This window comes from Hypanus sabinus, chromosome 3, assembly GCF_030144855.1.
Source record: "Hypanus sabinus isolate sHypSab1 chromosome 3, sHypSab1.hap1, whole genome shotgun sequence".
Classification (NCBI taxonomy): domain Eukaryota; kingdom Metazoa; phylum Chordata; class Chondrichthyes; order Myliobatiformes; family Dasyatidae; genus Hypanus; species Hypanus sabinus.
In genome coordinates, this window is record NC_082708.1 from 31,305,438 (window position 1) to 31,446,073 (window position 140,636).

The window sequence follows — 140,636 nt, forward strand, 5'->3', positions numbered from 1 at the left end:
GGAGCCAACATAACATGACCAAAATGTTCGGCAGAATGGCGTATTGGAATTGGTTTATTATGGTGAAGTGTACCAAGACACAGTGGAAAAACTTATTTTGCAAGCTATCCGTTGAGATTATTTAAATACATTGAGGTAGTAGAACAGAAAAGCAGAATGCAGTATTAGTTGCAGGGAAAGTACTGACAAAAGGGAGACAATGAGGTGCAAGGGCCTGGCAGTGTAGATGGGGAAGTGAAGACACTGCAGTGCTCCTTTACCAAAGGTGATGAAAGCGAAAATTTGTAAATCAAGGAATAACTCTCCACAGTTAGAAATGACAGTCAGGATGATTTGGGAGAGCTCTGTAACCGAATGTGGCCCAAACAGGGAGGTGCACTGGTTGCTCTTTCAGAGTGGGAGAACGGTGCTGCCGCTGAACAGCAGGTGGCGGTGTCGCTGGCGTCGCTCCAGCCGGAAGTGAGCGGGGCCTGGAGGGTCCGTGGGCCGGCCGGTTATGGACCGGTTTGTGTGGGCCAGCGGCCTGCTGGAGATTAACGAGACCCTGGTGATCCAGCAGCGCGGAGTCCGTTTATACGATGGCGACGAAAAGGTAAAGAGAGTGGGGCTTCGTTGGTCGGGCCCGGCCACTCCAAGTGTACGCGAGCCTCAGGCGGAATTAGGCCTGGTTTTGGCCTCAAGATGAAACAAAGTTTTGATTTTTCCTTAGATGAAATAGCTTTAAACGATTAGCGACTTAGCAAAACCTTTGATTAAATCTACCTGTCTTTTTGTCATTGGAAGAACCCTAGGTAAAGAGAAACTGGTAACTTCAGTCTAAAAGTCAGAATGTGAGATGTTGTAACCTGAAGGAATGATGATGTAGGGACAATGGTGTTTCTGGTGGAGGAGCCAAAATATCTTAATGTCCACTAAAGCTGTGGACTTTATTAGAGTCTAATTATAGCTATCAACAATAAATAATTCAAACACTGTTCTCTCTTCCCTCTTGACCCAACTTACTTTTAACATTTACAAACAAGCTGGATGAACTCAGCAGGTCGGGCAGCATCCGTCGAAAGGAGCAATCAACGTTTCGGGCCGAAACCCTTCGTCGGGACTGAAGAAGGAGGGAGCAGGGGCCCTATAAAGAAGGTGGGGGGAAGGTGGAAGGTGCCAGGTGAAAAACCAGTCAGTGTTTGAATTATTTATTGTTGAAAGCTATAATCAGACTATAATAAAGTCCACAGCTTTAGTGGACATTAAGATATTTTGGCTGCTCCACTAGCAACACCATTGCCCCTAGATCACCATTCCTTCAGGTTACATCATTATAAGGACCCTGCCCCCTCCTTCCTCAGTCCTGACGAAGGGTCTCGGCCCAAAACGTTGACTGCTGGTTTCAACGGATGCTGCCCGACCAGCTTGTTTGTACGTGTTGATTTGACCATAGCATCTGCAGTGTACTTTGTGTTTACTTTTAACATTCAAAGTTAAAAGTACAATTTATTATCAGAGTATTTACATGTCACCACATACAACCCTGAGGTTTTTTTCCTGCAGGCATACTCAGCAAATCTATAGGATTGTAAATGTAAGCAAGATCAGTGAAAGAGCAAGAGCATAGAAGACAACAAACTGTGCAAATGCAAATATAAACAAATAGCTATAAATAACAGGAGTATGAAATAACAAGATAAAGAATCCTTCAAGAGAGATCACTAGTTGTGGGACAATCTTAATAGATGAGTGTAGTTATCCTCTTGTGTTCAAGAGCCTGATGGTTGAGGTGTGGTAACTATTCTTTAACCTGGTGGTGAGGATCTTTGATGATGGATGCTGCTTTCTTGCAACAATGTTTCATGTAGATGTGCTCAATGGTTGGGAGGGTTTTACCTGTGACATACTGGGATGAATCCTCTATCTTTTGTCGGTTTTTCAGCTCAAAGGCATTGGTGTTCCTATACCAGGCAGTAACACATCCAGTCAGCACACTTTCCACTGCCCATTTATAGAAATTAGTCAAGATTTTGATGACATGTGGAATCTTTGCAGACTCCAAAGGAAGTAGAGGTGCTGTTGTACTTTATTTGTAGTTACATTTACATGATGGGTCCTGAGCAGGTCTTCTGAGATATTGGCTCACAGGAATTTAAAGTCACTGATGTTCTCTACCTCTGATCCTCCGATGAGGACTTTGGTTTGCCTCTCCTGAAGTCTACAATCTTGGTCTTGGTGACATTGAGAGGTTGTTGTTATGACGCCACTCAGCCAGATTTTCAGTCTTTTCATAAGAAACATTAGGGGCTTACATATCAGAAGCATACATATACCAACACATAATTGTGGTACTGTTACAGAGCTGCTATCATATGTGTGACCTGGGCTTGATTCTGATCTGTGATACTGTGAGAGCAAATTTGGACAGGTGAGTTTTCGACAGCAAGGTGGTTAAGGTGACCTAAAGCTTTCTCTCTTTTCCTGTTTTAACACTAAACGTTAACTCCCTTTTTTCAAGAGACACATGGGACTACAGATGCTGCAATATGCAGCAAAAAAAAATTGCTGGAAGAACGCAGCAGGTCGAGCAGTTTCTGTGGAGACAAACGGATGACTGATGTTTTAGGTCAAGACCCTGCACCAGAGATGAGATGAGAGAGGGAATGATGGGAAAATGGTGCCAGGGTGCACAGTGGGGGTAAAAATGGAAGCTGGTAGTGACAAGTGAAATCAGATTTGGGGAAGAAACGGGGTTAAGCAGGTGGAGCCTTATTGGGGTGGGAAATGTGACAAGCTGAAAGGTGATAAGTAGAACCAGATTAGGGAGGGATGGTCCGTAAATGGGACTAGTTTCAGGTAACTCACACCCCCTGTGTGCCTTTTTCACCCCAACCATTCCACCCTTGTTTTCTTTCCCCTTTTTCACCTTTTTCATTCTCCTCAATACCTCAATCCATTGTCCTCCCCTATCTGGTTCTACTTGCCCCTCATCCACACACCTATCTGCCTGGGTTTCTTCTTTGGCCTACCCTTCCTCTTTCTTCTCCCACCCTGTTCCATCTGCTTATCTTCTCTTTCTTACCTGGTTACACATCACCTTCCAGGTCCATCTCTCCTCTCCCTCCCTCACCTGGCTCCGTCTGCCCATCATAAGATATAAGAATAGAATTAGGCCATTTGGCCCATCAAGTCTTCAATACCATTCATTCATGACTGAGTTTTTCAACCCTATTCTCCTTCCTTTTCCCTGTAAACCTTAACCTCTTATGGATCAATGACCTATCAATCACTTCTTTAATAAATGTAATGACCTGGCTTGCATTGTCTTCTATGGCAATGAATTCCACAGATTCACCACCCCTCTGACTGAAGAAATTCCTCCTCATCTCATTTTAAAAGGACACTAATTTATTCAGAGGCCATGCTCTTGGATCATGGAGTCTCGGCATGTCCATTCTCTCCCAGACTTTTCAGTATCTTTTCGGTAGGCCTCTCATCCTCTATACTCCATCAGCCCAGAGACATCAGACACTCCTCATATATGAACACTTTCACTCTTGGCATCATTCTTATGGACCCCTAGGGCCAGTACACCCTTCGTTCCTCAGTCTCACCTGATCCCTCCTATCACCAATCAGTCCATGACTCATCCCTGCCTCTCATCAATTGTACCAGCTGCCTTCCCTCTGCACTCCCAGTCCTGATGCAGGATCTCGAACCAAAGCATTGATCGTGCACAGGACTGAAAGTGCAGAGGGAAGTCAGCCAGTATAACAAGATGAGAAAATAGGTTGAGACAGGGACTATAAGGTTTTTGCCTCCGCAGATGCTGCTTGACCTGCTTAACTCCTCCAGCAGTTTCTTTTTAATTCCCCTTCTCGGATGTTGCCCAGCCTGCTGAGTGTTTCCAGTATTTTCTAATGTTTCAGATTTCCAGCATCTGTCATTTTTTTAATTGTTAGTAGCTGTTGTCTTCAATCTAGATGTGCATTGGCCCACTTTTGACCTCTGGCTTTCAAAGGCAATAATTACAATATTTTGTCCCTTTTATCGTGGGCCTGCATACACAGGGTATAAATTGAAAATTAGTTTTAACAGCGGCACAGTATATTACAAACTGATGGAACTGCCTTCTGCAGTGCGCAGGCTGAGGAGAAAACCTGGCAGATTACATTTGATCTTTGATAATGGTCAGCACAATTGCTTTACAGCGCCACCAATCACAGTAGGGGTCAGATTCACACCCCAGTCCGTAAAAAGCTTGTACGTTGTCCCCACGACTGTGTGGAGTTCCTCCCACTTTCCAGTTCGGGTTAGTGAGTTGTGGGCATGCTGTGTTGGCACCAGAAGCATGGCTCTCAGCATGATCCTCGAACTATGTGTTTTGATGTTTCAATGTACATGTGACAAATAAAACTAATCTTTAAAAACTCTTTATCTGTCTTCCTGAAGGCCAGGGGTTCCCAATCTGGGGTCCATGGACACTTCGGTTAATAGTCCTTCTGCCCTGGTGTTAAGTTTGTTACTGTTACAAGTACCGAATCGGGAGTGAAAAAAGTTTTTCATGCCATCTGGACAGATCATGCCATATTTAAACACATTGAGGTAGTAAAGAGAAAAACAGAATACAGAATATAGTTAAAGTTGTATTGGTGAAGTTTCTTGTTTGTAGCGTCTATGTTGCTGGCCCAGGACAAATTTTGGGTGAAATTTATACTTAGGAGCTCACAGCCATTTCCACCTCAGCACCATCAATACAGATAGGCTTATACTCCAAAAATGTTAATAACTATTTCCTTCATTTTCCTGACATTGATATTGTCTTGACACCTTACCACTAGGCTTAGTATCTCTTTCCTGTTTTCCATCTCATCATTGTTTGAGATCTGGCTCTTTATGGTGGTGTCATCTGCAAACTTATAGATGGAGTTCAAGCAGAATCTGGCCACGCAGTCATGGAGGTATGGGGAGTAAAGTAGTGGTCAGAAGCTGCAGTCTTGTGAGGCACTGGTGATGAGGATAATTGTGGAGGAAATGCTGTTGCTTATCCTTACTGATTGTGCCATGGTAGCATGACGCTATTACAGCTTGGGACATCTCTGTTGGGAGTTTAATTCTGGTGTCTTCTGTAAGAAACTTTGTATGTTTCCTGTGGCCACGTGTGTTTCCTCCAGGTGCTCTGGTTCCCTTCCACAGTTCAAAGACATAATGGTTAGTAGGTTAATTGGTCATAATAAATTGTCCTGTGATTAGGCTAGTGTTTAAACTAATACGGCAGGGAAATGGGAAACAGTATGATAGAGCAGAGGATGAGCCAACAGGTTTACAAGTAGATGATGGATTTAACATGGATGTAAGGAAGGACAAGCCAATGATTGGGTACAAATGCAGACAGAGCAAAGAGATAAATTGTACCGCAGAGGCAAAATTCAAAAGGGTGAAGAATGCAGGACTAAAGGTGCTGTATTTAAATGCGTGTAGCATTCAGAATAAGGTAGAAGGACCTTGTGGCGCAATTAGAGGTTGGTTGGTATGACATTGTGGGAATCACCGAGAGTTGAGGCTGAAAGAAGACCATAGTTGAGAGCTTAACATCAAAGGGTATGTTTTGTATTGAAAGGACGGGCAGGAAGGCATGGGCGTTGGTGTGGGTCAGTTGGTACGAGAAGGAATTACATCTTTAGAAAGAGGTGACAAAGAGTCAGATTATGCCAAGGAAAGGGCACGAGGTAGCAAAAGTGAGTGGGAAGTTGGTTGATTGAGAAGCTTTTAAAATCCAACAAAAGGCAACTAAAAAAGCTATAAGAAGCAGAAAAGAAACTAGCCAATAATATAAAGCAGGATACCAAAAGTTTTTTCAGCTATATAAAGAGTAAAAGGGAGGTGAGCGTTGGACCACTGGAAAATGATGGTGGTGAGGTAGTAATGGGGGAAACAAAGAAATGGCAGATGAACTTAATGGGTACTTTGCATCTGCCTTCACTGTGGAAGACATGAGCAGTGTGCCAGAGGTCTGTGAGTGTCGGAGCAGGAGTGAGTGTCATTGCTATTACAAAGGGTAAAGTGCTAGGCAAACTGAAACAAATGCGTTGGTCATGATCTTTCAAGAATCCTTGATTCTGGCGTGGTTCCGGAGGACTAGAACATTGCAAATGTCACTCCACTCTTTAAGAAGGGGGGAAGGCAAAAGTAAGGAATTTATAGGCCAGTTAGCATAATCTCAGTGGTTTGGAAAGTGTTGGAGTTTATTATTAAGGCTGAGGTTTTGAGGTACTTGGAGACTAATGATAAAATAAGTCAAAGTCAGCATGATTTCTGTAAAGCAAAATCTTGCTTGACAAATCTGTTAAGAATTCTTCAAGGAAGCAACAGGCCGGGTGGACAAAGGAGAGATAGTGGGTGTCATGTATTTGGATTTCCAGAAGGCATTTGATAAGGTGCCACACATGAGATGCTTAACAAGATAAATATTATGGCATTACTGGAAAGATATTGGCATGGATAGAGAATGGCTGACAGGCAGGAGACAGCGAGTGGGAATAAAAGGGGCCTTTTCTTGTTTTCCACCAGAAACTGGTGGTGTTCCTCAAGAGTCAGTATTGTGACCGCTACTTTTCACATTGCTTGTCAATGTTTTGGGGAGAAGGTTCAAACATCAGAGGTGCAGAGGGACATGGGCGTCCTTGTGCAGAACTCCCAGAAGGTTAATTTACAGGTTAAGTCTGTAGTAAAGAGGGCAAATGCAATGTTGGCATCTATTCAAGGGGAATAGAAAATAAAAGCAAGGAGATAATGCTGAGACTTTATAAGACACTAGTCAGGCTGCACTTGGAGTATTACCAACAGTTTTGGGCCCCATATCTCAGGAAGGATGTATTGTCATTGGAGAGAGTCTAGAGGTGGTTCACAAGGATGATTCCAGGAATAAAGGGGTTAACATATGAGGAGCATTTGGCAGCTTTGGGCCTGTACTCACTAGAATTTAGAAGAATGCATGGGGATCTCATTGAAACCTACAGAATGTTGAAAGGACTAGATAAGGTGGATGTGAGAAGGATGTTTCCTCTGGTGGTGGTATCCAGAACTAGAGGACACAGCCTCAAAATTGAGGGGCGACCTTTTAGAACAAAGGTAAGGAAGAATTTTTTAGCCGGAGAGTAGTAAATCTGAGGAATGCTCTGCCGCTGACAATGGTGGAGGCCAAGTCTGTGCGTTTATCTGAAGTGGAAGGTAATCGTTTCCTGATTGGTCAGGGCATCAAAGGATATGGCGAGAAGGCAGGTGTATGGGGTTGAGTGGGATCTAGGATCAGCCATGATGGAATGGCAGAGCAGACTCAATGGACTGAATGGCCTAATTCTGCTCCTATGTGTTCTGGTCTTAAATAGGTAGGTTGCTGGGTGGTGTGGCTTGTTGTGTCGGAAGATTCTAGTCCATGCCGCATCTCTAAATAAAATGTTAATAACCAACTCCTTCATCTTACTGATATTGAGGGCAAAGGTGTTGTCATGACACCATGCCACTAGGCTCTATATCTCCTTCCTGTTCTCCTTCTCATCGTTGTTTGAGATCTGACCCTTTACAATGGTGTCATCTGCAAACTTATAGATGGATTTTGAGCAGAACCTGGTCACTCATTCATGGGGATGTGGGGAGTGAAGTAGGTGGCTGAAGACACAGCCTTGTGGGGCACTGGTGATGAGGATTGGTGATTGTGGAAGAGGTGCTATTGCTTATCCTGTAGGTCAGGATGTCAAGAAACCAGTTGCAGAAGGGAGTGCAGAGTCCTTGGTTCAGGAGTCTGAAAATGGGTTTGTTTGGAATTATGATGTTATAGTCAGTAACTTGGATTGTGACACAAGTGGCTTTGTTACGCAGACACTCCACAGATGGCCGAAGCATCAAGGAAAACGTGCCTGTTATGCACCTGTTAAGGTGGTGGGTGAATTGTATTTAGTTGAGGTAATCTGGGAGGCTGAGTTGATGCATGCCGTTTTGAAGTACCTCATGATGATGATGTCAGAGCCACCAGGATGTGGTCATTAAAGCACTTTTCCTTATTTTTCTTTGGCACCAGCATGATAGTGGTCTTCAAAATCTGGGCCTCTATCTCCCTCTGCAACTGGATCCTTGTCTTCCTCATCGGGAGATCACAGTCAGTGCGGATTGGAAATAGCATCTCCTTGCTGACGATCAACAAGGATGCATGCTTAGCCCACTGCTCTACACTGCCATTGTGTGGCTAGGCACAGCTCAAATGTCATCTGAAATTTGCCGATGACACAACTACTGTTGGCAGAATTTCAGGCGGTGACGAGGAGGCGTATGGGAATGAGAACGATCAGCTGATTGAGTAGTCTTGCAGCAGCAACCTTGCACTCAACATTGGTAGGACCAAGGAATTGACTGAGGGCTTTAGGAAGGGGAGGTTGAGGTCCCGATCAAGGGATCAGCAGTCAAAAGCGTGAGCAGTTTCAAGTTCCTGGGTGTCAGCATTTCTGCAGATCTGTCCTGGACCCAATAGATTGATACAATTACAAAGAAGCTATGACAGCGGCTATATTTCATTAGGACTTTGAGGGAACTCTTTATGTCACCAAAGACTCTTACACTTATCTACAGATGTACTGTGGAGAGCAGTCTAGCTAGTTGCATCGCTGTCTGATATGGAGAAGCCACTGCATAGGATCGGAAAAAGTTGCAGGAAGTTGTAAACTCGGCCAGCTCCCTCATGGGCACGATCCTCCCCGGCATCAAGGACACCTTCAAAAGGCGATGTCTCAAGAAAGAGGCCCCCATCACGCAGGGCATGCCCTCTTCACATTGCTACCATCAAAGAGGAGTTACAGGAGCCTGAAGACACACACTCAACATTTCAGGAACAGCTTCTTCCCATCCACCATAAGATTTCTGAATGGACAATGAATCCGCATTTATTTATTTATTTATGTATGTATGTATGTATGTATTTATTTATTTATCTATCTATCTATCTATTTATTTATTTATTTATTTATTCTCTTTTTCCGCTAATTATTTAATTTAATAATATATATAGAATAATTTATAGTTTTTATTATGTATTGCAGTGTATTATTTTTGCAACAAGTTTCATGCCAAATGCCAGTGTTGTTAAACCTGATCTTGATTCTGATTCATTACTAGGTATTAGTTTCTATTTTAAAAGTTGTGAAAGGCAGCCTGCTTGTTCTTTGAGAGTGCTGCAGAAGAAGCTGTGTATGTAAGAATCTGTATTCTGTTGTTTGCTCAGTGATGGGTACTGTCAGACTGGTATGCAGGGTTTTTATTTGGATCAGTGTATGACCACCAGGTGGCATCATGGAACGATGTTAACCTGTGCAAATATTTTGATCAGCAATTTCACTATGTTGGACTTAAACTTCCACAATGAGAAATCAAACAAAAATTACTTATTTCAGTTACCTTTAATTTATAACATCATAGTTGTATTGTTTAATTTAGTTTTCAGCTGGATATTTCATCCTGCAGTACTTAGGGAAGAGCTTACAACCATGTGTGCTCTCCAAATAAATTCAGTTTTTATTCGGGTATCTACACATCATCAACATTTGACTAATAAAAGGGAATATTCCTTCACTCTGGGGGGATTTGCAAGCTGCTTTGTGTTTTCTCCCTAGGAGTTTTAAAGAAACAGTTTTCACATCAGATAAATTGTGTTTGTCTGTCATGAAGCCTTCAAAAGTAAATCAAGCTTGTATGAAGGGGAATAGATGTTATCATGTGAGAGATATTAGTAAGAGAGGTTTGTGTTTTTTGTTTTCCAGATTGAAAAGGAAGTGAGATTATTAACAGAGAATTAATATTTAATAGTCAATTGTCTTTTCAATTATATATTTGCTGTTAAAGATCTCTTCTGGAATTCTTAATTATCTGCTTGTATGATATTTTAATCTAAAGTTATGTAAGTTCAATTTTTAAAAAATTACACTATTAAATCAATTACACATTACAGCTACCAAATAGTCTTACCATAGTCCCTGGTAATACAGTGCATAACAGTTTTCTGTTGTTCATTGACCATGCTCCAAGCTTTATAGAAAAATTAATTGTAATTTCTTTATTGCAGACACAATTTGACTTGGGAACCCTTCTTCTTAGCACACACAGATTACTTTGGAGAGACCACAAAAGAACTGTAAGTTTCTTGAATGTAATTTCAGTTGATATATGCAAGGTTAATTTTTTTATTTAAAATAAAATGTTTACTTTCTGGTGGAACTCTGCAAGTCAGGCAGTATCTGTGGAATTGGCATTTTGGGCTGAGACGTTTCATCAGGACTGGAAAAGGAAGGAGGCAGAGCCAGATTAAGAAGGTTGGGGAGGGGAAGGAGTACAAGCTGGCAAGTTGTAACCACTGTAGCCTCCTCTACATTGATGAGGCTGGGAGACTGCTTTCTCAAGCATCATTACTCTATTTACCTCAAAAGGCAGGATTGCCTGGTGGTAACCCATTTTAATTTGACTTCCCATTTGCATTTTGACATGTTCGTCCATGGCCTGAGGTTGGAGGAGCAACACTTCATATTCCATCTCACTACCTCCAACCTGATGGCACAAACATCACTTTCTCCAACTTCTGGTAATTTCTCCCCCTCCCTCCCTCCCTCGTTTTCCATTCCGCATTCTGGATTCCCTCTCACCCCTTTGCTTCTTACCTGCTCATCTTCTCCCTCTGGTTCCACCCCTCATTTCCTTTTTTCCATGGCCCACTATCCTCTCTTATTAGATTGCATCTTCTTCAGACCTTTATCTCTTCCATCTATCCCTCTCAACTTCTGATTTAATCCCCCCTTCCATACCCATCACCTGCTAGCTTGTACTTCTAACTCACCCACCTTCTTATTCTGGTTTCTGCCCCTTTCTTTGCAATCCTGATGAAGTGTCTCAGCCTGAAATGTTGAATATCATGCAAAAATGAGGAGGGCCTTAAAACTCTCTGCTTCTTTTTGGACAACAGACCCAACCAGTTCCCCTCCGCCGCCACTCTCGCCCGTCTGACTCTCACAATTTCTCCTTCAGTTCCTCCCACTTCCTTCGAATCCAAGGTGTAGCCATGGGCTGTCAGGTGAGTCCCAACTATGCCTGCCTTTTTATCGGCTACATGGAATAGTATATATTCCAAGCCTACACTGGCATTGCTCCCTAACTCTTCTTATGGTACATTGACGACTGTATTGGAGCTGCTTCCTGCACCCATGCTGTGCTTGTCAATTTCACTAAATTTGCCTCCAACTTCTACCCTGCCCTCAAATTTACTGATCCATTTCTAGCATCTCTCTCCCCTTTCTCAATCTCTCTGTCTCCATCTCTGGAGACAGTCTACTAACATCTTTTATAAATGCACTGACTCTCAGAACTATCTTGACTATACCTTTTCCCACCCTGTTACTTGTAAAAACACTATTCCCTTTTCTTATTTCCTCCTCCTTGGCTGCACCTGCTCTCAGGATACAGCTTTTCATTCCCGAAAGAAGGAAACGTCTTCCTCCTTCAAAGAAAGGGCTTCCGTTCCTCCATCATCTACGTTGCCCTCACCAGAATCTCTTCCATTTGCGCAAATTTGCTCTCACTCCATCCTCCCGCCACCACACCAGGGTTCCTCTTGTCCTCACCTGCCACCCCACAAGCCTCCACATCCAGCACATAATTCTCTGTAATTTCCGCCATCTCCCAATGGGATCCCACCTCCAAGCACACCTTTCCCTCCCACCCCCCATTTTCCGCAGGAATCTCTCCCCCCACGACTCCTTTGCCCACACGTCCCTCCCCACTGATCTCCCTCCCAGAACTTATCTTGCAAGCAGAACAAGTGCCACATCTGCCCCTACATCTCCCTGACTACCATTTAGTGCCCCAAACAGTCCCTCCAGGTGAGGTGACACTTCACAGGTGAGTCTGCTGGGGTCATTTACTGTATTAGGTGCTCCAGGTGTGGCCTCCTGTATATCGGTGAGACCTGATGTAGATCGGAAGGCCGCTTTGTCGAGCACCTTTGCTCCATCTGCCACAAAAGGTAAGATTTCCTGGACGCCACCCATTTCAATTTCACTTCCCATACAATCTGGGTAGCCTCCAATCTGATGGCATGGACATCGATTTCTCAAACTTCTGGTATTTACCCCCCACCGTTCCCCATTCTTTCTCGCACTTCTTCTTACCTGCCCATCATTTCCCTCTGGTGTTTCTCCCCCTTCCCTTTCTTTCATGGTCTTCTGTCTCCTATCAGATACCCTCTTTTCCAGTCCTTTATCTCTTCAGCTAATCTACATCCCAGCTCTTTGCTTCATCCCCTCCCCCTCTCCTGGACTTACCTATCTGCCCCCTTGTACTACTGCCTCCCCTCCCCCACCTTCTTCTGACTTCTACCCCCTTCCTTTCCCATCCTCATGAAGGGTCTCAGCCCATTCCCATCTATAGTTACTGCTTGACCTCCTCCTGCACATTGTGTGTATTGCTTTATATTTCCAGCATCTGCAGTACTTCTTGCGTCAATGAAACGTTGAGTTCTTATTCCCCTCCAATGATGCTGCCTGACTTGCTGAGTTCCTCCAGCATTTTGTGTGTGTTTCTCTGGATTTCCAACATCTACAGAATCGCATGTGTTCATGTTTACTTTCTGAAAAGTTGCTAATTGAAGTTCCGAGTTGCTTTGTGGAAATGTGAAACAGCAATAATAGGAACTTTTGGAACTAGTGACCATATCCTGGTCAAGGGGATTGGTTTTAAATTGAGAAGAGAGGATCATTAAGGGATTTCACTAGTGAAGCAGCTGCTGGCACGATTGATATGTACGATGGCAGCATTGAAGAACTACAGAAATTTTAGAAAGGTGTAGGATGAGGGTGGTGCAGTAGCAAAGCGGTTAGCATAATGCTATTACAGCATCAGCGATCATGAATTGGGTTTTGATTCCCACTTCTGTCTGTAAGGAGTTTGCACATTCTCCCCAGGACCACATGGGTTTCCCCTAGGTGCTCCTGTTCCTCACGCATTCCGAAGATGTAATAGTTAGGGTTAGTTAGGGCATGGTGTGACTTGTGGGCTGCTCAGCCCCATCCTTGCTGATTTGAATTGTTGCAGACATCACATTTCACTGTATGTTTCAATGTACAGTCTTAAAATCTGTGAATTTAGAAATTGTAGATTCCAGACGTGATCAGCCCACACGGGCATGAGGAGTGACCAGAACTGTGTGTGTGTATCAGAAATGGATGCTGAAGTTTTAGATGAAGTCAACCCTTTAGACTACATGAGAAGTCAAACCTCAAGACAATAAGTACAGGGTTTCAGTAGCACATGAACTGCGCCAGGACAGCGATAGGTGATTTTAAGTGATGGAGTGGATCCGTGGTTAGAATCTTTACAGAGTCAGACTAAATGGTAGCCTTGCAAGTGATCCACTTCAGCATGTCACCATTACTGTGGAGGGAGATGCAGGCGTATTCTTGGTTTTTGTAGAGAGGATTAATGATAGCACCTTCATTTCCCAGTACTGAAGAAAATTTCTGCTTACCTGGGACAGTCTTGTCAGACAAACCAAATGACTAATCAGAGAGGAGCAGTCAAGAAAAGTGCTGAAGAAGGGTCAGATATCATCACTAAAGACATGAAACATGATTTTGCAATGCCAAATGATTCCTAGGGTATAGGAATAAGGCAGAAAAGTGGATTTCTTTTTTTATATATACATTTTACAAATTAAAAAACACCAAAACACAACGAGGAACATTAATACAGTGCAAAATTAAGCATACAATGACAATATGATACAAAGAAAGAGAATTTTTTTAAAAAGCACCTAAATTGAAGACAAGTAAACTTAGTATCCTCCCCAAACCCCACAACACAAAAAAAACTCCAGACCAACCACAACACAATATGGAGAATATAAATCAGGACAATCAAACTCCCAGACTGTGAATACACTTAGCAACAGAGGATAATAATGCCTACTACCAGAAAAAAAGGGAGCTAAAAGCAAGGGACCGAAAAGAAAAAGAACCCTAGTCAAGAGGAAGATTATGAAAGTACTCGAAAAAAGGTCCCCAGATCTCATGGAACTTTAGGTCCAAATTAAGAACTGAATAATGAATTTTTTCGAGGTCCAAGCAGGCCATAATGTCGTTAAGCCATTGAGCATGAGTGGGCGGGGCAACATCTCTCCATCTAAGGAGGATCAAGCGTCTAGCCAGGAGAGAGGCAAAGGATAATATTCAGCATTTGGTCGGACTCAGACGTAAATCTGTCTCGCCCCAGAAACCGAACAAAGCAATGAAGGGGTTTGGTTCTAGGTGCTGATTCAGAATATACAATAATGTAGTGAAGACATCTTTCCAAAATTTCTCCAAGCTAGGACAGAACCAGTACATATGAATGAGAGAGGCCTCGCCCCTCTTGCATTTATCACAGAGCGGACTAATGTCAGGGTAGAATCGAGATAGTTTAGATTTAGACATATGGGCTCTATGAACAATCTTAAACTGTAAAAGGCAATGGCGAGCACAAAGAGAGGTTGAGTTAACCGATTTGAGAATTGAGTCCCAGCTCTCATCAGATCAGGAGGTAATTAAATCCTGCTCCCATGCCATTTTAATTTTATCCACAGGGGCCCGTCGTAAGGCTGCTAATTTATCTCGAATAATTGATATTAAACCTTTACCTAGTGCAGGGGTCGGCAACCTTTACCACTGAAAGAGCCATATGGACCCGTTTCCCACAGAAAAGAAAACACTGGGAGCCACAAAACCTGTTTGACATTTAAAATGAAATAACACTGCATACGTTTTTTTTTTGCCTTTATGCTATGTATAAACAAACTATAATGTGTTGCATTTATGAAATCGATGAACTCCTGCAGAGAAAACGAAATTGCATTTCTGCAAGCAACAAAAACATTTTGAACTCCGAAAAAAAGACGTTGGGTTGAAGGCTACTCCAAAGTTAGCCTACCTTGGATCGAAAAATAAAAAGAAATCGTGCACTGGCAGGTGTCAGCATTGGCAGTGGTGACGTATATTAATAGCGATAAAAAACACGTTGTAGCGGTGTGCTACACGCAGCGCTAAAATAACGACACAGAGTCGGTAAACTACAGTCAAAGATAACTTTATTCGAACTAAACAGCCTTGCTTTTAAGCCTCCCTCAACCCCCTCCCCCTCCCATGGGCGCGGATGCTCCAAAAGACACGTACTCACAAACCCCCGTAGGCTATCTCCCTTAGCCGGAACGCTGGCTAATTGTGAGCCGGTTCGGATGTGCCAGGAAATGGGTCGCCACAACGTTTTATTTAGATTGTACAAGATCACCATAATCTTCAAATTTAGAATTACATTTCAAAATCTAACAAACTAACATAAAATACATTTTAATTAAATACTCATCATTTATTTTCCAAAGCCACAGGGAGCCGCAGCACAGAGATGAAAGAGCTGCATGCAGCTCCGGAGCCACGGGTTGCCGACCCCTGACCTAGTGGATTAAAGGAAAGAAATAAGTCCATAGCATCTTTCGCAGGCATTTCACGAAAGTTAGGAATTAAAGGAGCAATAAAGTGTCTAATTTGGAGATATCTAAAAAAATGAGCATTGGGCAGATTGAACTTAACAGAGAGCTGCTGAAAAGAAGCGAAGTGATTATCAATGAAAAGATCTTCAAAATGTCTAATGCCCTTCCTATACCAAACATGGAATGCTGAATCGTACGTAGTAGGTAAAAAAAGGTGATTATGTACGACAGGGCTGGAAACGGAAAAACCATGGAAGCCATAGCATTTCCTAAACTGAGCCCATATACGCAAAGTGTGTCTAACAAGAGGATTAGCTATTAATCTGGACAGACTACTAGGGAGTGCAGAGCCAAGAAGTGCAGAGATAGATAATTCTTTAGTGGAGCTCAACTCCATTGCCACCCAATTAGGGCACTCGGGTTGGCCATGGAAGAAAGACCAGAAGGTAGCACAATGTATATTAGCTGCCCAATAATATAAACGAAAGTTAGGTAAAGCCATGCCCCCCTCTTTTTTTAGATTTTTGGAGATGGATTTTATTAATTCTAGAGCGCTTATTCTTCCACAGATATGACAAAATAATAGAGTCTAAGGAATCAAAAAAAGATTTAGGAATAAAAATTGGGATAGATTGAAATAAGTATAAAAATTTGGGGAGAACATACATTTTAACAACATTAATACGACCTACCAAAGACACAGATAGAGGTGGCCGTTGTACCAGACTCTGTTTTATAGTATATGAAAGATTGGCAAAGTTTTCACGAAAGAGATCTTTAAATTCCTTGTGACTGTAATTCCAAGTAAATTGATTATGGACTACTTTAAAAGGGAGATCACAAAATGTTAATTCTTGTGCTTCTTTATTAATTGGGAAAAGTTCACTCTTATGTAAATTAAGTTTATAGCCAGAGATCTGGCTAAACTGGTCAAGAAGTGAAAACATTGGAGGTAAGGATGTAGACGGATTTGAAGGAAAGAGTAATAAGTCATCAGCATAAAGAGAAACTTTATGCTCAACACCCCCTCTCCAGATCCCGGTCAATTCAGGACAATTTCGAAATGCTATCGCCAAAGGTTCTATAGCCAAATCAAAGAGAAGGGGACTTAAGGGGCATCCCTGACGGGTGCCACGTTTGAGATTAAATACCTGGGATTTCTGAAAATTAGTTAAAACAGAAGCAGTAGGACACAGGTACAGCAATTTGATCCAAGAGATGAAACTTTGACCGAGGTCAAATTTTTCTAAGACTGCAAAAAGGTAGTTCCGCTCTATACGATCAAATGCTTTCTCCGCATCGAGGGAAATAACACATTCAGGAATCCCAGTTGGAGGTGAGTATAAGATATTAAATAAACGCCGGATGTTAAAAAAAAGGAGACGGTTTTTAATAAAACCTGATTGGTCATCAGAGATAATGGAGGGAATAACGGTTTCTAATCTATGAGCCAAAACTTTAGCTAAGATCTTTACATCAACATTGAGCAAAGAAATCGGCCTGTACGAGGAACACTCTGTTGGGTCTTTGCCCTTTTTTAATAGAAGAATAATAGATGCCTCATTGAAAGAGGGTGGCAATTTGCCGTAATTAAACGAGTCAGACAATACTGAAAGTAACTGAGGAGAAAGAAGTGAAGAGAATGATTTATAAAATTCTACAGGGAACCCATCAGGTTCAGGAGATTTCCCTGAGGACAGTGCAGAAATTGCAAAAGATATTTCTTCTGATGATATAGGCGCATTAAGTTTGGCTTTTAAATCAGATGAAAGTGAAGGAATATTCAGATTTTTAAAAAATTGATCAGCAGAGATATTGTCATTCAAAGATTCAGAGGAATAAAGCCGAGAATAAAAATTTTTAAATGCGTCATTAATAGAAAGGTGGATTTCTAATGTACAGTCAGCCCGGAACTTCTTAATAATGAGCCAGCTCAACGGTATTTACAGCCATCTTCTGTTTCTGCTTCTTTGTTCTTATGGATGGGGAGCCATAGTGATCGGGTCTCTGGCACTGAGGCTGGTGCTGTGGCTCAGAAGAGCAGAGAGAACAGGACTGCAGCATTGATAGGAGATTCCTTAGTTCTGTGGGCGCGGTAGAGACGACCGGGTGGTATGTTGCCTCCCTGGTGCCAAGATCAGGGATGTCTCGGATCACGTCCATGGCATTCTCATGGGTAAGGGTGAGGAGCTGGAAGTCTTGGTACATATTGGCGCCAGTGACATAGGTAGACAAGGTGTGGAGGTCCTTAAGAGAGATCTTAGGGAGCTACATAGAAAGCTGAGAAACTGGACCTCCAGGGTAGTAATCTCTGGATTGCTGCCTGTGCTATGTACCAGTGAGAGTAAGAATAGGATGATTTGGCAGGTGAATGCGTAACTAAGGAACTAATGCAGGGGGCAGGGGTTCAGATATATGGATCATTGGGATTTCTTCTGGGCAAAGTATGTCCCAATTTCCCTCGGGATCAATAAAGTATGTCTGTCTGTCTGTCTGTCTGACCTGTACAAAAGAAACGGGATATCGAAAAGCGGCCGGTTGTGAGGCCCTGAGAATGGGTCCCATTCCCGCAAAGAACCAAAGTCAGAGGGTAACTCCAGGTCAGGGTCTTCAAAAGAACCTTGAAAGGGAACTAAAGAGATATCAAAGATAGAAATAGAGCTGTTTCCAAAGATGCAAGCAAATGAGACGCCATTTAGCGCCATCATAACTAAGCTCTGCCCATTACATCTACTGCAAGGGTGCAGTGTTGAGACTTTATAAAGCCCTGGTGAGGCCTCACTTGGAGTATTGTGAGCAGTTTTGAGCCCCTAATCTCAGAATGGATGTGCTCAAACTGGAGAGGGTTCAAAGAAGGTTCACAAAAATGATTCCAAGATTGAACGGCCTGTCATAAGAAAAGCATTTATTGGCTTTGGACTTGTATTCGCTAGAATTCAGAAGAATAAGGGGTGAGCTCATTGAAACCTATTGAGTAGTGAAAGGCCTTGATAGAGTGGATGTGGAGAGGATGCTTCCTATGGTGGGAATATCTAAAACCAGAGGACATCACCTCAGAATAGAGGCATTTAAATTGGACATGAGGGTGAATTTCTTCTGCCAGAGAGTGGTGAATCTGTGGAATTTGTTGCCACAGGCTGCTGTGGAGGTCAAGTCTCTATTTATATTTAAGGCAGAAGTTGACAGATGCTTGATTGGTCAGGGCATGAAGGGATACAGGGAGAAAGCAGGAGATTGGGGCTGAGAGGAAAAATAGATCAGCTGTGGTAAAATGGCAGAGCAGACTCGATGGGCCAACTGGCCCAATTCTGCTCCAAAATCTTATGGTCTTACTGTCAGATCTTATGGTCATGAAGTGGGAGCTGTTAAGTGAGGAGACCAAGTACGGATCTTTAACAAGATCTGGGAAGAGAGGATATTATAGTTGTTTCAGTACTCATATCCAGGTGAGGGCAGTATCATCCAGTTAGTTGATAGAGAACCAGTTTGGAATGCTAGAAATTGGATGGTCTGTCCTCTTGAGCTCTAATGTCATAATACTGAAGGGAGGAGGGTGACATGTCTTTGTAATATACATACAACAAGCTGTAAGATTTATAACACTTGTACAACCCAAGGATTGTGCTCCCATTGACAAAGACCTCAAAAGTCAGCTCAGTGTCTGTGGTCTCATGAAAATGTCTAAAATTTAATTACCATGGTAAGTTTTTATTCATATTTATATCTGTGTAGTATAGAAAATGATCATTTTACTGAATGCAGTTTTTATAGGCCAAGGTAATCAGATACTGCATATTGGAGGACATCATCCTCAGCTGATATGCTTGTACATTCATTGTTTACCCTCTTTGCCTGGAGGCAAGTCACTCACTTCACTCAGACAATCACAACACATTGTCTTATGCAAATAATAAAATTACAACATTGAGATAGTATTTTTTGCTTCAATTTTTTTTATTAGTCACAATGTGTTATTTTCAGTTTTACATTTATAAAAATCAAAATGTTGCTGAGAAGTCAAGTTCAAAATGCTGGAAAATGAAATAAAAACAGGAAATGCTAAAGTGCATGTTGACAGGTAGAGAGAGAGAGATAGTACTTTCAAAAATGTGGGAAGATCAGCTTCCTGATTTTATTCTTTATTTGAGTTTTTCCAGAATCTTGCAGCCTTTTTTGCTGAAGGAAAGTAGATCTCTGCATATTGTTAAACCAAATTGAAGAATTGTTGAAGTTTAGGTACTAAATTATTTCTTCTTTTTCTTTAAATGCAGGAGTGTTGCATCACGTTGCCCCTGTCACAGATTGTTTTCTTTGAAGAACAAGCCGCTGGAATAGGAAAAAGGTCAGATATTGAACATGTCAATAAACTTATCTTCTCCATCCCTTATCCTGTAAATCACTGGATCCAATCCAAAGAACCAGGGGTTTCAATGGAAGCATTTTTATGAGATATTGGCTTGAATTTTTAATAGGAAAATGCCTCCAGTGCTGTGTGGACAACATTTCCTACAGAATTGTGAGCAAGTTGGGGATTCCTGTGCATGCCAGAACAAGTTCTGAACTTCCTGGCTGCTGTTCTGCACCACTTGGCTTGATTTCCTTTGCTTAAAATATAACTTTATTTCCAAAAATTTCTAATGGTAATAAAAAATTATCAACTGAAAATATATAGACACAAGAGATTCTGCAGATGCTAGAAATCCTGTCAACACACATAAAATGCTGGAGGAGCTCAGCAGGTCAGGCAGCCTCTATGCAGGGAAATAAAAGTTCGACATTGGGGCAGAGACCCTTCGTCAGTCTACTTTCCAAGAGATTTTAACGATTAGCTTTATTTGTTCCATGTATATGGAAACATAGTGTCATTTTGTGTCAACAACCACATAATTTAACGGGATGTGCTGGGGGCAGTCTGCAAGTGTCGCCATGTTTCTGGCACCAATTTAGCGTGCCCACATTCTACTAACTAATCAGTACGTCTTTTTGGACTGCGGGTAGGGAAGCTGGAGTACCTGGAGGAGACCCGCACTGTCATGGGGAGAATGTATAAACTCTTTACAGCCAGTGATGGGAGTTGAACATACTGTAAAACAGTATGCAGGGCTGCCTACATCTGCTGAATATTTTCAGCGTTTTCTGTTTTTACTTCAGAGTTCCAGCATCTGCAGCATTTTGGCCAAATGCAAACCCCATTTCCAGAAAAGTTGGGATATTTTCCAAAATGAAATAAAAACAAAAATCTCTGATATGTTAATTCATGTGAACCTTTATTTAACTGACAAAAGTACAAAGAAAAGATTTTCAATAGTTTTACTGACCAACTTAATTGTATTTTGTAAATATACACAAAATTAGAATTTGATGTCTGCAACACACTCAACAAAAGTTGGGACAGAGTTAAAATAAGATTGAAAAGTGCACAGAATATTCAAGTAACACCGGTTTGGAAGACTCCACATTAAGCAGGCTTGACTGGGTATAAAAGTAGCATTCATCAAAGGCTCAGTCTTTGTAAGGATGGGTCGTGGCTCACCCCTTTGTGCCAAAATTCGTGAGAGAATTGTTGGTCAGTTCAAAAGGAACATTTCTCAATGTAAGATTGCAGAGAATTTAGGTCTTTCAACATCTACAATATCTAATATTGTGAAAAGATTCAGAGAATTCAGAGATATCTCAGTGCATAAAGGGCAAGCTGGGAAACCATGGTAGAATGCGCATGATCTTCGAGCCCTCAGGCAGCGGCACTGCCTAAGAAACCGTCATGCTACTGTGACAATTATAGCCGCCTGGGCTCGGGAGTACTTCGGAAAACCATTGTCACTTAACACAGTCCGTCGCTGCATCCAGAAATGCAACTTGAAACTGTATTGTGCAAGGAGGAAGCCATACATCAACTCTATGCAGAAACACCGGCGAGTTCTCTGGGCCCGAGCTCATCTCAGATGGACCGAAAGACTGTGGAACCGTGTGCTGTAGTCAGATGAGTCCACATTTCAGCTAGTTTTCGGAAAAAATGGGCGTCGAGTTCTCCGTGCCAAAGATGAAAACGACTATCCTGATTGTTATCAGCGAAAGGTGCAAAAGCCAGCATCTGTGATGATATGGGGGTGCATCAGTGCCCACGGCATGGGTGAGTTGCATGTATGTGGGGGTGGAGTTTCAAGATGGCGACGTAGACATCTGCCTTTTAGGCGCTCTTCATTTTTTAAGCTATAATCACCCTTTAATCAAATCTTTTCATACTTAACTACATGGGTTGATATTTACGATTTATTTCTTTTTTAAAATAATACTTGATTTAATTTTTTCAAACTTAAAATGTCTGTACCTAAGAAATCGTCTAAAGTCCCTATATCTCTCGATGCAATCTCCTGTCTTCTGGATACTAAACTGGATACTAAACTTGCAAGTCTGGAAAATAAACTTACTGCGAAAATGTCTGAGCTTGAAGAAGTCGTTAGATCATTTGATACCAAGCTTCAATCGCTGGCAGCAGATATTGAATGGCATGAAGAAAAGTTTGCGGCTCTTGACAAGAAAATTTGTGAAAAAATACTTACAATCGAAACTTTGGAGGAGAAGGTACGATCGACCGCTAAAATAGTGGAGCAGAATAAGTTTAAAATTACCGATCTCGCAGACAGAACTTGCGTATTATTGGATTTCCCGAAAATGTTGAGTCTGGTGACTTAACTGAATATTTCTCTAACTTATTGTGGGAAATTTTTGGCGAGGACGCTTTGCGGGTTTAACCTACTATTGACCGTGCCCACAGAGTTTCGAGATTTTCGGCTGCGAGAGACAAGCCACGAGCTGTGATTATCCGTCTCCATTATCCTCAGGAGAAAGAGCTTTTAATTCGATTAGCTCGTCAGAAAGGTATGATTTCTCACAAAAACAACAAGTTTCATATTGTTGAGGATTATTCATTCGAGGTGATGAGGGCGAGAATCGCTTTTAAACCGGTGTTGGCAGAGATTCATTCGATTGGACTTAAACAAGCTTTAAGATACCCAGCGAATCTCAGAATTACGTTGAGTGATGACAGTCAGCACTTCTTTAATACTCCGGAAGAAGCGAAGAAATGTACAAGTTGAACTATGTGTTATGTTGAAGAACTTTTGGAGAAAAGATGCCATTCCGCTTTTAGGCTTTAACTTATGAAGCTGCGGTATAGCTTTTTACTTTGGTCTGTAGACCTGGTTTTTTTTTTATTATCATGATTTACAGATGCTCTTTTAATTTTACTATAATTTTTTTTTAATTAAGTTTTTTTTTCCTCTGGATTAGATATACACGTTAAGATTTTGTAATAATGATTTATTTTTTAAGATGTCGTTTCTTTTTCCCATAAGACTTTGCTTTCCGTAAGCGTTTATTTGCCTGTATTTGAGAATGGGACGAATGTCTTGAATTTTTGGACCTTTTTTTATATATATTGTAATGGTTATTGAATCCTTTTTTAATCTTATTTTGATGACCTGTTTTTTAAAAAAAAGATTGGCGAATTTAAATTTATATTCTGTAATATGGTCCTTTCAAAATGTCGTTTCTTCTTCCCATAAGTCTCTGTTTTTGAAACGTCATTTTCTTATATTTGAATATGGAATCTTTTTTTAAAGGCATATTACACTACTTTAAATTTCAATGGTTATCCTTTTTTTTTATTAATGATTTTTTGCTTTTTTATATTATTTTTTCATTTTGATTGATGTATATTCTTTCTTTTTACAACCCTGTATTTATATCTGGGTGTTATATAGTTTCTCTTTTCTTTCTTTTCATGAAGTTGCCATCTTGAAATGGGGGTAATATTAGTATTAGTTTGTGCGCCTGCCGCTTGGCTTTCTTTCAAAGGGTGGGGGGAGGGGGTAGGGATCTTTTTTCATGTTTTTGCTTTTTATTTTTTTGCTTTTAGTTTATGGGCCGACTTTAAATTATTAATATTGTTGAGGTGTCATGTTCTCCGGTTGCTCCTGAATCATTTTTCATTCTTCCTGAATTATGGGTTATGTGTCTTTTTAACCTTTTATGATATACACAATTAGTATTGGCATGATGGATAAGTCTATTAACTTTATCTCTTGGAATACTAATGGTTTAAATCATCCAATTAAACGTAAAAAATATTTAAAGTATTCCATAGACTAAACGCTAATATTATTTTTGCACAGGAGACCCATATTAGGAGGGAGGATAATCAACGTTTTTTTAGGTTCTGTAAGGGTCAACAATTTCACTCGAATTGTACCGCCAAAATTAGGGGTGTGTCTATTTTTATAGACCCCTCAATTTCGTTTACACATCATGAAATTATTTCTGATCCACAGGGCAGATTTTTGTTGATAACTGGTTCACTTTTTAATTGAAAAGTGGTTCTAGTTAATATTTATGCTCCAAACTTTGACTGCCCTGAATTTTTTAAATGTTTATTTACTTCCCTTCCTAATCTATATGAATATATGTTGATAATGGGTGGAGATTTCAACTGTTGTCTGAATCCTTTGATGGATAGATCCAAACCTATCCGAATTCTTCCGAATAGATCAGCCTTACTTATTAATTCTTTTATGGTTGATTCGGGAATTACTGAAATATGGTGGTTTTTGAACCCTAAAGATAAAGTATTTCCATTTTTTTCACATGTATATCACAGTTATTCTAGAATTGATTATTTCCTTATTGATCATCGTTTATTAACGGATGTTACTGATTGTAAATATGATTCTATTGCTATTTCGGATCATGCACCTTTGAAGTTATCTATCAAGTTTTCGGACTTTTCCAATAATATTAGATCTTGGAGACTTAACGCTACTTTGCTTCAAGACCCAGAATTTATCACCTACATAAAACAGCAAATTGACTTGTTTTTCTCAACAAACTATACTGAAGAGATTGACAGAGGAATACTTTGGGACTCTTTTAAGGCTTTTATCCTTGGACAAATTATCTCATATTCCGTTGGTAAAAGAAAACAAAGATATTTAGATATTGCTTTATTAGTGGATGAAATTAAAGAAATTGATAAGATTTATTCCGTGACTCCTACCAAAGAACTTTATAAGAAGAGAGTTGAGCTTCAAATGGAGCATAGCTTATTATTATCTTCTTCAATTGAGAATCAATTAATTAGGACCAGGGCTCAATTCTATATTCACAGTGATCGAACTGGTAAACTGTTAGCTAATCAATTAAAAGCTATTTCGACTAAGCGACAAATTATTAAAATTCGTAAACAAGACGGTAATCTAACTACTGATCATAAAGAAATCAATAACACTTTTCAAGATTTTTATAAATCTTTATATCAAACAGAATTTGATGGCGATCTGTCCATGATGGATAATTTTTTTAACAATTTGAATATTCCCAAACTGACAGATGAAGATGGTAGCTTGTTCGATGCTCCTATCTCTGTGGCTGAAATAGGAGAGGCTGTCTCATCAATGAATTCAGGGAAAGCTCCTGGTCCTGATGGTTATATTATAGAATTTTTTAAAACTTTTTCTTCTTTGCTTTCCCCTTGGTTATGTGAAATCTTTAACGATGCATTTGCTAAGAAGAGATTACCTCAATCTTTTTATGAAGCTACTATCTCTCTAATTCTTAAAAAAGATAAGGATCCTACTTTATGTGCATCTTATCGCCCTATATCACTATTAAATGTAGACTCTAAGATTCTTACAAAAATTTTAGCCATTAGGTTAGAAAAGGTACTATCACAGATTATTTCAGAAGACCAAACTGGTTTTATTAGGAATCGGTATTCCTTTTTTAATGTTAGAAAATTGATTAATATAATTTATACTTCATCACCCATAATCCCAGAATGTGTTATTTCATTAGATGCTGAAAAAGCTTTTGATAGAGTTGAATGGACATACTTATTTAACGCTTTGAGATATTTTAATTTTAGTCCTAATTTTATATCATGGATCAATCTAATATATTATAAACCTGTTGCTTCTGTTCTTACAAATAATTACAGATCCTCTTTTTTTTCAATTATCTCATGGTACGAGACAAGGTTGTCCCTTAAGTCCTTTATTATTTAATATCGCATTAGAACCTTTAGCCATTGCTATTCGTGAATCTCCTAATATTTTTGGTATTACCTGTAATGAGAAGTTATACAAGTTCTCACTTTATGCTGATGACTTGTTATATATTTCTGATCCTGACAGGTCTATTCCCGCTATTTTATCCTTGTTGGCTCAATTTGGTAGTTTTTCTGGTTATAAATTAAACTTGGATAAGAGTGATTTATTCCCTTTAAACACACAAACTTTATTGAATGATAGGATACCATTTAAAGTTGTTACTGATAACTTTATCTATTTAGGTATAAAAATTACCAAGAAATATAAAGATTTAGTTAGACTGAATTTTTTACCTATGCTCCATCAAATTCAACAACTTACTACAAGATGGTCTCCCCTATCCTTATCATTAGTTGGTCGGATTAATGCTATTAAAATGATGATTTTACCGAAAGTTTTAGATTTATTTCAAGCTTTACCAATTTTTATTCCTAAATCTTTTTTTGATAACATTGATTCAAAAATTTCCTCATTTGTGTGGCAAAATAAAAACCCCAGGTTAAGTAAAAGGCAATTACAAAAATCTAAAAAAGATGGTGGTTTAGCTTTACCTAACTTTAGATTTTACTATTGGGTGAATAATATTCGTAACCTAATATATTGGAAATTAGATTTGGATTCACCATTGTGCCCACAGTGGATAAATTTAGAATGCAATGAGGCACAGAGATATTCTCTATTCTCTGTTCTTGGTTCTTCTCTTCCTGCTGATTTAGTTAAATTCAATAAACAGATATCTAATCCTGTTGTCAAACATACATTACGAATTTGGTTTCAATTTCGTAAGTTTTTTACTCTGAAAAACTTTGTTCTTGATAGCCCTATTTTACTTAATTTTTTTTTCAAACCTTCTTTGACAGATCAAACTTTTAGCATATGGAAAAGGAAAGGTATAAAATGTTTTCGTGATCTTTTTTTTGAAGGTAGTTTGATGTCTTTCGACCAACTTTCCAACAAATTTAAGTTACCTAAATCTAATTTTTTTAGATATTTACAAATCAGAAATTTTTTACATGAAGTTCTGCCATCTTTCCCCAATTCAACTTCAATGGATTTCTCAGATTTGATTTTTACCTTAAATCCTTGTCAGAAGGGATTAGTAGCTTTTATTTATAATATGATTACGAAGATACAACCAGAAATATCAGGTAGAATTAAACAAGAATGGGAAAAAGAACTTCAATATAATATATCAACAGAAAAATGGGAAAAAATTTTACAAATGGTTAATTCTTCTTCTATATGTGCTAAACATGCTTTAATACAATTTAAAATTGTACATAGAGCTTATATGTCTAAAGATAAGCTTGCTCGATTCTATTCTCATATTAACCCTCAATGTGACAGATGTCATTCAGATGTGGCTTCATTGACCCACATGTTTTGGTCATGTCCCACTTTACTTAACTATTGGAAGGACATATTTGCTACCATTGCCTCAATTTGGAATATCGATTTACAACCTCATTTTATTACTGCAATTTTTGGTATACCAAATGAGAATGGTAATCAGTTTTCCCCTTCAATTAGACGAATGATTGCTTTTGTAACATTAATGGCCAGAAGGTCTATATTACAAAATTGGAAAGAAGTAAATCCTCCTACCACGTTTCAGTGGTTCTCTCAAACTATTTCTTATCTGAGCTTGGAAAAAATTAGAAGCACTATTTTTGACTCATCAATTAAATTTGATGAAACTTGGGGACTGTTCATTCGACATTTTCATATGAATTAATTTGGCCTCTTCCAGACCTTCTCTCTGCTTATTCTTGTTCAGGTATGGAGTTCTGGAGTTTTTGACACTATCATATACATATAAACTGTTATTATTGCCCATGTTAGTTTAGTTTAGTGTTTTTTTTTTCTCAATATATATTTTTTCTTGTATTTTTAATTTTTTTTTCTTTTGATGATTATTTTTATTTTTTTCATATATAATTATTATAGGCTTGATTGATTAATGTACTTTTTTTTGTTGATATTTAATAGGATATTGTTATCTTATTATTAATGCATTCAAGTCTATTGCACTTATAACCTATTCATTATTATGTTACGTTTTTTTTAATATATGAAACTCAATAAAAAGATTAAAAAAGAAAAGAGTTGCATGTATGTGAAGGTACCATTGACTCTGAGGTGTATATTAAGATTTTAGAGAGACATATGTTGCCATCAAGGCAACGTCTCTTCCCGGGACGTCCATGCTTATTTCAGCAGGACAATGCCAGACCACGTTCTGCATGGCCTACAACAGCGTGGCTTTGTAGACACAGAGTGCGTGTGCATGACTGGCCTACTGCCAGTCCAGATCTATCTCCTATTGAAAATGTATGGCACATCATGAAGAGGAGAATCAGACAACGGAGACCATGGACTGTTGAGCAGCTGAAGTCTTATATCAAGCAAGAATGGACAAAATTTCCAATTACAAATCTTCTACAATTAGTATCCTCAGTTCCAAAACGATTAAAAAGTGTTATTAAAAGGAAAGGTAATGTAACACAATGGTAAACATGCCTCTGTCCCAACTTCTGTTGAGTGTGTTGCGGCCATCAAATTCTAAATTTGTGTATATTTTCAAAATACAATTAAGTTGGTCAGTAAAACTATTGAAAATCTTTTCTTTGTACTTTTGTCAGTTAAATAAAGGTTCACGTGAATTAACATATCACAGATTTTTGTTTTTATTGCATTTTGGAAAATATCCCAACTTTTCTGGAAATGGGGTTTGTAATTCATAGCCAAAAAAAAAACAACCCACTGTTGGAGGAGCTCTGTGTGTTGAGCAGCTGAGGGGGAGTGGGGAATAGGAATTGTCAACATTATGGGTCGTGAGCCTGCGTCAGGTCTGAGTGTGGAGAGGGAGATAGTATAATGAGGGAAGGGAGGGGAGACAGAAGCTGGTGGGTGATAGGAATACAGAGAAGGGGTAAAAGATGAGCAGGAGCAGCGAGGCGGGGGAAGAAGAGAGCTGGAGTTAGGAGGCAGAAGCAAATGGGTGATTGGTGAAAGCCAATGCCCCCTCTAGGGTATGCGCGCACACATCTTTTGCTTCTAACGCACAAAGGTATATAAACTCCACATAAAAGGTTGTCACCCTCTACCTCGTTGGTGTATTATGTATATTTCATGATCGTATGCAATCACATTTCCTTTTCCAGTTTCTGAGGTGAATGCTGTTGACAGCATGGAGTTTCCAATGATTTGTCTGCAGATTTTAGAAACAGCTTATAAATACTTTTTATTGAAGAAATGATTGATCCACTATGTCAAATTCCAAAGAAGCAAAGGGTATGAAGTGCAAAAGAATTGCTGGTTAATTTAAAGCGGAATGGCTTATTATCCTTGGAATAGCTTCAGGTTTACTTCCACTTAAACATTCAATGTGCACATGTTGTTGTCACTGGGCAAAAAATTGCACAGCACAAGATTCTTGCGCACACTGGCCATTACAAATTAGAGGGAATATTGGTGGAAGCAGACAAGAAATTAAAAAAAAGAGGCAGGTGGCGACAAGTGGGTGAAGTGCAGAGAGAGAGAGAGAGGGTTTGGAGATTATAAACCAGACATACAGGCTACAAGTACTGCAATCTGATACAGTGCCCTGTAAAAGTATTCAGCCGGAACCCTTTGTTCACAGAAATGAGGATTACAACCATGGATTTTGATGAATTTAACTATGAATTTTTATTTGTGAATCCATGCTCCTTTTTTCAAAAGGAGAAAAATGAGAGCATGAAAAACTAAAATTTCAAAATCTGAAATGTCAGTATTAAACCACCTCTCGCAGCTAATACAGCAATAGTCTTCAGATGAGTCTCTATTAGCTTGTCTCAACATGATGGAGCAATATTTGACCATTCCTCCTTGCAAAATTGTTCAAGCTGTGCCAGGTTAGTTGGGGAGTGATGGTGGACAGCAAACTTAAGGTCTTGGTAGAGAAGTTTGATTGGGTTAAGGTCAGGAATCTGACTGGGTCACTCAAGGGCATCAATTTTCTTAATCTGAAGCAACTCCATGGTTGTTCTGGCAGTATGCTTTGAGTTGTTGTACTGCTGGAAGACAAACTTTCTCCTCAGTTAAAGTTTTCTGGAAGGGCTAGTGGGTTTTTATCCAGGATCTCTGTATTTAGCAACATTCATCTTCCCATCAATCCTGATCTGATTTCCAGTCCTTGTTGTTGAAAAGCTTCCCCAGCAGCATGATGCTACCTCCTCTATAGTTCACTGTAGGGATTGTGTTGCCTTGCTGATCCACAGTATTAGATTTACACCACACTGACAGCTTAGTGTCAGGACCAAGAAGTTCCACTTTAGTCTCATCCGACCGCAAGACCTTTTTCCACATCTTTACTGTATCTTCTAAGTGATGCTTTGCAAAGTCTCTATGGCCAAGGGTATTTTTTTTAAAGTCAGGGTTTCTTCCTTGCCACTCTTCCATAAATACCCTTTTTGTGCAAGGTCTTAGAGATTAAGGATCCATGAACTTCATCTCCAGTTGCAGCCACTGGTTTCTGCTGCTCATTCCGAGAGACCGTTGGTGTCACAGTAGCCTCTCTTATAAGAGCCATTCTTCTCCGGTAAGAAGTTTAGAGGGGTGGCCTGATCAAGGTGGTGTGGCTACAATTTCATATATTTCCACTTTTTCACAATGGACTATACTGAGTTCTGAGTATGTTCAGTGCTTTTGAGATGGGCTTGTACCCTTCCCCAGATTTATGCTTCTCTATTATCATTTCCCTGACTTGTCTTGAACAAGTGGTTTGGTTTGCTCTGTTCAAAATCTACTCTTCTGTTGGGCCTTACAGAGAGAGGGGGTATTTATTCTTATGAATTCACTAAAAGCAAGTGATCCCCAATTTTCTACTTCAACAAATTGAGTGAGTTGGTTATATACAGTAATATACAGTATATTGCATCTGAGGAATGTAGGCATAGTAATTACAAAGAGGATGAATACTTTGTCAGCCTCACAATTTTGTTTTTTTTTTAATTTCTTGTAAATTGTTGAGAGGTTTTGGAACTTTGCTTTTGATTTGACATGATGCACAATGTTTTGTAGATTAGCTCAAACAAATTCTACTTCAGTATAATTTAAATTTAGAAAATGAGGCAGCAAAGTGTGAAAGTAGTAGTGGGGGCTGAATATTTTGTCAAGGCACTGTAATTAATGAAGGGGATAATAGGAACCATTCAAGGAGAGATAAAGGGCAAATGGAGCCAGATGGGTAAAATGTGTGTTTAGGAGGTTCATGGAATCGGGAACGAGAGGGAAGAAAATGGTGTGACATTATTTCACAGGTTCCACACTGAACTTGCTAATCAGAGTCATCGCTACATCAATGGTTGACGTGGCATGGTAGCATACAGTGCCAGCGGCCTGGGTTCAATTCCCACCGCTGTCTGTAAGGAGTTTTCATGTTCTCCCTGTGACTCTGTGGGCTTCCTCTGGGTCCTCTGGTTTCCTCCAACATTCCAAAGACATACAGATTTGTTGGTTAACTGGTCAAATGGGTGTAATTGGGCTTGCTGGGCCTGAAGGACCGGTTACTGTGCTCTACTTGTAAATAATAAAGTAAGACAAATAAAATGGTTAACCCGTTTAAAAGCTGTTAATAAATCTGCTTAAAATCTAAAGTATTATGCACTCAGTGTGTAATTATTTGCATTTCAAGTGAGTAAAATGTTTATGTTGAATTTAGTAAGATACAAATCAAATGTAATTAGAAGTCCTGACGAAGGGTCTCGGCCCGAAACGTCGACAGTGCTTCTCCCTAATAATGCTGCCTGGCCTGCTGTGTTCCACCAGCATTTTGTGTGTGTTGTTAGAAGTTTAGTGTTAACTGACACAATTCAGGTTCTTGTTGTTAGTGTTGTTACAGCAGACATTGATCCTAATACTGTGATAATGGGGAACCAGGACATGTGAAAAAGGGGTAAAATCTGTGATTATGGAATGTCAAACCACCTTGTTAGATGTGAAGAAGTATAAAGTGTAAGTTGTAGTTATAATGTAATTGTTAAAAGTGATTGGTTATAGTCATAGTGATGTAGTTAATGTTTTTGAAATAGGACTATAGTGGAAGTTATTCTTGTTCGGAAAATAAAGCAAAATGAACTAAATAAAAACACAAGGTTTGCAGGATGATTTGTTTGAAAGATCATTCTGTTCTTTCACTATATCATTGGTAAGGTTTTCATTAATGCAAGCTTCTGTCTGCAAATTGAAGATTACCTTTCTGGAGATTGCCTATGCTTTATAGGGCTTAATGATGTGATTTCAGGAAAAGATATACTCACAAAATGCATTGTAATTATATTGGATGCAATCACTTAGTTTTGATTTTGATAATCACCACTTAGTTCTGAAACAATGTAGCCCTTATTATCTAGCCTTAGATCCTAAATTTTAAAAAACAGCCTTAAAATTATAAAGTTGATACTGAATTGATGAGAATATTGAAATCATTAGCAGATTAAAATCTGTTTTATTTTCATAGGTATTATTTCTGAAATAGTAACTATGGATAATAATTCATCGCTGTAGATTCTGTGTTTACAAAATCTTACCTGTAGTGATAATATGGTGTGTTTCTTTTGGCAGCAAACCTGACTGAAGCAGTTGTTATGGTAGGAAGCGTGTGCTTTAACAAAGTTTTGAAGTAATTAATGAGTTTAGTTTATTATTCTTTTGGGAAGTGCCTGCAATATTTTGGCACTTGATCCCCTGGCTTTCCTAGATTAATTAGACTTTCCGGAAAAGAAGGACGAATTGAGGGAGAGCTGATTGAACTGCGGTGTAAGGTTGATGTAGAGCAGGTGATCAAACTTGTTTTCAAGCCTGGAATTGAGACAATTGCTATCAGTGTCAATATCAGTGCAACACCAGTGGTGAGGACCATGGACATATGGTCAGGGGAGGTAGCGGAGTGCTTACAGGACTGCTTTGAGTCAGTGGACTGGTCCATATTCAGGGATTCACCTTCGAATCAGTGACTATGCCACAGTTGTTACCAACTACATCAAGACCTGTGTGGATGAGTGTGTGCCTTTGAGAACACGCCAGACATACCCAAACCAAAAGCCGTGGATGAACCAAAAGATTTGTTGTCTGTTGAGGGCTGGACCTGTGGCATTTAAGACTGGCGATCCAAAATTAGAAGTCCAGGTATGACCTACAGAACAAAGACAAGGAAATCTGCAGATGCTGGAAGTTCAAACAACAACACACACAAAATGTTGGTGGAACACAGCAGGCCAGGCAGCATCTATAGGGAGAAGCGCTGTCGACATTTCGGGCCGAGACTCTTTGTCAGTACGCTTTTTTAAGAGAGTAAAACCAATTCTTATTGAAGTTAGATATGGAAATGGATGCATTTCAGCTCTAGCAGGGTTTGCAGGCCACAACTTCCTGCAGGGCAAAAGGATCACCAGCTACTGCAGTACAGTCGGCCCTCCTTATCCGCGGGGGATTGGTTCCGGGATCAAGTGGATGCCTAAGTCCCTTATTCAGCCTGTCTCAATACTGTGGACTTTAGGACCCAGTGGAACCCCAGGACTTATTTAACCTGTCTCAGTGTGGTCGACGTTAGGACCCGGCGTCGGAGCTCTGAATCCGCAGAGTTTCTGTTCACGAAAATAATCATGATCACGATTGAAAATAAAGTGGAAATAATAAAGCGATCAGAAAGAGGTGAAACGCCATCTGTCATTGTAAAAGCATTAGGTCAACAATCGGAACAATTTTAAAGGATAAAGTGAGAAAGGCCCTGCCCCGATGAAAGCTACAATTATTACTAAGCAACGCAGTGGTTTAATTATTGGGTTTTGAGGTTTTGAGTTTTTTGATCCTCCACATCAACCCGGCCGGATGGAGAGCGCACTCGATAGCAATCTGTCACTGGATCGAACTTGGGAACATACGTTCTTAAGTGTTTTATATGCATAGAAAGGTAAAATATATACTATATACTAAGACAAACGTTTGTCTAACTGACGCTAAATAATATTGGATGTGCCTGTTCTGACTTACTTAATAAGAGAACTTCCGACTTTTTTTTAATCCCGATCCACAATAACCCACGCACGTCCTCCTGTATACTTTAAATCATCTCTAGATTACTTATAATACCTAATACAATCTAAATGCTGTAAAATGGTTGTTATACTGCATTGTTTAGGGAATAATGACAAGAAGAAAAGTCTATATATGTTCGAACGAGTGTTGGAAGAGCACTTCCGGGTTTTCTCAATTTGTAATTGGTTGAATTTGTGAATGCAGAACTCGCTGATAAGGAGGGCCGACTGTATATATTAATGATTTGCAAATGACACAAGCTGGGTGGGACCCACTCTCCCTAGTCTCTACCCATGAAGATCGAGAGCAGCACAAATTCAACTGAACGTCAGTGACAAATTCAGCTGAATGTCATGGCACAAGCAAACATGTGGCATGCAAGGGAATCCCTGGAAGCATTGTTTTCTGCAAGCGATTCTATAATTAGACGTGTAGACCTCGATCCCCTCTATAAGTCAACATGGGCAAAATTCCAGACAATGCAGAGTTCGCCAGGCAACCAATTGCCTACGTCACAATTGAGTTTCCACAATGACAACCAGTCAACTGATTGATATAAAGGCCAAGCCTTTGGAGGATGCACCAGAAGTGAACAGCACACTGATGATGTCTCCTCATATGTTGATGAAACGCTTGCAAATGGATTGCCTAGATCAGAGATCACCTCAATGCAACGTGGGTAACCTGACATTTATCTGTGTGATTCTGTGCCAGCCCACTCCCTCAACCATTCCAAAACAGCCAGGAGTTTCTCTGCACCTCATCAATGCTCACCCTCCCACCCAGCTTGTCTCATCTGTAAATCATCAACATATACTGCAAGTAGCTGGGACCCTCTCACTGACCTCTGGGGTAGCTCACAAGTAATTGTCTTCTATTTTGAAAATACTTGTTTGTTCCTTCCCTTTATACCTATCAGCCATCCAATTCTCTGTCCAGATCAGCACATTATTTCCAATCTCACACTTTAATTCTGCATACTAATCTTTACCGAAAGCTCTGAAAGATTTGACATTGTAGCTACAAGTTTGTGAAGTGATTATTGATTGTAGATTTTTGGTCATTTTGAAGCCTAGATTTGTGAAGCTGTTACAGCCTTCAGTAGCATACTGTTAATGTTAATTGATGTGGGTACTGCATTGTCCTGAACTATGACAGTTGAGATCTTGATACTGGTGATTAATGTGAAGCTAGAGAGAGGCTGTTCCTTGGAATGAAATGCCTGTCAGCGTCATCAGTATAGATTGACTTCCTTTTGAAAATTTGGTACATTTTTATGTTTGCTGTCAGGCAGGCCAGGCTTAACAGCTTTTCACCAATTCTTGGGATGTTTGACTATGCAAGTTATTGTTGTCATCATTAGATGACAATTGATGGAGGAAATGTAAAACCTTTGAGCCAGGAATATGTTACCATTTAGGGCTTTGAAGGAAAATTATTTGATAATGATTGCAGCAAGGTAATGATGTTTTTCAAAGTTGTTCTACTACTGAAATCTTAGCCCCAATAGCCGCGTTTTTACAGCACGCTTAGCACCAATGTTTTTGTTTTTGTCTTTAAGTCACTGAAAATTTTACCAGGTCATCGGTCTGCATTCCTGATTTACAGACAAGGCAATGGAGCAGTGTCATCAGAAGGTTTGCTTCAATCATAGTAGGATCTAAGGGGACACCAGTGGACAGGGAAGGTTCATTCTGGCTACTTTGTGAATTTGGAAAGAGAAAGGATTTTTTTAAATGCAATGGACAGACTGCTGCTGCAAAGGAAGTGTTAATGCAGTAATGGTTCAGAATCTAATAATGGAAGATTAGTTAGATGTATTGGACGCAGGATGACTAATGCATTGAGAGTAGGCATTAGTTGTAGATATGTTCTCCGACTGTAAGGTTTAATTGTTCTAATGCTCTCCTGGTCAACTTTGCACGTTCCAAAACTTCAAATTCTGGTATCCAGAATGCTGGGATTCAGAAGAATGAAAGGAGGTCTTATAGAAACATATAAAATTATGAAAGGGATCAATAAGAGAGAGGCAAGAAAGTTGTTTCCAGTGGTAGGTGAGACTAGAACTAGGGGACATAGCCTCAAGATTCGGGGTAGTAGATTTAGGATGAAGATGAGGAGGAACTGCTTTTCCCAGAGAGTGGTAAGTCTGTGGAATTCTCTGCCCAATGAAGCAGTGGAGGCTACCTCAGTAAATATATTTAAGACAAGGTTGGATAGATTTTTGCATAGTAAGGGAATTAAAGATTATGGGGAAAAGGCATGTAGGTGGAGATGAGTCCATGGCCAGATCAGCCGTGATCTTATTGAGTAGCAGAGCAGGATCAATGGGCCAGATGGCCTACTCCTGTTCCTATTTCTTATGTTCTATGTTCTAACCTGGTGTAACTAATTCAGCTAATTCAGATTCAGATTTATTTTTCACATGTACATCAAAACGTACAGTGATAGCAACATTTGCACTAACAATCAACACACCCAAGGATGTACTGGGGACAACGTATCATGCACACATTGTTCAACACAACATACAACACAGAGCAACACAAGCAACAGCAACAACGGAACAAAGCAAGACAACAGAAAAGCAAACATGAGAAATTCTGCTGATGCTGGAAATCCAAAGCAACTCACATAAAACGCTGGAGAAACTCAGCAGGCCAGGCAGCATCTATGGAAAAGAGTAAGCAGTTGAAGTTTTGGGCCAAGACCTTTCATCAGAAAAATAAGCCCCTTTCCCATCCCCTCACATGCACACTAAAGGCTGATTTATACTTGTGCGTTGGATCTACGCCATATGTGTCATGTACCCTACGCCATACCTACACTGTACCCTACATAGTAGGGTGACGTGCATCTCTCCAGAAAAGTTACTCACGTGTTGCGGCGACACAGACCGCAACAACTGTGATTGGTCCGCTTGGTAGCATCGCATTTCCTCCTACGTATTTCCGGTTGCTTCTTCTCTGCCATGTTTGTAGGCTGTTAATACACCAATAGATGAACCAAATTGTCAAATCTACCTGCCGACATGTGAAAATGTTTGAAATGCATTTCCTCTTCCATGTCTCTCATGAAGAAACTCAACACTGTGGCGTAGAAACCCCACCGCCAACTAGCATTTTGGCGCACACCAAAGCATGCTCGCTACGGCATAGAGTGATGCAGAAGTGAAAATCAGGGGTACGGTGCAGGCTGCAGCTTAGCCCATACGCACAAGTATATATCAGCCATAATAATTCCCATTCATCTGTCAACCCTGTGTCCATTGACTTACTTTGAATTCAGTTCCAGCAATTTCAAAACTCATCTTTGTTTCACACCTTCCAGCCATTCTTCATCCATGCACTCCCCTGTACCCACCCCTCACCCCAAATATTTTGTAATCTCCTTCAGCCCAACAGTGTTCTTGAGGTCTTTTCATTCCTCTTGATCTTGAGTCCAGGCGCACTCAGATCTTCCTGACTTCCTCTATCAATTGCCTTGAGCTGTGGAAATTTCTTCCATAATATTTTTACCTCTCTGTCATTTCTTAAAACCTATCCATATCCATGATCACTATCCTGAACCTCAACTGGATGGTTACCAATTTTTAAAATTATCATTCTGGATATTTGATCATGTTAAAAGTGTTATATTTGCTCTGAATCTAAGCATTTGGTTGCTAATTTGCTGAAAGATTTGTCAGTTTAACAGGTTGCAGCTTTAGAACAATGAACTTCAATGCTGCGTTACTCTATGGTGCATGATATGTTGCAATTCCACAGACAATTTATATTACAGTATCCTTTGTCTATTTCAGCAGGGGCTGTCTGTGGTAGACTTTCTAAGTAATCATCAAGAGTAGATTTCCATAGAAGAATTGCCAGTTTTGTTTCGTTCCCTGTTATTAAGAGTTAATATCAGTTTTTTCCGTACTTTAATGTCACAGACATCCCATGCTGAGGAGAGTGAACCTTTGAACACTCATTTAAATTCAAGTTACAAAGTGGAATCATTTTTTTCCCTTCTGAAGAAATGCTCAATGTTGCTGAACATCTTCTTTAAGGCTGAACATCTGAACATCAAATCAAAATCGGGTTAACTTCTTTTGATTAGATTCTGTAAACTTCTGGCTAAATTTAGAAGGATGAACATCACAGAATCCCTCTGAGTATCTGCTGTCTCTACATTTATAACTGGGCAGTTTGAACTTCACTTAGTAAATGCCTAAAAACTGAACCTTTTTATTTTATTTCCAGTGCTAAGATAATAGTCCATCTTCAGCCAGTTCCACCCAACAAAGAGCCTGGTCCATATCAGAGCAGCAAGTACACTTTCATCAAACTATCCTTCAGGGAACATGGACAGATTGAGGTAACTATAATACCTAAAGTTAAAATATTGTGTCAGTAATGGTGTGAATCTTGAGCATGGTGTTCTCCTAAGGGGTTGCCTGTTGCTGGGTCTTCAGGCAGCTGTAGAGGCTGATCTGGGATCCACATAATCCTGCCTCCATTGCCACATGCTCATCGCCAGAGGACTCAATCTGGGAAGTTAGGGTGACTTCTCTTAATAGAGGAGGCCTGTGCGTGGCTTTGTTTAACGTGAGGAGGCTAATGTACAAGCAGCCACCACACTGTCATTGACAGATTGGGGTCAGGGTCCAGTGGCATGGAATGCAAGATGACTGGGGGCCCTTCTCTGCCGCAGCCTTCCTCCACCTTCCCTTCCATTGTGATGTGTCATCATCTACTGCCAGCTCCACTGTTGAGGCCTTGGTATTGTGTAAGACAATTCACCAATGTTCATATTTGTTAATGCTTCCAAAAAATTAAATTGAAGTATCAATTGTGGTATCTAGTACAGGGGCCCCATGGATACAAATGATTGACTCACAAATCCAACTTTACACAAATTCTTCTGTACCTTTTAAAGTATTTTTCAAACTAGTAGTAATAAATATTAATGGTATTATGAGTAGTAATAATAATAATAATAATACAATATTCCCTAGCATTCATTAATATCTGGACACAGTATCTATTCTACTAGTTTAATGATGGGTAGTGTTATAGTGATTATTTAGAGAATTACAGCAACTGTCAAAATGGTTGTTGTTATGCACTTAGTGTTGTAATGTAGTGGGCAGTGCTTGTTGCTCTCACTTTCAGCCTCCACTGCTGGCGAGCAGTCTTGTGAAAGGGAGATCTGAATGTGTAAGTCTCTCCCTGCCAGTATGTAGCCTCTCCAACAGCAAGCCTCATGTCGTACCTCCTCGCTGGTGACACGGGGAAACTGAACTTCTTTCGGACTCAGGCTGAACTCCAGAGGTCGGGAAGGAGGTCTGGCCCTGGCACATGTAGCACACTGGCCCACAGGCATGTGGACATGCCTTGGTGCTTGTGGATCAGTTCCCCAGCTATGGGTAAATAGCCCCACTGCCTCAGGCAATATGAAGGCTCTGGGAGTAAACCCAAACAGCAATCTGGAGTGGAGACCCTAAGGCAGATGGACATCATTGAACATCCTTCCGGCAGCTCCTGCAGTCAAGCTGGTGCCAAACATATTGTTTCATAAACTTTCCTCTGGACTACACTGGTGAGGCCGTGAGGGGAACATCCCAGGATCTCAATACTTTCCGCCCAGGCTTATGATGATGACCATCATTACTCGTTGTCCTTCGACGAAGATGGATGCCGATCATAGCAACTGATTGCAGTGCGATACAATATGGGCCACTGTAGAAAATGGATGTTTCTGACTTGTGGAGAAATCAGCTCTTGGACATTTCTCAAGTGCCTCGTGTAGTGGACTTAACACTCAGACCTCTGGACCATTGATGCAGATAAGCAGGTTGAAAGGGTAATTAAATAAATCCAGAACTTTAAATGAATCAAATCTTTGTGATGGTCGGCATAAAACTCAATGGACCACCTTCGAAACACATATTTCTTCCTCCCCTTGTATGCTCCCGATCCCAATTCCCACTTTTCTTCGGTTCTCATCTAGCATGTATTTGTCAGCTGCATGTCCTCCTCCTGAGCTTAGAAGCTGCCTCATTCTTCTATGTTCATCCACTACTCTCCTTGATATTTCCTTTTTAAGCTGAATGATATTATAAACCGTTTTTTTTAATTTCCCTTGTGCCTGACCTGATTTTGATCTCCTTGGAGCTAGCAGCCATTCCTTGGCTGACTGCGAGGGTGCTGTACTTTTAATTTCCTGCCATTACATCCTGTTCAGGCTTCTCTGTCTACTCCAACAAGTTATCCTCTCCAGTTTTGCGCTTTACCTTCGTCAAGGTCAAATCTAAGTACATTTATTATCAAAGTATGTATACTTAATACAACCTTGAGATTCATCTCCTTACATTTAGCTACAAAACAATGAAACCCAGTAGAACCCATTAAAACAAAAGATGGTCAAACACCCAATGTGCAGAGAAAAAAAACTTGCAAACAATAGAAGTAAGCAAATAACATTCAGAAATGAAGTTCATGAAAGTGGGTTCATGCTGTGATAGTTGAAGGCCACAGCCACAGTTCAGTGTAATAGAAACATAGAAAATAGGTGCAGGAGTAGGCCATTCGGCCCTTTGAGCCTGCACCGCCATTCAGTATGATCATGGCTGATCATCCAACTCAGAACCCTGTATCTGCTTTCTCTCCATACCCCCTGATCCCTTTAGCTACAAGGGCCATATCTAACTTCCTCTTAAATATAGCCAATGAACCGGCCTCAACTGTTTCCTGCGGCAGCGAATTCCACAGATTCACCACTCTCTGTGTGAAGAAGTTTTTCCTCATCTCAAGAGATGAGTAAAACCTCCCGGAGTAACAAATTGAAGTTCAGTGCAGAGACGAGTAAACCTCGTGGAGCAGTGATTTAAACTGGCCCGTCAATCCCTGTCCTTTTCAATCTGGCCCGTCCCTCCCTGTCCTTTTCAATCTGGCCAGGCACTTAAATCATCTAGACCTTTGCTCCTGGACCTGGCCCCTGTTGCTTCGGTATATTCTTGGGCTAGTGCCCCACCACCTCAATTCGGCTCGGCATTTAAATTGACCAAATCTCAGGTCTTCTACTGCCTTGACTCTGCATAGGCTCTGCTGGGCTTGCCTCGGATCTGCCAAATCGAATTGCCTCCAAGTTCGCTCCAGGAATGGCTAAACATGGGCTCATTCCCCACTCTCTGACCCAGACCCCACTGCCTTGATTCAGCTCACGCCCAACTATGCCACAGTCAGCTGTACTGCATTTAAACAGCATTTCTCACAAATGTTCAGTCAAAACAATTGGAATATACAGTATAAGTGAACTGATGCTTGTTGTTTATCACTGGAATAATAATGTTTTATTCACTGCACCTTTTCATGTCTGTTCTATCCTTCCAAGCCATTTGTTAATGATTCCAGTCATAGTCAAGTTGAAGTTTATTCCTATCATAGTTTACACAAGGTATACATTATTCCTATCATAGCTTACACAGGGTATACATTATCTTTTGTAGCAACAGCACAGTACATTGCAAGACAAAGACAAACATAAATTAGCACAAACTTAAATAATATAATAGGAGACTAGTCACATGTCTCCTTCTCTACGTTACTTGGCTCCAGCTGTTAGAGATATCAATCTTCTTGAAGTCATAAACTTTCTTCAGCTATTGCATTTGATAATGCAAAAAGTTCCTCTCTGCGCCTTGTTTGGCGGATCATGCAGCAACCTTGCTATTTCCTTAGCGCTTGTCTGTTTATGAGGTCGAGTTGCTGGTTCGATGCTCAACCCAGCACGGATGGAAAGCGTGCAGGGAGCCAGGCGAAGTCAGAGTGCAGATAACACTACATCACCGACACGCACATTCCATTTGGTAGCATGATACAAATTCACAACAGCGTATGAAAAGATATTTCTCTTAAGATTATTAGAGCAGTTAATTATGATCTAGTATGGATACCATCTTGCTCTTGTATTTACTCATGCAGATACTTGAAATCCTGAGTAACATGCACAAAATGCTGGAGGAGCTCAGCAGCATCAACGGAAAGGAATAGTCTGTGCTTCAGGTTGAGACCCTTCATCAGGACTGGAAAGGAGCGGGGGGTGGGGGGGAAGCCAGAATAAGAAGGTGGGGGAGGGAAAGGAGCTGAAGCTCGATGGTGATGGGTGAAGCCAGGTGAGTGCGAAGGTAGGCAGGTGGGGGAGTGGGAATGAAGTGAGAAATTGGGAAGTGATAAATGGAAAAGGTAAATGGCTGAATAAGGCCCCCTTTCCCCTTTTCCCCCTTTCTTTGTAGTCCTGATGAAGAGTCTTGGCCAAAAACATCAATTGTTTATTCCTCTGCATAGATACTGCATTTACCCATGTGGAAGCAGATTATTCCCACACTAATAGACCCCCTAACATTGTAAAGTCTTAGTATTCTGTATTCCAGAGAAGGGCCTGTAAATAGTTCCATTACTTCTCACAACAGTCCAGTGAATTATTGGCCCTTTCATGCTTTTGTTTCCTTTCATAATTGAAGATCACTGATGTCTCTAGACAAGTGGTAGTGTCTATCTGAGTCTCCATTTACGTTCCCCTTCTGCTTTTGTATTCTGCTCCTTCAGTAATGAATTCCACTGCCTCTGTATTGTCTTCAGTGATTACAGAGACAGCATGTTTAAGTAACTTGCTAATTGTTATCAGGCGGGCGGGGGAAAGTGGTAATGAACCTGGTTAGAGCAAAATAAAATGCTATCTAACAATGCAGTTTAGGTGCAAGGAACCTCTGTCTGCTGAGTAGATACGTTATCTAACTTACATTAAACAGATATGTTCCTACCATGGGATATGTTCATACCATAGATTTTAATAAGCAAAGTCACATTCATTCCTGTGGTTAAAGCAAGCTGTTCATTATAGGAGCAGTACTATTTAATTTTAACTAAACATTTCCCGTTAAAATGAAGCTTTGTAATCATTGAAGTCTTACAAAATGGTTATTTCTAATTATCTTGATCTTTACATGTCCAAAATCTTATTCAGACTGTTCAAAAGTAATATTTAATGTGCTTTAAGTTTCAATAAGTAGACATGGTGTTCCACAGCTTACCTCTGATCTTGCCCTCACAGAACTAAATTGTATCTGATTTAAGATTACAAAGTGTTAAGCCTGTAGATTCAGATGTGGGTACAGAACATTTTGATATCTATTGTTTAAATATTGCCACCCTGTCTGAAGGAGATCTGTCAAGGCCAGAGGGGGTGAATTGAACATGATGGAGACCCAAGGAAATACAGTGGTGCTAGAAAGTTTGTGAACCCTTTAGAACTATCTCTATTTCTGCATAAATATGACCTAAAATGTGATCAGATCTTCACATGTCCTAAAACTAGATAAAATGAACCCACTGAAACAAATAACAAAAAAATTGTACTTTTTCATTTATTTATTGAGAAAAATGATCCAATATTACATGTATTTGTTGGAAAAATGATGTGAACCTTTGCTTTCAGTGTCTGATGTGAGCCCGACCCCCACCCTCCCCCGTATAGCAATAGCTTCAATCAAACGTTTCCAGTAACCATTAATCAGTACTGCACATCGGCTTGGAGGAATTTTAGGCCATTCTTCCTTACAAAACTAATCAACTCTGGGATGTTGGTGAGCTTCCTTGCAAGAACTGCTTGCTTCACGTCCTTCCACAACATTTCTATAGGATTAAAGTCAGGACATTGACTTGGCCAGTCCAAAACATGAAATTTCTTCTGTTTTTACTATTTTTTGCTAGACTGACTTGTGTGTTTAGGGTCCTCATCTTGCTCAATCACCCACTTTCTCTTGAACTTCAGTTCATGGACGAATACCCTGACATTTTCCTGGAGAATTTGCTGGTACGGTTCAGAATTCATAGTCCTGGTCCTGAGGCAGCTAAAAAGGCCCAAACCATGACACTGCCCACCACCATGTTAACAAATCTCACGTCACATGCCGGTGATAATAAACCTGATTCTGATTCTGATTCACTAATGGGATGAGAGTCTTGTGTTGGGATGCAGTGTTTGCTTTTCGTCAAACATAATGCTTCTAATTTAAGCCAAAAAGTTCTATTTTGGACTCATCTCTCCACAGAATATTCTTCCAATAGCTTTAAGGCTTATCCATGTGGTCTTCAGCAAACTTTAAACGGGCAGCAGTGCTTTTCTTGGAGAGTATTGGCTTTCTCTTTGCAATCTTGCCATGTAGACCATTGTTGTTCAATGTTTGCCTAATGGTAGACTCATAAACACTGACATTAGCCAATACAAGAGAGGCCTGTAGCACCTTAGATGTTACCCAGGGGTTCTTTGTGACCTTGCTCTTGGAGTGATTTTGGTTGGTTGAGTTTTCTCCATGTGTACACCAATCTGCCTGGCTGTGAATTGGTGGAGCCCAAACTCTTTAGAAATGCTTTTGTATTCTCTTGCAGCCTGGTGGGCATCAACAACTTTTTTCAGAAATCTCCTTTGATCAAGCTTGGCACACTTCCAAATAACTCTGTGATGAAGATCTGACTTTGATAGTGAAGACCCAGGTTTATGTTCTTATATCACACCTGATTGTCATCCCATTAATTGCAACTCCTGACTCTTATTTCCCCTTTAAACGATATGATAATCCTAGAGGTTCACATACTTTTTCCAACAAATATGTGTAATATTAGATCGTTTTCCTCAATAAATAAATAAATAGATAAATGAGTATAATGTTTTTGTGTTATTTATTTAAGTGTGTAGGTTTTATCTGGTTTTAGGACGCATGAAGATCTGATCACATTTTAAGTCATTTTTGTGCAGAAATAGAGAAAGTTCTAAAGGGTGTAATGTTAAAATTGTACAAGGCATTGGTAAGGCCAAATTTGGAATATTGTGTACAGTTCTGGTCACCGAATTATAGGAAAGATATCAATAAATTAGAGAGAGTGCAGAGACGATTTACTAGGTTGTTAGCTGGGTTTCAGCACTTAAGTTACAGGGAAAGGTTGAACAAGTTAGGTCTCTATTCATTGGAGCATAGAAAGTTGAGGGGGGATTTGATCGAGGTATTTAAAATTTTGAGAGGGATAGATAGAGTTGACGTGAATAGGCTGTTTCCATTGAGAGTAGGGGGGATTCAAACGAGAGGACATGATTTGAGAGTTAGGGGGCAGAAGTTTAAGGGAAACACGAGGGGGTATTTCTTTACTCAGAGAGTGATAGCTGTGTGGAATGAGCTTCCTGTAGAAGTGGTAGAGGCCAGTTCAGTTGTGTCATTTAAGGTAAAATTGGATAGGTATATGAACAGGAAAGGAGTGGAGGGTTATGGGCTGAGTGTGGGTAGGTGGGACTAGGTGAGATTAAGAGTTCGGCACGGACTAGGAGGGCCAAGATGGCCTGTTTCCGTGCTGTGATTGTTCTATGGTTATATGGTTCACAAACTTTCTAGCACCACTGTAGTTGATGGTGACAATACTTGGATGGCCATGGAACACTTAAGGACCTCGAAAATCATTTCTGGTAGAAGAGTTAAATGGCTGCTATTTTTAGGTTCCTCTTGTGCCACCAAGTTCTGACTTGGTTCTGTGGGATCTACTGAACTTTAGAAGTAAAACAGTGCCTATTTCCTTTCTCTTTCTCCGGCTGGCCAAAAGGTTTGTATAATTATTTAAAATTGAAAACAAAACAATTTGGAAATCAGAGTATAGGTGTCTCCCGCTTTCTGAAAGCTCACTTTGCGTCTCTTTGCTTTTACGAAAGACCTACATTAGTATCTGTTTTCGCTAACCGAAAGAAATCCAAAGAGGATTTTTGCTTTTACGAGAAAAGGCACCCACTTTAAACTTGTGCTTACCCCGAGAAAGACTACCATGACCGTGAAGCCTTGCATGGGGCGGTGTGTGCGCATGTATGTACGTGCTGGTTTTTTTCCTACAATTCAGTTTTGGCTAAATCTTCCCGATTCTGATAAGTGAAACTACACTGTACATACATGTACAAACAAGCTGGATGAACTCAGCAAGTCGGGCAGCATCCATTGACGCGAGCAGTCAAAGTTTCGGGCCGAGACCCTTCGTCAGGACTTTGTCCTGGGCCCAAAACATTGACTGCTTGTTTCAACGGATTCTGCCCAACCTGCTGAGTTCATCCAGCTTGTTTGTACAGGTTGATTTGACCACAGCATCTGCAGTGTACTTTGTGTTTACTGTACATACATTATTTCTACTTTATGTAGTCTGTGAATTTATCATATCATTCCTGCTTTTACTATACGTTTGTGTTATTTTAGGTTTTATGTGCTATTTGATATGATTTGGTAGGTTATTTTTTTGGTTCTGGGGGTGCTCAAAAATTTTTCCCATATAAATTAATAGACAATAGACAGTAGGCCATTTGGCCCTTCTAGCCAGCACCACCATTCACTGTGATCATGGCTGATCATACACAATCAGTACCCCATTCCTGCCCTCTCCCCATATCCCTTGACCCCACTATCTATAAGAGCTCTATCTAACTCTCTCTTGAATGCATCCAGAGACCTGGCCTCCACTGCCTTCTGGGGCAGAGCATTCCACATATCCACCACTCTCTGTGTGAAAAAGTTTTTCTGCATCTCTGTTCTAAATGGCCTACCCCTTATTCTTAAACTGTGGCCTCTAGCTCTGGATTCACCCATCAGCGGGAACATTCTTCCTGCCTCCAGCGTGTCCAATCCCTTAATAATCTTATATGTTTCAATCAGATCCCCTCTCATCCTTCTAAATTCCAGTGTAATTGCTTCTTTGCTTTACGCCATTTCAGCTTACGAAAGGTTTCATAGGAACGCTCTACTCTCAGATAGCGGGGGAAACCTGTTTTTCATGTAGTGCAATGGACTCAAGGACTCCATAAACGTAGGTTCTCAGTATTATTTACTTTTTTTTGTATTTGCGCAGTGTCTTTTGCATATTGGTTGTTTGTCAGTCTTTGTAGTTCTTCATTGATTCTATTGTTTTTTTTGTCTGCTATGAATTTCTGCTAGGAAGTGAATCTCATGTTGGTAGTGTATGTACAATGAAGTATAGGATTGAGATTTTCAAAAGCTCATAAGAAAAATGCTGATTGTTTAAGAGGTTGAGGAATTAATGAGGTATTGTACATATCTATGTTCTGTCCATATGATCAATGCTTACTCCCCAAGGTCTGACATCTTATCTTGAACAACATACGTAAACTACTGGAGGAATTCAGGTCGGGAAGCATCTATGGAAATGAATAAACAGTCGACGTTTCAGGCTAGACCCATCTTCAGGACTGGGAAGGAAAGGGGAAAACAGAATAAGAAGCTGGGGGGTTGGGGGAGGGAGAAGGAGGTTAGCTAGAAGGTGGTGGGTGAAGCCTGGTGGGTAGGAAAAGTAAAGGGCTGGAGGGGAAGGAGTCTGATAAGAGAGAAGAGTGGACCATGGGGAAGGAGGTTAACTAGAAGGTGGTGGGTGAAGCCAGGTGGATAGGGAAGGTAAAGAGCTGGAGTGGAAGGAATCTGATCGGAAAGGAGAGTGGACCATGGAGATCACTTCAGCCTCGTTTCCACCTTGTTTATAGTTGAGTCTAATGATAAGTGATGGGTAGCTTCATAAAATGGACAAAATCACAGCCTCACCCTCTTCTGCCTTGTTCTCACTCTCTCATTTTTGTCCGTTTTGTCCTTTATCAGCTGGGATCCACACACCTGTCAAAAGACCAATTGTGGTAAATGGTGAGGAGCAACCTGGGGAACAAGTCATGTGCATAGTTCTTAAATGATTGACATTAACCTCTAAATACCTGTAATTTACTGTGTCTAAGGTATTTTATATATAAAAGCAAGGGTCTTGTAATTGTTATAGTAGTTCAAACTGCAGGTCACAGTATGATATCTTAACAGCATTTGTGAAGTGTTGATTATGTATAGCTTTGATCAATATTTAATATTATTTTTACAGTTTTATAGACGACTAACAGAAGAATTATCTCAGAAGCGATGGGAGCGTATTTCTGTATCACAGCCAATGCAGTCAGCTAGTAAACCACAAGTATGTACTATTGTGCTATTCCGTGATTTATTGTGTTAAGACAAAAAAAGTGCAGAAATATACTCAAGCCAATTTAGAACCTATATGCAACTAACCCTAGCCTTGAATCTGCTACACAGCTTTGTACCCGTTTCCCATTTGTGCTTTGCACTTTTAATGTATCGAGTTGTTATTTTTTCTTGTTTATTCAGCTGAATGATAATGCACTTCCATTTTATTATCAGGGTAAAGACAATTGTAAGTACAGCAAAACTTTGGTCTGATGACATTTAAAACTCCATATATCAATAATGTACATTGTTTTTGTGTACTGTTGACCATTGTTTCAACGTGTCATGTCTGTACCACGGTTTTCAGCCAAGCTAATAATTTTGTAGTCACGTTCATTAATAAATAGATAACTTCAATTCAAGCTCTTAGAACTGAAAGAGAAGGAAAGGACTCCTTGTCCCATCTCACTAGATTAGATTTTCTCAAAGTTTAATAGTTCTTTCAGTAAGCAGACAGAGACAATTGTCTAGAAGGTCTGTTCAGAGATATCATTCTATATAATGTAGTGACAAAAATTTAAGATTAATTTCTGAATTCTCTATACATAATGCCAGTGATGAGAATACAAAGCACAAGAGATTATGCAGATGCTGGATACTGTGAGTACCACACACAAAATGCTGGAGGACTGAAGAGAGCCCTAATGAGCTCAACGTCAACTACTTATCTCTCTCCTTAGGTGCTGCCTGACCTGCTGAGTTCCTCCAGCATTTTGAGTGTGTTGCACATGAAAATATAAAACCTATATTTTGTGCTTCCCTCAGTTGTCACTGCATGGGCAACATGGTAGGGGCTTGAAAAGCATGAAAGCTCCTTTGCTTGAAAGAGGATTAAGTTTAACAACGCTGATTAGTAAAAATAACTGGCCTCCCTTTATATTGCATTTCCTCTGAGAGTTTTTAACAATCGTAAATAGTAGGAAATATTTGCATTTGTGAAAGACCAAAAACAATGAATAGAAGATTTGTCCTGTAAAATAAATAAGAATGTCCTATTTTTACAGGCAGGAAGAGTGAGAGCTGTAGGAATTGTGGGTATTGAAAGGAAGCTGGAAGAGAAACGAAAGGAGACCGACAAAAACATCTCTGAAGTAAGTTCTTCTAAATGTTCAAGGCCAGCCACACGTCTGATTCTACTGAGACCATTTCCTGTACATTGCTGGCGTGAGTGCAGTGTTAAAGCAGGACTCTCTGTGGTGGTTATTGCTTGAAGAATCAGAGTGGGTGAATGGTATTTAAGAAGGGAATATTTTTTAATATTTCCATGTTTAGTTTGTGTACAAATAAGGTAGAAGTTCCAAACTTTGTGCTTTTTAATCTACCGTAGAAACTTCAAAGAAAGTGAGATGTTAGCTGTTTAAACCCAGAAGGCAATGCAGTTAGTGTAGCTGTTTGTTCCAGTGTCTCCGCAGCATAATGGAGGTGCCGGAGGTAAATTAACAGACTAGTAACTTAATGGTCAGTAATTATTACCCATCCTTTACTGCCCTGAACAAAATAGTAGTAAGCCACAATCTTGGACTCCACGATTCTATTGGGGAAGGAAATTCTAGTTTTTAGACCCACTGGCAAAGAATTTCCAATACGACGAATAAACTCTTCTCGGGCTTCCAGCAGGGTACAGGTATGGTACAGGTACTGGCTGGAAGCCCGAGAAGAGTTTATTTGTCATAAATGCAGGGAAAGCATCTGATCCTTTTTCAATGTTCAGTATGTTTCCAATTCAGGATGGTATGTGACTTAGAGGAGAAGACACAAGGTGTATCCATGTGCCTAAAACTATTGTCCTTAGTGGTAGGGGTCCTCCTGAAGCAACTTGGCCTCATAACTGCAGTGCATTTTGTAAATGATACACACTGCAGCCACTCTGCACTGGTACTGAAGGAATGAATGTTCAGGGTGGTGGATGGAGTTCCAAACAAGTGAGCTGTTTTGTCTTTAATTATCTCAAGCAGACTCATCGAGGCAAGTGGAAAGTATTCGATCACTTTCCTGTCTTGTGCCATGTAGATATTGATAAGATTTAGCGTGTCAAGAGATGAGTCATTTCCCATGTGATATCCAGCCTTTGAGCTACGTCTGACTTTCTGGGCAATGGAAATCAGTGTGCTGGTGGTTGGGATCTCAGTAAAAGTGCTACCAATCACTGTTAGAAGTACCTGGTAGACTTGCTATTACCTGGCACAATAACTGCACAAATGCAACTTGCCAGTTATCAGCCAATCAATGTTGCTGAATGCTCTTATGTGATATTTCATTTGCTGAAGGATTACCAACAGAATTGAACATTGTGCTACCATCATCAATCATCCCCTCTTCTGACTTTATGATAGAGAGAAAATTACTGCTGAATTAGCTGAAGATAGCTGTGCCCGGGAAACTGTCCTAGGCAACTCCTGCCGTGACTGACCTCCTCCAACAACAACAACCGTCTTCCTTTGTGTGAGGTATGACTCCAGCCACTAGAGTGTTTTCCCTTTCAGGCCCAAAGATTCCAGTTTTACTGAGGCTGCTTGAAACCACACTCAGTCAAATGCCACCGAGATGTCAAGGGCGGTGACGCTGCCTGTTAATGCTCGTCTGATGGTGGACATTGAAATACCTGAAGAGGGCTGAATTGAGGACTGTGCCTTGGGGAATTCCTGTAGTGATGCCCTCACTGGTATAAACAGCAGTCACCCCCAACTCATTAGCTACATACACTTGGTGGCCACTTCCTTGGGTAAACCTGTGCGCCTGCTCGTTAATGCAAATATCAAATCAGCCAATCATGTGGCAGCAACTCAATGTATAAAAACATGCAAACTTGGGCAAGAGGTTCAGTTGTTGTTCAGATCAAACACCAGAATGGGGAAGAAAGGTGATGTGATATAAGTGATTTTGACCATGGAATAATTGTTGATGCCATATGGGGTGGTTTGAGTATCTGGGAATCTGTTGATGTCTAGGGATTTTTTTACACACAACAGTCTAGATAGAAAATAGTGCACAAAACAAAAAACATCCAGTGAATGTCAGTTCTGTTGGTAAAACGCCTTGTTAATGAGAGCGGTCAGAAGTGAGTGGCCAGACTGGTTCAAACTGACAGGAAGGTGACAGTAACTCAAATAAGCAGGCATTAGAACAATGGAGTGCAGAAGGGCATCTCTGAATGCACAACACGTCAAACCTTGTGTACAGCAGCAGAAGACCACACTGGGTTCTGCTCCTGGACTTAATAAAGTGGCTACTAAGTGTATCGGGCAGATTTGCATCTTTACTACTGTTGATGGTCCACAACACCTCATGGAATGGAGCTGTCAGACTTGCTCTTGGTTTTTCTGATTTAACTTTCTTTTGAAGCAACGTGACACAATAGTTCAATAGTTCCATTTAATATCAGAGAACATATTAAATATACAATTCTTCCTCTCTACAGTCATCCTCGAAATAAGAAAAACCCCAAAAGACTGTTTGGCAGAAAAAAGATGTAAGAAGCCCGATGCCCCCCTCCCTCTTCCCTCACACAAACAGCACCAACTTTCCCCACTCCCCTTCCCAAAATTATTCTGGCATAAAGCATCAGCATTCCCACCACCCACCATGCAAACAATAGCAAAATAAGATGACAAATGTTATCATGTTTTATGGGGTTAAAGTACAATGTACTCCAAAAGATAAAACAAGCAACACTTTATTATAAAAATAATCTGTTTGCTGAATTTCTTTTTAAATCCTTTTGTTATGACAAGCTATTTTGTTTTACTGGATGTATTGTGTCATATTTAGTGACCCCCCCCCCCCCCCCCGCCCCAGGTTTTAGTAAAGGTTTCCTGCCGGCCCTGTTTGTCACTGATAAGAATCCTGCTGTTTATCAGAGGAAGTTCCTGTTAGGTGTGTGCCTATTCTCCTTTGTTCATGGAATCTCTCTGAACAATTCTGTCATGGTGTAGCCGAAGTAGACTATTTAGTGGGCGTTTAAAGGAAAAATAGTCCTGCAACTTTCCACGAGGCTTTCAGTTTATCATCCCAAAGAATTCTTGGCATTTATATTTACTTTTGCTTCAAAAATTTGTAATGTTCTATAATGCGGTTTAGAGGCATGTTGAGGTTTTTAATAAGGAATAAGAAATAGCTTATACATTATGACTGTTGGTATACACACTTTATTAGGTACAGGAATAGAACCCGTTGTGCTCTTCTGCTGCTGTAGCCCATCCACTTCAAGGTTCATTGTGCTGTGTGTTCAAAGATGTTCTTCTGCACACCATGTTGCACAGCACATGGTTATTTGAATTACTGTCGCCTTCCTGTCAGCTTGAACCAGTCTGGCTATTCCCCTCTGACCTCTCTCAACAATAAGGTGTTTCCACCCACAGAACTGCAGCTTGCTGGATGTTTGTTGTTTTTTGCATCATGCTCTGTAAGCTCTAGAGACTGCTGTGCATGAAAATCCCAGGAGATCAGCAGTTTCTGAGGTACTCAAACCACCCCATCTGGCACCAACAATCTGTCAAAGTCAAAGTCACTTAGGTCACGTTTCTTTCCCATTCTGTTATTTGGTCTTAGCAACAATCGAATCTCTTGACATTGTCTATGTGTATTTATGGTGCTGCCACATGATTGGCCAGTTAGGTATTTGCATTAACAAGCAAATAAAGTGGCCACTGAGTGTATGTTTTTAAAATATTATCTTGAAGTTAAAATGTTAAGGTATGATTTTTCATTTCAAATAACTGGAAATATATGGTTCTTATAGATTAATATCGATCATTATCGATTATTATCGATTATTATTGATTATTACATATTATTATCGATCAGTAAGTGTATAATATTTAGCTAAAACATGAGGCTATTCATTTTCTTTAAATTGATGTTTAGTTTTCTTTTGATTACCAGTGGTGCTTTTTATATTTATCATGTTCTTGTGAGATAGCTCCCAGAGCAGTCCTATCCCTTTACTTATTTTCCTGTAACTTATTTTCTTCTATATCCCCATCAACTCTACCCAGATTATCCTGCCTAAGAGTAGTTTGCAGCAACCAATTACCTTATCGAACCAGCTGGTCCGTGGAATGTGGGAGGAACCCACACACCACAGGGAGACCGTGCAGAGTGCACACAAACACCACAGGAGGTCAGGGGGTAACATGGCTCATTTTGCTGCATCACTGTTCTGCCTAGAATTATCTTAAGGAATTTCTAAATGCAGGTTGCTAGAGTAGTATATTGGACTGGATTGAGCTCAATCCAGCCTGCATGGCAAGAGTTGCATGATTTTTTTAAGGTATAGCGAAGCCCTCAGGTCTTGCTGTTGTAGCTGTCCCATGAAGAGTAACTGGGCTTCAGGTATCACACTCAGATCATCCTGATGGCAGTTTTGACAGCTCATTGTGGCCACAAGCTATTGATCCATGCGCCAATGCAGGAGCACCCGTACATTGTTATAATTCACAAGAAATTCTGGATTTATTGAACAATAGTCTGCAACAACTGAGCCCTGACTCAGACTCAATTTTGTGCAGAACCATTGCCTGCAGTTCAGCAGCTTCTAGTAGACCATTGCATTTCTCCAGCATTGTAGCAGCTGATAGGTTCTTCTGCACCAGTGCATGTTTCGGTAAGATTGTGGAGTACCGTTTCTTGGCACCACTATCCTCTGTTTACTCTTCCCTTAGGATTCCTTAATGTTGATAGTTCACAAAAGAGTACACTGTATATATATATATATATTAATGAGGTAAATTGTAGTGATCATATTTCTACAAATAGCTCATGGCAGGGGAGCTGTTGGTAGAATATTTGAAGGTTCAATCCCTGCCTTCAGCCTTAAAGTCCTATTATCTAGGTTGACATTTCAGGGTATCACTGAAGGACCACTGCTTTGTTAAAAAACACATTCCTTTCCAGGACCAGTTACATCAAAATCCTCTGTCTTTACTCCATAAGAAGTAGTTTGCAAGCAAAGCAGGAATATATTTTTAATTTCATGGCCCTCGGATATCAACTTAACCAAATCATCTAGGCATTTACCTCATTGTCTTTGCAGAATCATGCAGTATGCAAGTTGCAAGTGCATTTACCTTGCTTCAAGAAATACTCGTGCAGCAGTAATTGAGAATGTAACACCTTGGGGAGAATTCTCCTTGACTCATAATTTTTTTAAAAAAATTCTGTTTCCTGGAGAAAGATGTGTTTTTTTCATTTCTAAATGGAGTCTCATGTTGCTACTGTGGTGTTGTTTGTTTCCTCTTTCAAGCTGTTCACACATAACAAACCAGATTTCACTGTACGATGCATTTCTCTATATGTTTCAATGTACATGTGGTAACTAAAGCTGAATCTGAATCATTCGGTGCTTGCTTTTATGTGAAAGTGCATGTTATTGTTATAAATATTAAATTTCTCCCTTTCAGGGAAGCATACTGAGAATTCGCTTGAAATAGTGTGCTTTCTATTATGAGTGTAAAGTGTAGAACAGGAATGCATCCTGGGAGTGATTTTGCAATGCTATTGGAATTATTTGTATTTCCATTTGAATCTAAATTGTTTATTTTTTAAAAAAGATTTATAACTTTATTTTTCATTCTTGAGCCCAACTTTAAAACATGCTTTACAAATCTGCCTCAAAAATCACCATCTATCTACCCTACAAAAAAAAAGTTTTTGCCCTGAAACTCCCCATATTTGTCCTACTAGAAAACAATAGTTCCCTGCAATTAGAAAATGGTAAAATGATGCCATGGCTAGTTCCTTTTTGTTCAAGCTGTTCACAACTTGACGTTTCCTCCGTTACTGCAATTAATTGCTTTTTAAAATTGATTCCAATATATTTAGCTTTATTGCTCTGCTTGAAATTTCAAATACTGTGTTACTTACAAGTTGAAGCATCTCTTGGTATCCATTTTTAATTTGCCTTTCTTTCACCTGCTTTCCACCATCCAGCTATTATATAATTTAAATCAGAATTCCAAATTATACAAGGGGTGATTGATAAGTTTGTGGCCTAAGGTAGAAGGAGTCAATTTTAGAAAGCCTAGCACATTTTTCAACATAGTCCCCTCCAACATGTACACACTTAGACCAGTGGTCGTGGAGCATACGGATCTTGGACCTCCAGAAAGTGTCCACCCCTCGTATTCATAAGTTGGAAAACAGGAGCAAGATCCACTTAGCTATTCAATTTTGTCCTGCCACCCAATAAGATTGAGACTGAATTAATTGTAGCTGAGTTCTACATTCCCACTTAACCCCAATAATTTTCTTTTCCTGTTCATCAATAATCTATCTACCTTTGTTAAAAATATTCAAAGATTCTACTTCCACCACTCTTTAAGGAAGAGGGATCCTAAGATTAGTTGCCCTATGAGAGGGGAAGAAGCACCTATCAGTGCCTTAATTAAGCAAATCCTTATTTTTAAACAGAGACCCCCCCCCCCAATTTGAGATTCTTTTGCAATCTCTGTGTATCCATCCTGTCAAGACTCTGTTAACTCCCAGCTGACACAACCCTGACCTGTCCATCCTGCCCTCATAAGGCAAACCATCCCATTCCTTCCTCGTGAAAATTCTCTGAACTGCTTCCAACCCGCTCACATCCTTTGCCATTGCACTTAACTCACCTTTATGCCTCTATTTTGGCAACCCGAGGACTCTTAAAGCTTTTATGATAATTGATTCCAATGCAGGGACAGACCTCATGACATTTTCACAAAATTTCTGGCACATTAATGTTTCCCGTATCTCTCAGCAACCAAAATCAGTCACTTTATTTGAGGTGTGATCTGGCAGGAGTACTCGGTCAACATTCTGTTCACATTTTACAGTCATATTTCTGACCTTTAACCTTTATACAATTAATTACAGCACTGTTGTGATTTTTTTTTAAATATTATGACTACTACTGACTGCAGAAGTTTGATTGTAAGCTGAATTTCTTCCCACTTCTTTTTCTAGGCTTTTGAAGATCTCGATAAATTAATGAAAAAGGTAGGTTATTGCCATCTTTCACGTGAGCTGATATTACCTAAAGCTTAAATAACTATCTCAAATCAATTACTGAAAATGTGAGTGCTGGAAGGTTACAGCTGGTCAGGCATTATCAGGCCCTTTGGCTCATTTAGTCTGCGCCAAACCAATAGTTGGACTAGTCCCATCAACCTGAATCCGGACCGTAGCCCTCCATATCCCTCCCATCCAGATACCTATCACAATTTCTTTTAATTGTTGAAACTAAACCCACATCCACCAGTTGCACTGCCAGGATGTTACACACTCTCACTACCCTCTGAAGAAGTTCCCCTCATGTTCCCCTTAAACATTTCACCTTTAACCTATGACCTCGAGTTGTAGTCTCACCCAACCTCAGTGGAAAAAGCTAGTTTGCATTTACCCTTTCTATACCCCTCATAATTTTGTACACCTCTATCAAATCTCCACTCAGCCTTTTAGAGAATAAATTTTTATCCTGTTCAACCTTTCCCAATAACTCAGGTCCCAACAACATCCTTGTTAAAATTTTCTCCGCTATTTCAATCTTACTTGCATCTTTCTTGTAGGTAGGTGACCATAACTGCACACAATACTTCAAATGAGGCCTCACCAACTTCTTATATAATTTAAAAATCGGATCCTAACTCCTGTATGCAGTACATTGATTTATTATTATGCCAAAAGCTTTCTTTATGAACCTATCTAGCTGTGATGTCACTTTAAATTAATTATGAATCTCTATTTTCAGATCCCTCTGTTCTACCACACCCTAGCAGTGTAAGACCTACACTGGTTGGTACTCCCAAAGTGCAGCACCTCACACTTGTCTGGATTAAATTCCATTAGCGATTTTACAGCCCATTTTTCCAGCTGGTCCATATCCTTCTGCAAGCCATGATAGCCTTCCTTACTGTCCACTACAACCACAATCTTGGTATTGTCCACAAATTTGCTGATCCGGTTTACCACGCTATCTTTCAGATTGTTGATATAAATGACAAATAACAATGGGCCCAGCACCAATCCCTTTGGCACAGCACTGGTCACAGGCCTCCAGTCAGTGTGGCAACCACCTACTACCACTCTCTGGCTTCTCCCGTAAAGGCAAAGTCTAATTCAATTTACTACCTCATCTTGAATGCCGAGCGACTGAAGCTTCTTGACCAACCTCCCATGTGGGACCTTGTCAAATGCCATGTAGACAACATTCACTGCCTTGCCTTCATCAACTTTCATGGCAACTTCCTCAAAAAAAGATTTGTTAGACACAATTTACCATGCACAAGGCCATGTCAACAATCCTTGATCAGTACCTGTCTATCCAAATACTTAAATACCTAGTCCCTCAGAACAATTTACAGTATCTTTTCCACTACTGATGTCAGGCTCACTGGCCTTGAATTTCCTTGCTTATTCTTAGAGTCTTTCTTAAACAATGGAACAACATTAGCTATTCTCCAATCTGCACCCATGACTAAGGATGCTTTAGGGCCCCTGTAGTTTCTGCATTAGCCTCCCACAGAGTCTCAGGGAACACCTTGGGGATTTATCCATCCTAATTTCTCTCAGTATAGCAAACACCTTCACCTATGTAATCTGTATAGAGTCCATGACCTAGCTGCAGCATTTCCTCTCATCTATAGACAGTGTCTATCTCCCGAGTGTATACACATACAAAAAATCCATTTGAGGTCTACCCCATCTCTTTCAAAGTACTGAATAAGTACTTAAATAAGCTGTGAAAGGAATTACTTGAATCTCAGCATACTTTTAAACATACTGTAGCTTTAAGATGAGAGGGGGAAAGTTTAAAGGGGTTGTACCGGGCAGTGTTTTTTTTTACACGGAGAGTAGTAGATTCTTGGAATGCATTGCAAGAGTGGAAGCAGTGGTGTTAAAGAGGCTTTTAGACAGGCACATCAATAGCAATTCATCAGTGTTTCCAGCATTTTCTGCTCATGTTTTTTTTATGTGCAGCATACTCTGTTCAGTTTTCAAATTTCCAGCACCTGCAAAATTTTTTTCAAATGTTCAGCTACCAGTAAATTATAGAATATGTTCAGTGTAAATTAAGTGACCAAAGTGCATTCTTTTGTAGGCCAAGGAGATGGTTGACTTGTCAAAGTCAATAGCAAACAAAATCAAGGAGAAGCAGGGAGATATTTCTGAGGATGAGGTAAGAAGTATATCAAAAAATCTTTTAGAGCCTTAGTTGATTTCAAAGTCATATTTGAAAACTATCATCAATCGAGTTAGCCGGCTGGTGGCATCAGCGCCAGACTTCAGAAGCGAAGGCTCCCAAGTTCGAACCCAGTCGGCCCCCCCGGGCATGCTTTCCATCCGCGCTGGATTGAGCGCGGAGCTAGCCACTCGGCCTCGTAAAAAAAACAAGGGTCGAGTCAGGAACATTCATATCGTGACCTGGTTAATTTGAAAGGAGATCAATCCCGACACTGCACGCCAGACTATCTGGTGTGACACACTATGAAATGGAAATCAATCGAGTTGGTTCAGAGAAATGTTATTTTACGTATCTGATCTAAGTAAATTAGCCAATTTGCTCAATGTACTTCTTTTGTTAATTTTGATTGGATATTACAGAGTTTTATAAAATTGTGTATGTTAGTAATACTTGTTGGTTTGTACAATATCACCCTTCTCTGAGCTTGAATAAGAGGTGAATAAGTTTCAGCTAGAATTGATAATGTCAAATTTCAATTATCCTCCATTGGAGTGGAGGTTAAATTGAGTAAGGCTTATTTCAAGGAAGAAAGAAAAGCTAACAATAAGTGACAAGAGCAAAGGAACAATTTCACTGCCCATTCTTTGAAGTGACAAAGCACAATCACCTTGGGTCCCACACCACCAAGTTCAGGAACAGTAATCACCCGTCAACCATCAGGCTCCTGAACCAGAGAGGGTAACTTCACAAACCCCAACATTGAACTGATACCAGAACCTATGGACTCACCTTCAAGGACTCAACAACTCATGTTCTCAATATTTATTACCTTTCTTTTAAATTATTTTTTATTTTTGGATTTGCACAATTTGTTGTCTTTTGCTCGTTGGATGTTTATCCATCTTTGCAGTTTTTCTTTGATCTTGTTGTGTTTCTTTGTAATTGCTGTGATCGTCTGCAAGAAAGTGAATCTCAGGTTAGTAGATGGTGACATATAAGTACTTTGATAACAAATTTACTTTGAACTTTGATAAAGAGGTCAGAGAAAACCAGAGCAACACAAACGACCAGCCAAAAGATTTTGGCTCGAAACATCGACCATACTTTTTTCCATAGATGCTGCCTGGCCTGCCGAGCTCCTCCAGCATTTTGTGTGTTGCTCAGATTTCCAGTGTCTGCAGATTTTCTTGTTAGAGAAAACCAGATACTTGACAAAATACTTGAACTTTATTGTTGTTGCCAACCAATTGTCAGTCTTAACAAAGATTACCTTAATTGTTTGCTTCCGTGGTTTGCAATGACATTAACCATATAGACACAGCTCAGCACATCACAGAAACCAGCCTACCCTCTATGCATTCGGTCTGTACCTCTCACTCTATCAGTCAGGCAGCCAGCATAATCAAAGACTCCATTCACCCCAGACGTATAAAAACTTGAAAGCTTATACCACATTCTGAAGTACCACTTCCACTGTTGTCAGAATTGTGAACAATATGATGGACTCTGGACTACCTCGTTGTGATCTTAGACTTCATTGTTTACCTGCACTGTATTTTCTCTGGAGCTTTTGCATTGTTATTATTTTACCTTGTTTTAACTCAAAGCATTGGGTAAGGGTTTTGATCTGTAGGAACAGTATGCAGAAGAAGTTTTTCACTGTAGCTTGGTAGATATGACAGAAAGAAACTAATACCGATATACAGTAGGTTCATGTGAAGCGATGAGATGAAATTTACTCATAAATAGCAGCAGATCAACTGAACCCAGTGGAAAGATTTTTTTCCTCTGTCACATCTGTTTCTTAAAATCTAGAATAAAGTTCAAACACGTGAAATTTTATCCAGCCTCTTACATGAAACACAAATCTATATAAAAAAATGTGTTTTCTATTGCATAGACGATCCGTTTCAAATCCTATCTGTTGAGCATGGGAATAGCTAATCCAGTTACCAGAGAAACGCATGGATCTGGAACACATTATCACATGCAACTGGCGAAACAGCTGGCAGGAATGTTGCAAGCTCCATTAGAGGTAAATGCATTTTTGTTTTTTCCCACCACACACACTAGCATTCTACTGAATAATTTTCTGATGCTCAAAATAAAATTATCACTAGACTAAAAATTATAAAGCATTTATAGAAAAATTATAATAATATAATACCCTCCCACACATCACAGGTGCATCGGGCGGCAACCTTGCCATTTCTTTAGCGTTTGACTGTTTTACGAGGCAGAATTGCTAGCTTGAGGCTCGACCCAGCGTGGCTGGAAAGCGTGCAAGGAGCCAGCTGAATTCAAAGCCAGGACAACTCGCCTTGAAGTCTGGTGCAGGTGCCACTACACCACCAGCCGGCATATAAAAATAATACAAAGCACTAAATGCTTTAGTAAATCTTATAGGATTCTCAGCTCAGCAAGTCGAGCTACTGTCTCGTGCTCCACTGATCTCCAATGCTGACAGTGTGTATGGAATTTCCAGTCTTTCTGCAACTGCATGGGTTTCCTCTGTGTGTTCCAGTTTCATCTGCATTGGCAACAATGTGCAGGTTAATGGTTAATTGAGCACTGTGAATGTCCCAAGTGTGGATATGAGTGACAGAATCTGAAGGGAGTTGATGGGAATGTGGGAGTGTCAAAGTAACTGTTGTCACCAAAATTAAAGTAACTAAAATAACGGCACAGAATGCACGCACTCGTACGACTCAAGAATTCCTTTTATTATACTCGTGCACAAGAAGGACAGCATGGCCCCCTTTCACCCACAGTGTTCTGAAGTCCGAACAGAAAACTGCTCTCTCTATACAGAATTGGCTTATCTGTTATGGATATTGATCATTGTAAAATGTATCTGTTTGAATTCCTTATTCGCAAGATCAATTGCCATTCACAACAGTGATGCTAAAGTCAATCGAAACTTAAAGCAGACAGTTGAAGATATTTTGAAGTTACGCTGGTAAAGACAATAAAACTTTAGTTGTTGGGTATGTTTCACATCCTTCTGTTATTTCGTCTGTCTCCGGCATCCCCTGTTGTGTAAAGGGATGCTATGGTTTAGGAAAACCTTTCTGGAAAAGTCTCGTTTGTCTTGTGGACACACTGGCAGTCACCCCAGCCCATTGTGTCTGCAGTAAACAGGGGTGTCTCTGGTGGCCTCACTTGACTACAGCTGCCCCAGTCTATTATTGTCTTGCTGCAACTTCCACAGGAGAATAAAATGGATTAGGTATATGATTAGTGTAAAAGTTTGATGGTAATCACTGGCAGTGGGTCAAAGGGCCTGTTTCTATAATATATCTCACCTTGGTATTTCTACGTTTCATGATGTACCCAATATTATTTGACAGTGGTGCTACTCGTAATCCCAAGACTCATCCATATTCTATACCCATGTACAAATTGATCTCACATTTTTATGTCCAGTCAACTTCCCAGCCCTATAATTTACCCTCCCCTTCTGATGGTTTCACCTATCACCTACCACCTTCCTCCCCTCCCTCCACCTTCTTGCTCCATTTTTCCAGTCCCGTTGAAGGGTCTTGGCCTGAAATGTCAACTAATTACTTTTTTCCATAGATGCTGCCTGGCCTGCTGAGTTCCTCCAGCATTTTCTGTGTGATGCCTGGATTTCCAGCATTGGCAGTTTTTCTTGTGATACAAATCTTTGCTGCTATATCCTAGAATACAATAAAAGTAATGCTTTTGATTTAGTCAGTCACCACAAGTAAGTGGTAGTGATTGTAAACTGCTGGATGTTGAAAAAGGGTACTCTCTGCCCCATGAAAATGTGAACTATTAGAGGAGCATTACCTTCCCACTGTACAGCATATTAGAAGATAATGGCGTGATTAATTTGGAATCAATATAGTGTCAAATACATAGTTGATATAAAATAGAAAAAGCAGAGTTGTTGAGTATTTCTCACAAAATGCTGGAGGAACTCAGCAGGTGAGGCAGCATCAATGGAGGGAAATGAACACTCGATGTTTCAGGCCAGGACCCTTCATCAGGACTGGAAAGGAAGGGGGAAGAGCCAGAGTAAGGTGGGGGGAGGAGAGGGAGTACGAGCTGACAAGTGATAAATGAGACCAGGTGAGGGGGTAGGTGGGTTGGTGGGGGAGGGGTGTTAAGTAGAAGCTGGGAGGTGAGAGGTGGAAAGGGGTAAAGGGCTGAGGAGGAAGGAACCCAACAGGAGAAGGGAGTGGCCACAGGAGAAAATGAAGGAAGAGGGAAACTAGGAGTGAGAAGTGTGTAAGAAAATACTCTTCATCTTGACAGGAGCAAGGTGGAATGATGGCACTGACAGAGGTCTACTGTTTAACAAACCGTGCTCGAGGAATGGAGGTAATGCCATAATGCGCAAATAGAAATTTAATGTTCACATAGATATAATATCAAACTTGCCATTGCAATGTAAACTAGATCAACTAAAGCATCTAAAACTGACATTGGTTGCTTAAGAGGTTTTTACACCCAGGCATAAAGACAGATGGTTATAAGCAATTATTGTATTTTGTTGTTATTGATCAGCACTTAAGTGTTGCAGGTCATTGAACGGATCTCTCTTCCCAGGATAAGACACCTGAAGGGTCAGATGAGGGTGCCTCAAATACAACCCCTCCAGTACTCACTGAAGGCAATATTGCCTCTCTGTTGAGATTTTAAGTTCTACCGACTATTTTGCCTCTTTACAAGATTTCCTCCCTGATGTTAGTTAGGAACACATCATCTGAACGGAGAGCTGGCACCTGCTGTTTTGAATTGACAAACTGTTTTAAAACTAAAATCCAGAGTGTGCCAAGTATTATCAATATCCATTTTATGACTTTGTATTTTAAAATCGTAAGGCAGTGTTTTTCTCGGTTTAACTTCAGTTCCTTTAGTAATTATTGTATCTTGTTTCCATCAGCTTCTCTCACCAGAAGATTTAGTGAATGCTTGCAAAATGTTTGAGGCACTGAAGTTACCAATGAGGCAAGTGGACGTATGTCCATATTAATTATGCATGCGCTCAGTAGATTAAAATGGCAACAGCTGATGCATTTCCTTCCACATTCAATTATGAGTTTGTGGTAATTCAACTGACTTGATGTTGAATGAATTTGGCTTCTTCCATCTTTTGTTTGTTACTTTATACATCACAGCACTACTGAAACCAATAACATAGTTTGCTGAATTGACACATTCAATTGGAGCATTTGTTTGTTAAAAAATTAGAAAATGATTGAAGCAAGATACTAATTCTGTCACAGAATATTCCTGCAGTGTGGATCATTTTGATACTGTATTTGACTTTTAAGAGATGAGGGAAGAACTGAAGACAGTTAAGCACAAATTGGGACAAATGTAGCTTAAGGCTTTTCAGTCTCAGTTAAGGTAAATGGAAATCTTTTCAAAAGCACTTGGGTGGAAAGTGGCATTGAGGAAGGAAAAAGTGGAATAACGAAATAGAATTCTTAGAGGGAACTGGGGAAGAGGATGTCAAAAACAGGTAACTGTGGGAATTGGTGGATGAGTAATAAATTATTGTTGACAGGAATTATTCTCAGGAACCTGGATATACATCAAGGAAGGGATGGGAAGAGAAGGAAATAAATAAAGTTAGGAGGAGATGGAATTGAAAGCACTCTGGGAAATGGTTCCAATTTCAGGCAAGAGTAAGAAATTGCATCAGTGTTCTCCAGGAAGATAAGTGCATGAAAGTAGGAATATTATAAAGAATGTTTCTGATTTCCTGCCAAATGGAGACATAGTCAGGACAGATTTGGGTACATGTAATAAATTGGAGGAAGTATGGGAAGTCAGGAGAGAGGTTATTCAATATAAACCTGTCCAACATAACAAAAGAGGAAGTAATAATGTACAATATCAGATTACACCAGAGTTTGAAGGAGAAGCAGAAGGCATCCAGGAGTTGGATGTAGTGGTTACTCATGTCCATAAGTAAAAGGCAGTGGTTAGGTGTGTGGTCATAGGTTAACAGTGAATGAAACCATTCCATATGGCAAGAACTGGCCAACATTTAGCACAATCCTGTTTGTTGAACATGGGGTGAAGGTGGAAGCAAACCTGAGAGGGCCAGAGATTGAGGAACACATTAATAGGAGGAAAAAAAGCAGTGATAATCCGGAATGTAATAGTTTGATATTCAGTGCTGATGTCTTAGTGAATTTGAATTGACTTTATTACTTACATCCTTCATATACATGAGGAGTAAAAATCTTTACGTTACATCTCCATTCAGCTGTGCAATTATAGTAATTTATAGTAAATACTATGTATGGCAGGATAGTCAATATAACATAGAAATACAGTTGCGTCAGCATGAATTAAGCAGTCTGATGGCAGACGGTTTTAATCTCTCCCTCTCACAATGTAGAGTGCCTTCCTGCTTCAAAACATCCACCATTGTCCCTGTACCTAATGTATGATTTTTAATAAGACATCAGTGTACTGTTCGTTGTGTCGTAGATTTATGAACAGCCTCGCAAAGCAGAGGTTTGTTCCCAAGCAACAAGTGCCACTCTTGTCTGTAAGCTTAATGACAATGTCAGGGTTAGTTGGGAAAGGAGTGACTGTTGCTTGTTCAGGTGTTGGTAGACCGAAGTGAACAATAGGAGTAATTGATTTATTATTGTCATATGTACCGAGATACAGCGAAAGGCTTGTCTTGCAATCTGTGCACATCAGTCCAATTATTACACAGTGCATTAAGGTAGAACAGGGTAAAACAATAACAATGTAAAATAAAGAGGAAGAGCTACAGATAAAATGCAATGCAGGTTAATAATGAGGTAGATTATGCAGTAAGGAGTTCAGTTTATTATACTTGGAAATTATTTACAACAACTGGATAAAAGTTGTTATTGAACCTGGTGGTACGTGCTTTGAGGCATTTGTACCTTCTGCCCAATGGGAAAGGAGCGAGAGAGAATATCCAGTGGGCATGGGCTCTTTGATTATACTGAGGCAGTGAGAAATGTAGTCAGTCTCTGTAGAGGGGAGGTTGATTTCCATGATGTGCTGATCTGTGTCCACAACACTCTGCAATTTCTTGCAATCATGTACAGAGCAGTTGCTATTATACATCTAGGTAAAATGCTTCCTATAGTGCATCAGTAAAAGTTGGTAAGGGACAATGGGGAAGTGCCAAATTTCTTCAGCCTCTTGAGCAGGTGGGTCCATAAGATTGTCATAGCCAAGAGATGTAGTGGGGATGGAGAGCATTCTGACAGGCTGCATCACTGTCTGGTATGGAAGGGCTACAGCACAGGACCGGAAGAAGCTGCAGAGGGTTGTAAATCTAGTCAGCTTCATCTTGGATACTAGCCTATGAAGTACCCAGGAAGTCTCAGAAAGGCAGTGTCCATTATTAAGGACCCCCGCACCCAAGACATGCCCTTTTCTCACTGTTACCATCAGGTAGGAGATACAGAAGCCTGAAGGCACTCACTCAGCGATTCAGGAACAGCTTCTTCCCCTCTGCCATCCGATTCCTAATGGACTTTGAATCTTTGGACACTACCTCACTTTTTTAATATATTGTATTTCTGCTTTTGCACATTTTTTTAACCTATTCAATATACATAATTGATTTACTTGTTTATTTATTATTGTTATGTTTTATTTATTATTATTTTGTTAGATTATGTATTGCATTGAACTGCTGCTGCTAAGTTAACACATTTCACGTCACATGCCGGTGGTGATAAATCTGGTTCTGATTCTGATAAGCACCCAATACCTATTAAATGCTCTCAATGGTGTGTGTCTCAAATGGCCTCTGACAATCAAGTCCACTCCTGGCCTTCACATGTGGCTTAGCTGCTAAGCCCAGTGGAACCATTTCTACCGACAGGAGAAGTGGTTTCTGGTGCCTTAGACCAGTTACTTCAGGCGTCACACACAAAATGCTGGATGAACTCAGCAGGCTAGGCAGCATCTATGGAAAAAGGTACATTCGACATTTCTGGCTGAAACCCTTGGGCAGGACTGGAGAAGAAAAGATGAAGAGTAGGTTTATAAGGTGGGGGAGGAGAGAAAGAAACACAATAAAGAGCTGGGAAGTTGATTGGTGAAAGAGATACAGGGCTGGAGAAGGGGGAGTCCAATTGGAGAGAACAGAAGGCCATGGAAGAAAGAAAAGGGGGAAGGAACACCAGAGGGAGGTGATGGGTGGGCAAGGAGATATGGTCAGAGAGGGAAAAGTGGTTGGGGAGTGGTGAAATGAGGGGAGGACGTTTGAGAAATTGATGTTCATGTCATCAGGTTGGAGGCTACCCAAATAGAATATAAGGTGTTGTTCCTCCAACCTGAGTGTGGCCTCATCATGACCTTAGAGGAGACCGTAGATGGGAAGTGGAATTAAAATGGGTGACCACTGGGGATCCCACTTCTTCTGGCGGACGGAGTGTAGATGCTGGGTGAAGCGGTCTCCCAATCTATGTCGGGTCTCACCAATATACAGGAGGCCACACTGGAAGTATCTGATACAGTAGGTGACCCCAGGAGGTTCACGGGTGAAGTGTCGCCTCACCTGGAAAGACTGTGAGGCCCTGAATGATAGTGAGGGAGGAGGTATAGGGGCAGGTGTAGCACTTGTTCTCTTTGCATGGATAAGTGCCAGGAGGGAGATCAATGGGAAGGGACAAATGGACCAGGAAATTGCACAAGGCTGAAAGCAGAAAGTGGGGGAGGGAAAGATGAGCTTGGTGGTGGAATCCCGTTGGAGATGCCGGAAATTCTGGAAAATTATGTGCTGGGCATAGAGGCTGGTGTGGTGCTTCCCTCTGGTGCTTCTCCACCCTTTTCTTTCTTCCATGGCTTTCTGCTCTCTCTTATCAGACTCCCCCTTCTCCAGTCTTGTTTCTCCAGCTCTTTACTTCATCCCTTCCCCTCCCCCACCTTTTAAATCTACTTCTCATCTTTTCTCCCCAGTCCTGCCAAAGGGTCTTGGCCTGAAACATTGCCTGAACTTTTCTCCATGGATACTGCCTGTCCTGCTGAGTTCCTCCAGATTTCCAGCATCTGCAGATTTTCTCCTGTTTGTGATTTGATTACTTTGGGCAGATGGGTCTTGTCATCTGTGGTTGGCAGCTTATCTAGGAGGAGGAAATCTCTGATCACAAGCCCCCGCTGCCTGCAGCTACATCCACTCATGGGGAAGGCTTTGGGAGTAAACCCCAAAGAAAAATCTGGAGCTGGAGTCCCTAAGGCAGATCTACGTTGAGTTCAATGCTGACTGGCAACTCCTGTAACACCGTTGGTGCTAAGCTGTATCGGTGTCCGCCGTTCCTTTGGATTCGTCTGCTGCGTGGAGAGGGGGAGTCTGCTACATGGACAACAGCTTGCTCTCCGTATCACACTGCCATGGCCTGCGTATCACATAGTCAGCTAGGACGCAATATCCATGGTCGACCTTGATGAACAGAGGAAGTAGAGGCATTGCTGAGCTTTCTTGGCTGAATTGTCTACATAGTTGGACCAGAAAAGTATTGGTGATCACTTCTAGGAACTTGAAGCTGTCAACCCATTCGACCTCTACACTGTTGATGCAGTTGTCCCCCCCCCCCCCCCCCACCCACCACTGAAGTCAATGACCTGTTCTTTCATTTTGCGGGAAAGGTTGGGGTGGCTGTTACCATACTGAAACTTCCCCATGAAAATTCAGTGCAGAGTAAATTGGAGATCCTTGTTGAGAAAATGAGGAAAATGAGGCTTGCCATCTGTGGAAGTGTTCGAGCCACATCAGTGAGTGAACACCCCAACCGTGGGAAACAGTCGCTGAACAGCAGCAGAATGTTATAGCTATATTGATTCCAATTTTTGTTTAATATTTATTCATGTGACATTGGCATAGTCCAGTTGTGAAAAGAATAAATGGATCATATAGTAAACTACAGAGACTACAGGTTCAGCTTCAGTCTTTGTTTGTGTCTCCAGAGTTGGGAGGTGAAACGACCAGCCTCTGTGGCCTGCTGAAAAGCAATGCCAAAATGAAGTTGAGCTCCGTGGTTGAATCTGCTACTCATATAGACTGTCGAAGTTTGAGTGCAGATTGCGTTCACTCAGTTTCACCAAAGATCGACAGCTTAAGAACAGGGGAGAGGAATGGGAAGGGACTGATTTCAGATGCTGAAAAGTTGCCCTAATAACCATTGATCTCCCTGTTTCTTTGTCCTCCAAAGAAAGTGTAGGTGGCTTTCATGTGTGTGAGAATGAAACAAAAATGGCAGATTCTGTTGATTTTATGGTTTTTAATATCCTTAATAAAACAGATTTACTTTTCCTGCAGATTGCGTGTTTTTGATAGTGGAGTAATGGTGGTTCAACTACAGTCTCATAATGAAGATGAAATGATCGCATCAGCTCTGGACACTGTAAGGCATTTCCCATTTAAGAATAAGTATGCTAATAAATACCCTGAGATTAGTTTTGTTCACAAACGAATGCTAAGTACAGGCAATGATCTATCAAGACATAATCGACAACATGATCTGACGACCAGTTAGGTGCCATTTACACTCAGTGTCCACTGTATTGGCTACACCTGTACACCTGCTCATTCATGCAGATATCTGATCAGCCAATCATGTGGCAGCAAGTCAACGCATAAAAGCATGCAAACAAAGTCAGGAGGTCCAGTTGTTGTTCAGACCAAACATTAGAATGGGGAGGAAATGTGATCTAAGTGACTTGGACCATTGGTGGTATCAGTACAAGTATCTCGGAACTGCTGATCTCCTGGGATTTTCAGGCACAGCAGTCTTTACAGAGAATGGTGTGAAAAACAAAAACCTCCAGTGAATGGCGGTTCTGTGGGGGGAAATGCCTTGTTAATGAGAGAGGTCAGAAGAGAATGACCTCTTCTTCAGACTGGTTCAAGCTGACAGGAAGGTGACTAATTGAAATAACCACACGTTACAACTTGTGGTGTGCAGAAGAACATCTATGAAATCACAACACATTGAACCTTGAAGTAGATGGTTGCAGGAAAATCCTGTGTCAAAGTGTCTTTAGAGTATTTCCCTCCAAAGGGAAATGTAACATTTGTTGTTTGTTTGCTCTTTATCGGTGAAATCGATACTCAGCATGTTAATAAGTGATCGGAAGTGTATAAATGTAAGTTAATGCTCTTTTTATATCTGTCAGCTTACCATCTGACCAACTACTTATAGAGTTTCCATTTTTTCTGGACACAGGTGTCACAGAAAGGGTCCCTTAGTTCTGAAGAGTATGCTAAACTTGTGGGCATTTCAGTGCTACTGGCCAAAGAAAGGTGAGAAATTACTACTGACCTCTGTATTCTGAGACTGCGCTGAACACTGTTATGAATCTGCCTCTTTATTTTTAAATTTAGGCTTCTGCTTGCAGAGAAGTTTGGACACCTTTGTCGCGATGATTCTGTTGAATGCCTGCGATTTTATCCAAATTTGTTTTTGACACAAGACTGAAAGCTCACTGATAAAAACCAACAGTATCTTGCTCAGAGCCAGTGACTGCGCTGTGAATGACAGACTGCTGAACGTCACAGATTTAAACTCAAGACACTCTTCAAAATCAACGTCATGGAAAGATACAGCTGGTGGGAGCTAAACAGCCTGCAAGACTCTGTAAATGTGAAAGAAGCAAAAACAAGTGTATGAGTTTCATCAGTTTATAGATATTGTGTTTTTCTGATGGTTTCATCTGAATGAAAGTAAATCTTATGATGCAAGACTTCCACAAGTTTGAATTGTTAACATCCTGCATACTAAGAATTTTTCTATTGTGCATTTATAATAAAGAAATATCCTTTTTTATGTTCTAGAAGTAATCGGTTTGGTTTGGTATTTCAAATTCAACTGTAGGAATTTACATAGTTTTTATAAAGCATGATTTAGTTTTTTTCACGTTATTTTATTTTTCCCTTTGTTTAATTCTTTCTTTCTGGTTTATTGCTTTCATCTTCTGCTCTATCCCTCAGTTTTGTTGCATTTTCTTCTTCGCCGCCTTCATTTCTTTTTGCGTGTGATGAGGAAAAATTATCAAAAGGAATCTAAGACTCAGTCAAAAAGGAAGTTGTAGAGGCAGCTGAATCAATGTGAGTTTCAGAAAAAGTGTGTGAGAGACCTGAAGTCAAAGGAAGGGGAGGATCTTGACAGAAAGGAAATGGAAGCGAAGTGTCCAAATCACTGGGGACAGGGAGGGGTTGAATGAAGAAAGGCGAACAAATGGAGAAGCAGGACGTGGCCAAGGCTGAGTGTTAGAGAAGTCCAGATCCAGCAAAGGATATGATGAATTTCACTTCTAAATGCTGTGATTGTCTTTTAGTGTTACAGGAGTTTGGTGCTTGAATTCACTTTTTTAGCTTCAGTTGATGAGTGACTTTAAATCAGTTCCTTACGGCAAAGTTCCAAATTGATATTGGGGATGATCCAGTGGGTTAAGCTGTAAGAGTCTGATGCACAGATAATGCTAAATACTGGTTCAGTAGGATTAGGTAGGTAAGTTAGGTCAAAGGAAATTGCACTCTCCATGAGATAACAAAGCAGGCATGTTTAATTTGTAACATAGGGTTTACCTGTAAGCCCTCTAACTGGGCATTTTGATCTCCTCGTTTTGAATGTGACTTATTCTGATCTTGTGAACCTGAAGCTTTTATAAGGACTTGCATTTTAGTACTGTGTTGTACATCAGAGCATCGACATCAACAAGTTACTTCTGACAGAAGTTAAAATGTGTACTACTTTATGGGGATATTGGTTTAATTATAAATGACATAATACATAGCCATATTATCAGTGAAGGGTTTGGGCAGCTTTATTTATTAGATTTACTATATCAATGCTCCTGACTGGAACCATCCTGCTTACAGTGTAGAATTCATATCACGGTGAGGACATGCTTGTCTGTGATCCTTTAGCCAAACACTCAGTGTCCAGTATAGCAGGAAATCCTCATATTTGTTATGCAAACGCAGATTTGAACTTCTTTTGCTTTACGCTGCCTCCTTCACTCCCACTTTGCAATGATGTAGTGTATTTATTGTAAAAGAAACGGGTGGCATGTTTTGATATCTGCAAATTATTTAAGACGTAGCACTTTAATAAAGGTGATTGCTGCTATGGAAAATTAACAGTGCATTATTCAAGTCATCTTGGGTATTCCCCCCCCCCCCTTTGGGGTGGTTAGTGTGAAGAGAGCATTTTAAGCTCCTCCATGTAATAAAGATAACTACTTGCCTCCATGATTTTATGTTGTAATTCTGTATTTCCTTTAAACATACTTACCCACGCCCATTATGTCTGAAAAATAATCCTCATTGTTCATATTGTGAAACATAAAGACATGAGCTTAGCCCACCAAAAAATGTGGCCAGTGAGAGTTGTACAACTGCGACCGAGAACAAGCTGATTCGTGGAAAAGACCAGAGACGAGATGAACGACTCCATCTCGGAGCAGCAAGGAAGATTGAAGCTTTGAGGTGAACGCGGTGGGGATCGGCAATGGAGAGGTCAGCATGTTCGGCCCCCGGTCTGCAGCACTAGAACTCTGCTTGGCGGTCACAAGGTCTGAGTTTGGGCGGCTGCTTTCCCTGTACGCAGACAAAAAGATGTTTCTGATATTCTGACATGTATCTGATTATTGGACTGTACTTTATACTGGTTTCCTTCAATATTTCACTGTTTTCTTGTAGCTGATTGGCAGGTGGGTGATCTGTTAATTTTTTTGTGTGTAAGAGGGGGTTTGGGGGTCTGGTGCTCTTGCCACTGTCCTTTTCTGCAAGTGAGGGGGGTTGGGACCGTTATTATTGCTGTTTATTTGCTGCGAGGGAGGGGGAGTTTTGGAGTCTATGAGTTTTGTTTCTTTTTCATGCGGAGGGGTTGATGTCTTCTTTCATCAACATCCGTGGTCTTTCAGCATATAATGGCTATCTGGAGTAGACAAGTATCAGTTATATCGTACTTGCATACTTCGACAATACCTTGAATTGACTAATGCAATATGCCTTTTTCATAATCGTACAGAATAAAACACTATTTGAATTGACCTTATTACTTCATATACATGAGGTGCCAGCCTCGTGAAACTGCAACACAGGATTACATAATGCTAACGACACACAATAAACAGAACTCGAGGGTATCACAATTGTCTCAGCTGTCAGAAGGAGCTGGCTACAATTGAAAGTCCCAGCACGCAAGTGTTAAAAAAACATTGTTGTATTCACAACTTGGTTCCGCCAGAGTGTGAATTGATGCATTGTGGGAAGGTAAACTGGAGCTGGACCTACACAGTGATTGGCAGGGCCTTGAGGAGAGTTATTCAACAGAGACACCTCGAGTACAAGTAGATGGTTCCCTGGAAGTGGCAGCACAGGTACACAATGGTGAAAAAGATGTATAATATGTTTGCTTGCATCAGCTGAGGCATAATTGTTATTTCATGTTATGGTTGTATGTAATATTGGCTAAGCCGCACATGGAGAATTGTGTATAGTGCTGGATACCGCACTGGAGGAAAGATGGTGATTAAGCTATAAGAGGCTGCAGGAAAGGTTCTCAAGTATGTTGCCTGGATTGGAGGACTTGAATTATAATTCATTGTTACGGTGCTGGTGTTTAGGGCAGCAATGAAAGTGCTTCATCTCTGTCCTTGGCCATCTTCTCAAGTCCCAGGTAGAGACTCAAGAATACTGTAGAGGGTTTCTTCATTGTTGTTTCTGTAACAGTTTTGTTTGACCCTTCAGGGCTGTTAGCCCTCAGCTGAACCATGAACCTAGAGAACCGGAGGACCACTCTTAGTCTGGCCTCTACCCTTTGATCTGTTAGACATGGGTGACCCTACCAAGAGTCAAAGCATAAAGCCCTGACTCCAGCCAGCTTAGTTGTCCAGGTCGTCGAGGCACACAAGCCTCCAAACCACGACAAGGTTGTGGTCCTCTTGAAGGTTTGAATTATACTTTACTTTTTTCTTATTGTCACCAAACAATTGATACTAGAGCGTACAATCATCACAGCGATATTTGATTCTGCGCTTCGCACTCCCTGAAGTACAAATCGAATTAAATATAATAAAAATTTAAATCATAATTAGAAAATAGAAAAGGGAAAGTAAGGAAGTGCAAGTCAAGTCCGGGTATTTGGAAGGTACGGCCCAGATCCGGGTCAGGATCTGTTCAGCAGTCTTATCACAGTTGGAAAGAAGTGAATAGGCTAGGCCTGTTCTCCATGGAGCAAAGGACCCTGAGGTGACAAAATGGTTATCTAAAATCATGAGAACCATATAGAGGGTAGATAGAGGCAGCTTTCCATGGTCAGGCTGTCTAGAACTACAGGGAGGAGTTTTAAAGAAAATCCAATGGATAATATTTTTGTATAAAGAGTACTGGTATCTGGAATGACGTGACAGACGAGGTGATGAACTAGGAACTGTAACAAAGTTTGCAGGACATTTGGACAGGACAGTATTAAGAGATATGGAATAATGCATGAAAGTAGGATTAATACATGTAGGCATGATGGCCATCATAAATATAGCTTCTGTGCTGTTCCATTCTCGGCTTCCTGCTGAAATCGTTACCATCACATAAGCCAGTCTTTGGTCAATTTGATTTGTTCAATGTTAACATTTCGAGTAGTTTCCAAGTGCTTAAAAGGATGTATAAACTGGGAATTGCCAGCTGCCTATAAAGTTTGTTGTTCTGTCTCTTCAGGCGTAGCATAACCTATCTGCACTGTCAGCTCAGCTTTGCCCGGATTATCGTATGGGTGAACTGGTTTAAAAATTCTCAAGCCAAGTGCCTTTGCATTTCCCAAGGGCAAGTACATAAGTTCCTGGAAACTCCACTAAGTGGAATTGCTTGTCACAACTATTCCCCTTACTTCCTGTTACTTGAACATACTCATTCAGCTTCCTCTTAAAGCCATGGAGCAATCTCACTAAACATCCTGGCTGTCTGTTTGAGATGGTGTTGACTCTTCAAAGAAGTCCTTCCTGTCGCTTAAACCTGATACTTCTATTTTGAATTGAACCGCTTCTTGTGTATGCTCAGTTTGCCTGTCTCACTTAACAGCATCTACTTCTTCCATCATTCTCTTCCCTTTAAGGCTTTAGGTATCACGTCAGTTCACCTTTGATGCAAAAAATACATATTTATTCTGTGTCCTAAGGTAAAGTTGGATTATGTTCTGGTCTTTTCAAGAAGTTCAATATCCTTCCTAATATGAAAGGACTAAAACTGGATGACCTCATCAAGGCAATAATTTTTTATATATTTGTATGCAACTATTCTAGCTGCTATCTCCATTTTTTTTAAGCGTGTCACACCAGATATTGTCTGACGTGTAGTGTCAGGGTTGGTCTCCTTTTGGATTAACGGGGTCACGAGATGAACATTCCTGACTCGACCCTTGTTTTTTTTTAACGAGGCCAAGTAGCTAGCTCAACGCTCAACCCAGCACAGATGGAAGGCGTGTTCGGGGGTGGCCCGACTTGGATTCGAACTCGGGAACCTTCACTCCGGAGTCCGGCGCTGATGCCATTTCACCACCAGCCGGCCTATCTCCAAATAATTGTAATTGATAAACATAAGTTGTGGTTTTGTCTGTGGTACCGTGCATGACAGATGATTCTCTCTTTATCAGGATATGAATCTTAGTAAGGATTTTGCCTAACTGATAGTATTCCCTTGTAAATTGTTTTATTGGTTGTATGTACCAAGGTACAGTGAATACTGTTGGTTTGTATGCTATCTATATAGATCACTACATCACATTTTTCCTTTGAGTTAATACAATGGAAAAACAATCACAATGCAGAATAAAGTGTTAGGATCATAGAGAAAGTGCAGTGCAGGCAGACAATAAGGTGCAGGGCCATAATGAGATAATGCGTAAGGTCAGGAGTCTATCATCAGTCTAGTGGGTTGTTCACAAGAGAGGGATAGAAGTGGCCCTTGAACCCAGTGGTATGTGCCCTCAGGCTTTTATATCTTCTGCCTGATGGAAGCAGGGAGAAGAGAGAAAATCTGGGGTGGCAGTGGCCTCTGATTGTGTTGGCAGTTTTGCCAAGGTAGCAGGAAGTATAGACTGAGCCCATAGATGAGAGGCTGGTTTCCATAATCTGCAAGCAGAGCCTCCACCTTTTTGCTTGTTTCCAAGTGGCTGGAGTTTGTGGGTGCAGAGACTTAAGGTAAAAGTCTAGGCTGGGGAGCCAGTTTGAGATTCTACATTGCTAAAGATTTTAGAGGCTGTAATAGGCCAGAACCCTTCAATTACCCTTCTGCTGGATGTTAAAGATCTTCACACTATTTAGAAGAACAAGGGACTGTCCTCAGAAAGGGGCCAGTCTTCAGCTAAGGTCACTAAAGCAGATGTCTGATTATTAACAAATTTCTATTGATGGCTTTTGTTCTACGGGTATTGTTCCACTACACTTCAAAGATTACCTCACTGAATAGCATTGGCAATATATTATTAATTGTGAAACCATGACTATAAGTCTGCTGAGATCTGAAGCAGAAGAAAGTACTGTATATTAATCATTTTACCACCACTATCTGGTGAGGACATAAATAAAGAGAATCAATAATTTATTAGAATAACTTAATTGGATTTATAATTATAATTACAATTATAATTCAAGAATTCCATTTGGTTGCTAAAACTGGAATCTGACTTTTAATTCCATTTCACAATTGAGAATTGGGGAAAACATTTAATCTCTTGAACCTTTTTCATCAGATGACTGCTGGACATAGAACAATGTTTTCACAAGTGTACTTAATGTCTTGGGGATTGATTTTTGCTAATTATTCTAAAACTAATATGGTTTTGAAGTGAAATGTATTCATTCTAACTCATCTATTATAAGCCCTTGTGAGCTCATTAATAATGAAAAATAAAATGAAAAATACCTCTAATGAACTAAATGAAGTTAACTTACTTAAAGTGTAGAACTGCGGTGTTGCTAGTTTTGGCCAATCATCCATTTTCACTGTGATGATAACTATATAATTGAGACTATTTCTGAGATGACTAAGTTCTAAGCAACTCTGGAACAGTGGGGCGACAAGAATGATAAAGAGCATGTCTGCTACATTCATGGCTCTTTGATAAATTCCTGCATATCTGTTTCAACAATCCATTTCTCAAACCCTGAAGAAATCAAATGAGATTTCATGATGGTGTGGGACAGGAAACATCGGTTTGCAGGAGCTGCTGAACTAAAAGAAAGCAAGGAACACAGTTCCGGGAAAAGTTCTGTCTACACGGGCATGGGCTTATTCCTCCTTAATCATTACTGAATTAAGGTATTATTTTACTGAATAATGTTAACTAATTTTAAAATAGATTTAATAATTGAACCACAAATTGCGATTTTGTATAATAACCATGTGCAAGATTTTTCATCTACCAAGCTTTAACAAACTTGATTGTGAGTAAGACATTCAGACAATTAACATGAATTTTACCTCTTCCAACTCTCCGCATCTCTTTGGCCATAACTTTCAAGAGGAAGGAAATGCTGCTTTCAAAATTATCTATACTTTCACAAAGTCTTATTTGATGTCAGTAAACGAGGCCACATTGTTTCTGAAGGCGCCAACGCCCTACAGTATTTCCCACCTCCCCTAAGCACAACTGACAAAATGACCTTTAAGAGGAGCCACATGCTAACCTTATCCTGAAGTAAATTGTGCCCAAATTGCCGATTCCACATTGCACAAATGAAGCACTGTACACTGAATATCTGTTGTGACTACGCAGTATAATTATACAGCACTACTGTCCCACAGATCTTAGTGAACAAACTCCTACTCCTGAGATGTAAACTCCTAAGTGCATCTCTGTGCGATGGGTGTTGGACTTCCTAACCCACAGACCGCAGATAGTCTGGATGCACAACCACTCCTCCATCAGGACCATCGTCAGCACTGTGTACTGAGCCAATTGCTGTACTCTCTGCTCACGTGTGACTGCACGGCCAAACACCTGAGTATTCACAAAGTACACTGCAGATGCTGTGCTCAAATCAACACGTACAAAGGCTGGATGAACTCAGCAGGTCGGGCAGGATCCGTTGAAATGAGCAGTTGACGTTTCGGGCCGAGACCCTTCGTCAGGACATTGACTACTCATTTCAACGGATGCTGCCCGCCCTGCTGAGTTCAGCCAGCTTTTGTACCTGAGTATCCACATTGCCAAGTTCACACGGCAGTGGAGGGCCTCATCACCAACTGTGATGAGATGGCCTGCAGAGAAGAGGTGGAAGAGCTTGAGGACTGGTGCCAGGCAAATAACCTTCCTCAATGCAAACAAGAGAAAGGAAAGGTTATTGACTTCAGGGGAACTCACACCGTTCACTCCCCTCTCAATGGAAATTGCAAACAGTTTCAAGCTCCTGGGATTCTACATCTCTCAACTCTCATGAAGCTATGGCACATCTTAAGAAGAAAGCTCACCCGTGCCTCTACTTATGGAGGAGGCTGAAAGAGCTGGACTATGCTCACCAATCCTCATACCCTTCTACGGACACACAGTGGAGAGCATCCTAACATGCTGCATCACTGCGTGGTACGGAAATTGCACTGCGGCCGACAGGAAGGCTCTACAACGGGTAGTCAAAACTGAAGTATTCCACCCACCCAGCTCATGGACTGTTTGTCCCACTCCCCTCAGACAGGAAGCTACACAATGATACGCAGGCTACAACGCCAGAGTGATGCTCCGATATGGTGGTTTTGTTAAACTCATGTTTCCCCCAACGCTCAAACCCTGAATGTACATTCTCTGAAGAAATCAAATCAAATTTCATGATTATGTGGGATAGGAATCATCGGTTAGCAGGAGTAAAGATTAGGGAATAATTGTGTCTGCATGGGTTAATGATTCTGAATTAAGGTATTAATTTACTGAATAATGTTAGAGAGCTAGGTAGAAATCTGAAAAACAGGACCTCCAGGGTGGTATTTTCTGGATGGCTGCCAGTGCCATGCAACAGTGAGGGTAGAAACAGGATGATTTGGCAGATTAATGTGTGGCTGAGAAGCTGGTGCAGGTGGCAGGGCTTCAGGATTTTGTATCATTGTGATCTCGTCTGGGGGAGGTAGGACCTGTTGATAAGTGAGGGGTTGCACCAGATCCTAAAGGGACCAATGTGCTCACAGGCAGGTTTGTTAGAGTTGTTGAGGAGGGTTTAAACTAATTTGGCAGGGAGGTGGGAACCAGAGTGAAGGGACTCAGGATAGGACAGATGGTAAAAAAGCAAAGGCAGTGTGCCGTTAGACTGTCAGAAAGGGCAGGCAGATAATAGGACAAAATTGCAGCCAGCTGGGTGAGTATCAGTAAGATAGGGATGCAGAATCAATAAGAGTAGCAAATACAGTATTTAAAGTGTTATATCACAATACACAGAGTATTAGAAATAAGGTGGATGATCTTGTTGCACTATTACAGATTGCCAGGTATGATGTTGTGCCCATCACTGAATCGTGGCTGAAGGATGGTTGTAGATGGGAGCAGAATGTCGTATTGGAGGAATAGGAAGGTGGACAGAGGGGGTGGTTTGACTCTACTGATAAAGAATGGCATCAAATCAGTAGAAAGATGTGACATAGGATCAAAAGATTTGAATCCTTGAGGGTTGAGTTAGGAAACTGCAAGGGTAAATGAACCCTGATGGCAGTTATATACAGGCCTCCCAACAGTAGCTGGAATGTGGAGCATAGATTACAACAGGAAATAGAAAAGGCGAGTCAAAAGGGCAATGTTAAGATAGTCATTGGGGATTTCAACATGCAGGTTGATTGGGAAAATCAGGTTGGTAATGGTTCTCAAGAGAGTGAGTTTGTTGAATGCCTACAAGATTGCTTTTTAGAGCAGTTTGTCATTGACCCTACTAGGGGATCAGCTATACTGGATTGGGTGTTATGTAATGAACTGGAGGTGATTAGGGGGCTTAAAGTAAAAGGACCCTTAGGAACCAGTGATCACAAAATGATCAAGTTCAACTTGAAATTTGATGGCAAGAAAGTAAAGTCTGATGTAGTAGTATTTCAGCGGAGTAAAGGAAATAACAGTGGTATGAGAGAGGAGTTGGCCAAAGTAAAGTTGAAGGAGAAACTGGCAGGAATGACAGCAGAGTAGCAATGGCATGAGTTTCTGGGGGAAAAAAATGAAGAAGGTGCAAGATAGATATATTCCAAAAATGAAGAAATGCTCAAATGACAAAATTCTACAACTGTAGCTGACAAGCGAAGTCAAAGTGAATGTAAAAGCAGAAGAGAGGGCATACAACAAAGCAAAAATCAACAGTAAGGCAGAGCATCGGGAAGCTTGTAAATACCTACTGAGGGCAACTAAAATAATCATTAGGAGGGAAAAGATGAAATATGAAAGCAAGCTAGCAAACAGTATCCAAGTGGATAGTAAAAGCTTTTTCAAGTGTAGTTAAAAAAAAAATCAGAGAGAAATGAGAGTGGATTTAGGACCACAAGAAAATGGGGCTGGAGAAATAATGATGGGGGACAAGGAGATAGCTGATGAACTAAATGAGTATTTTGCATCAGTCTTCACTGTGGAAGACACTAGTGTGCCAGATGTTGAAGGGTGTTAGGGAAGAGAAGTGAGAACAGTTAATATTATAAGAAAGAAGGTGCACAAATAACTGAAAGATCTAAAGGTGCATAAGTCACCCAGACCAGGTAAACTGAACCCTAGGGTTCTGAAAGAGGTAGTGGTAGAGATCTTGATGGCATTAGTAATGATCTTTCAAAAATCGTTGGACTCTGGCATTGTGCCAGAGGACTGGAAAATTGCAAATGTCACTCCACACTTTAAGAAAGGAGGAAGGCAGCAGAAAGGACGTCAGCCTGACCTCAGTGGTTAAGAAGATGTTGGAGTCAATTGTTAAGGATGAGGTTATGGTGTACTTGGTGACACAGGATAAGATAGGACAAAGTCAGTATGGTTTCCTTAAGGGAAAATCTTGCCTTACAACCTTTTTGGAATTCTTTGAGGAGATTACAAGTAGGATAGATAAAGGGGATGCCGTGGATGTTGTATATTTGGATGTTCAGAAGGCCTTTGACAAGGTGCCACACACGAGGCTGCTTCCCAAGTTAAAAGCTCATGGAATTACAGGAAAGTTAGTGACATGGTTAGAGCATTGGCTGATTGGTAGGAGGCAGTGAGTGGGAGTAAAAGGATCCTTTCTTGGTTGCCTGGCAGTGACTTGTGGTGTTCTGCAGGGGTTGGTGTTGGGACTGCTTCTTTTTATACTGTAAATCAATGATTTAAATGATGGAATTGATCATTGCCAAGTTTGCAGCTGATACGAAGATTGGTGGAGTGCAGGTAGTGTTGAGGAAACAGGTAGGCTGTAGAAAGACTTAGACAGGTCAGGTGACTGAGCAATGCATGGTCATGCACGTTGGTAGTAGAAATAAATGTGAAGACTATTTTCTAAACGGGAAAAAAATCCAAAAATCTGAGATGCAAAGTGGCTTGAGAGTCTTTGTGCACAATACCCTAAAAGTTAACTTACAGATAAAGTGAGCAAGAGAAAAGCAAATTTAGCATTCATTTCAAGAAGTCTAGAATGTAAGCACAGAGATGTGATGCTGAGGCTTTATAAGGCACAGGTGAGGCTTCACCTTGAGTATTCTGAACAGTTTTGGGCTCCTCATCTAAGAAAAAATGTGCTGGCATTGGGGAGGGTTCAGAGGAAGTTCACAAGGATGATTCCGGGAATGAAAGGGTTACCGTACGAGGAACGTTTGATAGCTCTGTGTCTGCGTTCGCTGGAATTTAGAAGGATGGAGTGGGGTGGGGGTGGATCTCATTGAAATCTTTTGAACGTTGAAAGGGCTAGACAGAGTAGTTGTGGAAAGGACATTTCCCATGGTGGGGGAGTCTAGGACAAGACGGCACAGACTCAGGATAGCGTCTATTTAAAACAGGAGCAGATAAATATCTTTCGCCAGAGGGTGGTGAATTTGTGGAATTCATTACCACAGGCAGCTGTGGAGACCAGTTTGTTGGATGTATTTAAGGCAGTGCTTGATCGGTTGTTGATTGGACACGACATCAAAGGTTACGGGGAGAAGGCCGGGGAGTGCGGCTGAGGAGGGACAAAATGATCAGCCATGATTGAATGGTGGAACAGACTCGATGGGCCAAGTGGTCTAATTCTGCTCCTATATCTTATGGGCCTTGAACACCTAACAGTTAAATGCCGTTCTTTCTATTTACCTATGGCGTTCTCCTCCATACTCCTGGCCGCAGTTTACCTGTCACCAGCAGCCAACTATCCAACTATCATCAGGTGCTTGAGATACTGCGTGCAGTCTCCGAACAAGAAACAAGACGCATTTCAAATCATAGTCAGGGACTTTAACCAGGCTTGTTTGAGAAAATCCTACCCAGTTATCATCAGCATATAACCACAGGTCACACTCTACACCACTGTTACACTAAGATAAGGAATGCCTACTGTTCCATACCCAGACCGCATTTCTGCAGATCTGATCATTTGGCTGTCCCTCTCTTACCTGCGTACAGACAGGTGCTAAAGAACAAACCTCTGGAGTTTAGGAATAACAAAAAGAGGTGGCCTCCAGAGGCAAAAGAGCAGCGACGGGACTGCTTTGAGTCGGTGGATTGGACCGTGTTCACCTCATCTGTGGATATGAGTGAATAGACCATGGTTGCCACGGACTTTATTAAAACAGTTGTAGACGAATGTGTCCCCACCTTCCCCAACCAGAAGCCCTGGATGAGCCATGGGACTTGAAACCTGCTGGGGTCCAGATCAGGTGCATTCAAATATGGCGACCAAGACAGTTACAAGGGAACCAGGTACAATCTCCGGAAAGCTATCCCACGGGTGAAGTGGCAATTCAACCTCTTATAAAGTTAAATCAGGCGCCAACAGGGCTTCGCTTCCAGATGCGCTCAGTGTCTTCCAATGAAGGGCTTTTACCTGAAATGTCGACTGTACGATTTTCCATAGATGTTGCCCGGCCTGCTGAGTTCCTCCAGCATTTTATGTGTTGCTTGGATTTCCAGCATCTGCAGATTTTTTTCTTATTTGTCAATGCCTTCTATGCTTGACCATCGAAACAGAGAGGAGCCGTCACAAGCTCCCAGAGCCCCCGATGATCCTGTTATTTCAGACTCTGAGGCCGACTTGCGAGCAGCCTTCAGGAGGGCGAACCCACGAAATTCATCGGGCCCAGTCGGGCTACCTGGCCAGGTACTAAAGACCTGTGCTGATCAGCTGGCTGGAGTGTTTACTGAGATCTTTAATCCCTCGCTTCGGCAGTCTGAAGTACCCATCTGTTTCAAACAGGCTACAATTATTCCAGTGCCTAAGAAGAACGTGGTAACCTGCCTCAGTAACTATCATTTAGTAGCGCTTACATCCACAGTGACAAAGTCTTTTGAGGGGTTGGCGATGAAATATATCAACTCCTGCCTGAAAAGTGACTTTGATCTGTTCCAGCTCAACAATGGAACATCTGGGCAGAAGGCATCAGGGTGCCTCTTTATCGACTATAGCTCGACATTCAACACCACCATTCCCTCAAGACCAATCAATAAGTTTCGAGACCTTTACCTCCTTGTGCAATTGTATCCTCGATTTCCTCAATTACAGATCCCAGTCAGTTCGGATTGGCAACAAGACCAAGGAGCTGATTATTAACTTCAGGAGGAGGATTGGAGGTGCATTTAAATTCCTTGGTGCGACTATTTCGGAGGGCCTGTCCTGGGCCCAGCAAGTAGGTGCAATTACGAAGAAAGCACGATTGCGCTTTCCACTTCCTTAGGAGTTAGCGAAGATTGGAAACGACATTTTAAACTTTGACAAATGTTTATAGATGTGTGGTTGAGAATATATTGATTGGTTGCATCACAGTAAGGTAAGGAAACACTTGAATGGAAAATCCTACCAAAAGTAGCGGCCCTCTTCATTACAAGTAAAACCTTCCCCACTATTGAGCACATCAACACGAAGTGTTGTTGCAGGAAAGCAGCATCCATCATCAGGGATTCACACCACCCAGGACGTGCTCTCCTCTCATTACCATCAGGAAAAAGATAGAGAGCCTCGGATTCACATGACCAGGTTTAGGAACAGTAGTTACCCCTCACCCATCAGGCTTTTGAACCAGAGGGGATAACTTCACTCAACTTCATTTGCTACGTTATAGGATCCAGGGAAGTTTTGCCAGGTGGATTCAGAATTGGTTTGCCTGCAGAAAGCAGAGGGTCGTGGTGGAGGGAATACATTCAGATTGGAGGGTTGTGACTAGTGGTGTCCCACAAGGATCGGTTCTGGGAACTCTACTTTTTGTGATTTTTATTAACAACCTGGATGTGGGGGTAGAAGGGTGGGTTGGCAAGTTTGCAGACGACACAGAGGTTGGTGGTGCTGTAGATAGTGTAGAGGATTGTCGAAGATTGCAGAGAGACATTGATAGGATGCAGAAGTGGGCTGAGAAGTGGCAGATGGAGTTCAACCTGGAGAAGTATGAGGTGGTACACTTTGGAAGGACAAACTCCAAGGCAGAGTACAAAGTAAATGGCAGGATACTTGGTAGTGTGGAGGAGCAGAGGGATCTTGGGGGTACATGTCCACAGATTCCTGTAAGTTGCCTCACAGGTAGATAGAGTAGTTAGGAAAGCTTATGGGGTGTTAGCTTTCTTAAGTCGAGGGACAGAGTTTAAGAGTATCGATGTAATGATGAATCTCTATAAAACTCTGGTTAGGCCACACTTAGAGTACTGTGTCCAGTTCTGGTCACCTCACTATAGGAAGGATGTGGAAGCAGTGGAAAGGGTACAGAGGAGATTTACCAGGATGTCTGCAACACACACAAAATGCTGGTGGAACGCAACAGGCCAGGCAGCATCTACAGGGAGAAGCGCTGTCGACGTTTTGGGCCGAGACCCTTCGTCAGGAATTTGAGGGAGTGGGGTTATATGGGAGGCAGCATTTAAGTGCCGGCACAACATTGTGGGCCGAAGGGCCTGTACTGTGCTCTACAATTCTATGTTCTATGTTGTTCTATGTCAATACAGACCCATTCTCATCCTTCAAGCCATTCTATGGTGGTTCCTGTGCAACAGGTCCCACGCTTAAATTTACTGTACATCAACGAAACCTCTGCTCCTCCTCGTGTTTCTCAAGCTTTCGTGACCTTTTAGAGCATTACAGCACAGTACAGGCCGTTCGACCCATCAATTTGCGCTACTATTAGATCAATCTAACCCTTCCCTCCTACATAGCCCTCCATTTTTTCTCATCCGTGTGCCTGTCTGAGTCTCTTAAATGTCCCTAAAGCCTCCACCACCGGTCCTGGCAGGGCCTTCCACGCAACCACCACTCTCCGTTTAAAAGCTTATCTCTGAAATTCCCTTATACTTTCCTCCTAACACCTTAAAATTACATCCCCTCGTATTTGCCATTTCCGCCCTAGGAAAACGTCTCTGGCTACCCGTTCGATCTCTGTTCTCTATCATATTGTGTACCTCTCTCAACCTCCTTCGCTCCAGAAAAAAACCATGGCTCGTTCAGCATTTCCTCCTAAGATACGTTCATTAATCATTTATTCAACTGAACTCACAACCCACCTTCAAAGCGCTTCCTCCGTTTTCCCGCAGAGTGACGATCTACCTACTCTCTGTCAAAAAAAATCTACCCAATTAAAACCAGATTATTTCCGCTTCCCGCTCCACACTGCCAAGTGTGTGGCTTTATTTATCCACGCTGCCTCTTAACGTGTCCTCTGCAGACACTCCGCCATTTCTCCCCCATCCATCACCAGCCCCGACAGAAACTGACCACTTACAATCTCTGCTTTGATTAAACTATCGCCCGTCCGTCAGAGGGAGAGAGAGAGAGAGAAACGAATTCCCTCCTTAGTAATGTTCTTTTAAATGTGACTCTAGCTCAGTCCGGTTGCTACGACAAACTATTTATCCACCCTCGATGATTAACTCATTCCAAGCTCTTGCTCATTCCAATTCAGTTCCACATGAGGAGGCACTGCCTTGATGAATTACGGTCACCAATCTGTAAACGACAATTCTATTCGAAAAGTCTTCAGTCATCTGCGTTATTGCGGATTAGCTGGGCACTCTATTCCTGGACTTTGTTCTGCCCTGCATCGAAATCAGCCACGGTGTTTTCCACACAGTTGAACAGCAATTAAAAGTCATCGTTGCCCTGACAGCTAAATGGAATAAAATGATCGGAATTGAAGGGACACCTTGATAAAAGGAAAAGCAACGAACTGATGAAAGTCGGTGGGTCGGGCAGCATCTGTGGTGGAAAATGGACAGACGGCGTTTCAGGTCGAGACCGTTTCTCGGAACGGAGAGATAAAGGGAGATTACTAGTGTAAAAAAAAGGTGAGAGATAGTAGATGAGAGGAGAGTTAAGTCTTAAAATATAACCAAAGTTTTGCTTATATAAATACGCCTACTTCAACTGTGGGCATTGGAATCGTTTTGTGACTAATTTCCAGCCGCAGTCTGTATTACTGTCTTCCATTTTTGTCCACTGTGTATATAGATTGGGAGAGCTGGTACTGGAGCGTTTATTGACAATAAGTGACTCTTAGCAAGGCTCCAAATCATGTACCGATTCCTCATTCCAGTAATTCCAGAACGGAAATGTCGGCGAAGTCTGCACTCGTACCGCCCATTATAGTCCCGCTTAAGAAAAACACTTTGACCGTGCTTGAGAACAGGGAAGCTGGCAAGCAGCTCCGATCCTGTTACATGGGAATGCGAGGGGCTGTGGGGGCAAAGTCGGACTGTTCCGCTCAGAAGAAGAGAAGGAGGACCTGGACCAGAAGACGGGAGACTGGCACAGAGAGAACCACAGGAAAAGAGTCAATGGTAGACCCAAATTGTACGATACAGTCAGTGTTAGAGAGACACACCCTGTGTTGCCTGAATTGACAGACAGACATATCTAAAGACCCGGACAGTCCGACAGACAGACCCAGAGAACCGGACAGTCAGAGACATAGACCGAAGACCGGACTGTCAGACAAGACAGCAGGCTCAGAGAACCGGACTGTCAGACAAGACAGCAGGCTCAGAGAACCAGACTGTCAGAGACATAGACCGAAGACCGGACTGTCAGACAAGACAGCAGGCTCAGAGAACCGGACTGTCAGACAAGACAGCAGGCTCAGAGAACCAGACTGTCAGAGACATAGACCGAAGACCGGACTGTCAGACAAGACAGCAGGCTCAGAGAACCAGACTGTCAGAGACATAGACCGAAGACCGGACTGTCAGACAAGACAGCAGGCTCAGAGAACCGGACTGTCAGAGACACAGAGGCGCAGCGACCAGAACCATCCAACGTATGGATGGAGAGACCCGGAGTGCTAGGATGCCAGACAGAGACATTCAGAGAGCCGGGCTGTGGAACAGGCGGAGAGAGCCAGGAACCCGAACTGCCCAACAGACTCGATGGGTTTCGGATCCGTTTGGGACCCTTGGGTGAAAATCGTCCAGTTGTCACAATTAATTTGAATTTGAGCCTTGTTTCAAGAAGTGGCACGGTTAGCTTCTAAATTTACCGTAGCTGTTAAACCATTTCTCTATTTCCCGGCAGATTAGCAGCACCTTTACGGCCGCTCTGATGACTTTCGGTACAGGCTTGGATTGGCGTTCGATTATATTTAGCGACCCGTGTTGTTAAGTGGTCCTGATGTGTTTTGACTTTTTTAGGGCGTGGGTGTGGATTGGGAAGCATCGCAATCACCATGACGGCCTGAGACATGCGGGGTGGGAAGTTCACGAGTTCGACTTCGGAATGAAACGTCCGCCGCGGCGAAGTCCTGCAGCTTTCTCGCATGTTCTGCTGCTGGTATTCTGTGGATGTGGTGAGTGCATAACATCCGAGGGGGGTTATACTACAGCTGAGTATATATATGTCATCAGACCAAAAGACATAGGAGCAGAATTAGACCCATCTGCCATTTCATCATGGCTGATCCATTTTTTTCTCAACCCCATTCTTCTGTCTTCTCCCCATAACTTTTCATTCCCTGACTAGTCAATAACCTTTCGATCTCCATCTTAAATACACTCAATGACCTGGCTTCCACAGCCACCTGAGGCAATGAATTCCACAGATTCACCACCTTCTGGCTATCGTCCCAGTGCAAGTGATGGGAGAAGGTAGTCTGAATGGTTTGGAGTGGACTAGATGGACAATAGTTTCTATGGCTCTAAAGAAATTCTTGCACATATCCAATCTAAATGGACATCCTTCTATTCTGAAGCTGTGTCCTCTGGTCCTTGACTCACCCACTATAGGAAACATCCTCTCCACATCCACTCTATATAGGTATTTCAATGTTTGATAGGTTTCAATGAGATCCCACCTTCTAAATTCTAGAGAATAATGATCCAGAGCCATCAATCAGTCCTCATACAATAAGCCTTTCATTCTCAGAATCATTCCTGCGAACCTTCTCCAACATCCGCATATCCTTTATCAAATAAGGGGCCCAAAACTGCTCACAATACTCCAAGTGAGATGTCACCAGTGCCCTTTAAAGCCTCAGCATTACATCCTTGCTTTTATATTCTAGTCCTCTGAAACTTCACATTTGTCTTCCTCAACACCAGCTCAGCCTGCAAATTAACTTTTAGGGAATGTTGCACAAAGACTCCGAAGTCCCTTTGTACCTTGGAGTTTTGAATTTTCTCCCCATTTGGAAAAGTTGGTCTATGCTTTTATTCTTTCTACCACAGTGCATGACCAAACATTTCCGTACACAATGTTCCATTTGCCACCTTTTTGCTCATTATCCTAATGTGCTCAAGTCCTTCTCCAGCCTCCCTGCTTCCACAATGCTACCTGCCTTCACCGATCTTTGTATCATCAACAAACATGGCCACAGAGCCATCAATTCCATCATCCAAAGCACTGGCATACAATGTAAAATGAAGCAGACCCAACACCTACCCCTGAGGGTCATCACTAATCATCAGCACCCAATCAGAAAGGGCTCCCTTTATTCCCACTCTTTGCCCCCTGCCAGTCAGCCAATCTTCTATCCATGCTACTCTCTTTCTTGTAATACCAGCAGCCCCATGCATGGCTGCTTGTCAAAGGTCTTCTGAAAATCCAAGTACACAATGTTGGTGGCACCTGTTAGTCATGCGAGACCATGGATCTGCACCTGGAATGGTTTCCAAGGCGCAGGCCTGGGCAAGGTTTTATGGAAGACCGGCAGTTGCCCATGCAGCGAGTCTCCCCTCTCCATGTCACCGATGTTGTCCAAGGGAAGGGCAAGGGCCGATACAACTTGTCACCAGTGACGTCGCAGGAGTTGCCAGAACGAGGTTGAAGGCAACGTCGGACTGCCTTAGGGACTCCAGCTCCGGATTTGTCCTCAGGGTTTACTCCCAAAGCCTTTCCCATGTGTGGGTACGGGCACAAGGCAGCGGAGGTTTGAAATCAAAGTTTTCCCTCTCTTAGATGGACTGCCTTCCCAGGCTGACCAGCTCCATCTACTCGAAGCACTCCCCACTACCACTCCACGGCTTGACAACCTTAGGAACCAATATCCCCCACCAGTTCTGCTTTGTCTATCCTTCTTGTTATTTCCTCACAGAATTCTAACAGATTGGTTATACAAGGCTTTCCAGTACAAAAACCATGCTGACTTTGGCCGATTTTATCATGTGCTTCCAAGTACCCCAAAACCTCATCCTTAACAATCAACTCTGACATCTTCCCAACCACTGAGTTCAGGCTAACTGGCCTCTAATTTCTGACATGTTGGTCCATGACCTCCTCTTTTGCCCAATGTGTCGGTCCATGGCCTATTCTTGCAACAAGATGAGGCCACCCTCAGGGTGCAGGAACAAAATCTTATATTCTCTCTGGGTAGCCTCCAACCTGACAGCATGAATATTGATTTCTCCTTCTGGTGAACAAATCCCCCCACCCTTCCTCTATTTCCCACTCTAAATATTAGCTCCTCACCTGTCTATTATTTCCATCTGCGTCCCCTCCTCCCTCCCTTGACACTTCATCACTATTGAAACCAATGAAACCAATAGCTGATTCACACAATAGCAATACTGACAAGGTGATCTACCCAAGTGATAATGAGTGAGGAATAACCACAGGACAGTGATGAACTTCCCTGCAGTTTTAAATGATGCAATGGAATGCTTAACATTCACAAAGAGAGCAAGATAGCCTAAGTCAAAACACTGTGCCTTGGCAGTGCAAGTTTACTTAAGTACCCACTCAGCCTCTTGTACTCAAGTCACCAGAATTCGACTTGATTCCAAACTCTCTACTTTAGATGTGGAAGTGATGAACAATAGACCAAGACATTATACCTATTGTATAGCTATAATTAAGAAACATTGATTTAGTTATTTTGGTTATATTTTTATTGGGTATAACTGATATTATGTATAAAATGTAGGATGAATGAAGGAAATTGAATACATTTTTGTCAGCGTTACACACAAAAAATGATGGAGGTCCCCAACAGATCAGGCATCATCTATGTAGGGCAATAAACAGTCAAAGTTTAGTGCCAAGACCCTTCATCAGGGCTTTGTAGATGCTGCCTGACCTGTTGATTACCTCCAGCATTTTGTGTTCGTTGCTCTGGGTATTCAGAAACTATAGAACCTCTTCTGTTTATATTTTTGTCAGCCCATGGCTTCTTGCCAATATTCTCAGCTGCTAACTATTGAAGCCAAGTTGTTACACCAGAGATTATCAGCTATGTTACTAGCTTTGTTAAAAGCAACTGATTGTAATTTAAGTATATTTCACAGAAGCCATCATATAAGCAAAACAAAATCATAATTCTTAAGTACTCCAGTGGTCTACTAGTGGTCCAGTGATCTTTTTAAAAAGATGGGCATAAACTTAGAATTATGATCAGTTTATAGTTTTCTGACCAATAATTCAATGAACGATCAAGCAGAAAACTTCGAAGGTTTTGGAAAATGAAATGAACAATTTCTGGCACTGGTGGTTACGATGAAAATGAGTTGTAGTTGTGGCATGCCTTGAAAGAACTTAACAAACAGGAATAGGAATTACCGCAAAGCCACTCAAGCCTAGTGCTTTCTGTTGAACAAGTTTATGGTTGTAATTGTGTATTACTTCGTAATATTGGCTATTTCCTTGCTGTGATCCTTAATTGGTTCCATGCCAATGGTTTGTTGACTTGTATAAATTTCAGACTGCACAAACATCTTCTGAGGTGGGATTGTATTTTCTGTGGTAGGAAAATTAGATGTGTCCAAGAAGAATTTATTTCACAATAGCTGGACAGGCAGATTAGGGGAGAGCCCATGTTGGATACTGAACCTGGTCAGGTGATAGATCTCTCAGTGCATGAGCATTTCTGAGATAGTGACCACAACTCTCTGACCTTTACCGTAGCCATGGACAGGGATAGGAGGAGATGGTATGAGAAAATAATTAATTGGGGGATGGTGAATTATGATGCTATTAGGCGGAGCATAAGTTGAGAGCAGCTATCAGAGAAATGCACAACAGAAATGTGGAGGTTATTTAGAAAACAATTACATGGGGTTCTGGATATCTTTCAACTCAGGGAAAAGATTGAAGGAACTGTGGTTGATAAGAAATAAGGAACACCTAGTCAAGAGGAAGAAGGAATCATATTTAAAGTTGAAGAAGGAAGGATCGGGCAGGACACTGGATAGCCAGGAAGGAGCTTAAGAATAGATTTAAGATAGTTAGAAAGGGTAAGAAAAAGCCTTGGAGAGTCAGATTAAGGAAAACCCCTCAGGTCTTCCAATGTACGAAGAACAGGAGTATGACTAGAGTGAGGGTATCAATAAGGGATTGAAAAGGAAACATGTGCTTGGAGTCAGAAGAAGTAGTGGAGGTTTTTAATGAATACCTTGCTTTAATATTCACCAAGGAGAGGGACCTTGACAAATGTGAGGACAATGTAAAACAGGCTGATATTCTGGAATATATCAACATTAAGAATGAGGATGTGCTGGAACTTCTGAAAAACTTAAGGATAGATAAGCCCCAGGGGCCAGACAGAATATGTGCCAAGTTACTATAAGAAGCTGGGGAAGAGATTGCTCCAAGTTTAGTGATGATCCTTGCATTCTCATTGACCATAGGAGTAGTACCAGATGATTAAAGGCTGGCAAATATCATTCCTTGGTTAAAGGACGGTATTGGGATAACCCTGGGAATTGTAGAACAGTGAGTCTTATGTAGGTGGTGGGCAAAATACCGGAGAGCAGTCTTAGAGATAGGAGTTATGACCATTTAGAGAGGCATAAACTGATAGGAGCTAGTCAGCATGGCTTTGTTGGGAACAGATCATGCATTATGAGCCTGATCTAGATGACAAAACAAAATGTTAAAGGTCGAGCGGTGGATATGGTGTATATAGATATTAGAAAGGTATTTAATAAGGTTCATTCAGAAAGTCAGGAGGAATGAGATACTGTTAAACTTGGCTACGTGGTTACAGAATATGCTTGCTCACAGAAGACAGAGGATGGTCGCATGTGGAGTGTGTTCGGCCCAGAGGCTGGTGACTGGTGGTGTTCTGCAGGGATCTGTTCTCGGACAACATCCTTGAGTTTTATGAATGACATGGGATGGAGTGGAGGGATGGGTTAGAAAGTTTGTAGATGGCATGACAGCTGGTGGTGATGTGGAATGTGTGGTAGGTTACAAAAGGACATCAACAGGATGCAGAGCAGGGTGGAGAAGTGGCAGATGGAGTTCAATCCGGAAAAGTTTGATGTAATTCACTTTGGAAGGTCAAACCGAAGTCAGTTCAGTGTAAATTGTAGGATTCTTAGATGTGTGGAGAAACAGAGGGATCTTGGAGTCCACGTCTATAAATCCCTCAAAGTTGATAGGGTGGTTAAGAAATCATATGGACTATTGTTCTTATTAGTCGGGGGGGGGGGATTCATTTCAAGATACACAAGGTTATGTCGTAAATCTATAAAACTCTGGTTTGACCACATTTGGAAGATTGCGTTCAGCATTGGCCCCTCATTATAGGAAGCATGTGAAAGCCTTAGAGGGGGTGCAGAGGAGATTTACCAGGATCCTGCCTGGATTAGAGAGCATGTCTTGTGAGGATAGATTACACAAGCTGTGGCTTTTCTCTTTTCAATGAAGATGGATAATGGGTGACTTGATAGAGTTCAAGTTTAAGGTTCAACTTTAATTGTCATTCAACAATACATGAATAATAATAATAGGCATCCGTTAGTCTCGTGAGACCATGGATTTGCGCCTTGGAAGGTTTCCAGGGCGCAGGCCTGGGCAGGGTTGTATGGGAGACTGGCAGTTGCCCAAGCTGCAAGCCTTTCCCTCTCCTGCCTGCTGATGTTGTCCAAGGGAAAGGCACTAGGACCCAAGCAGCCTGGCACCGGTGTCATCACAGAGCAATATGTTGTTAAGTGCCTTGCTCAAGGACACAACACGCTGCTTCAGCTGAGGCTCGAACCAGTGACCTTCAGATCACTAGACCGATGCCTTATCCGCTAGTCCACGCGCCAACACCATACATGAATATCCATGAAAACAGCCAAACAAAACAGCACACCAGGTGCAAAACACAGCATCAGTGCAATCGAATGCACCACCATCTTACTGGAAAGTGTATAAGATCAGAAGAGGCATAGATCGAGTGGATAGCTAGTACCTTTTTCCGGAGTGGCAATGGCTAATATGAGAGGACATACTTTTAAGGTGATTGGAAGAAAGTATAGGGGGGATATTAGAGATACTATAGATTTTTGCAGAGGGTGCTGGGTGCATGGAATGCACTGCCAAGGGTGGTGCTAGAGGCAGATACATTGGGGTCATTTAAGAGATGTCTAGATATGCGCATGGATGAAAGAAAAATTTAGGATTATGTGAGAAGGTAGGGTTAGATTGATTTTGGAGTAGGTTAAAAGTTCAGCGCAACATCATGGGCTGAAGGGCCTTTACTGTGCTGTTCTATGTTTTACCTACAGTAAGTTGGTAAATCAGTTTATTATTGTCACATGTACTGAGGTAAGGTAACAATTTTATCTTGCATTCCATCCATACAGATTATTTTATCACATTATTGCACTGTGGTAGTAGGAGGGAAATTAGAATACAATAGACAATAGACAGTAGGTGCAGGAGTAGGCCATTTGGCCCTTCTAGCCAGCACCACCATTCACTGTGATCATGGCTGATCATACACAATCAGTACCCCGTTCCTGCCCTCTCCCCATATCCCTTGACCCCACTATCTATAAGAGCTCTATCTAAGTCTCTCTTGAATGCATCCTGAGACTTGGCCTCCACTGCCTTTTGGGGCAGAGCATTCCACATATCCACCACTCTCTGAGTGAAAAAGTTTTCCCACATCTCTGTTCTAAATGGCCTACCCCTTATTCTTAAACTGTGTCCTCTAGCTCTGGACTCACCCATCAGTGGGAACATGCTTCCTGCCTCCAGTGTGTCCAATCCCTTAATAATCTTATATGTTTCAATTAGATCCCCTCTCATCCTTCTAAATTCCAGTGTATACAAGCCCATTTGCTCCAATCTTTCAACATATGACAGTCCCGCCATTCCGGGAATGAACCTTGTGAACCTTGTGAACTCCCTCAATAGCAAGAATGTGGAGACCAAAACTGCACACAGTACTCCAGGTGGGGTCTCACCAGGGCCCTGTACAGCTGCAGAAAGACCTCTTTACTCCTATACTCAATTCCTCTTGTTATAAAGGCCAGCATGCCATTAGCTTTCTTCACTGCCTGCTGTACCTGGATGCTTGCTTTCATTGACTGATGTACAAGAACACCTAGATCACGTTGTACTTCCCCTTTTCCTAACTTGACTCCATTTAGATAGTAATCTGCTTTCCTGTTCTTGCCACCAAAGTGGATAAACTCACATTTATCCACATTAAACTGCATCTGCCATACATTTGCCCACTCACCCAACCTGTCCAAGTCACCCTGCATTCTCATAACATCCTCCTGACATTTCACACTGCCACCCAGCTTTGTGTCATCAGCAAATTTGCTAATGTTACTTTTAATTCCTTCATCTAAATCATTAATGTATATTGTAAACAGCTGCGGTCCCAGCACCGAACCTTGCAGTACCCCACCGGTCACAGCCTGCCATTCCGAAAGGGACCCGTTAATCGCTACAGAACAATGTATTACAGTGACAGAGAAAGTGCATAATGAAGTAGTCTGTGAGGTCAAGAATCTATCGTATCATACAAGGTGTCTTATCAAAACTAATATTTGTGTATAGCATTGAAATAAAACTCTCAGTTTTCGTTATTGAAATCCATGACATATGTAGGCCTGTGGCTCAAATCTATAAATGTTTAGTTATGCATCTTAGGTTCAAACCTTTCCACTTGTCATTACTGCTTAAGGGATACTTCTGCATAAGGAGTGATTCCCTTGATGACTTCAACTAATATCTCAATTCATTTATTTTTCAGCCATAGACAAAGTCATTTCTTTATACTATCTTTCTCATATAACACTATCTGGCACATAATATCTTCTCCTCACAACATCATGTTTCTAATAAGCTCATCTTCAAATAATACCTTTGTTCTCATCCTATCCATCTAGCCATTCCTCTCCCTGTTCACCTCCAGGTAATAGAACGTGGGACAGGCCCTTCCAGCCTAATGAGCTTCACCACCTAGCCACCCACCGATTTAACCCTAGCCTCATCTCAGGACAATTTACTATGACCAATTAACCTGCTAACCAGTACATTCTTGGGATGTGGGAGGAAATTGGAGCACCCAGAGAAAACTCACATATTCATGGAAAGGACATGCATTAGAATTAAACTCTGAACTTCACTGCCCTAATCTGGAATTGCATTGTGTTAACTGCTGCACTATCATGGCACCCCATTCATTTTCATTTTCAACTTCATTTCTTCGGATTCAACTCCTACTGCTGAAAGTGGTTTCCCAACTTCAACCCAACCTTAACTGGTGTCTTCATTCCTTCCAACTCAATTACATCGATTACTACCTCTGTTACATCTGACATCCCCTACATTATCTCATCATTCACCACTGGATCTGACTCCCGCATCTTCCACCTCACAGCCCCCTCTCCACCCCAGCATACTTCTACTCACCTCAATGGCCAACACCCTTCTTTAATCCAAAATTCTCAGTCTCCATCCACACCTCATGAAAGCACAAGGAGTTTATACACTGTATCATCTCTTGAATATGATCTCATAGCTGTTACCACTGTCTCCTCCTCTCCGATTCTGCCTACTTCAGACCTCTTCCCTTTTGCTCTCTCTTTCATCCCACACCCTTATCCAAATGAACTATTTCCATGATAATGAATTTCAGTGACATTTGTAATGGACTTAAATAAGGTAATGTACCATTGCAGAGGTATCTAAAAGCGGACAGGTTAGGTTTAAGGTAAGGGGTGGAAGGTTTAGAGAAGATCTGAGGCAGAACATTTTCACCCGGGTGTAGCTTCAGCTGGAATGAACTTTTTAAGTGAGTGGTAGAGGCACAGTATTACAGCATTTAAGGAGTATCTTCTTCTTGTCCTCTTGGGCCATTCACACCCAGTGGAGCATAAGCCATGGATGACCTCCCATCTCCATTGTCCAAAGTTGATGGTATGGTTGGATTTCATAAATGGTTCTGTGATCCATTGCACTGTCCTGGGGATTGGCCTGTACAGTTTCACTGGAGCCCTGTTGGCTGGACTTACCCGTTTCCACCTCTCATGATGGGATTTTGAGAGGCAAGGAACATCTAGGTAGGCACTTAAAACCAACGATGCATAGAACAGTTTGACCCTTGTGCTGGTAAAGGGATTAATATTGATAGGTACTTGATGAATAGCATGGGCACGACGAGCAGAATGGCTTCATTCCATGTTATATGGCCCTGTGACTGCTGTTATCCAATTCCCTTTTGAAGGTCATAGTGGATCCATCATCTTTGTAGACAGCGACTTTCAGATTCCAGTACACAAACCATAAAAATAGTTTTTCTTCCTTTTGCTTGCTTAATTCCCCTGCTTTATGCTATACTTGTGATGTGTATACTTGTGTTTACATGCAACAAAATAGACATCCCCTATACACTCTGTCCAGGTCCCGATAATTTTATATATAATATGGAAGCTGTTGCCATGAAGAAGAAAGGACAGGAGCCTCAGGACTCACACCAGTAGGTTCAGGAACAATTTCTACCCCTCAACCATCTGGCTCTTGAACCAAAAGAGGTAACTTCACTTGCCCCATCATTGAAATGTTCCCACAACCTATGGACTCACTTTCAAGGATTCTTCATCTCAGCTTGATATTTATTATTACTATTGTTATTTTCTCTTCTTCGCATTTGCAAAATCTGTTGTCCTTTGCACATTAATTGTTTGTCCGTCCCGTTGGGTGGTCTTTCATTGATTCTGTGATGGTTATTATTCTGTAATGCATTTACTGTGTATGCCCACAAGATGATGAATCTCAGAGTCATACATGGTGTCATATGTACTTTGATAATAAATTTACTTTGAACTTTGACATCTCAGCCTTCTCATCTCCAAAGAGATCAGTCCCAGGTTCTCTAGCATTGTGGCTGTAATCCACCATCCCGGAACTATCAGCGCTTGGACCCTTCTCCAATGTTTTCGCATCTGTTCTATAATGTGGTGACCAGAACTGAACACAATACTCTAGCTGAGGCTAGACAAATGCTTTATAAAGGTTCACTTGACTTCCTTGCATTTATATTCTCCATGCATCGTTACCACCTGGCCTCACTTTGCTTAAACAATGTTTTTCCCTTGTTAACTACCACTTGATATCTGACGTTGTCTTCTCCAAATCTCATTGCCCTGTGTTACCGAGACTTCCCTTTAGATTTCTTTTGTCCCATATGCAATCGCTGGTAGACGACTATCTCAACTACCCATAAGACCATTGAATGACCAAAGCCACTTCACTTTCAAGCTTGTGGTTAGTCTAGGCAGAACATCTGACAATCTGTTATGTGACAATTTGTAAATCCCAATAATTGGGCATGCAGTTCCCCGGTAATGTTTGCTGCCCATGGGTACCAAGGGTCCTATCCTCTCTATATAGTTAGGGGGTGTCCTGCTTCTATACTCAATTCAGTTCACTTCAAAATACTATAAACTATTTCACTACTTGAAAAAGTATACTAAGCAACTTAAAAAAATATGGTCAACTAAATTGTTTTGGGTTATGAGTAACATCCAATAGTTCAAAGTTCAAAGTAAAATTTATTATCAAAGTACATTTATATCATCATATACTACCAAGATTCATTTTTCTTGCGGGCTGTCACAGTAGAATACAGAGATACAATAGAATCAATGAAAAACTACACATAACCACAATGTAAAACGACAGACTGTGCAAATGCAACTAAATTATAAATAAGTATTTACTGCAAGTAAATCCATGCAATACAGACATACTGAGAACATTAATTATAGAGTCCTTGAACGTGAGTCCATAGGTTGTGGGATGAGTTCAGAGTTAAAGTGAGTCAAGTTATCACGTTGATTCAGGTGCCCGATGGTTAAAGGGTAATAACTGTGCCCGGGCCTGTGGTGTTTGACTTAAGGTTTTACTCCGGAAAATCAGCAAGTCCTGCGTTACTAAAGGCCGGAAGTGTGCCGAGGATTTTACATTAATCCAAGCAAATAAATATCTACATTCTATTCTCTCTTTAAATTTCAGCTGTTTTTGCCGAAGTCAGTTATCGACTTTCCGGACAACCTTGGCACGTGGCTCTGAGCAACCAGACTGTTCGTGTTGACTTCAAAGATCTGAACGCGACGAGCTCCCGCAACTTAACCCTGTCACTCGTAGACGTCCAGAGAAACCAAACTGTCGCCACCAAGCTGATCCCCGGAAACCAATCCCGGGGCTTTGTGGAGTTCGAGTGCTTTCATTTCACCTATGCTGGCAGCTTCCAGTTTAGGCTGATCGATCTCGTAGGCAACGACACAGCCCGGTGGACAAGCGACATACTGCAGGTCCGCTGGCCGGTCTTCGGAATTGAATTGGAGAGGGAAAGTAACTCATCTAGCCACTTCCAGGTCCATGCCTTTACTCCCGAGTATTTATGTCCTTGGAGAGTAACCACCTTATTTCTGGACACTGTTATGATTGATTTTAATGGATCTGGAACTTACAATACCAACAACACTTTGACACCAACGATAAGTAAAACAATTGAGCTTGCCAATTCTCAGAGGTTGGATTTTGATTGCACTGGTTTCAACCAAAGCACATCCCTAAAGATTTCCCTGAGATCTCCGTACACAAATTCCGTGATTGCTTCCACAGAACCGCTGGCATTTGCTCAGAGTATTGGTTATGAAGTGTTGGTGGATCATCCGAGGTCGGCTGCGTGCGACTCGGCGGCGGAGGTTCGAATAGTGGCCCCCCCTTGCGTCCGGTTACAGGGCAAAGTGACCGTGTACAGAAAACAGGCGGGAGCTTCGCTCGGAAGGGAGGCTTTGGTAGCTGAGAAGTGGCTGCGCCCCCGGGAAAACACAACCGAATTCAACTGCTCGCTGTTTGACTTTGGGAAGCAGAACTACTGCTTCGAGTATGTCAGCATTCGGAATCACAGCCACACTTTCACCAGCCCGGAGAAATGTGTCACTCTTGAGAGACGGGCAGGTTGGTGTCACACTAGGAGAACGTATACAAATTCCCCCCCCCCCTTTTTTGTTGCTTTAATACACCGACTTAAACAAAACGACTGTTCAGTGATACATGTTACACAACATATAAAACTATCAGATTGTCTAAAATAATTAAACTATATTTGGCTGATCAAACTACTTAACTAACAATGTGCTATATTGTTCAGTAAATGGTCCGTGATTAATCAAAAGAATCAACATTTTGGCGCCAAATCGAATAGGTCAAACAAAACTACTCCACTTAATGATCTTCACTCTAATGTTTAAAATCGATTTACCCTTTAGTACAGGTAATAAAGGCGTAGACTGTTTTCTAAACGAGGAGAACACTCAGAAGTCAAGAGTTGCAAAGGGACTGAGTCCCTTTGTTGCAAAGGGACTTGAGAGTCCTTGCCAGGACTTTAAAGATTATCTTGCAAGTTGACTCTGGTAAGGAAGGCAAATGCAATGTTTGCATTCATTTCGAGAGAACTAGCACTTAAGAGTAAAGGTGATGCAGATGCTTTATAAGGCATTGGTCAGACTAGATTTAGAGTATTGTGAGCAGCTTTGGGTCCCTTTTCTAAGAAAAGATCTGCGGGCATTAGGTTCGCTACAATGATTCTGACTGAGAATGAATGAATGAATGCGTTTGATGGCTCTGAGCTGGAGTTAGGAAGCATGAAAGGTGAATGGCACTGAAGCCTATCAAATATTGAAAGGCCTAGATAGAGTGGATGTAGAGAGAATGTTTTCAATAGTGGATGAGTCAAGAACCTCAGAACAGAAATGAGAAGGAATTTCTTTAGTCAGCAGGTGTTGAATCAGTGTAATTAATTGCCATGGATGGCTGTAGAGGCCAAGTCCCTGTCCATATTTAAAGCTCAGGTTGACCTACTTTGAATTTGAGGCTGAAGCAAAGTGAAATTTCTGAAAGGCATCAGTGATCACTGGAGTCCCATGGACTCTCCATCAATCCTCCCAAATGTCCATTCGCCATTTCTAATGGCTGCAGAGTAAGTTGCAGCAATCCCAAGTCCTGACATGACACTTTCCCAGAAATAGAACTCTGGGTACAAGATTCCAGCACACTGCATCAATAAGGGAACATGATGGGACGTGTTTGCACTGGGAATTGTTGTAATTCCAGGGGGTCACTGCATCAGGAATAAGAACCCTCTCCAATTTTCCAACTGCTTAACATAAATCTCCAGTGTGGTACTATTAATGTTACTGATATTGTCAGTGATCTCAGCACAAACTAGCGATCAGATAATGAACCTTGTTTTTCTTGGAATTCAGTGCACTTATTGAATTTGCCTTTCAGGGGGTTACAAAAAAGTTGTTTTTAATCACATGGGTTAGCATAAGGCAAGAAATAATACATATTTCTTCAGTCAATTGCCCTGCAGGTATTTAGATATGAAGTAGTAGGCAGCAGAATGAATTTAATCAATAAAATGTCGATAGCCAAACATGTACGATGGGAAGAGTAAAATAACCACACTTTGTGAAATTTGCAGAAAGAGAGAGTGTTTGGATGTCCTGGAGTCCGTGTAGTGTCACATGCGGTGACGGAGTGCGCGAAAGGTACAGACAGTGCGTCCCCTCCTCCTCAGGGACAATGGGATGCAGCGGAGAGGAGCGAGAAGTTTCCCTCTGTTCACTTGTGGATTGTGCGGGTAAGTAAACATGGCAACTCTGAATGTTCCACTTCAGAAAACATTCAAAACTATCTCATCTTTACACACACAAAATGCTGGAGGAACTCAGCTGGTCAGGCTGCATTTATGGAGGGAAATAAACATTTGACGTTCGGGCTGAGACTTTATCTGATCTTTGTTTCCTATCCACATTGCAGGAATCTGCTCAATTAGCTCTTGTAATGGGTGACTCATGGTGACAGACATGGGTAACCTGGGTTAGTCAATGTTTATATCAGAGATTAAGATTGGCTATGTGATGGGAAATGGAAGAATATTGAACCGTTGAAGGGGAAAGAGTGCAATACCAGTGGGTTCACATGGTAACAAAGGGTACAATGGACAGAATTTGGTGATTCTGACAATGCATTGCAAAAAAGTTCAAGGACCAAGTTTAAAATGGCAGGTGCAAGTGTTATCCTAGTTCTTTCAAATTGAAGCTTAAGCATTATTTCAATCATTATGTTTGAAGATTAATAGGCTACTTCTTGTGGAGAAGATAGTATTCCATTCATACAAGTTATTATATGGTTTTAAACACTTCACTTGGATTGATGATTCTTTAAGATTATGTTGGTAATCATGATGTTGTTTAGAAAAACAACCTATTTGTTATCCTTTTGCATTTGTACAGAGCCCTGGTGAGACCACACCTGGAGTATTGTGTACAGTTTTGATCTCCAGGGTTAAGGAAGGACATCCTGGCTGTAGAGGAAGTGCAGAGTAGATTCACAAGGTTAATTCCTGGGATGTCCGGACTGTCTTACGCAGAGAGGTTAGAGAGACTGGGCTTGTACACGCCGGAATTAAGGAGATTGAGAGGGGATCTGATTGCAACGTATAAGATTATTAAGGGATTGGACAAGATAGAGGCAGGAAATATGTTCCAGATGCTGGGAGAGTCCAGTACCAGAGGGCATGGTTTAAGAATAAGGGGTAGGTCATTTAGGACAGAGTTAAGGAAAAACTTCTTCTCCCAGAGGGTTGTGGGGGTGTGGAATGCACTGCCTCAGAAGGCAGTGGAGGCCAATTCTCTGGATGCTTTCAAGAAGGAGCTAGATAGGTACCTTATGGATAGGGGAATCAAGGGATATGGGGATAAGGCAGGAACCAGGTATTGATAGCAGATGATCAGCCATGATCTCAGAATGGCATGCAGCCTCGAAGGGCCGAATGGTCTACTTTTGCACCTATTGTCTAATGTCTATTGTCTATTTGATGTGTAAGTGACAATTAATTGTGCCCAATTTATTTTAGGTCAGTATATTCTGAAGTTTGGGAGGGAGGGAATTTAGTGGAGAGTATTTAATGAAAAAAGAAACTCAGAGAGCTATAGAAAGGAACCGTCTGAAGTTAAGTCATGAAAAGACACAGCACAGAAAAAGGTAATAAATACAAGAGATTTTGAAGAGGCTGAAAATCTAGAGCAACATACACAAAAAACAGGAGGAACTCAGCAGGTTAGGCAACACTTAATAAGAGGAACAAAGAGCTGATATTTTGGGTCAGGAAGGTCACTTGGCTTAAATTGAAATGGCGCATTGGCACAGCTAGTAGAACTGCTGCCTCACTGCCCCAGAGACCCAGGTTCCTGGGGTGCTGTCTGTTCGGAATTTGCACATGACGAAGTGAGCTTCCTCAGGATGCTTCAGTTTCCGACTATGTCCCAAGAAGCATGAGCTGATAGGTTAAATAGCCTCTGAAATTTGTCCCTAGTGTGTAGGTGAGTGGTAGATTTCAGGAGGAGTTGATGTGAGTGTGGGACTAGTGAAGGATTAATTAAAATTCGTGGTTGATCATCAGCATGGACTCAATGGGCAGCAAAGGTCTGTTCCCATTCAGACTTTGAAAAAAACATCATCCAAATAATGTCATTCTTTTCCATTACCATGTAGATATTCTTCCCGCAAGGATTCATCGAATTCCCCAGTGAAAGTTCTGATTAAACTCACTTCTATTTACACATTGCTAATTGTAACAATTATTTGCATTGAAATGCTTCTGTCCGCAACGTCACTCTGGATATGTAGCATAAGTAATATTCCTACTGACAGAAACAATTTCTCCAAACTGTATACCAATTTCCCTACCGCATGTGAAGATCTCTGTTAAACCACTCCCTAAATTTTGGTTGGTGCCATTGTGTGTAAGCTGTATTCAGTGACAGAAGATGAATTTGAAAGGACATGGGATGGTTAAGTTAACTCTTGCAAATCATGTAGAGAAGTGGTGTTAATATGGTAATAAGAAATATCAATATTTCAACACAGATACTATGACCTCTGTTCCACAATGGAACTTCTTTATTATCATCGCTATGACAGGGTTGGGGTATGGAGGAGAAAAGACAAAACACATGGGATAAGAAATGAAGAAAAATGACACTATAGAACCGATTTTTGAATTCATTTTCTTATTTCTGACAATTGTCTAAATATCTCTGGACTCCTCTATTTTTAGTCAACTGAAGCAATCAAGTACTGCCACAGAAAACTTGAATTCCCATGAGTACACATAGAAGGTGAAGGTTGAGGTGAGGAGAATCAAATAGAATGATTTGAGATTCCCAAAGGAATTTAGGGGTGGATAGATTTAAGTTATATCTTCTTTCAGGGTCAGTCTAGAACAAACTCATATTTGCCTTATTATTTAAGATGGGCTGAAGAGTGTTAATATCATGAACCAAGCAGTTTTTCAAAAGGGAGTGGAAATCTGAAATATTTCCCCATGAAAATGTATCGAATTCTAGGACGACCAGAGCACAGGCTGTTCAGCCCATCATGTCCAAAGAAGCTCACTAATTTCTTCCCTCGCCTTTTCTCCATTGATGCTCAGTCAATTAAAAATATACAGACTGAGGTCAATAGGTTTTGTTAAGGCTAATGAGGCAATAAAACCAAGGAGTAGTTTACACAGTCTTGTTTAATGGAATAACAAAATTGATGGTCAAAACTTTTCCAAGGGTTTTCAAAATGCGTTTAGTGAAGTCAATGTCTTTTATGTTACAGAACGGGGATCTGGAGTTCCTGGGAAAGCACATAAAACTGGCAATATAGTGACAATCACTGGCATTTTATTCTGTTTGATAATAATCATAGCCACCATAGCAATCACTATTCGGACAAAGCTACCATGTAAAGAACGGAATTTGAATAGCACAGTGAGGCATGATCCAGTACCTTCACATAACTTCAGGAATGCGCTTGAAGAAGAAAGGAATTTCTGTGAACTAAATCATCAACGTGACAGTTTAACTGATAACATGCCCTCGGCCCTTGTGGAAGATAGCGTGAGCATTCCACTGGCTCACAGGAGGAGCCAGCATTTTGTTGCCCATCAGGAGACATTACCAGAGGAAGATCTTGGACTGCAGGGCGCCCATAAAGTGATTCCCCCTATATTTGGATACCGTTTAGCACACCAGCAATTGAAAGAAATGAAGAAGAAAGGGATAACGGAAGCAACCCAAGTTTACCATGTTACACAGCACCCTTTAGACGATATGATCATGAATGAAGGAGGAGCTCTGGCTACAGAGACAGACCAAGCTAAAACCAGCTCTGTTATAGTGCCCTCTTTGGACATGGAAAGCAGTGCAGAAAGTAACCTGAACAGGTTCCGTATCAAATCTCCATTTTTGGATCAAAATCCAATGTACTGCAAACAACAAATAGACACAATGTGTCATAGAAGAGACCCAATGGTTGCACCTTTTCCAGAATCACCAAATGACTTTAATCTGTCTGTATCTGTTTGCGGAGGAAATAAAACACTCCCGAACAGACCAGGAAAGTTCAGGCATTATGACAAAGTAACCGAGAGGGAAATGCTTGAGAGAGGATACATCAGAGATCCTGATTTTAGAAGGACATCCAGCTTCAGTGAATGTAGAACCAGCAAGTATTACAGAGAAAGAAGTATGTCATCCTGCACACAGAAGCTTCCATCCCTACAGCACTCAAGAGGTATTGACAAGGCAGCAGCTGGGAGTGAAAGATGTAGTAATAACAGACCTGGAGTTCACTATAGGACTAATGGCAGCACTGCACGAAACCCTGGCTGGAACTCCAGTGCTTTCATCTCAGAGTCTTCAAAACAACACATGAGAAGCAGTCAAGCTGGAGCCTGGACGAATAAAGCCAATCCAGCCAATGATCACCCCATTGCAACTTGTGTTTTTAGTGAGTTAGAAACTTACACAGGCAGAAGGAAGGCAAGAACCCCAACCAATGAAAGTAAATTATCCACTAATCCCAGTCCTGAGAAGCATTCTCAGTGGAAGTATCCAAGGAGTAATCCATTGCCTCGCCATCACTACCGACAAGATCGCTGCCAAAGCTTCCCTTCCGACCCAAACTTCCTCCATTATGACAATTCTGGTTTTGAGTTAACTGCTTCAGAGCAGCAGATAATAGACCTGCCTACCCACTTTGGTTCACATGTTATAGGGGATGAGGAGGACACTAGCACTTTAAGCAGTGAAAGGCTGGTAATCTGAGGACCTTGTCGTCTCTATCAATGACCTGGATGATAATGTTGTAAACTGGATCAGCAACTTTGTGGATAGCACCAAGACTGAGGGTGTAGTGGACAGCGAGGAGGACTATCAAAGCTTGCAGTGGGATATGGACCAGCTGGACAAATGGGTTGAAAGGTTAATGCAAACAAGTATGAGTTGTTGCACTTTGGGAAGACCATCCAGGGCAGGTCTTACATAGTGAGTGGTAGGGCACTGATGAGTGTGGTAGAACCGAGAGAACTAGGAATACAGATCCATAATTCTTTGAAAGTGGCATCACAGTTAGATAGGGTTGTAAAGAAAGATTTTAGCACCTTGGTCTTCATAAATCAGGGTACTGAGTACAAAAGTTGGGGTGTTATGTTGAAATTGTGTAAGACTTTGTTGAGGCCTAATTTGGCCTTTTGTGTCCAGGTTTGGTCACCTACCTACAGGAAAGATGTAGGTAAGATTGAAAGAGTGCAGAGAAAATTTACAAGGATGTTGCCAAGACTTGAGGACCTGAGTTATTGGGAAAGGTTGAACAGTTTAGGACTTTATTCCCTAGAATGTACCTACAAGACTGAGGGGATATTTGATTGAGGCATGCAAAATTATGAGGGGTATAGATAGGGTAAATGCAAGCAGGTTTTTTCCACAGAGGTTGTGTGAGTCTACAACTAGACGTTATGGGTTAAGGTGAAAGGTGAAATGTTTAGGGGGAACATGAGGGGGACTTCTTCACTCAGAGGGCAGTGTGATTGTGTAGTGAGCTGGCAACAAGAGTGGTGGATGCGGGGTCGATTTCGCCATTGAAGAGAAATTTGGATAGATACATAGATAGGAGGGGTATGGAGGGCCATAGTCCAGGTGCAGATTGATGGGACCAGACAGATTAATGGTTCTGCACAGACTAGATGGGATAAAGGGCCTGATTCTGTGCCGTAGTCTTCTATGACTCTATGGCTATCTTGAAAATGGAAGAGTTTGTATAAATTAATTATGAGTCATGCCCTTTTACAATTTCCGTCTACTATTGCTGGATTTTTGAGTAAATTCAGTTTAACCATCTGGAATCCAATTTACTATTGCCATACTTAGGGTATGGGTCACATTATCTCTTGGGAATGAAAATAGATTCAATGCCAAGAGCCTTTCAGTCCATCCATTGTATTAAACCCAGTTCTGAGTTCAACTTGGGTGAAGTGTTTTTGACATGGCATTGCACTGGGGAGAGGAAACAAAATTGAAAATTATTTGGACAATCAGAACAAAAAATGCTGGAAATGCTCAGCAGGTCAGTCAGCATTCATGGAGGGTTAAGGTTTCAGGCCAAAGGTTTTTCCCTACATGTGACCTTGTTTCCACATCAGGTACATATATAACCAATCCCTTTAGACAACTTGCACAGGATTTAAATAAAAGCTCTCCCCCCCACCAGCCACATCTTCCCATGTCTCACAACCACCCCCCCCCCCCACTCACTTCTGCTTTCCACAGGGATCACACTCTTTGACTCCTTGAGTCTGCTCACCTCTTCCCAGCCACCCACCCATCCTCTGATACTTTCTCCTATAATCATAGCAAGTGCAACACTTTCTCACTTACTACCAACCAGAGACTTAAACGTCTGTTCCATATGAGGCAGAGATGCACGTACATTCCCTCCAACCTGATCTTTTGCATTCTGTGCCTTTGAAGTGGCCTCCTCTGTGTTGGTGAGACCGCTTTGTACTCTGTCTGCAACCGCCATCTTGACTTTCCAGCCACATGTCATTTTAAATTCTCTTCCCCTTCCCATTCCTATTCCCACGCTGACCTGTCAATCCATGGACCTCCACTGCAAGATGTGGCCAAACACACTAAATGGAAGAACAGCACCTCATATCCTTGTTGGGTAGCCCACACCTCAACGTGAATGTAGAATTTTCCATTTTAAGTAACTCACCCCCCACTATGTTACTTTTCCACACCCACCAGTTTGCCCAGAGTCTCCCTCCCTTTGTTCACCTTTACCAGCCTTCCCCTCTGGTTACCGGGACTCTTTCACCTCCCCCGTTGGGTTCCATCTGTCTATCACCCACATACCTATTTACCCGGTTTCTGTTCGCTTTTCCTACCGTATTCCCCATCGGGCTCCAACTGCCCATCACCCCTCCCTTACTCGTGTCCACCTATCACTTGTTGTCTCTACCCTTCCCTTCCCCTCCCTTCTCCCACCTGACCCCATCTGCCCATCACCCCTCCCTTACCTGTGTCCACCTATCACTTGTTGTCTCTACCCTTCCCTTCCCCTCCCCTCTTCCACCTGACTCCTTCTGCTATGATATTTTCCACTTATCTCTTTCCAGCTAACCTCTGTCTCAGCACTCCCACACTGCCTTTCCCTTATGTAGCTTTATCTGTCCATCATCGCCCTCTAATAGCCACTGTCTCACCCCTCGCTCTCATTTCTATATCCCTCTCTCTACGTTCTCAGTCCTGACACAGGGTTATGACCCAAAACACCGACCATCTCTTTGCCTCCACAGATGCTGCTCGACCCACTCAGTTTTTCCTTAAGTTTACTTATTTTAAAAAAGTGTACCCGCTGAGTGTATTCTCAGTCTTGTGTGCTACTGATAATTAGTGATTATTCTAGGGACAGTGGTGCTTCAAACATTGACTTAATTTTATCAAATGGTAAGCAGCTAGTTGAATTTCTGTAAAATTTTGCACATCATGGATTTTCTAAGTCCGTGTTTCTGGAGTTTAAATGTGCGTTTCAGTTCTACACGATGTCTCCCATTTACAGAAATGAATTCTAAGGTGCAAAGTTCTGAAGCTGTAATGTCCAATGATATGATTAAGTAACACAATTTGTAACACAACTATTATCCAAATCTTAAACCCTAAACTCGAGGCATCTATAAGTTTGGAGCCTCCGTCCACCAGTGTACATTAAAGTGCCGGATGGATGAGGATTGGGGATTTGTTTATTGTAATGTGTGGATCCCCATGGAGATGAGACCTCTAAGTAAGGGTCAGACGATTAGAGTCACTTAGATATATTTAATTAATGAAATAAAATAAAATTTACTTTAAAAATACTGGAAGTAAAAAATGTAAGGTTTGTTAAGAAACTTGAAACTGTTATACATTAATTAAAAATAAATATGAAATGGAACAAAGAAAAAGAACCTTCACTTGACATTATACTGAAGGCTAGTGACATCGAAAGATGTGTTAGATTCACCAGCCATGGTTGATGTGTGATTAAGTGGTGTCTCCAGCCTCTCAGTTAGGTCTTGTACTGTACTGCTACTGCAAAACACATATCAGTGATAATGAACCTGATTCTGACCTATCGATAGTTTCATCATGGCAGGGAGGTTTAATGCACCTCCATTTGACCTCCTGGGAATTCCGTACATCTATAATGCAATGGATAGATGAAGCTGCAGTGGCTGGGGCACGTGATAAGGATGCCCCCATGTCAGCTACCCCGCAGAGTGTTATACGGCCATCTACATCATGGTCGACGCTCAGCTGGAGGGACGAAGAAGCGCTATAAGGATCAGATGAAGAATGCTTTAAGGAAGTGGAAGATCAGACTCGAGGACCTGGAGGATGTTGCTGCTGACCGTACCACTTGGCGACAGCTGCGTAGGGACGGGGTTCGCATTCTGGAGATGGAAAAAACAAGCAGAAAAGAACCAGGAGAAATGCAGCCATGGTTGCCACCTCTACCACATATACATGTCCCACCTGCAATAGAACTTGGGATCCTGGATAGGACTGTATTGTCATCAAAGATCTCACCGTTAAAGGGGTGGATGTTGTCATTGGATTTTTATGGACAATTGAAGAAGAAGAGTAGATGAACAAGTTATAAATGGGGTCACCTAAGAGAATTTCTGGCTAAAGAATGATATAGCTTATTATAGCCTTATTGCTTTACTATCAGGATAGCTTCCTAAATTTCCTTACAGCTTCTCTCAAGAACTCTTTCCCTAAAGCCTTCTCTCCTCAAAATCCATTTCTTTCTTTTGTTTTGCATCTGTTCCGCAGCCCCTTTCAATTGTGCATCTCTGGATTGATTATTAATGAGATGCAGAATGTAAAAAGGTAAGAGAATTAACAAGCACCACTTTTAAAGTGGAGTGACTGATCTTATTTGGGATTGCTACCAATGACATTATTGTTCCAGTTTTAAAAGTCTATTGAATATTATTTAATGCCACAATGAAATCTCTGCTTCGTAGGCCCAGATATCAAACAAAATTTGTTACTGAAACACATCAAGTAGACAAACAAAATTTTGGCTTAAATATGTTCAGAAGGACCTTAAGATAAGAGAAAAAGAGATGACAAGGTTTAGGACAGAAATTCCAAAGCCTAGGGATTGAGTAGCTGACGGCATGGCCGCCATTGGTGGAGATGATGAGGAGACCAGAATTAGATGTGCCCATATTTCAGAAGGTTGCGTGGGGTTGGAAGAGCTTTTGTTGTTAAAACATTCAGGTTAATGATGGGAAACACATTGGACAAGACTCCTCAAGATTATACATTATTAGTATCAAATTCACAGATCCCTGCACAATCCTTGTACCACTACTTGGTTTCTGTTGTTTATATGGGACGAGTCAACTCCACAAGCAGAAACTTTCCTGGTTGTTGTTAAATTACACATTTACTCCAGCTTAATCAGGAAACTAAGCTGAAGTAAATGTGTTATTCAGCAACAATAATAAATGCAAACTCTTCTCAAGATGTAGGGGCAGTATTTTTCGCCAGAGTGTGGTGAATCTCATGGCATTCGTTGCCTGTGGAGGCCAAGTCATTTGGTATATTTAAAGTGGAGGTTGGTAGGTTCCTGATTAGTCAGGGCATCAAAGATAATGGGGAGAGGACAGGAGAATGGGGTTGAGAGGGATCAACGAGCAGATTCAATGGATCGAATGTCCTAATTCTGCTCTTATGTCTTATGGAAATATGCTTGAAGGTAATGGCTTGAATAGTCCAGGCATCACGACATTTAAGTTTAAGGAGAGGATTTTTTAAAAATCTTACTGATTGCACTCAACCTTTTTCCCCTTTGTCCCTCCCTTTATGTGCCAATTAAATTTTCTCCTTTCTCGAAAGGGAGCAGACTGTACTGTTTAATACACCAACTTTGTTATGGAATTAATAGACTTTCTGCTTGTCTGTTTAGTATGACAACAAAACAGACAGACACTATTTACCAGTTATCCTTTATTTGACCTTGATGTACTAAAATGGAGATCGTGTGCAGTGGTTTGCTTTCCTATGCGGTCTGAATCATACTGCTTTTGGTTGGTGAATGAAAATAAACCCTCCAAAGCAGACACAGTGTACAACTGCGTTGTCACTTCTTTCATGGTTGAATTGTCATGGTTAATTTTCAAAAACATTAGTATTAGTTGTATGGATATATATTTTCATATTATGAAAAATGTGATATCACATGTAAATGGCAAACGTAAAGAAATTCACACTAGATAAATTGTTATGACTAGCAGTCTTTAATGAGTTGTCAGGTAGCTGAATCCTAAAACTTTGTCCCCTCAATTAGCTCACAGTCCCTGAATTTCATTGTAAAATTTGGCTGTATGACAGTCAATAAATGTCAGTTTCAACATTTCTTTAAATCCATCTTGAGGTCACAATTTAAGTGGTTCTCTGTAAGAAGGAGAAATAAACATAAAAGCATCCTGAAGCATTGCTCTTTGGATATGGCATTAAAAACTGCACCCAATCCCCCAGCTGAGATTTATTCTTTCTCAGTATTTCAACGCTTCTGTAGCATCCTCAGCAAACAGCACAGAATGGGAGATGGCCACTTGTCAATGAGCAGTGATTTAGAGGAAAATGTAAAATCACAGATAACCCTAAGGTCAAGTGTTTGGAATATATTACATAATGTCATTTAATACATGTTTATGTATATTATTAAACATTACTTATGTATGTGCATTATACATGACATATCTGATAGAAGGGTATATGATGGTAAGAGGCATAGATCGAGTGGACAGCCAAAGACTTTTCCCAGGGAGGAAATGGTTAATACAAAAGTGCATAACTTTAAGGTCCTGGCAGGAAAGTATGGGAGAGGTGAGAATGTCAGAGGTAGGTGTTTTACACAGTGAGTGGAAGGTGCATAGGACGCACTGCCATTGGTGGTGGTAAAGGCAGATAAATTGGAAACATTTAAGAGAATCTTAGATAGGAGCATGATGAAAGAAAAGTGGAGGGTTAAGGAGGAAAGAGTTAGACTGATATTGGAGTAGGTTAAAAGGTCAATATGACATTATAGGCTGAAGGTCTGGTACTGCACTGTACTGGTCAATGTTATATGATATGCTGATGGTCCAGGAATGTGTTTTCACATAAAGGGCTTCTATTAATCAGGCTGTTGAATAGAATGATGCCCAATAAATGCAAGCTACTTTCAAGGTGTAGGGGCAATATCAGAAGGCAAGTCACTATAAAATTATTGCTACTCCAACAAATGTTACTGACCAATGTTGGTAGGTGATTGGTAGAAGACATCCTTTATATCTTCATTGGAACTATAACTGTACGGCAGCAAAAGAAAACTTGTTATAGTACTTATAGGCATTTAAGGCCCTAAGCACCATCTTCTGGGCTTTAATGCTAACTTATACTGGTTCACATAGATATGACTGGCTCTACGTCCGATGATTTGTTTGTAGAAGTATTTCCCTGTATTCGTTTTTTTCTGTAGTTGGAAATGGCAAGTTAAGATGCAGAAAGATGTGGGAATAAAACTGGCTGAATGTTTTTCTTAAATAGTATTAGTCAAATATTGATTGGTTAAAACTATATCTTCTCGATTATGTTCTGAATTGGAATTGATGACAATATGTAACAAAAAAAGGAAACCAAAAGTTCTGAATTTTTTATTCAAACCTAACATTTTTAGGTTGATTTAGCATGGATTTTAACCCATTTAAAATGCATATGAAATATTGAGATTGTGAGCTAACATTGCATTCAAACAGGGTCAGTTGAAATGGACTTTTTCAGTTGGATCTGAGCCATTTGCAAATATGGATTTAATCAAGCAGATATAACACAGTGAGAAATTTGTTGAGTGTTCCAGTCAGAGAGGATGGGGAAAGATGGGATGAACATAAATGCTAATGGAGCAGTTTACTTATTTAAACAGTTTATTTTAATTACATGTAATTAATAGTAAAATCTTTAATACTTGTTCACCTTTATTAAAGTTACACCGGTGTTTATTTCAATACACAGCATGGTCTGGCCACCCAGATTTTGTTTTAATTATCTAGCAACCTGAAAGTTAACAGCACACAGATGAAAATAATTTTACATTTCTACATTCATGGTGTATATAATCATTTCAAGTTATTGTATTTTATTCAATCCAACAACCACAAGATGACAAGTTTTAAAAAAAATTTCCAAATGGTCAATCAATTCCTACTTCTCAGATGTACTTATGTAGATCTCAGAATGCAGATATGTGCAGATTGGGAAGAGGCATGACAACAAAGCAGGAGCTGCAGAACTTCGAATAACTGTTTTACAAACTGCAGATAATAAAGTTATGAACTCATCTGCACAGACTCTACAATGCTTAGAAAGCAGCAGATTTTCATTGATACTCTGATTTCCAGTACTTTAAAGCCTGTTTATATGTTGCACTGTGAAGTAAATGCTGGTTTCAATTTTAGTTCTTAATTGAAAGTAGAATGAAAATTATGCCTTAAACCTTAAGATTTAAATGAATGTTTGTTTAAAGATATAACAATAGGCAATTGTTCAATATTGATTTCAATGTCAGGAAGATGATACAAGACACGGTCACTTTCTGATATTAGTGTAAAGTCAATGCCTGGAATTGCTGTTTGTAAAACCAGATCTGTGCCCAAGTTGACAACAGAATGACTGGTCCTTGCCAACATGAACCCTGAACTATTCTGGCACCAAGCTTCACGTCAGCAAAGATAGCAGTCAGTAGCCACACCGCAGGGTTGGGGAAGTGACAAAGTAGCTTAGAGCCAGTTGGTAAGTTGAGTCTGGGAGGGACAAGTTCAGGAATGAAACCTAGAGTATCAGATTTGAGCCAGAATTTTTCTCTCCTGCCTTTTTGTGGAAATACAAATATAAAATTTGAAGATGTCCCTGGCCATTATTTTATCAATTTATTTAATCAACGTAGACCCTTTTTATACTGTATCTTAAGGACCTGACACATGCTTCAGGTGGCCAAGTTGCCATTTCTGAAGAGCCTATCAAAAAAACTTCTTTTGATGAAATCTGTCCTTTAATTGAAATGCAATCAAAATTAGAAAACAAGTTTATTGTCAGAAAATATACAAAATGATACTCATTACATTGGGACATACTGCAAAAATTTTAGCAGAAATATATTTTCTCTTATTTAGACAAAGTAATTATGCATTTTAGATGGAAATTCAGTTCCTTCACAATAAATGCTAGCCAATGATATTGTCATAATCGCCACTTCCAAATGCTGCAAAGAAATAAAGTGGTCTGATTTTCATGGCTGTGAACTTCAGAGAGTACCACCATCCTTTCCAGGTGCTCCAAAGAACGCCATTATCGTGCTTTGCCGTGTAGTTTCCATGGCGATAGTACTTTCCATTCAGGTTGGCTGAATGGCATCTTTGTTTTGTTTAAAAATGAAGAGATTTTTAAGAAAAGATTGCTGTCATAACAATCATTTTAATCACATTTAGATAAACCACCAATTCTTCACATGGGATAAACTAAACTTTCACTCGCCTTTGAAAAGATTTCCTTAAAATCTATAAATTATTTCTGCTCATTCTCTGAAACAATCAAGACTGAAATGATTTATTCTTGCTGATTTATTTTACAGCGTTTTGCTTTACATGAATGTCTGTAGAAAGAAGTGAGTAACATCAGGAAAGAGAAATCATGTGGATGATTTTTTTCACCATGAATTAAACAAATAGCAGGCACAAGACCTGCTACGTCACTCTATTCTGCTCAAAAATGCACATTATAGATAACCAATTATCTTCTCTGCATATGTCAGTGTGACACTGGTGAAGATTTTTTCTTTACCCACCCCCCCCTCCCCCCACCTTGCTCACAGTGAGAAGGAGCTTCCCCACTTTTGTTTTAGTTCAATGGAAATCTTTGTCCCAAAATTTAATTGTTAGCTTACCACAGTGTAAAATAAAACTAAAAACAAGCAAATTTAAATGTCTATAAACCTGCTTTAACACATTTCCAAATGGAATTTCCTAACTCTTTTCAAAAGAACTCTGCTGGAAATGAAATACAATAAATTTTCAATTAAACCATACCCCTGAATCAATAATGCAGGGTAGTAATGGTTCACCATTTTTTAACCAACACCAGTTCTTCATTAGGCAGGACCATATTCAAAACTAATCATAGCTGTACCTTTATGCCAATAGATTCACTGGATACAAGTGATTCAGAAAAGATTTGGGAAGGGAAAATCAGTGTTCTAATTAAGGAACATATTATAATGCTGGATAACAGATACCTTGAGAGATCAAATAATAAATCTGACTGGAGGTTAGAGAAAAAATTGTCAAATTAGAGGGGGTATTCCACTATAAGTGAGAGGGACAGGGACAGGACATGCTATATGATGGGATTTCAAATGTCCTACTGCTTACTGGAATAACATTTGAAGAAAGAGTGGACATTTTCAGTTCCTTTTCCGGGGGGGGGGGACTTTCTTAATCAGTAAGTTCACAACCTAAGAAGAAAGGAAATACTGCTGACCCTGCTTTTGGAAGAGCAGTTCGGTCAAATGCTAGCTGGGGAACTGAGAGAACATAATCACTGGAATATTGGTTTGGACCTGAAGTGCCAGAGGTGTTAGTACAGCAGATTTAATTGGATATGTGTTTGAAAGGAATGGAATTTCAGCACTGGAGAGAAGGTCGGTGAGTGGATTTAGTTGAATTGTATCTTCAGAAAGCTTGTATGGCTGTGATGGGCCATGTGGCCATTTTCCATGCTTTAACAACCATTCTGTGTATGGTTCTGTGTGTGTCATGGTCCGGTCCGTAAAGTCCGTGTTCCAGTTCATGGTCTGCTCCGTGGACTCCGGACTCTGTGTCTTCTGGCTGTCCGTTATTTCAGTTGGGCTTAATCACAGGAACCTGATTCTCATATTGGGGCTGGAATATAAATGACCCTGGGTTTGAGTGTGGTTGCTGGTTTGTCTTGTTGGTATCTTGTCCTCATCTCTGTGAGGTAAGTCAGGCTGTTCTTGTTGTTACCCTTTGGTGGGATCTGTCCCTTCCTGTCTTTGCCTCTGTTGGGTAAGTCAGGCTGTATTTGCTGTTACCCTGAGGCTGGACTATTCCTTTCCTTCCCTCTGAAGCCTGGCCTGTAGCCCTGCTGACTACCCATGCCTGTAGCCTTGTCTGCATTGCTGTCAAGTTCAGCTGCAGAGTGAGACTGGAGCCTTGCTATGCCAACAGAAGGAACTATCTATTGTTGAGCTTGGAACTATCTCTTTGTGTTCCTGTGTTTGGTGTCTGTGTATGAGTCCTGGCCTTGTGTCCTGTTCCCAAGGAGGGGTCCTGGCTCTGTTCTGTGTTCCTGTGCTCCAGTCCAAGGCTCTGAGGAGGTTACCCTCTGTGTCCAAGTTATAGCCTTGGCCCTGAGTCCTGGTCTTGTCCAGGGCTAGTGTCTGTGACCAGCTATGCCTCTCCCTGTTTCTGCTTTGCTTTCCCTCAACCTAGGCTATGTGTTCCTGCTCTCTCTCAATCAAGAGCAAGTGTGAGTTTCATGTCCTCGTCCAGCCCTGGAGTCCCGTGTCCTGAGGCCACGTCCAGTCCTGTTGCCTTGCCATGTCCAGCCCTCAGCTGGATCTGGAATCCGAGCCGAAGTCAAGACCCAGATTCCGGGTCCCTGTCCAGTCTCTGGTTTGGAGTCCTTATCCAGGTCCCACTTTCCTACTCTAGTCCCAGCCCATGCCCTGTCTCCTTGTTTTGTCCAAGGCCTGTGTCTTGTCTAGTGTCATTTATTCCCCACTTCCCTTGCTTTCTTGACACACCTAGTCCTCTCCCTAGTACTTCAGTGTCTGTGTCTTGCTTTTGGGTCTGTTTCCAATGCCCGCCTTATGACAGTGTGGACTATGGACCAAAGAGTTTCATCTAATAATGGAGAGAGGCAAGATAAATCTAAAGAAGAACTTCTTGAATGAAAGAGGTTAACTAAGATGGGAGTTAGCATGAGCTTCATGGGCAGAATGGTCTTTTGTGCATGAGAAGAGATATAGTCAGGATAAATTGGAATCAAAGAACAACAGGCAAAAAATGAACAACAGGTGAACTTTAGGTAAGGGACTAATATTCCCTTGTACTAGCTAAATGCAGTAATGTAAGGAATGGCATGCAGAACAATAATACTCACTTTACATCAATACATGTGACAATAATAAACCCATTTACAGACTGAAGCATTGGCTAGATAGATTCCTAAAGGAGAACAATTAAATCAACTGCAACGTTCCCTGGATGTCAGAAGAGTTGGAGAAGATGTAGGAAAGACTGATGGTGTGGGCTAAGTATAGTGAACTGAGATGGGAAATGAAGAGGAAATTGAAGAAAACAGGTAGGAATGGCAGCAAACACAAACTGGAATCCAAAAGTCTTGTACGACATGTAACTAGTAATAAGCGGTGGGTCAATTAGGAATAAACAGAGCTATGGGCAGAAAAGTGATAATTGACAGTAGACTCACCATTGTTTTAAGAGTAAAGTGTTGCTATCTCCAAGAGGACCACAACTTTGTCGTGCCCGTGTGCCTGAATGACCCAGAGAACTTTATTGGCTAGAGTCAGGACTCGACGCTTTGGCTCTTGGGAGGGTCACCCATGCCAAGAAGGTCAAAGGTTAGAGGCCAGACTAAGAGTGGTCCACCAGTCCTCCAGGTTTGGGGTTTCAGCTCAGGGCTAACAACACTGACTGGTAAAATTGTAACAGAAACAGCAATGAAGAGTCTCCACCTGGAACTTGCATAATGAACAGTAGTGAAAACAGATACTGACATGATTAAGGAAGCCTTGAGCACTACCAGAGATGGGGACTTTAAGTATTGCTCAAAACACCAGTGGTGTAATAGACAGTAGAGAGAGAAACTGTGGCTAAATTCATAGCAGCTGCTTTTTCTGCATATGCACTACATTAACAAGAGTTAGAATAGCCTAATATTTTCTTTACACTCCTTGCTCCCATTATAGATTTCAACCAGATTAATTCTTTCTAGGGAACAACAAGCATTGTAATAACTGATGCACTGTACCTGTTATACCACCAGCCACTTTTACCTTCTTGAGCACAATTCCCCTGCAGGTATCTGTCATTATCCTGGTCTAAAGTGGTGAATTGCATCCCATAGTGAGAAGAGGACCATTGTTCCTCTGGAATCAAGCCACCAGACAATGCATCTCCTGCAGTCCCAGAATACCTTCCAAATGTTAGCCTGTATTTATCCTGGTTTAATATAATAGAAGCATGTAAGAAGTACATTACTTAATGATAACTGGCAATACAATTGTAAACAAAGTAAAAGCCAACTTTCCTCACCTCTTCATCTGAAATGTTAAATTTTTCATATGTTGTATATCTTTTTTCTCCATTCCAATCAGTGAGGTCTATCTTAATTATATACCTCCCTGTATAGAAATTAACACATAACCAGATGCCTGCTGCAATGACTTTTTAAACAACTTTAAAACAGTTTTCATTTTGCATTATACATTTGACGTTGATTGTGACACAGTTAAAAGTAGCTCCAAACAATAAAGTTAAAGATAGACTTGCCTGCAGCCAAAATTTGGTGTATATTTTCGTTTCCAAGCCAATATTCATCATTCTTCCCTTGAAATAATCCAAAGCCTGATTTATAGTCTTCCCAGCCTCTGCAGTGAGTACAAGTTGCAAATTTAATACAATTAACTTCAATTCTGTTAAGCACAAAGCCTGCTGGTATTTCTACTCATTTTGCCCTTATTTCAGTTAATTTTTATTCAGTTTATAGTTTTGCCAATTTCCATTTTCCTTTGATTTCTTTATTAGTGATGCATTGATCATACAGTAATTTATTGCTGAATATTTGATTTATAATATTGGTGATATTAAGATGCTTTGTAAATTAATGTTATAATTATGATTTAGTAGTTCCATTGAAACTCCGTTTCTCTTTCCTTAGATGTTGTCTGACCTGCAGGGATTTCTGTATTTTCTGTTTTTAATTCAGATTTCTAGCATCTGCAGTTCTTTTAATTTTCATGAATTCTGTACAGAAATTTCTCCACTGGTGCTGGCTCTAAGCATGCAGTAGGAAGCAATATATACCCGTTGTTCTGAATGTGGCTCTGTTCACTTTAAGAAATTGATAGGATGCAGCAAGTATTACGAATGCATAATTTGATACGACCATTGGAAAATCAATTTTTACCCTGAATGCCAGTCCATTGGAAAAGGAGGAAGTCACAGAGGGGTTGTCTATGGAGTCTCTGTAGGTGGAAGTTAGGAATAGAAAGGGGTCAATAACTCTACTGGGTGTTTTTTATAGACCACCCAATAGTAACAGGGAAATTGAGGAGCAAATGGGGAGACAGATTCTGGAAAGGAGTAATAACAACAGGGTTGTTGTGGTGGGAGATTTTAATTTCCCAAACATTAATTGGCATCTCCGTAGAGTGAGGGGTTTAGATGGGATGGAGTTTCAGGTGTGTTCAGGAAAGTTTCTTGACACAATATGTAGATAAGCCTACAAGAGGAGAAGCTGTACTTGATCTGGTATTGGGAAATGAACTGTGACAGGTCTCTCAGTGGGAGAGCATTTTGGAGACAGTGATCACGATTCCATCTCTTTTACCATAGTATTAGAGAGGGATAGGAACAGACAAGTTAGGGAAACGTTTAATTGGAGTAAGGGGAACTATGAGGCTATCAGGCAAGAACTTGGAAGCATAAATTGAAAACAGATGTTCTCAGGGAAATGTACCAAATAAATGTGGTAAACATTCAGGGGATATTTGTGTGGGGTTCTGAGTGGGTACGTTCCAATGAGACATGGAAAGGATGGTACAGTACAAGATCTGTGGTGTAAATCTAGTCAAGAAGAAAAGAGCTTACAAAAGGTCTTATTAAAAAAACTAGTTAATATGAATCTAGGAATAAGAATAGGACCTATCAAGTGTGACAGTGGAAAAGTGTGTATGGAACCGGAGGAGATAACGGAGGTACATAATGAATACTTTGCTTCAGTTTTCACTATGGAAAAGGATCTTGGTGACTGTAGGGATGACTTGCAGCAGACTGAAAAGCTTGAGAATATAGGTATTAAGAAAGAGGATGTGCTGGAGCTTTTGGAAAGCATCAAGTTGGATAAGTCACCAGGATTGGGTGGGATGTACCCCAGGCTGCTGTGAGAAGCAAGGGAGGAGATTGCTGAGCCTCTGGCAATGATCTATGCCTCGTCAATGAGGATTGGAGAGGTTCTGGAGGATTGGAGGGTAGAGGGTGTTGTTCCCTTATTCAAGAAATGGAGTAGAGATATCCCAGGAAATTATAGGCTGGTGAGACAGAGGTGGGTAAGTTGATGGAGAAGGTCCTGAGAGGCAGGATTTATGAACATCTGGAGTGGTATAATATGATTAGGAATAGTCAGTATGGCTTTGTGAAAGGCAGGTCAAGCCTTACGAGCCTGACTGAATTTTTTGAGGATGTGACTAAGCACATTGATGAAGGTAGAGCCGTAGATGTAGTATATATGGATTTCAGCAAGGCATTTGATAAGGTACCCCATGCAAGGCTTATTGAGAAAGTAAGGAGGCATGGGATCCAAGGGGACATTGCTTTGTGGATCCAGAACTGGCTTGCCCACAGAAGGCAGAGAGTGGTTGTAGACGGGTCATTTTCTCCATGGAGGCTGATGACCAGTGGTGTGCCTCAGGGATCTGTTCTGGGACCCCTACTCTTCATGAATTTTATAAATGACCTGGATGAGCAAGTGGAGGGTTAGGTTAGTAAATTTGCTGAAGACACAAAGGTTGGGGGTGTTGTGGATTGTGTAGAGGGCTGTCAGAGGTTACAGCAGGACATTGATAGGATGCAAAACTGGGCTGAGAAGTGGCAGATGGAGTTCAACCCAGATAAGTGAAGTGGTTCATTTTGGTAGGCCAAATATGATGGCAGAATATAGTATTAATGGTAAGACTCTTGGCAGTGTGGAGGATCAGAGGGATCTTGGGGTCTGAGTCCATGGGAACTCAAAGCTGCTATGTAGGTTGATTCTGTGGTTAAGTAGGCATATGGTGCATTAGCCTTCATCAATTGTGGGACTGAGTTTTAGAACTGAGGTAATATTGCAGCTATATAGGACCCTGGTCAGACCACACTTGGAATACTGTGCTCAATTCTGGTCACCTCACTACAGGAAGGACGTGGAAACCATTGAAAGGGTGCAGAGGAGATTTACAAGGATGTTGCTTGGATTGGGGAGCATGCCTTATGAGAGTAGGTTGAGTGAACTTGGCCTTTTCTCCTTGGAGTGATGGCTGATGAGAGGTGATTTGATAGAGGTATACAAGATAATGAGGCATTGATTGTGTGGATATTCGGAGGCTTTTCCCCAGGGCTGAATTGGTGAGCACGAGAGGACATAGTTTTAAGGTGCTGGGAAGCAGGAACAGAGATGTCAGGGATAAGTATTTTATACAGAGAGTGGTGAAGGCGTGGAATGGACTGCTGGCGGTGGAGGTGGAAATGATAGGGTCTTTTAAGAGACTCCTGGATGGGTACATGGAGCTTAGAAAAATAGAGGACTATGGATAAAGCCTAGATAGTTCTAAGGTAGGGACATATTCGGCACAGCTTTGTGGGCCAAAGGGCCTGTATTGTGCTGTAGGTTTTCTATGTTTCTACGTTTCTATTCAATGTATTGCGAATATCAGCTGACATTTGTACCCAACTTTGTACACAGCTATTCTTTTCTGGGAATAAATATTGGGAGTGGGATACAATCAGCAGCTGATTATATCGTGGCACTTAGTACAGATAAAAAACGATGAATTTCTCAGGTTTACTTAAGTTTACTTAAGCCTATTGCTCTCCATCAATCACTGAGGTCAGGGTGTGAGAACTAGTGGATTATTGGGTAACAAATGGAGCCAATTGTATTTAAGCACTTAAATGAGGCTAAGTTTGGGACGTTTATACAAGCACTGTGAAACTGGTTCAATTGGGAATGCCGAATCTGAAGAAGTGGAGAAATGTGGCCTTATTAAGAGTGGCCACCACTCTGTCCAGGTATTGGATCTAAGTCCACACTGATTTCTATGGGGATTAGGTTGGCAATTTATCTTTTATAAAAGGATCTACATTTTTATGCCTATAATCATTCATAAGCACTTTAACATGTTTTAGTTGAGCTTTTAAAAGTTATTTTCCCTCATCTTTAATAACCTGTTAGCTAGCAAAGTTGTCAAAGATTTTAGGACATTGAAGATGATGGTGGGGGCCCTGGGGTACTGATTGAATCAGGAAACCTTTGCACCAGCATGGTTGTCCCTTGACATCTGGATCTAGTAAGTGCAGGCTTTGAATATGGGAAGGTAACCACACCAGCGAGATCACTTATAGTTAGCTAGCAAATCTGTATTAAGATAAATGACTGTTTAGTGTGTTGTCTTGTGACAACAGAACATAGAACAGTAGAAGGATGTCCTCTGGTGTGAGGCATAGCAGCCAAGAGAAAAAGGCACTGGCTGTCCACTCTATCTATGTCTCTTATCACCGTATACAGCTCTATCAAGTCACCTCTCATCTTCCTTCACTCCAAAGAGAAAAGCCCTAGCTTGCTCACACTGCAGCTGACATATTAACACTTGTGGGTAAAATGGCAGAGTTTATTTTGAAAGTCTTTGTAAACGGAACTTTCTTATTCTACCAGGCAATTCCAAAGTTAGGGAGGACTGCACATAAAATAAGATGTTTCCGTGTATTGGATGAGCAGCACTGATGATTATGTCCCAGACAACATTCAAAATAAATATAGAAACACTTTAAAATAGCAGACATGTGAGGCAGGACCATCTTTTAAAAGATGTATCTTACAACAAAAACACAGCTCTTCTGGAAAAGTAGGCCAGCTCTTAACAAAACTGGAGAGGTAAAAGGAAAAATGAGAGTATTAGAAGAATCGCTTATAGGATCACTATGGTTAAGCCAGTTGAATTACCTATTAAAATTTACTTTGCCATTGCTGCGACGTTGAATGACGGTCCATCCACCCCCTTCTGACATATCACAATATGCAAGAATTGGTTCAGCATCAGACTTCGGCTTAATTTTGTAATATCCGCTTATGATATTGCCACTGTTGTATACCTCAGAGCAATCTGCTCAAAGTAGAACTTGCAGTTAGTATAATTAACTCACAATGAAGCAGGAATCGCTTATTTCAAGACATCTTTCAAAGTAAGATTTTCTGAAGAACATGTGTCGGCTGCAGCAATATCAACCCAAAGAAGCAACTGGATTCCATAGCACTTCCCTTGAACTAGTGTTGTTGCTGTCAGAAATACACCCAGGAAGAAGTTTAAGGTTGCACACTGTTTCTATTCCATTGTGAATCTCAATAGTTCAATTTAATGAAGACCATGTTAAGGCGGACGTTTGAAAATTAGGAAATATTTGCAGATGATTGAGGCATATTGGCTGGGTCTGGAACTGCACCGAATGTATTGGCAATATCCATATTTTACTTTCACTCCTGACACAAAACTGGCAGTTTCTATTTTAGCTCAGCCAGTCATCATGTTAACTTGGAAATACCATGTTGCCCTTTCTTCAAGCGCTGTGGGGTCATGCTCCTGGAACTGTGAATCTAAATGATTCTTCAGCACCCTAAATATCAGTGTTAAAAGAAGCCACAGAGAAATCTGCAAGGAATTTTAATTTTTTTCAATGTTTTTTGAGAGGGAGGGACTGGGTTGGGTGAGGACCTGAGTAACAGAGAAAGGAATTTATCTCCTGGAGCTTAGGAGAATGGGGAAGGGGGGAAGATTTCATAGAGATATACAAAATTATGATGGGTATAGAAAGAGTTAATTGTTGTAGTTGTGTAGTTTTAGAGGGGATTGAGTTGCAGCTGTTTTAACACCTTTGTTACACTGCAGGCTGCTGGTGGGACATGTGTGCTAACTCTTTGTACACCTCTCTTTCCAGCCCTAACTGAGTTGTGAATGGGCTCAGCAACTCAACCTGCCTGAATTCAAAGATTGAACCAGGTTGCAATGTAGTGTCCTATTGGCCCTGCAGGCACGGGGTTTAATTCAGAACTCAAGCACCAAGGCAGAGGGCCTTTCACAGTGGCTGTGAGTTCATCATGCCAATTATTTAGTGCCAGTGATTGGCTTCCATTCACCATTCCTCTTTCAATGATTCTACTATTTAAATAGAGAACTGACAAGAGAATTGTAAATAGTCTTGTGACATCCATAGAGGGGGGGAAAAGTTACCCTTCATCATGTTAATTCTGTTTGTCTCTTCACAGATGCTGCCTAACCTGCTGAGTAACCTTGCCGTTTTCTGCTTTTATTTCATCTTTCCCACATCTGCAGTTTTTTTTGCTTTTCAATTGCAAATAGTTTTGTTGAACAAGAAGCTGCAAAGCTTGGTCACTGGTTTGAGAGAATCTTTCAGATCCATTCAGGTCATGGAGCACCACAGCACAGAAACTGCCTCTTCAGACATCTAGCAATGTGAGTGCCAAGCTGTTATTCTGCCCAGTCCCATCAGCCACTCCCAGACCACAACTCTCCATACCCCTCCCATCCAAACTTCTCTCAGATGTTGAAACTGAACCCACATCCACCACTTCCACTGTTACCTCATTCCACCCTCTGACTGATGCTCTCGTCAGGTCTCTCTTAAATGTTTTACCTTTCACCCTTAGCCCCTGGCCTCTAGTTCTATCTCACCAAAACTCAGTGGAAAAGTCTGCTTTCATTAACTATATATTCCTCATAATTTAGTATACCTCCATCAAATCTCCCCCCATGCTCCACGCTCCAGGAAATAAATTCCTAACCTATTCAGCCTGTTTCTATTACTCAGGTCCTCAACTCTCAGCAACATCCTTGTAAGCTTGCTCTGTACTTTTTCAAATTATGAAAGTGCTTACTAATCATTTCCACATTTCCCCTCATAGCCTGGAAAAGATTTACTTTTTTAAAAAATGCAGTTTCCCTTCAAAGTCCATCTGAAATTTACCACCTCATCTGCTCTCACCATTTTTCATCCAATAGACAACCAAAGTTTTGTCACTGATTGTTACAATCAAAAGACTTAAAAGCACACATCCAGCAGACTAGTCATCACTGGTGGAACTCCAAAAATGTTCTGTTTCTACCAAGGAATACCAGAAAAATCTGGAAGTAGCTGAACTTACTGAACATTTCTTTTCCAACCTCTGCCCTAACTCTGGTTCCAGTTGCCAACGTGAGAGATTCATAACAAAGGGCAGATAGTTAAATTTAAAAGGAAAAGAGGCAGGATACTTTCATTATTAAGCACCAATTTTAATAATTGGGCAGGTAGCTGTGAGAACATCGAACAAAAGTAAATGAAAATAGAGTGGGAATATGTATTGGACTACTGCTAACAAATGGATAGACCCCATTGTTAACTGGTTTGATACCTGTTACATATTGACAAATCGTGCATATAAATACACAGACCCTTGGATTACTACACCGAGTTCTCTTTGCTAATGGACTTTCAATGCCACCAAAAGGCTGATGGTTAGCCATCGATGTCAATGACAATATCAAACCTGCCTCTACCACTTCTACTGGAAGCTCATTCCACACAGCTACCACTCTCTGAGTAAAGAAGTGTCCTTTCGTGTTACCCCCAAACTTCTGCCCCCAACTCTCAACTCATGTCCTCTTGTTTGAATCTCCCCTACTCTCAATGGAGAAAGCCTATCCATGTCAACTCTATCTATCCCCCTCATAATTTTAAATACCTCTATCAAGTCCCCCCCCCCACCCAACCTTCTACCCTCCAAAGAATAAAGACCTAACTTGTTCCATCTTTCTCTTCAGCTTAGGTGCTGAAACCCAGGTAATATTCTAGTAAATCTCCTCTGTATTCTTTCTATTTTGTTGACATCTTTCCTATAATTTGGTGACCAGAACTGTACACAATACTCCAAATGTGGCCTCACCAATACCTTGTACAATTTTAACATTACATCCCAACTCCTATACTCAATGCTCTGATTTAAAGGCCAGCATACCAAAAGCTTTCTTCACCACCCTATTTGGTTTTTAATGATTCTGTAAATGTTTGAAGGTTTGCAAATTCTTTGGGAAATGGTGTGACAATGAAAGAGCTTGTCCTGACTTTGTGATCTTTGCATGAATTCTTAGAAGTTTTCCCTGGGAATACAGCACAAATGGGAGAGCTAGGCTGAGCAGAAGAGAGAAGCAAGAGTACTCCTGCCGATAATAGTGAAGAATCCAGTTTACCTAATATCCTTAACCATTAACCTTGAATGGAAAAATCATAGTCATAGAGAGGTACAGCACAGAAACAGGCCCTTTGGCCCATCTAGTCTTGCCAAAACCATTTAAACTGCCTACTCCCATCAACCTACGCCTGGACCATAGCCCTTCATACCTCTACTATCCATGCACCTGTCCAAACTTTTCTTAAACATTGAAATCAAGCTTGCATGCTCATTCCACACTCTCATGACCCTCTGAGTGAAGAAGTTTCCCCTCAAGTTCCCCTTGAACTTCTCATCTTTCGCCCTTAACCCATGAGCCCCGGTCATGGTCCTGCCCAACCTCGATGGAAAAAGCTTGCTTGCATTTATCCTATCCATACCCTCATCATTTGGTATAACTCTATCAAATCTCCCCTCAGTCTTCCACATTCTAAAGATACAGTTCTAACCTATTTAATTTTTCCTTATAACTCTGTTATAGGGATGTTAAGGTGCCCTGCTAATGGCTAGCACTCAGGAAAAACAAAGCCCTTTCATCTGTCATAGTAAGCACATATTTTTTGAAATGTATACATTTACCATGGTGATATATAGTTTGATTAGGTGTAGTGGAGTGTGATGTGTTTGCTTGTTCCTCCTTTCTTGTTTTAGTGCTTTCCTTTATCCTGTAGCTATTATGTTCCTTCATATATTTCAGCCGCCAACTTCCAAGCAGGAACTGATTCTGCAAACGTTGTAACTGATGGCGGAGTTTGGAGATATCGACCTTGCACATTTCATTTTCCTGTTAAAAAGAGCAGTATAATCTTGGAATAGAGTTCGGTAATAAGCTGATAGAACTTATCATGCACCCAAGGAGCAATATTGCCAGCTGTTACTTTGTGACATAATCAAAATTAAAGTCAGAGGAAAGAGTGAAATCTGCTTGGGTAAAGAGAAATGCAGGAATGCACTGAGCTTGTGTAGATCATTATAACAGTATGCTCTCCACTTCTGTTAAATAATCTCTTGCCGTTTCTCAAATTCATCATCTATTGAACCATTTAGTAGATCTTTTTTCAACATCATTAGAATGTTTTCATCTTTTTTGGGATGTAATCATCAGAATTGGACACAATGCATTGTCACTTAACTAGTGGTTTGTGTTTTAAATACTATGATTTATCTCATGAATACTGCTTAGATGTTGCAAAAACAACCCCCTCCCTCTCCCACCTCCCCCCCCACTCTCTCATACAGATAACCTCTAACCCCAGAACAGGTTGCCTCCAGTCCTTGGCCTCGGTCTCTGAGACTTGCAGATATCAGATCTCCAACCTCCAGTCTTTGGCCTAGACTCACAGACTCAACCTTTGGGCCTCTACCTCTGGACTCAGTGTCTTCAAGCTTCAACCTTTTGGGCTTTCTACCTCTGGGCTCACCAAGGACATTTGGTTTTGTCCTCTGGACTTGGCTGACCTCTGGGTATCGATCCCAGGACTCGACAGGTATGGGTTTGACCTTTGGGTCTGTAATGTTGCATCAGGTTTGCGGATCCAACAAATGAGACAGCAAATGCACTGACTGTGAATTGGTAAATTAACAATTTATTTACAAACAGTAAAAATTCAACCATTCATATTTCCTAAGTTACAGACACTACAAAGCTGAATATTCAACAAACATACTTCGTTAAAAGTGTGCGCAGAGCACGCCTTCCCAATGGTCTTGCCTTAAGCAAAGGAAGAGAAATGCAAGCTCCTCCCACGTGCTATTTTATACACCCAGGATATTTGAAACTGGACACCAGGCATCTATCCAATGGGAAAAGCAGCTGCAGCTTCTAAACTAATCAGTCATGATGGAAGTGACTTCCAACAATCAGAATAAGGCACGCCCCCACAGGACGGGGTCTCAACTGACCTGAATACTGGGATTGCTGACCTTTGACCATGGAGCAATTCAAGCCTCGACTCCTGGAGTCGCGTAGACCTCCGATCTGGTCGGGGGTGTTGGAGGGGGGGGGAATCACGGGCCTTCATCACTCCCACCTGCACAGGCATCCTACTTGGAACTTGCTGACATCTGGGATTGCTGATCTTCGACCACGATGAATCTAATGATGCTTGCTGGAGAAGTAACTTCCCGGTGAACCCACAACACCCATCCTGCCATCGTCCCCCTCTGCTGCTGCAGTGTTAACTTCAACACCACTGTAATCTTGCTGTCAACTTCTATCTAGTTTCATACAATTTTGTCCAGTTGTCAATAAGATAAACTTTACACTAAGAAAATAAAACAGCAGGGCTCTGAAACAGGGTTACTAGCCTCTAAACCTGGAGGAAATAGAGTTGAGTAAGGCGATTACATTCTTGACATAATATCTACAACTTTCCTTCAGTCCACTCTTCAATCCAGGATAGAAACCTGGTCCACGTCTTGAACCAACAAACTATGGCCAAGTAATATAGTTGAAGGTGAAGCCTCAGAACAGACAAATATTCAAAGGGAGGAAGCTTACAAAATTGCTAAATATTGATTTCTCCCTCCGGTTTAAAAAACAAAACCCTCCCTGTTCTTCCATTCCCCACTCTGGCCTTTTGCCTCTTATCACTTCCCCCTGGACTCCATCCTCTTTCTCCTATGGTCCACACTTCTCTCCTATCAGGTTCCTTCCTCTCCTGGTGTCTTCCCCTTCATTTCCAGTCCTGAGGAAGGGTCACAGTCTGATACATCGACTGTTCACTGGCCCTGTAAAAGTGGACTCATTTTCAGGGGTTCTGGGGTTAATGTTCTGTGTTATTTGTTGACTTTTACTGTTTGTACAATTTGGTTTTTTTTTTGCACATTGGATGTTTGATGGTCTTTATTGTGTGGGGTTCTCAATGGGCTGTATTGTGTTTCTTTGTTTTGTGGCTGCCTACAAGATGACTCTCAAGATTGCATACTATATACATACTTTTATAATAAATGCACTTTTAACTTCAAAATTGAACCTAATGTTGCATGCAGGGGGAAACAATTCCCAATGAACCCAGAGCAAACACCCCTCTGCCATCATCCACCCTCCACACAGCCATCCATGTCCGAGTTGTTCACTAACCATTGAGCAAATGCATGAAGGGGACTCATCCCTCTCTTCACAGTCATCATCACTCACTGAAACTGGTGCAGGTTCAGCCTTTTCTTTTCAACTTCCATCTGCAGCAATCATTACATGTGCTACCCCTTCTACTCAAAATCACTATCTAACATCTGCAACTCAACGTGGTTATTGCTCTTCCCACCCAGCCAACGTCTTCATGGAATTCTGGGGAATGCAACTGAAACTTGTAATAATCCTTTGTCACAAGATGTTTACACTATCATCCTCAAAGATCCAAACCTTTCCAAAATACCAAAGGCAGACTATTCAAAGATTCCAAAGTTCATTTATTATCAAAGTGTACAACTCTGAAATTCCTCTTCTCCAGATAGCCATGAACCAAGAAAGAAAAGAATGGCAACATAGTCATCAACCCCCAAATCCACCGCCCCACACAAGAAATGAACTAAAATGGATCAGGTACATTGATCCCCAAATCCCCCCTCCCCCCACACAAAAAATGAGAAAGACTGGATGAAAAGAAGTTTAAAGTCTAAGTCCACCCCCAAAATGCAGAAAACCTGGGAAACATTCTCCCTCGCCGTAGCAGAACAATCTCATCAGTGATTAGAAAAATGCAGTCTCCCCTCTCCATAACAGAGTGATCTCACCAGTGCTAAAAAGGTAGTTTCCCATCTCTGATAGCAGAGGGGTCTCACCACTGATGAAAAGGCATTCTCCCCTTTCTGAGAGTGTGATCTCATGACCGTTAAAAAGGAAATCTCCCCTCTCTGACAGCAGAGCAATCCCCCAGCAAAAAAACCGGCAGTCTCTCATCTCCGGCAGCAGAGTGATCCCTCAGAGATAAAAAGGCAGGCAGCTAACATTACAAACTCCCTCGTCCCTTTAATCGGTGGAAATGGAGTCGACCATTGGCTTGCAGTTTTCTTGTCACGAGGTTCCTGCATGTTGCCTCTGCCTCCCTGAATCCCATTGGAGACTGCAGAGCGCTGAAATACCCAAACAATCTCCAGACTGCAATTCACAGGCTCCAACAGCCCCAGAATCACATCAAGATGAAAAACAAATGTAAAAGACATATAAAGAACTGAAATAGATGCTTTCATGATCTGTCCAGAAGATGTCAGCCGAAAGAGTGCTGGCGCAGGTGCCATCTTATTCACCACCGAAGGCATAAGTGTGGCGTAGGAAGGGTCTATCCCTGTCTGGGTGAGTGTGTAACAACATTCAAGAATGTTAATAGCATACAGGACAAAGCATCCTTGGCCTTGCCACCACAGCTGCTCTTCACACCATTGAGGCAACGTGGCTGCAATTTGTATCATCTATAGGATGAAGCAACTTGCCAAGGTTTCTTCATCCAAATCTTTCAACCCTGAACCTCCATCACCAAAGAGGAAAAGTTTGCCAGTGCATGAAAAAGACCATCACTTCCCCTCAATGTTACCTTCTGGATGAAATACCATTTAGATTTGGAAATATATCCTATCATGCTTATTTCTCTGTCTGCTGTGAATGCCTGTAAGAAAATGAATCTCAAGGTAGTGTATGGTGTTTTTTTAAAAAAAAAATATATACACACTTTATTAATAAGTTTAGTTTGAACTTTAAATGTTATGATTGTAGATACACCTGTGGGTCTAATGCTACTGAAACTCCCTGATTTCCTTGGCGTCGTCAAATCACAGTCCCACTCCAGGTTGAATCCTATGACCTCTTCTCTTCTGTGTCTTCCCTCTTCATCTCCTCTTCTTAACAAAAGCCCCAAGCCCAACCTTAGTGTCCCTCACCAGGGAAACCTCCCATTAATTCGACCATCCTAACTGGATGGCACACATTCCTCATCATCCCTTATCTTCAACAATAACCCAAACAGGCTGAAAACAGAACAGACGGCTGTTACAGAACTGCTAAATGAAATACAGAAAACATAACAGTAAAAATACGAACCAGGGCATTACACTACCAATACTACTCTTAAAAAAAAACCTTGCCATTTCAAGGGCAGCCAAAGATTGGCAAACTTTAGCCTTACCTGCAATGCTGACATCCTGAGAACAGTTGTTTTAAAATCAAAAGTGGCATAATCCAAATTAATTTACAACTTAAAATCCCATTCACGTGGAAGCAGAGAAGGCATTTTTTAATGAAACATCATGCTGTAGCTGGACATACTTACCAAGCTGCGGTGACTTGCTAAACTTTGATCCAACAGAAGTAGAAAAGCCAGCAGCATCATGACATCTGGTGCCAAAGTCCAAAAAGAAATGTACTTTAATCTTAAAAATGCACTTGTGTCACTGAAGGATCATGGGTAACCATGCCCTCCAGACTATGCGTAGATTGTCAACTTGCTAACTGAGCATGTCAGCCCTGTCCCACGGGAGCTACCAAACCCCTCTGTACATTCAGTGGAAGTATAACCTTCTACAATGGCACTGCTCGATTTATACCTCGGTATCAGGGTGAAGATTTACACTACTGACTAGCAGGGAGAGAACTCAAATGTGTTTGGGGATGAGAGACATTGTTCAAATGCATATCCTGCCACTGGACCTGTGCAATACTGTACCTAATCTGAACATCATGTAAAACATGTCGCTCTCTGTAAGGAGCTTGTACGTTCTCCCTGTGACTATGTGGGTTTCCTCTAGGCGCTCCGGTTTCCAAAGACATATTGGTTGGTAGATTAATTGGTCATTGTAAATTGTCGCATAATTAGACTAGGGTTAAATCAGGGGTTGCTGGGTGGCATGCCTCAAAGGGCCGGAATATCTCAAGGATATATCTCAAAAAATACATAAATATGTACAATAGATTGAAAATAGATTGAGCTGGACAGGCAATTATAGAGGCTGGCAGTTCAAGATCCTTCATAACATAGATTGGAACTGAAACCAACACTTTTAGATGCTAACAGTATAAAATTATCATGAAATTCATTGTAAAATCCACTGTAAACTGTTGTATTTTTCAACTTCCATGATATTTGGAAGGAGTTTAATTAGTGTGGTATTGGAGAACAGTATATGCCGATGCAAATATTTTCAAGTTCATTTTACTAAAACTTTACTTGAAGCAATAAATTTTTTTAAATTAGCAAATTATTAATGGGTTTACTTTGTTGTTTTCATTGCTGTTTGTAGGAGATGTTTGTAAGTTTGTAGGAGGACGTTAAACACACAAAATTTGCTTTCCAAACATTCAGATCTACAAAAGGAGGGATCAGCTGATATAATGGTCCAAGCTGCACACCAATGTTTGGAGTGGCTGGTTCAACTTATTTCATAACTGTCACCAATTTGCCAACAGGTATACCGAAGCATAAATCCAACACTGAGCTCAGTTAAATGTAAAAATAATGATACCATAATGTAGGTAATAACCGGGTCCTTCCATTTTACAAGTCCTGAACAGTGAAAGAACAACAACTTGTAAGAGCAGTAGAATACAGGGTACCTTTTGTCACTCTTGCACTTAAAAAGAATGTGGTTTCAGAACAATGCAGGAAATTCATTCTGGTTTTTCAAAATTTAGTATGAAGTGTGAACTTCACATTTCGCTACAGTTGTGTACCAGAGAACTGAAATTTACAAGCAGTTAAAATATATTCTGTTTGCTATGAGTAATATAATGAGAGAAATGTTGTCCATCGTTTAGATTAGTTTTTATCTGGGGAGGGAGAAGGGGAGAGGAGGAGAATTTTTAACTTGCAATTAACATCAACAAATTTATCCAGAAATTATCTTCTGGCATTGACAGAAAGAAAACAATCTTAGTTGTATTTATTGTATCATGTAACAAAGGCAAAGTGGATGTTTGCTCATGCTGACTTTCTGATCAAATGGCTGGCAAACCAACCAAAATTTCTTCCCTACCCTTTTCTCACCTCTTCAATGGAAATCTGAACTTAATTGTTTTTGCAGAACTTTAGCAGCAAGTGTTTGTTTTTCCTTAGACACCATTGAGATAAGATACAAGGTCCTTTTATCTTAAGTTTTGGTGTGAAACTCCTTTCTTTGGGCAATCTTATTTTTAAAAGTAGTTAGTTATGGAGCACACTAGCAGAACAGAAGACTTCTTCAGAAATTTCCTGAAGCTACTTTGTGTAAACATCTATTGGCATCTACAAAAGAATGTTTTTAATTCCTCTCTATCTAGCACAATCTATAGAGGCAAAAAGCCATCACGGCTGTTCAAATAATTAATGTTTCTTGCAGTTAGGCAATTTATATTATCGAATATTTTCTACTTATCACTACATTTGCACTTCAGAAATGCAAAACAGTATTTAAATATATTAGAATTAAGTGAGTCACTTGAAGAAACTAAAGAACCAGGGTGTGGGAGGCTTGGAAAGCAAAATGATTTGGCTGATAAACTGATTTCAAATACTTGTTACTTTTGACAAAGTCCATAGAACTATTTCACAAGCTATTTTGCAATTCACTGCCCAACTTTTCAAGAGCTAATAAGTCTTAACATGAGATTTAATTGTGCTTTGGCAAAAAGGAAACTATAATTCTACAGTAACGTTATGTAGGTTCACTAATTATGAAAGCTGACCATTGAGGAACCTAACTGATCTAGTAATATCCTTCAGGAAAGGAAAGCCGTGACCACAACCAGGGCTGTCTTATATACTATTCCTGTTTGAACTTAGACAGAACTAGAATTGCCTCTAAGACAAAACTGGTAAAGGTAAGAAGTGTGCTGTCTTACTCTTGATATTAATAAACTGTTTTGAGTATTTGAACTAGCATCATCTAAAACACTGGTTTATATATTATATGAGAAACATTTAACGAATACAAAAAAGCAAATCTTTCAATTAGTTTCATAAGCACACTGAAATGCCACTTTATAAGCAATCAATTAAAAAAACGTGAGAGTGCCAGTTAAACAGAAACTTGTCTAGTACTTAACTCATAAATGTATTGAAATTAGCAGTTTAACACAAAGAACAATGTTTTTATTGAGCGCATTATTTCTTATTTGACTGAAAATCATTCCTAATATGCTGAAATTTCTTTCAAGATATGTTGCAAAACTGTGAAAAAACATTGGTAAAGCATATTTTAAGATATTAGAAAAAAATCAGTGTGCATTTCAATTACCCAGCACCACTTAACACTAGGATTGAATCACAACAATTTGCGCAGCATTAAGAAAAACAATACTCACCTAAATCTTGTTAGATATGCTTGTGGTTTAGTCTGTACTTAAAGAGTTGAGCGATTAAGAATGGAGTAAAGTTGTTGATGAGTGTCCAGATGGTTTAAATTAAAGTCCCTAGAGTGGGATATTTCATCATATCCCTATTATGGCAATCTTTCCCACATTATGCTATAATGACAAAGCCCTCTAAGTATGTAGTATTTTGCAAATTAAGGCATACTATTATGCCTCATGCATAAACTGATATTTACAGATCCTCAGCTTCATTATACAAGTACGTTTTAAACTGAGAATGGTACAAAACAAACCTGGATTGGCAGTCATTCATCATCTGAAGGAAATGGCAAAAAAAGCATTTTTAAAAAAATAGCCATTTTATTGAAGTTCATATTAATACAGATGACGTCCATAGTGGGAACAATTGCCAGGACTTCTATCCTTCGGACCCATTTAGAATCAATTAAAAGCTTGTAGATTTTGATTAGAGTAGGTACATATATACAATTTCTCTGTAGTTAAGAGTAAAAATGAATTGTGAGATGATTCTTTATGGATGTATCTATACAATATTTGGACAGTGATTATGTCTAAGTCTGCAAGTAAAATAGTTTAAATGTAACAGTTGTACGTAAGAACAGTCACAACTAGCTGCTAACAATTTTGTTAGTGAACATCTGGTGGCAAGAGGTATTTTGCTCTGAGGCGGGGCTTGCAAATTTTTCTGTCATTCATTCTTTGGGATTTTTTCTTCTGTTTCAAGAATGTCTGTGAAGAGTAAGAACTTCAGTTTGTATATTGTGTACATTCTCTGATATTAAATGGAACCACTGAACCATTGGAAATAGGACATGGAAACATCAACCTTATAATTTCTTCCTGTTTGCCACCTTCTTTTAAAACCTAGAGTTAATGAAAAGCATAATATAGATGTAACAGAATAACTAAAGTTATTCTTGAAGTATCAATGTTAATGGACATACTTAGGGTGACTTTTGTGATATAGATTCAATGGTTAAAGAAGACTATGTAAACAGCCAAAGATTGACTAAAATGATATTTAGATTAGATCATGAGGTATCATAGTATTTCTCATGGATAACCTAAGGTCCTAAGCCAATCTCTTGAAGGCTACTCTGAGAATCAGTTGAATGTTTATTGATGCAACATAGAAGAATAAACTGTTTAACCAATTTAAAAGACAGATTGTAAATGCATGTTAACTTCAAGCAGTGGTTCTTTGACAAACTCCATCCTTAATATATGAGGACTGTTATTTATCTGATATTAAAATGTACTGTTTGAACTAGAAACACACTGAATGCAAAACCTTTTCAGAGCCATGGCAGGGAGATGACCAGTCAAGCCCATTGAGTTCCTGACAACTATCCAGCATCAATTTATTTCACCAGACTTCCATGAGCTTTCTCCAGACCATTTGCACTGAGGTCAAATAACCAACCAACCCAAAATGTCTTTCAAAAAAAAATCTCAAAGTTGTTCATTTGCAGCATTATGTTAAGCAGAGATGGACCAGACCAGAATGCCCAAAATGTCATTACATATTGGTATTCATGAACTGAAGTAAGTATATTTGAAAAAAAATCTTGCTGATAAAAAAACTCTAAATTTACATTAAACTGCTTTTCCAGGGAAGCTGATTCCTATGTTTTCAGAATTACTAGTGATGGTGAAGACATGGGGATAATATGTGAATGGGATTAGTACAGGATGAGGTAGGTGGGTGCTTAATGGTCAGAAGAGTGAGATGAAGTGCTCCGTGACTCTTTGGAAATATATGCAGCTATTGCACATTTAAATTTGTCCTTTTTAGTTGCAGTAAGGCATGTCATGAACATGGAGAGGTTAAGTCTGGAATTTTGAGATAGGCTATTGATTGGCAAAGTATGTTCACCTTTACAAATCAGTTGGAGCAGATAATATATTGTGCAGTAGGATTTGCCAGTATTTCCAGCGTCCACAGGGTTCAATCAGATATCCCATCATCTCCCCTCAAAATCCTGAAACTATTCATCAATTGAAAGTGTTTCTTCTGCCCCAGTGTGCAGGTAACTATTGAACACAAGAGGATTTTTTTTCGTGGTCAATGCTGTGTTTTATGTGAGCACGAACAACTTCTTCATCCTTAGAAGCTCTACAGCTTGACATCTTCAGTAAACAGCACTGCAAAGAGAAATGGGTCCTGGTGGACAAACAAAACGTCCATGGCTATTGATACCACTGCACACTCTCACCACCCCATTTCACCGACAATACAACACTGGCCACAAGATGGCCAGGAGAGAAGAGGATATGCAACTGGGCTCCTAAAGATGAGAAACTAGTGGATCTAGTGTGAACACGTTGTTGTCTCCTGATCAACAGATGACTATAACTACTGTCTGATGTAGGTCAACCAGGAGATTGTGCCAGGAAGCATGACAAAGACCAGTCGATGCCAGAGATGAGGAATGATGATGAGGCAGATTCTCCTCTACAATCACAGAAACTAAATCATCACACAGGACTGGAAAGAGGCAGCTCCTGGATGGACTGTAAGGGATTCCCTTATGGAAACATGATTCACGTAACACCTCCTCATTTCCTGAGTCTCTTCACAAAATAAGTGTATTTCTCCACAGTCCTGCTCGTAAGCTTCAACACTAAGCACCAATAAACAGCCAAGAGACCCCAGATGTCTAGGCAAACTGTTGGCAGGTGCATTGAAGTTTCAAGCTATTGAAATCCGTCTTCAATCTGGAATAGGGAACTCATACGGAGCCTTAAGGTTCAGGTGAAACTTTTAAATCAATTGACCAATGCAAGAAACACATTGGGAAACCAATGAAATTTTAGCAGAAGAGGTACCATTTTTCACTCATTTCAAACCATAAAACATAGAACATTGCAACACAGTACAAGCTCTTCATCCACGATTGTGTGCCAACCTTTTAACCTCATTTAAGATCAATCTAACCCTTCCCTCCAGTTTTCTATCATCCGTGTGCCAATCTAAGATTTTCTTAAATGTCTCTAAATTATTTTTCACCAAATTCACAGTTGCATTTTTGGGAAAGGACTAATTCAATGATGTTTTATTGAACCAAACAAAGTGAGGAAAAATTTCTAGGTCATTAACTCATATTTATCCCTGATGAGTAACCCAGTAGGGGAGCAGGCAGGAGAATGAGGTTGAGAGAGTTAATAAATCAGCCATGATAGAATGGTGGCGCTGATTTAATGGGCTGAATGGCCTAATTTTGCTCCTATATCTTTTGGTCTTATAAAGGTAACAAATCAAAGTCTTTTTTTTGCAAAGGGCAATATTTCTGGAAGAAGTACCAATCCCAACGGATCAATCAGCTACACTTTTACTTCTACATGTTATACCTGTTCAGTCCATCTCTGCTCTTGACTGATCCCATACCGTCTTAATAATTAAGAGCAGAGCTGATTTCACGAACATGGGGAAGAAAAACTTTGGTCAAACTATTCTACGCAATACCTGGTATAATACAATCATAATTCTTAGTTGCAATGAGATTCACGCCTAGTAAATTTTGTCACATTGTTATTATTAATTACAACATTGATTAATTTCTAATTTAATTTGAAGACATGTCTGGAGGTTTTTTTTATCATAAATGTTTCACTAATTAGAATGTGCCAGGTTACCATGGAAATATCCATATTGTTGAGTGGGGTGTCTTTCCTCTTATACATCTCCCCACTGACACAATAGGACAAAAATATTTGAAGTTTTTTTTTCTACCTCCAAATGGAGCTATCTAAAGGTACCGGCACTTCCTGCAAAGAGGAAAAACAATTATGCTCAATGACTGTGCTAATGGACTTAATGCCATCTAAATCCATATTCTTCTGATTGTCAGTTATTTTCATGAATTCAATCATGACTTAGTTTTCACTGCTAGCTGAGAAGTTTCCTAAATTCAGGCAGTCGCCATCCACCCAAACACCTTCTCAATGAGGAGACGGAGCTTCGTTAATTGTTTGGAGATCAAAGTCATTGAGCGGTTTCTTGTTGCTTTCGCTTTTCCTGACGAATTATGAGGCGGCAGTGTCCATTACTATTGCCACCCTTTGTTTAGTTTGGTTACCGATTGACTCTCGTCCACTCTCAACCCCTGGCACGTGATTCCCACCGAACTATTCACATTAAAAAGAAATCATTCGCTGGGGTGCAGTTTGACAAGTGGAGAAATTCAACGAAACGGATAACAGGCCGAAAAGCAGCGTTGCACGGCTGAAAACATCATTGCCAAGTTGGAAGGCAAGGATCTTATCTCTTCTGGGTAGATTGATGGGGTGGGGGAGAGGAATGACAACTGTGGAATCTTTTGTGGAAAAAGGGTTTCTAATCTATAAGATTACTTTCTTAGGGATACATTGTAACATTTCTTATCAAGCCTTGCGTTATTATTTCTAAATTGAACACGTGTGTGTTAAGATCCCCTTTTTCTTCTGTAGATGATGGATTGTGTCTTCCATTGGGGTGATTGAGATGAGATGATTGTTTTACTTTTTTAAATCTGCCCCATGTCCCCAGTAAATGTCCTTGAGTTTGGTGTAGGTAGGAGAAGGCAAACGAAAGAAGAGTTCATTTGTCATCTAACTGGTAAATAATTATCACACCTCCCCCCCCACCCCAATACCTAATAGCGTTTAGTTATGGGAAGTCTCCTTATCCAATAAAATAAAGTATGTAAGCTTTAGTTTGTAATGCACAGGGATTCGTTACTTGATGTACCACTGTTAAAAATTTTAAGCTTGCAGATTTAATAATATTAGTATCAGGAGAAAGTGATGTACAACCTGCTTGCACATTCAGACCCAGGGTTGAATTCATTGCACATTTTCTGGAGGTTATTAGTGGTTTACTGTATTGATGTGTTTGTATTTAATTTCTCAAGGTTTTACTCCATTATAAGATTGTTATAGATTCAGTTCTTCTTTGCCAATAGTGGCTCTGCAACAGTCCATCTATTTTTATGAACTCAAAGTCAAAAGTTGAATTTGTTGTCATATGCATATATGTCAGTACAATGGAAAAAAACTTGCAACAGCATCACGGGTGCATAACATCAGATGTGTAGTATTCATAAATGCTATGCATTGTTGAGAACAGAGTTAGATTTTTAAAGTCAATTTTAGTACAAAATGGTCAGAGTGTAATGAAGGGCCAATGAAGTAGCTGTTTTTGAAGATAAAAGTAGTTTTTGCTGTAGTCTCCATTTTAATCCTGTTTTTTTTTTCTTGTGTAAAGTGATTTTATTTTGTCTGGCTACAAGATACTAGGTGCCTGAAATGTCAACTGTAGTTTTTTCTGTAGATGCTGAGTTTCTCCAGCATCTTGTGTGTGTTGCTAGGTTTGTCTATATTGCTTTGTGTTGAAATGCAGTAAGGACTTGGTGTAGTTGTGTTGTCCAGTTCAATTTACCTAGTAATCTGTTCAAAAAGCAATGGCAGTTTTAAAAAATATAGAATTACAAATTAACTATCTTCAAAAAGAGATATAGAATAGAGGTTAAATTAATCATATAAAGCTTCTGGTGAATTTGGATCTGTCTTCACTGGGGAAGACACAGACAATCTCCCAGATGTAATAGTGGCCAGAGGACCCAGGGTAATGGAAGAACTGATGGAAATTCACATTAGGCAGAAAATGGTGTTGGGTAGACTGATAAATCCCCAAGGCCTGATGGTCTGCATCCCAGGGTACTTAAGGAGGTGGCTCTAGAAATCGTGGACGCATTGGTAATCATTTTCCAATGTTCTATAGATTCCGGATCAGTTCCTGAGGATTGGAGGATAGCTAATGTTATCCCACTTTTTAAGAAAGGAGGAAGAGAGAAAACAGGAAATTATAGACCACACACACAAAATGCTGGTGGAACACAGCAGGCCAGGCAGCATCTATAGGAGAAGCACTGTCGATGTTTCGGGCCAAGACCCTTCGTCAGGACTAACTGAAAGGAAAGATAGTAAGAGATTTGAAAGTAGTGGGGCGAGGGGGAAATGCAAAATGATAGGAGAAGACCGGAGGGGGTGTGATGAAGCTAAGAGCTGGAAAGGTGATTGGTGAAAGTGATACTGAGCTGGAGAAGGGAAAGGATCATGGGACGGGAGGTCTCGGAAGAAAGAAAGGTGGGGGAAGCACCAGAGGGAGACGGAGAACAGGCAAACAACTAAAGATGTCAGGGACATCAGTGCTGAGGAAGATGATGGAGTCAATTATAAAAGATGAAATAGCGGCACATTTGGATAGCAGTAACAGGATCGGTTCGAGTCAGCATGGATTTACGAAGGGGAAATCATGCTTGACTAATCTTCTGTAATTTTTTGAGGAAGTAACTATGAAAATAGACAAGGGAGAGCCAGTGGATGTAGTACTCCTGGACTTTCAGAAAGCCTTTGATAAGGTCCCACATAGGAGATTAGTGGGCAAAATTAGAGCACATGGTCTTGGGGGTAGGGTACTGACACGGATAAAAAATTGGTTGGCAGACAGGAAACAGAGCAGGGATTAACGGGTCATTTTCACAATGGCAGGCAGTGACTATTGGGGTACCACAAGGCTCAGTGCTGGGACCGTAGCTATTTACAATATACATTAATGATTTAGATGAAGGGATTAAAAGTAACATTAGCAAATTTGCCGATGACACAAAGCTGGGTGGCAGTGCGAAATATGAGGAGGATGTTGGGAGAATGCAGGGTGACTTGAACAGGTTGGGTGAATGGGCAGATGCAGTTTAATGTGGATAAATGTGAGGTTATCCACTTTGGTGGCAAGAACAGGTAGGTAGATTTCTATCTGAATGGTGTTAAGTTAGGAAAAGGGGAAGTACAACGAGCTCTACAACAAACATATAAGATTATTAAGAGATTGGACACGCTAGAGGCAGG

General features: G+C 40.8%; 3 protein-coding genes and 1 long non-coding RNA gene across 12 annotated transcripts; 2 read left to right on the forward strand and 2 right to left on the reverse strand.

The window, feature by feature from the left end:
- Nucleotides 1-440: 440 nt before the first annotated feature.
- Nucleotides 441-71,057, forward strand: vps36 (vacuolar protein sorting 36 homolog). The gene is made up of 14 exons (XM_059964010.1): nucleotides 441-592; nucleotides 10,088-10,156; nucleotides 19,798-19,868; nucleotides 37,950-38,064; nucleotides 47,646-47,735; nucleotides 48,790-48,876; nucleotides 55,724-55,756; nucleotides 57,858-57,935; nucleotides 59,842-59,976; nucleotides 62,223-62,288; nucleotides 62,854-62,918; nucleotides 68,239-68,323; nucleotides 69,146-69,222; nucleotides 69,304-71,057. Exons 1-14 carry the CDS (start codon nucleotides 497-499, stop codon nucleotides 69,395-69,397), a joined length of 1,161 nt encoding a protein of 386 aa, XP_059819993.1. The 5' UTR covers nucleotides 441-496; the 3' UTR covers nucleotides 69,398-71,057.
- Nucleotides 19,503-84,879, reverse strand: LOC132391163 (uncharacterized). 6 transcript variants are annotated; one of them, XR_009511106.1, is made up of 7 exons: nucleotides 84,566-84,577; nucleotides 81,912-82,267; nucleotides 58,771-58,896; nucleotides 47,324-47,392; nucleotides 36,343-36,379; nucleotides 32,704-32,806; nucleotides 19,503-19,852 (listed from the first exon to the last, which is right to left on the reverse strand). It is a non-coding gene; the product is annotated as an uncharacterized LOC132391163 (long non-coding RNA). The 6 variants fall into 6 exon arrangements; XR_009511104.1 differs by lacking the exons at nucleotides 81,912-82,267; nucleotides 84,566-84,577 and adding an exon at nucleotides 84,784-84,879; XR_009511102.1 differs by lacking the exon at nucleotides 81,912-82,267 and having other exon boundaries at nucleotides 84,566-84,773.
- A 93-nt stretch (nucleotides 84,880-84,972) lies between these two features.
- On the forward strand, nucleotides 84,973-104,888 carry LOC132391160 (thrombospondin type-1 domain-containing protein 1). Of its 3 annotated transcripts, none has more exons than XM_059964009.1 (5): nucleotides 84,973-85,344; nucleotides 86,682-86,838; nucleotides 97,728-98,678; nucleotides 100,207-100,365; nucleotides 103,395-104,888. In XM_059964009.1, exons 2-5 carry the CDS (start codon nucleotides 86,769-86,771, stop codon nucleotides 104,882-104,884), a joined length of 2,670 nt encoding a protein of 889 aa, XP_059819992.1. In that variant the 5' UTR covers nucleotides 84,973-85,344; nucleotides 86,682-86,768; the 3' UTR covers nucleotides 104,885-104,888. The 3 variants fall into 3 exon arrangements, with proteins under 3 accessions (XP_059819992.1, XP_059819990.1, XP_059819991.1); XM_059964007.1 differs by lacking the exon at nucleotides 84,973-85,344 and adding an exon at nucleotides 85,687-85,837 and having other exon boundaries at nucleotides 86,684-86,838; XM_059964008.1 differs by lacking the exon at nucleotides 84,973-85,344 and adding an exon at nucleotides 85,846-86,514 and having other exon boundaries at nucleotides 86,684-86,838.
- Nucleotides 104,889-113,358: 8,470 nt separating this feature from the next.
- Nucleotides 113,359-133,795, reverse strand: fgl1b (fibrinogen like 1B). 2 transcript variants are annotated; one of them, XM_059964012.1, is made up of 8 exons: nucleotides 133,719-133,795; nucleotides 130,714-130,778; nucleotides 126,029-126,233; nucleotides 122,171-122,330; nucleotides 117,745-117,842; nucleotides 117,508-117,596; nucleotides 117,224-117,414; nucleotides 113,359-113,566 (listed from the first exon to the last, which is right to left on the reverse strand). In XM_059964012.1, the coding sequence occupies exons 2-8, from the start codon at nucleotides 130,771-130,773 to the stop codon at nucleotides 113,377-113,379; spliced, it is 993 nt and encodes a 330-aa protein (XP_059819995.1). In that variant the 5' UTR covers nucleotides 130,774-130,778; nucleotides 133,719-133,795; the 3' UTR covers nucleotides 113,359-113,376. The 2 variants fall into 2 exon arrangements, with proteins under 2 accessions (XP_059819995.1, XP_059819996.1); XM_059964013.1 differs by lacking the exon at nucleotides 130,714-130,778 and having other exon boundaries at nucleotides 133,719-133,755.
- Between the last annotated feature and the right edge of the window lie 6,841 nt (nucleotides 133,796-140,636).

Excerpts from the sequence above, each read along its gene's own strand:
- fgl1b (XM_059964012.1), bottom strand. The coding sequence starts at position 130,773 with ATGATGCTGCTGGCTTTTCTACTTCTGTTGGATCAAAGTTTAGCAAGT. Across the intron at positions 126,234-130,713 it reads TAGCAAGTCACCGCAGCTTG|GAAAATGAAATGTGCAAGGT; the intron begins GTAAGTATGTCC and ends TCTTTTTAACAG. Across the intron at positions 117,597-117,744 it reads ACACCAAATTTTGGCTGCAG|GGAGGTATATAATTAAGATA; the intron begins GCAAGTCTATCT and ends ATTTCTATACAG.
- vps36 (XM_059964010.1), top strand. The coding sequence starts at position 497 with ATGGACCGGTTTGTGTGGGCCAGCGGCCTGCTGGAGATTAACGAGACC. Across the intron at positions 38,065-47,645 it reads GGGAACATGGACAGATTGAG|TTTTATAGACGACTAACAGA; the intron begins GTAACTATAATA and ends TTATTTTTACAG. Across the intron at positions 48,877-55,723 it reads CCGACAAAAACATCTCTGAA|GCTTTTGAAGATCTCGATAA; the intron begins GTAAGTTCTTCT and ends TTCTTTTTCTAG.
- LOC132391160 (XM_059964009.1), top strand. The coding sequence starts at position 86,769 with ATGAAACGTCCGCCGCGGCGAAGTCCTGCAGCTTTCTCGCATGTTCTG. Across the intron at positions 98,679-100,206 it reads CACTCTTGAGAGACGGGCAG|AAAGAGAGAGTGTTTGGATG; the intron begins GTTGGTGTCACA and ends TGAAATTTGCAG. Across the intron at positions 100,366-103,394 it reads TTCACTTGTGGATTGTGCGG|AACGGGGATCTGGAGTTCCT; the intron begins GTAAGTAAACAT and ends TTTATGTTACAG.